This window comes from Heterodontus francisci, chromosome 47 (assembly GCF_036365525.1).
Source record: "Heterodontus francisci isolate sHetFra1 chromosome 47, sHetFra1.hap1, whole genome shotgun sequence".
NCBI lineage: Eukaryota > Metazoa > Chordata > Chondrichthyes > Heterodontiformes > Heterodontidae > Heterodontus > Heterodontus francisci.
The window spans coordinates 8,670,736-8,814,914 of record NC_090417.1 but is presented as its reverse complement, the minus strand read 5'-3'; the positions used below and the strand labels follow the sequence as shown (position 1 = coordinate 8,814,914).

The 144,179-nt window shown below is 43.6% G+C and overlaps 2 protein-coding genes across 4 annotated transcripts; both read left to right on the top strand.

Annotated features, from left to right (window-relative positions):
* Positions 1-42,431: 42,431 nt before the first annotated feature.
* elmod3 (ELMO/CED-12 domain containing 3) lies at positions 42,432-75,225 on the top strand. 3 transcript variants are annotated; one of them, XM_068023417.1, is made up of 14 exons: positions 42,432-42,485; positions 49,506-50,274; positions 51,610-51,678; positions 52,940-53,017; positions 53,157-53,226; positions 54,899-54,964; positions 56,895-56,918; positions 57,372-57,460; positions 57,908-58,031; positions 61,828-61,950; positions 62,441-62,571; positions 67,369-67,445; positions 68,021-68,148; positions 68,603-75,225. In XM_068023417.1, exons 2-14 carry the CDS (start codon positions 50,233-50,235, stop codon positions 68,836-68,838), a joined length of 1,257 nt encoding a protein of 418 aa, XP_067879518.1. In that variant the 5' UTR covers positions 42,432-42,485; positions 49,506-50,232; the 3' UTR covers positions 68,839-75,225. The 3 variants fall into 3 exon arrangements, with proteins under 3 accessions (XP_067879518.1, XP_067879519.1, XP_067879520.1); XM_068023418.1 differs by lacking the exon at positions 56,895-56,918; XM_068023419.1 differs by lacking the exons at positions 54,899-54,964; positions 56,895-56,918.
* On the top strand, positions 72,405-140,350 carry gpat2 (glycerol-3-phosphate acyltransferase 2, mitochondrial). Its single transcript, XM_068023255.1, has 23 exons — positions 72,405-72,452; positions 85,819-85,906; positions 92,341-92,432; positions 93,217-93,342; positions 93,772-93,845; positions 96,397-96,504; positions 96,631-96,750; positions 98,109-98,208; positions 98,865-99,001; positions 101,265-101,364; positions 103,383-103,592; positions 111,830-111,937; positions 113,037-113,122; positions 115,364-115,482; positions 117,337-117,407; positions 117,623-117,884; positions 125,136-125,284; positions 126,873-126,950; positions 128,310-128,441; positions 129,264-129,384; positions 135,083-135,142; positions 137,260-137,315; positions 140,149-140,350. Exons 1-23 carry the CDS (start codon positions 72,405-72,407, stop codon positions 140,260-140,262), a joined length of 2,559 nt encoding a protein of 852 aa, XP_067879356.1. The 3' UTR covers positions 140,263-140,350.
* Positions 140,351-144,179: the final 3,829 nt, after the last annotated feature.

Here is a 144,179-nt window from a genome sequence, read left to right as displayed (position 1 = left end):
TATTGGAAGGAAGTGGCTAGGGTGGTCAGTTACTGGCATCTGATCCTGAGGATCTGGCAGCAATGCCACAAGAAGTCTAATGATCTCATGCAGGTGTATAAGGTCAGTTTGTAACTTCCCATGACATCTGCCCACTGCTCCAACAGCTCACTCACGCAGCTCAATTCACCACACCTCCTCAGTCAGCCATCAGCTGTCTCTGGCACTCATCTCTCACGCCTCACAAACTTACCAATGCTGCCAGCCTCACACCCACCTCTCATTCCTCCACACATGGCTCCAGCTATGGCAGGCACATCACCCAAACACAGTGCTACACAATCACTGACATTGTGCCTTTCACTTGAAGAGCAAGATGGGACACAAGCAGGGGACAATGACTCCTGACATCTCTTGAGTCCTACAGAGGAGATGGTTATCTGCATAATGGGGCTGGCTGCGATAGAGCCCAGGGTATCCGTCGATGAGAACATTGAGGATGACGGTATGTTCCTGCCTTATGTCCCATCTCAACTCACAGCTCACCCTCATCCTGCTATCTGTCATGATGAGCAAGCTGCAGATGGTGTCACCACCATGATATCTTGCTTTCCATCCCATCCCACTTCCCTCAGCTTAATCTTCCCCTTCTGAATTTCTGCTTTCAGACAGCTTTCAGCTTCCTGCCCAGCCACAGCAACCCAGGAGGAGGAGAGAAAATGCCAGCACAGCACTGATGAAGATGCCCCGTCAATTGATCCGACAGTCACAGCCAGTAGTTCAGATACTGGCACTACCTTAGAGGGCAATATAGAGTTGGGATCTGTACAAATGCACTGCAGCCATGCCAGGGGAAAGGCTCATTCGTGTGCCAGCTCCCCAGAGGACAAGGTCGCAGATGAATTCTGCTGCAGAGGACTCAGATGAGGACCTTGATGGGACGGCAAATGGGAAAACGACGATGGCATGCACACCAAGATGCTGGGTTCGTTTACTGGCCTGCCAGACAGCCTCCGATTACTGTCAAGGATCATGGAGGAGTCTGGCTCCAACTTGGCAAAGGGCATTGCGCAGAGCTTTCCTTCTCCACAGCCTCTGCTTCATCTTCCTGTCATCCTACAGACCCAGAGGCACTGCAACTACAGCTCCCAGACCTGTGCAGCCTTTGTGTGGACAGGTCACGTACTCCTCTGCCCTCTCTGTGAGGATGCAGAGACATTTCCTGCCAAATCCAGGAACACACCACAACACCGTCAAGAACACTCCAGAGTACTTTCAGAGACCTTGCAATAGCAGAAGTTCTTGCAAATCACTGAACCTGCAAGTTAGGTGCCTAGCCCTTTAAGTAATACCTTTGCTGGGTCCCCTTGCAGCTGAACATATTCTTTGTGAATGACAAGTGAATTTGTTGAATGGACCGGTGTGGCTCAATTTTGGAAATAGAGCATCAAATCAGCCAGAAGGACTCTGTGACTTAATGATTGCGCCAGTTTGGCAGATTCTGGCTTGTGCTGGGGACACCTGCGCCAGTGTCCTTATCAACATGGGGCACCACGCTGCAAGCGGCTGCAGGTGTAACGCACACCAGCAGAAGGGTGTTCAGCTTCTGTAGCACCGTCTGCAGCGGTGCCACCCGTCCGAATTTTATGCCCAGGGAGTCTTATGCCTGAGATATTAAACTGAGATTCTGTTCAATTGGATGTCAAAAATCCCGTGACACGATTCAAAAAAGAGCAGGGAAGTTTTCCCAGTCCAATGACCGATGTCCAGTTCACAACCAACTTCACTAAAACAGTTGAACTGGTGATTTATCTCATTGTTATTTATGGGATAATGCTGCTTCCAAACTGACTTACAACATCTGCCATACTTCATAACAGCAGTGACTCCATTTCAAAAATATATGGCTGTAAACAATTTAGGATGACCCTGAGGACATGAAAGAAGCTATACAAATGCATGCATGGAGGTTAAGAACATCCCGTTATTTCTGTATTATTCTATGTAAATTCTTTCTTTTTTGCCATAGGGCCTTCAAAACTGAACAATCTCATTGCTGGCATCTTCAGTGAAATAGTTTCCAATGAATTGTGCCCGCAGTTGGAGTTGGAAACAACATTGGCAGCCCTGATGCACTGCTTTGAAAGGGCTTCAGCTGAACATTGTTGATGTTGGCACAGCACCCAGAATTGCACAAGCTGCATGTGTGAAGAAAAGAAAATAAGATTGTTGAAAATGTTAACTCATCAAATAAGGATAATTTAAAACAATTGCTTGTGACAGCTGCATATTGCCGTCTTCTGAGCTCAAAGGGGCATTCTAACACCAGCCTTAGACTTCGAACAGAGCTCCAAACGTGACAATGACATTGCTGACTGACGATCATTTTTAATTTGAGATTAATTTGAAGCTGTTCTATATCTTCCTGAAGCTCCTGTTGGTCCACTGGTGGAATCAGTAATAATAATAATGAGGTCAGCCTTTCAAAACTCCTCCAAAGCTTTGCACAGAATGTTTCATAGTTGGTTTCTAAAAAACAAATGATTTGCAATCACAAATTGACTCCAGAATCTTGGAAGAATGTTTTTGCAAGAGGATTTTTGGCAATCTTGTTCTGAAACAGATCAGCAAATACCATTAATGCTCAGAAGTGTGGATATGATCTTCCCAAATCCAGTCCCACACAACATAATTGATTCTGTAATTTACCCCCCAACTCTGCAGCTTTGAAGACCTTCTTAGAAGCAATCATGAATCAAGTGGATGCAGGTGGTAAAGCTTCAACCTGACTATTGTTGCAGCCAAGGAAGTTGGAAGAAGTACTAATTCTCTCAGACAAGACAGGTCTGATTGGATAGGGATTCTATTGGCTCAATGTGTTAGAGGATGGATTCCATTAATTCAAAAAATATGGGTCGATGAGAGGAGTTACTCCATTTCCAAAACTATAGTAAATCTATTACAGCAGGGATTCCATTTGGTTGAGACAGTTTAGATGGCCTTTTGGAGAACTTGTGAAGGTTAAAGCTTTCTATGTGTTGCTCAACACAGGCACAGAAGCAAGTCAGCTGCATATTATGGTACTGATAAGTGAAATGATGCATGTCTGAACCACTGCCTTACCCTTTTGAGGTAAATCAGTAGCTGTCTGGACCACTGGGCTGCATGTGTGGAGAGGCTCTTTCACCAGCTACAAACATAGTATCAGGATGTGCTAAAATGGTGAAGATTGGCACTTGTGTAACAACGTAGTGGTGGTATATTTCAGCAATGAATTTTCTGCACAGTATGCCCAGACTGAGAGAGTACATCTGAAGCATCCAGTGGGGGGTTTGGACAAGAAGAAATGGAGAGAAACACAGCAGAAAAAGACATAAAAATAGAGAAAAGAAAAAAGGAAGCAAATAGAGAAACAAAGAAAAGCAGCAAGTTACAAATCTAACCTTGAATCAGCTATTCAGCAGGTTCATTGCTGCCATGTGCACCAGTGTGACACCTAGCATTTCTCACCGTTTCACTGTGTTGACACGAATGGTGTCATTTTATTTTTTTCGACAACTAGTTACTTATTTGTTCGAATATACCCACAGATTGACTGCTGTTGTCCCAAATTTTCCAATGCTGCAATCAATAAGAATAATCTGGAGCTTTACAGTGAATGGCTAAGAGTTTGCTTCCCCTGTTCTCCTCACTGTCGCAAATTTGTTCCTGCTGTGTTCAGTGCCGACAGGCTGATGTGAAGGGTCAACCTCATGGGGATGAATACACCATGTGTTTTGTGGGAAGATGCTGCGGGGTTTCTGATTTCCGCTTACTCAGTGGTAATCATTTGGGAAGGAATTTTATGAGTATGGAACGAGCTGAATCAGTATAGATTCTGGAATGCCTGTGGAAACTTAGGCTGATCCCTTTCCCTTCTGTGGTGATGAATAAGTGAGCTGGTGAAAAAGCAGCCAGCTCTTTATGCTGTTGAACAGTGATTTCATGGGGACTGATTGTGCAGTTACCTTAGACAATAGATACTGGACTGTCATCTCTGTTCTGTCCGTTGCGCTCTGCCTGAGGGCAGGTCCTGACTCAAGTCTCAGAAATAAGATTCTTGAGCTTTCTACTCGGGAAGAGTAGCCTGGGTGGTTTTCTGTTGCCTTCTTCACGACTGCAATCAAAACTACCCTTTATGATGAGGATCGGCCATCCACATCTTTGGATACAAGTACCCCCACTGGACACCAACCAGTGTTCAGAACTAGGGTTGCCTGAAGTGGGCTCAAACAGAGCCTCTCTGACTCAGAGGTGAGAATGCTAAGACTGAGCCAGTGGTCACCTGCTGGATGCCAACCCAGTATTTAGAGACTGTGGTGTAGACCTTCCGTTAGTTTGTGCTGGTTAATTCACCCGAAGTTGACCAAATCAGCACAATTTCAATTGCAAATTACATCCATCGCAAATTGAGTTTCTGTGAACTTTTGTTTTAAATTGGTTTAAAAAACCAAAGTGACTCCTGACAATGTAGCAGCCTGCTGACATCATCAGAGCACTCCAAGATGCGCAAATGGTCTCCTGCGCTCAGGTGCTGCGCATGCGCAGCCTACGGTTTGCCTTGCCAGGACTAGGAAGCGCATGTGCAGAAAAACACTCTCCTCTGTCGGCCACTCACTCCAGGCCACTTGCTCCTTGCATCCATCCCCCTTCCCCACGCTCTCCGGCCATTCCACCCCCCCACCCCCACCGCATCCTTCCAGATGCTAGCTCTAGGCCACGGGCTGCTTCCCTCCTCTTGACCATTCGCTCCGTCCGAAGAAGTAAAGCGGGCCATGAGTGGTGATGGGGCGATGTAGGAGTGAGTGGCCGAGAGGAGGGAAGCGGCGCGGCCTAGAACTAGCGTCTGGAGGGATGGGGGAGTGGTGGGGTGGGGGGGAAGTGGGGAGTGAGCAGCCGGAGAGCAGGATGGCACTGAAACCTCACAGAATTACAGAGGGTGTGCAGCACTGTCAGAGGTGCTGTTCTTCTGATGAGACTTTAAACAGCGCAATGTTCTCCGTGTATCAAACATGTCCATTGTGTGCTGCCATGGGTTGATGTTGTTTTTCTGTGATAATTTGAGCAGCGCCATCTTTACTCCGAGCAGCAACCTGAACGTTGTTGACAGTGACGTTTAAGTGTTTGAGGCTGCATTTGTGCATGTGCTAGTACAGCGCCACCTAGTGGGTGCGTTGGAGGCAAACACAGCCTTAAAAACATGGCGCTGGCAGTCAGCCCCTCCCACAAAACTGGCCCTGCCCACAGGTCGAATCGATCAGCATGGCGAGTTTCCACTAATTGCCCTTTGAGGAAGTTCTTAAAATTTGTTTTTTTTGCTGCAGGGGCACCAGTAGGCAACTTTTAAAAGTTATTAGAAAACATTGAATTTACTAAGAAACTAACGTGTATACATCAACGAAACAAGGAAATAGATTTTCATAGTTTTTTTTAATGTCATCTTAAATTATTTAAAATTAGGTTGCACAGGTGGTGGATTAGAGACTGATTAAAAATGCTTATATTTTTATGATAAACCCATTTTCAGCTGTAGTGATAAAACCACTAGGTTACCACTCTTAAATACAGCACAAAATATTTTTATTGCAAGGCAGAAAAGAAAAACTATGTTCTAAAATGCTGTCTGATTGCCTTGATTCGTGGAAAATTTTACAATTGTGTTTATTGCAAATGGGTTTGAGAGGAAAATTGAACCAGGGCTTCACCTTGGGTAAGAGATTTTGAGCGCAATTTGTGGCCGGATTGCCCATTGCCTATTCTAGTCTGGAGTGGGGCTCGAACCCTTCAACTTATGACTCAGATGGCAATGCTATCCTTCTGAAAGGCTTAATAGTAGCCTCACTTTTGGTACCTGTGTTTATATTCAGCTCAGACACAGGGGATGAAAATTTCCTGTGTCTGTTGGATTTAACAGAGGTTCTAATCTCGCTGCAAGCTCAAAAAAAATCTCAGGGCCCAAGTAGAATTCCTGTTCTTACCGTAAAACACAAATGAAGGTTTGTACACAATTATTCCCCTGTACAACTGACCTAATAGGTCATTGTGCATACAAAATGACATTACATTTTTGATCTTTTCCAAATTTTGAGTGCAAGAACCAACAGATGCTCCTGTTTTCTGTATGGTTTTAATGCTGTAGATTGTAGTAAACAGGAAATGTTTTGTGCATTTTGCAGACAAAATTAGCAGGAATAATCTTCACAATCGGGAGACGGAAAGAGATACATTTTCCTACCTCACATTATCGTGTTTAAACTCACATGTTTTAGAAATAAATTTTAAAAATCAAAACAAATTTAACGAATTATTATTATTTTTGTGTCAGGATTGTAACTGGAGCACCTGCCTTCAATCAACCAGCCACTGCTGGGGGTTTCTTTTGATTCTGCAGTAAAGTCCAGTTTGTGGCTGATGTGAATTCCATTCAAGAGCCAGGAATCTATGAGTGCTTAGTAAAGCTAAAGGCATTCAGACAGCCAGAGGGAGTTAACAATAATCAGACTGAAAGGCCAGGATTTAAAAAGACGTGTTCAAACTGCTCTTTTGCTAATTTCATCAAATGCAAATTGTTTAAAATAAATCTCTCTTCAGAGGCTTACAGAGAGCTATAATTGAATACATCTTCATCCTTTCCATGGCCTTTGAGGGGTAATAATATCTTGTTTTTTATCTTTGGCTGTTTTCAAAATGGCTGTTTCATCTTGTCTCACAAAATTGAACCTCATCTTTCTTCATCGATGTGCAGAACAGACTCATGGGGTGAAATGGCCAATTCCTATGTTTCTGTTTTTAGCCTCGCTGATTGCTGGCGAAGTGGAACTCCAATCTCTCCTCCATTGATAGATACTTAACCAAACAGTCCTTTGTCCCTCATAATGCTGCACAAAGGTCAAGCTCTGTTCCTGTGTCTGGGAAGGCTTTTCAACACCTCTCTTCCTCTGGACAGAAGATTGGAAGATGTTTGTAATTTCATATGTGATCCTCCTTTGACTTCCAAAGCCTGTGGGGAAACATTCGGTGAGGCCTGTTTTCGGGCACTCCCATCACGATGTAAGATTATCCAGTGCACTGTCTCCCGTTAAGGCAGGCATCATGCAAACTTCGCGCTGTCTGCTGATCAACATGATTTCAGCATGCAGCCCAGTGCGAAAAGCGTTGCTGACTGGCGGCACACTGAACAGGTGGCCCAGCTGCATGCATGGTTAGCCTGGACTTCTTAAAGGCAGCCTTCTCCCCTTAAATGGGAGCTGCACTCATTCAACAAAAGCTTCTGCAACTGTCTCTAAAAGGCTTGGCTGGAAGGTAAAGCATAGCAAATAGAGCAACAGGCAAGAGAGAGGGCTGCCAGGTTTTCTGATGCGACCATGGAGGCATCAGTGATGGAGTGGAAAGGAGGAGAGCTGTCATGTTTCTGCAGGGGGCCAGGAGGTCCTCAAGGCACACCCTGAGAAGGGAATGGGAGCAGGTGGCCAGGGGGATCAGTTCTCAGAGTCTGTCCCCAAGCATCTGGCTGCAGTGCTGGAAGAAGCTCAGTCACCTCACACAGGTGGTCAAGGAGAGTGAATGCATCTTCACATGACACCCACCCACCACACCACCAATCTGTCCTGCTGCTCATTGCACAACATCCCCACCACTCACCCATCATCAATCTCTGGCAATCAGGGCTCATGCCGAACATTTGGATATTCTGTCTCACCCTCACACACGTACCGGTGCTGCGTGCATCACAACCACCTCTCGCTGCTTCCACGTACTTCCAGGTATTCATCTCTGGGAGGCACATCACGCAATAAACTGCAACATATTCACTGACATTCTTCCCTCTCTATTTCAGGACAAAGTGGCTCATAAACTCAAAGAGTAGCACAGAACCAGTGGGCAACAGGCACGCCTAATTTTCCTGAGCCCTCTGGAGGAGATAATGCTTTGCATTATCCTGCCAGCTGTGACTGAATCTGCTGCATCCGGTGTCACCGAGGAGATTGAAGGTGACGGTATGTTCCTGCCTTATGCCCCTTCTCAAATCCTACCTCACCCTCATCTTTCTGTCTTCATGAAGTGCAAGCTGCAGATGGTGTGGCCATGGGCCTCTTGCTTTCCACCCACTGCCTTCCCTCACCCTAACCCTTCCCTTCTGCATTTCTGCTTTCAGATATGCAAGAACTTCTGCCTGGTCATTACTGAGGGCAAGAGCAACACCTGACCTCTGATGAGGAAGCACCATCACTTGATCTGTCACTTGCAGCCACCAGCTCAGATACTGACACTGCATGAACTTTAGGGAGTAGTATAAAGTTGGAATCAGCACGTAGTGAGTCACCAGGAATGAATAAAGTGCAGCCAGGCCAGAGGGAAAGGATAGTTCATGTGTCAGCTCACCGGAGGGTGAGGTCATGGTCGCAGATGAGTTCTGCTGCCAGGAAAGCAGATGAGGACTTCCAATAGGTGGTGTAGAGGAGAATGCTGATGGGCATTCACAGCACGATGCTTGGTACATTGGTAGGCCTGCCAGACAGCCTGTGTCAACGAGAATGGAGGAGTCCACCTCCAGTTTGGCACAGGGCTTTGCACAGAGCTTGGAGCCCATCATTTCCAGCATGGCTTTGGTGACCAACTTCACAACAGCACTTGCACACCCATCCATGATGCAGTGTCTGGTGGCCGATGTGTCAGCCTCCATTGCAGCACTGGCAGAAGCCATCCAGTGTCTCAGTGCTGCAGTGGAAGCTTGGACTAAAGTCATGACAGCCATGCTTGTTGTTGGATAAAGTTGTTCTGGAATGCTTTTTTGTTGGTGACTTTTATTTCAGGATTTTGGCCAAGAGGACACTGATATGACTGAAATGTGGTGAATGGTGGAGCAATTGTGATGTGGGGATGTTATCTCAGGGGAACCGGAATCTCAGCGTCCACTCTGGAGCAAAGGGTCCTGCATGCCTTCTCCCTGCCTCCTCTTTCCTGTGGCACCACAGAGCCCAATTTTGTGGGCTCTCTGCATTGTTTTTGTTTTGTTTCTTTCTATTTGGTCAGAGCAGAACAGTAAACTCTCATTTTCTTTGCAATTTGCAAATACTCCACCCCACACACTCTTCTTGCTCCCTACAAAATCTCTCTGTTGAAATCACTGTATTTTGCTGTACCTCATTCTTTTCCAAGATATCAAATTTCAGGCATTCCTCATCTCCCTTAATTCTGGCTTACTCCTGCAAATCTACTGGATTTTAAAACCTAATCACCACATCCTGATTTACCTTGTCATCTCTTCACTTTTCAACCTTGGTTTTGGCAATCTGGGTTCCTCAGTAAAATAGATTTTGAAAAAATCACTGGAGGTTAGCTTGATTTTACCACCAGATGAAATTAATTTACACATATGTTGAATTTTTTTGACATTTTGTCTGGCACGTCCAAAACGATTGGACAGAACACCCTCCTATAAATTTTCCATCTGCAGGAAGATGGAAAGCTGCAGTGGCTCTTGAATGACTTTGAGTGTGTTAAAATCTGTGATCAAGTAACATGCAGCAAAACTGTCAGAGTGCGACAATTACAATGTAGTTACAGCACAGAAACAGGCTGTTCAACCCAAGAGGTCCATGCCTGTTTATGTTGCATAGACACCTCCTACCACGCTTCTTCATCGAACCCCATCAACATAGCCTTCTATTCCTTTCTCCATCTGTGTTATCTATCTTTCCCTTAAATGCATCTATGCTGTTCACCTCAACTACTCCTCATGGTAGCGAGTTCCACTCTGAGTTAAGACGTTTCTCCTGAATTTCCTGAATTTATTAGAGACTATCTTCTGTTTATGGCCCATTATACTCGTGGTAAAGTGGTTGTCCTGGCACCGTAAAATGAATTAAAAACATAAAATGCTCAAAAGGTCAGCATGTCAGGGAGTATCTGGGGAGAGAGGAAGGCGAGGAGAAAGTAGCAGAGTTTACTTCAACAGAGAACACGTCGACAAAGTACAAAACTTGGGAATTTGGAGAGTGAGTGAGGGAACTCGAAGTGTTTTAAGGCTAATCTCTTTCTAAAATCTAGTCAAGTTTACATTTAGCATTTAACTTAACTTTAACCTTAACTTGTAGTCTCTTTTTCCAGTGTTAGTCAGTGGTAAACAAGCTGCACAGTTAGTTATTTAGGTGGCTAGTTAGAAAGGTTACCTGGTCAGCAGGGGATGACTCAGGTCTTTGGAATTGTTACCAGTACAAACACAGGAGGCTTTTGCTAATGTACCGAGTACACTTTGAATGAGTATCTGTCTACATAGTACTTAACTCAGGAATTTGGTGAGTGAGGGAATTCGACTCACTGGAGGGAAGAGGTGCTGTTCTGGTCCTTTAAAAATCAATGAGCGGTTTGAGAGAGGGAGCGAGACCTGAGGTCTAGGGGCATTATTTAAGTGAGTAGATCAGTGATTGGTTCGTGAGTTTTACATTTTTTTCCTCTAAACTGAGACAGTAGTTTCAGCCAGGACCGGGGAGATATAAGTACCGTATTACATTAAGAGCTTAACAAGTTAAACAATAAAGCGACAAATAATCCTTGAGTGACATTGAAAACTGGAAACCTATCAGTTAAATAAAATACAATAGACATAGCAGGGCAAGTGATATGTTGCAGCCATAGCATGTGGGAGCTGATGGACACCAGTGTGACCCACAGCAACCACATCTGCTTTAAGTGTCTGCAGCTCAAGGGACTTCAGATTATAGTTGATGAGCTTGAGTCCGGATTTCAGACACTGCGATGCCTCCGGGAGGGAGAAAGTTACCTGGACATTTTGTTCCAGGAGGCAGTCACACCCCTTAGCTGAAGGGACAGGACAGTGTGACAACAAGTGAGGCAGGCATGGGGATCCAGAAGGTAGCATTGGAGGATCCTCAACCCTTGCATTGTCCAACATGTGTGAAGTTCGTGCAGCCTGCGCGGACGAGTGCAGGAACTGAAGGGAGGATGAGCAAACTGACCACAATATTGTGTTGCAGGGGGCCAGGCAATTTGGGGGAGTAAAAAGGGGATAAATTAAAGGGCAGAACCACAAAGGTAATAATCTATGGATTACTACCTGAGCAACGAGCAAATTGGCTTCAAGTAAATTGGCTTCGAGTAAATAAGATCAAAGAGTTGAATGCTTGGCTCAAAGATTGATGTGGGAGAAATGGGTTTCAATTCATGGGTGACCAAGGCAACCAAACAAAGAACAAAGAACAAAGAAAATTACAGCACAAAAACAGGCCCTTCGGCCCTCCAAGCCTGCGCCGCTCCAAATCCTCTATCTAAACCTGTCGCCTATTTTCGAAGGGTCTGTATCTCTTTACTTCCTGCCCATTCATGTATCTGTCTAGATACATCTTAAAAGACGCTATCGTGCCCGCGTCTACCACCTCCGCTGGCAACGCGTTCCATGCACCCACCACCCTCTGCGTAAAGAACTTTCCACGCATATCCCCCCTAAACTTTTCCCCTTTCACTTTGAACTCATGTCCCCTTGTAATTGAATCCCCCACTCTGGGAAAAAGCTTCTTGCTATCCACCCTGTCTATACCTCTCATGATTTTGGACACCTCAATCAGGTCCCCCCTCAACCTCCGTCTTTCTAATGAAAATAATCCTAATCTACTCAACCTCTCTTCATAGCTAGCGCCCTCCATACCAGGCAACATCCTGGTGAAACTCTCTGCACCCTCTCCAAAGCATCCACATCCTTTTGGTAATGTGGCGACCAGAACTGCACGCAGTATTCCAAATGTGGTCGAACCAAAGTCTTATACAACTGTAACATGACCTGCCAACCCTTGTACTCAATACCCCGTCCGATGAAGGAAAGCATGCCGTATGCCTTCTTGACCACTCTATTGATCTGCGTTGCCACCTTCAGGGAACAATGGACCTGAACACCCAAATCTCTCTGTACATCAATTTTCCCCAGGACTTTTCCATTTACTGAATAGTTCACTCTTGAATTGGATCTTCCAAAATGCATCACCTCGCATTTGCCCTGATTGAACTCCATCTGCCATTTCTCTGCCCAACTCTCCAGTCTATCTATATTCTGCTGTATTCTCTGACAGTCCCCTTCACTATCTGCTACTCCACCAATCTTAGTGTCGTCTGCAAACTTGCTAATCAGACCACCTATACTTTCCTCCAAATCATTTATGTATATCACAAACAACAGTGGTCCCAGAACGGATCCCTGTGGGACACCACTGGTCACACGTCTCCATTTTGAGAAACTCCCTTCCACTGCTACCCTCTGTCGCCTGTTGCCCAGCCAGTTCTTTATCCATCTAGCTAGTACACCCTGGACCCCATGCGCCTTCACTTTCTCCATCAGCCTACCATGGGGAACCTTATCAAACGCCTTACTGAAGTCCATGTATACGACATCTACAGCCCTTCCCTCATCAATCAACTTTGTCACTTCCTCAAAGAATTCTATTAAGTTGGTAAGACATGACCTTCCCTGCACAAAACCATGTTGCCTATCACTGATAAGCCCATTTTCTTCCAGATGGGAATAGATCCTATCCCTCAGTATCTTCTCCAGCAGCTTCCCTACCACTGACGTCAGGCTCACCGGTCTATAATTACCTGGATTATCCCTGCTACCCTTCTTAAACAACGGGACAACATTAGCAATTCTCCAATCCTCCGGGACCTCACCCGTGTTTAAGGATGTTGCAAAGATATCTGTTAAGGCCCCAACTATTTCCTCTCTCGCTTCCCACAGTAACCTGGGATAGATCCCATCCGGACCTGGGGACTTGTCCACCTTAATGCCATTTAGAATACCCAACACTTCCTCCCTCCTTATGCCGACTTGACCTAGAGTAATCAAACATCTGTCCCTAACCTCAACATCCGTCATGTCCCTCTCCTCGGTGAATACCGATGCAAAGTACTCGTTTAGAATCTCACCCATTTTCTCTGACTCCACGCATAACTTTCCTCCTTTGTCCTTGAGTGGGCCAATCCTTTCTCTAGTTACCCTCTTGCTCCTTATATATGAATAAAAGGCTTTGGGATTTTCCTTAACCCTGTTTGCTAAAGATATTTCATGACCCCTTTTAGCCCTCTTAATTCCTCGTTTCAGATTGGTCCTACATTCCCGATATTCTTCCAAAGCTTTGTCTTTCTTCAGCCGCCTAGACCTTATGTATACTTCCTTTTTCCTCTTAGCTAGTTTCACAATTTCACCTGTCATCCATGGTTCCCTAATCTTGCCATTTCTATCCCTCATTTTCACAGGAACATGTCTCTCCTGCACGCGAATCAACCTCTCTTTAAAAGCCTCCCACATATCAAATGTGGATTTACCTTCAAACAGCTGCTCCCAATCTACATTCCCCAGCTCCTGCCGAATTTTGGTATCGTTGGCCTTCCCCCAATTTAGCACTCTTCCTTTTGGACCACTCTCGTCTTTGTCCATGAGTATTCTAAAACTTAGGGAATTGTGATCACTATTCCCAAAGTAATCCCCTACTGAAACGTCAACCACCTGGCCAGGCTCATTCCCCAACACCAGGTCCAGTATGGCCCCTTCCTGAGTTGGACGATTGACATACTGCTCTAGAAAACCCTCCTGGATGCTCCCTACAAATTCTGCTCCATCTAGACCTCTAACACTAAGTGAATCCCAGTCAATGTTGGGAAAATTAAAATCTCCTATCACCACCACCCTGTTGCTCCTACAGCTTTCCATAATCTGTTTACATATTTGCACCTCTATCTCCCACTCGCTGTTGGGAGGCCTGTAGTACAGCCCCAACATTGTTACCGCACCCTTCCTATTTCTGAGTTCTGCCCATATTGCCTCACAGCTCGAGTCCTCCATAGTGCCTTCCTTCAGCACAGCTGTGATATCCTCTTTGACCAGTAATGCAATCCTTTTACCTCCCTCTCTATCCCGCCTAAAGCATCGGTATCCTGGGATATTTAGTTGCCAATCATGCCCTTCCCTTAACCAAGTCTCAGTAATAGCAATAACATCATACTCCCAGGTACTAATCCAAGCCCTAAATTCATCTGCCTTACCTATTACACTTCTTGCATTAAAACAAATACACCTCAGACCACCAGTCCCTTTGCTTTCATCATGTGCTCCCTGCCTACTCTTTCCCTTAGTCACGCTGACTTAATTATCTAGTTCCTTACAGGCTTTAGTTACTACATCCTTACTCTCCACTGACCTCATTTGGTTCCCATCCTCCTGCCACATTAGTTTAAACCCTCCCCAACAGCATTAGCAAAAGCACCCCCAAGGACATTGGTTCCAGTCCGGCCCAGGTGTAGACCGTCCAATTTGTAATAGTCCCACCTCCCCCAGAACCGGTCCCAATGTCCCAAAAATCTGAACCCCTCCCTCCTGCACCATCTCTCAAGCCACGCATTCATCCTGACTATTCTTTCATTTCTACTCTGGCTATCACGTGGCACTGGTAGCAATCCTGAGATTACTACCTCTGAGGTCCTACTTTTTAACTTGGCTCCTAACTCCCTAAATTCTGCTTGTAGGACCTCATCCCATTTTTTACCTATATCATTGGTGCCTATGTGCACAACGACAACTGGCTGTTCACCCTCCCCCTTCAGAATGTTCTGCAGCCGATCTGAGACATCCCTGACCCGTGCACCTGGGAGGCAACATACCATTCGGGAGTCTCGTTTTCGACCACAGAACCGCCTATCTACTCCCCTTACAATCGAATCCCCTATGACTATAGCCCTTCCACTCTTTTTCCCGCCCTTCTGAACAGCAGAGCCAGCCACGGTGCCATGAACCTGGCTACTGCTGCCTTCCCCTGGTGAGCCATCTCCCTCAACAGTATCCAAAACGGTATACCTGTTGTGCTGGGAGATGACCGCAGGGGACACCTGCGCTGCCTTCCTGCTCTTTCTCTGCCTTTTGGTCACCCATTCCCTTTCTCCCTCAGCAATCCTAATCTGCGGTGTGACCAATTTGCTAAATGTGCTATCCACGACCTCCTCAGCATCGTGGATGCTCCAAAGTGAGTCCATGCGCAGCTCCAGAGCCGTCATGCGGTCTAACGAGAGCTGCAGCTGGACACACTTCCTGCACGTGAAGGAGTCAGGGACATCAGCCATGTCCCTGAGCTCCCACATTGAGCAAGAGGAGCATGTCACGGGTCTGAGATCTCCTGCCATTTTTAATCTTAAGCTTAAACTTAGTTAAATGAAAAAGGAACGAAAAGTTTTTAACCAATCACACGATAAAACAAAAAAGAGAAATAGATAAAGCCTTACCTTATCTACACACCACCGAGTCCTTTTTTTTTGGCTAGAGGAGGAGGGTGGGTGGGAGAAACTACAGGTGTAGTGTCTCGGGTTCAGAAACGGCCCAAATATATAGGGTTTTACTTACCCAGCAGCCCCCTGGTCTCCGCCGAAAACAAAAGGAAATTAAGTTTACTTTAAACTGACCTTCCCAGCAGCTCACTCGCTCGCACTCTCTGCTCCCGAAAAACCTACCTGTCTTCCCAGCTCCATGTGTTCGGCTGGGCTGCAGTCCCAGCAGTGGCTACTGCTTCCGGTGGCACTGCTGGGATGAAGAGCTGCTGGCCCACTGATTGGCCAGCAGCTCAATGAGGCGAGACTTCCTCCCTCAAGCGGGTGAAAGTCCCGCCTCAGAACAATTAAAGCCTGGGGACCCGGAAAATGCTGGTCAGTTCCCCAGGCGAGCAGAAGCGGGTTCGCCACCGACTTTTCAGTTGGTGGCCGGCTCCCATCCGCCCAACGTGAAATCCCGGCCTTGGTTGCAAAGTGACCAAGGCTAGAAGCTGAATATTCATGGGAATTTTACATTTTGAAAGGATAGGAAGAAAGGAAAAGGAGGTGGGGTAGCTCTGTTAATAAAGGATGAGATCAGTACAGTAGTGAGAAATGATCTTGGCTCAGATGATCAAGATGCAGAATCAGTTTGGGTGGAGATAAGAAATAGCAAGGGAAAGAAGTCACTGGTGGGAGTAGACTCCCTAACAGTAGGTACACAGTATGACAGCGTATAAATCACAAATTAATGGGGGCTTGTAAGAAAGGGACTGCATAAATCGTGGACGATTGTGATCTCATCTCGATTGGACAAATCAAATTGGCAAAGGTAGCCTTGAGGACGAGTTCATAGAGTGTATTTGGAACAATTTCTTAGAACAATACATTGTGGAACCAACCAGAGAACAGACTATTTTAGACTTGGTAATGTGTAATGAGACAGGATTAATTAATGAGCTCATAGTAAAGAATCCTGTTGGGAAGAGTGAACGTAACATGATAGAATTTCACATTCCATTTGAAGGTGAGAAACTTGGGTCTGAAACTAATGTCTTCAACATAAATAAAGGCAATTTACAAATGTTGGAAGACAGAGTTGGCTGAAGTGGACTGGAAAAATAAGTTAAAAAGACGGTACAGAAACAGTGGCAGACATTCATAACAAAGAAATATTTTGTTGCGAAAGGAAGACTCGACAGGAAGGATGAGCCATCCGTGGCTAACTAAGGAAGTAAAGGATGGTATCAAATTGAAACAAAAGGTGTACAATTCTGGGAAGATGAGTGGTAGGCCAGAAGATTAGGAAAATTTGAAAAACCAGCCAAGGATAACTTAAAAAAAGGGAGAAATTAGAATATGAGCGTAAATAAGCAAGAAATATAAAAACAGACAGTAAGAGCTTCTACAAATACATAAAAAGGAAGATACAGTAAGTGTTGGTGCATGTTACGACCAGGTGAGAAAGGTGTCTAGGGGTCTGTTACTGTCTTCACTTGCTCTTATTGTAACAGGGATTAATTTTAAACACACTGTGTTTTGAGCTCCCCCTTTGTGAATTCTTGTTCACAGCTTTCCAATTATAAGGCAAAGAAATGAGCACAAACAGGCTTTCTTTGGTTTAAAGAAGAAAAGTGAAATTTATTAAACTTACTTAAACTTTAATGCAGTTCATGGCTACAGATATACGACATGCCCATGCTAGCATGCATACGCGATATACACATGCAGATAGGGACAGAAAAGAGAAGTAAAGATAAAGTGGAACAGTTTGAGGCAATATCTTGTTACTGTGCTTCGAGCTTGCTGTGGTCCTTGATTGAAGATATGGTCTTGTGTTTCGTTGGGGCCCAGTATTCTTCATAAACCTTGTTCACGTAGGAGACTTTTCTCTCTTTGAGTATACGTGTCTTCAATGGGTTCCAAAGCTGGTGAGAGCGAGATGAGGGCAGACAGGAGCCAGGAGGTTTCGGACCTCAAATCCCTTGTTGGAAGTTCAAATCTCAACAGCCAGCTAGTCATGAGACCAAATCTGGTCTGACCACTTCTTTTGTGGTTGTGGATTCTGCTATCTTAGCAGTCAACCCGGAATGCTACCTCCCCCAACCTTCAAAATCTGGTAATCAAAAGTACATTGTTGGTTGAATGGGTCAGGGCATGGTCCTTTGTCCCTTGTTCCAACTCTGCTAGTTACTATGCAAATGTCTTTCCAGTCAGGGGCTTGCAATTTAAAATTTTAATGTTCATGTGCTGAAATCATGTGTGCCTCAGTCTCAGCAGGTGGGGGGTTTGCCTGACAGCTCCACACCCAGGGGAATGAAATGTCTTTTGAAGAAAAACAGCACATTTCATTACAGAGTTTGAGAGAAATATAAGATACAGAAAGAAAAAACATGCATTTCTCTCATTCATTTCCATTCATTCACCAATCTTAAAGCTCATTAAAAATGGTCTGTTCTGGGTGCCAGGGCTGCATTAATTTCCCTTTTTCTTTTCTCAGGAGAGTTAGTAGGGGGTGGGTCTATCCTGAACTCTGAGTCATGCAAAGACTTTTTACTTCAGGGTTCCCTTTTCCTCTGACTGTGGGGGAGGATTCTTTGTTACTCTTCTCTTTGTTCTCTGGGAACACTCCTACCTGCAAGTAATTGTGCAGACTTAACTGCATTCTTCTGTGACACTTCGACAAGGTGAGGCATAACAGTTTCTTTCCCCTCTCTTTGTCTTTGTAGGTTCCTGTAAATGCTGTTCGCAACTCTGGTGGGGTGCTTCTAGAGTATGCGTTTACATAGGAGGATGTGGGATCTAACTTTTCACATTTTTCGGGGTTGGTTGACCAGACAGTAGGGGTTTTCACCCAGGATTTTTCCTGGACTTCCTTGAACCTGCCCTTTTGGTCACTTTTTCCCCTTCTCTTTCGAAACTTTTTCCAGCCGTGTGCCTGCCTGTCCCCTTTTGTTCTCGACGGGGGTCCCTTATAGTTCACCAGCCCTCTGCTGGAGGGTCCTCCTAACACCGGTACAGGAATTAGGGGTGCAGGTTTCATTGTTGGCTGGAGTTTCCCCTCAACCTGACACATGTGGCAACTCCTGCAAGACTCCACCACATCTTTGTGGAGTTTTAGCAAGTCAAACTGCTGTCTTATGCGGGCTTTTGTATTTTGTATACCGGCATGTACAGTTACTGTAGTCTCGTGGACCCTTCTTAATATTTCTCCCTGGTACCTCTGTGGCACCATTAATTGGTGAACTACTGTCCACTCCTTGCCCTGAGGTCTGTGAGGAGAACTCCATTTCCTCATCAGTACCTCATTCTTTAAATAGTAGCAGTCAGGGACTCCCTCTGCTTCACTTTCAGACTGGGCAGCTTGTGCTAACTCTCGCAATACTGGGTCGGCTTGCTGAGCCTCACCTAGGGAAAATCCATTTAATTCATTCCCTGGGTCTCCTAACTTTCCAAAGAAAGTCTTGGACAGGCAGACCTCATGGTCATTTGCCTGCAGTGCCAATGCAGTCTCCTCTGGGGGAGCTGGTTTGATCATGGCCTGACACACTACACATTCAGGGACTCTGCAGGGGACTGTCTCCTGCCCCACTGCCCTATCTCTCTGACCTCCTGCGGTCTTTCTCTCACTACTGGGTGGGGGGGGGCTTCCACATTCACCCCCGCCAGATCATTATTCAGGAGTCTTTCAACTCTATCCACAGGCAAACTAGGGACAATCCCTGCAGTCACCAGTCCCAAAACTAGGTCGCACTTCAGATGCACCCAGTGTACATGTACACTGCCCTGCAATACCATTCACCACCATTTTGGTGTTCACTGCACTCTCTGGGGGAAAGGTCAGGCCTTTTCCCAGTGAAAGGGATCTGGTGGTCCCTGTGTCCCTGAGAACTACTATGGGCTTGCTTGCCCCACTCGCGGAATATGGGGTTACTTTCCCTTCAAATACAAAACCCTGATAACCTTCAGGAATTCTATTAACTTTTTCTGCACTGGCCGTAATAAGCTTCCTGGGTTACACTCTTACTGAAGTTAAAGCCACACCTTGTTCTGTGTTTTGCATTAGGCCCTCGTCTTCACTAAGCTGGTGTGTCCTGATTAACCTTACCAGTTTCCCCTTTAGTTTCCAGCAGTCAGCTTTTAAATGCCCTACTTTATTACAATGGAAGCACACAGGTCTCTGGGTTTCACTCTTGCTCACAGTGCCTTCCTTTTTGGCTGGAGGAGGGCCCCTTTGCTCCTGCTTTCCTTTCTCTTCCAGGACTGCCTGGGCAGATATCACCTTCCCACCCTTTGTCCTTTTCGGATTTGTGGGGGTGACTAGGAAAAGTTCTCCCCTGGGAAACTGACTTATAAATTAAAGCAAACTCATCGGCCAGAATGGCTGCTTGCTGGGCCCACTGAACCTGCTGCTCCTCTACATGAGTTTTTATTGAGAATGAGAGAGAGTTTTTAAATTCCTCTAACAGGATTACTTCTCTAAGAGTCTCATAGCTGAGATATATTTTTTAAACCCTCAGCCACTGGTCAAAAGCCAGCTGCTTACTTCTTTCAAACTCCAGATAAGTTTGATTGGCTTGCTTTTTGTGGGTTCGAAACCTTTGCCGATCAGCGTTGGGTACTAATTCATATGCCCAGAAAATAGCATTTTTGATCAGTTCATAATTTGATGAACTCTCATCTGGCAACAAGGAATAAACCTCATGGGCTTTTCCGGTTAGTTTGCTTTGCAGTAAAAGAGACCAAGTCTCAGCTGGCCATTTTAGCTTCCTTGCCAGTTTCTCGAAAGACACAATAAACGCTTCCACATCTTCCTCATTGAACTTTGGAATTAATTGAGTGAGTTTTAGCAATCTTGTACCCAGCCCTGAATTGTGCTCCTCCATATTGGCCATGTTTTCACTAGGTTACTCTGTCGCCCCCGAGTTAACTCAAGGCGCATCAGCAGCTCTCTCTCTTCGGATTCTTTCCAGAATATTCTTTCTCTCTCTCTCTCTCTCTCTCTCTCTTGCCTTTCATTCTCTTCACGTTCCTTTTGGAAGGCCCTCTCTTTCTCCCTCTCCTGCCTCTTTCTCTCTTTTTCCCTTTCTTCAAATTCAAGTTTCCTCTGTTCCAGTTGTATTTTTGCTAACAATACCTTGTTGGATTCTGTTTCTAACACTGCTTCTGCTTCTTCAGCTTCAAGGGAAATTGGTTGGCCACTAGCCTTAGGAGTTCAAGGGATAATTCATGTGATGACATCATGTGTGCCTCAGTCTTGGCAGGTGGGGGGGGGCGGGGCGGTGGTTTGCCTGACATGCGTTAAAGGATGAGACTGGGGAACTAATAGTGGGAAACTAAGAAAAGGCAGAGGCTTTGAATAAATATTTTGTATCTGTCTTCACAATGGAAGACACAAAAAGCATCCCAATAATTGTATAAAATTGGGGGGAAAAGGCAGGAAGGAACTTAAAACAATCACTCTCACGAGAGAAAAAGTGCTCGGAAAATTAATGGGACTATAGACTGAGATATCCCGTGGACCTGATGGCCAATATCCGAGGGTCTTAAAGTAAGTGGCTGCAGAGATAGTGATTGCACTGGTTCGAATCTTCCAAATTTCCCTAGATTCTGGAAAGGTCCCAGCTGATTGGAAAACTGAAAAAGTAACACCCCTGTTCAAGAAAGTAGGGAGACAGAAAACAGGAAATTGTAGACTAATTAGCCGAATATATGTCATTAGAAAAATACTGGAATCCATTATTAAGGAAGTAGTAGCAGAACAGTTAGAAAATCATGATAGAGTCAAGCAAAGTCACCATGGTTTTATGAAAGGGAAATCATGTTTGACAAATTTATTAGAGTTCTTTGAGGATGTAACGGCCAGACTGGTTAAAGGGAAACCAGTAGATATAGTGTTTTGGATTTCCAAAAGGCATTCGATAAGGTGCTACATAAAAGTTTACTACAAAAGATAAGAGTTCATGGTGTTGGAGGTAATATATTCGCATGGATAGAGGATTGGCTTGCGAACAGAAAACAGAGAGTCAGGATAAATGGGTCATTTTCAGGTTGGCAAACTGTAACTCGTGGAGTGCCACAGGGATCAGTGTTCGGACCACAACTATTTATAATCTGTATTGATGACTTGGCTGAAGGGATCAAGTGTATTGTAGCCAAATTTGGTGGTCAGAGCATTCATCAAGAAATTATTGGAACTTGTAACAAAGGCAATGTAATAATTGTGGGGGAGTTTAATCTTCAGAAAGACTGGGACAATGAAATTGGCAAGACTGGTCTGGAAGATGAGTTTGTAGAATGTTTTCGGGACAGTTTCTTGAAACAATACATTGTGGAACCAATTAGGGATAAACCTGTCTTCGATCTAGTATTGTGTAATGAAGCAGGGTTAATTAGTCATGTCATAGTAAAAGGTCCACTGGAAAATAGTGATCATAATACCATTGAATTCCATGTTAAGTTTGAAAGTGACATTCGTTTGTTCGTTGGTGTCATCTTCTTCCTGGAAGGTTGACTGCCATGGATCTCCATCTCTGTCTGTCCTGTGCTGTCCTTACACATTCTGCATCGGTCAACTGCATCCAGTCCATTATATCTGTCATCTATTTTCTTCTCTGCTTCCCTCTCCTACGTTTTCCTTTGATCTTTCCTTCAAATATTTGTCTCTGTCTCCCTTCTGCTCTAATGATGTGACCGAAGTATTGTATGTTTCTCTCCATACTCCAATCACAAACAAGAATCTTCAATTTAACAAAGCCAATTACGTAGGTATGAGGGGGAGAATTAGCTATGGTAAATGGGGTAAATAGATTAAAAGTATGGTGGTAAATGAACAGTGGGAAATCTTTAAAGAAACAATTCAAAATGTTCAACAAAAATACATTCCATTGAAAAACAAAAACTCAGCAAGAAAGACCCATTCGTGGCTCGCTCAGAAAGTGAAGGGTAGTATTAGATGAAAAGAAGAGGCTTACAATGTTGCAAACAAGAGTAGCAAGTCTGAGGATTGGCAGTATTTCAGAAACTTACAAAGTGACTCGTAAAAGTTGATTAAAAATAGGAAAAAATGGATTAGAGAGTAAACTAGCCAGTAATATAAAAACAGATTGTAAGAGCTTTTATATGTATATAAAAAGGAAGAGAGTAGCTAAAGTAAATGTTGGTCCCTTAGAGGCCGAGACAGGAGAAATTATCTTGAAATGGTAGTGGCATTGAACAAATATTTTGTGTCTCTGTTCAAAGTAGAAGACACAAGTTCCACACTCGAAATAGACGGTAACCTAGGGGCTAAAAAGAGAGAAAATTAATATGAGCAGAGAAAAACGTATTGGAGAAACTTAAGGAACTAAATTCTGACAACTCCCCGGGACCTGATGGCCTACATCCTTGGGTTCAAAAAGAGATAGCTGCAGAGATTGTGGATGTGTTGGTTATGATTTTCCAAATTTCTTTAGATTTGGGAATGGTCCCATCAGATTGGAAGTTGGTAAATGTTACACCGCTTTTCAAGAAAGGAAGGAGAGAGAAAACAGTGAACTACAGGGCAGTTAGCGTAACATAAGTCATTGGGAAAATGCTGAAATCTATTATTAAGCAAGTCTTAACAATGCACTTAGAAAAGCACAGTATGATTAGAACAAGTCAACATGGTTTTACTCAAGGGAAATCCTGGTTGGCAAATTTATTGGAGTTTTTTGAAAGTGTGACTAGTAGGGTAGATATAATACACCTGGATTTCCAAAAGGCATTCAATAAAGTTCCACACAAAAGGTTGATCGGCAAGGGAAGGGCTCATAGAGTTGGGGGTAATATATTAACACGGATAGAAGATTGGTTAACAGACAGGAAGTAAAGAGTGGGCAGAAATGGGGCATTTTCAAGTTGGCAGGCAGTAACTAGTGGAGGGCTACGAGGATCATTGCTGGGGCCAGTTCAGAGCTGGACATGCTAAGTTCTCTAATGCATGTGACAACTTCGGCCTTATGATCAGCACAAAGAAAACTGAAGTAATGTACCCGCCTGCTCCAGGAAAGCCCTATCTTGAGCCCAAGGTTTCAGTCCATGACCAGAATCTGTCAGCAGCGGATAAGTTCACTTATATAAGTTCACTTATATTGGCAGCACACTCTCATGGCTTGGCCATGTGAGCCGCATGGAAGATGGCAGGATCCCCAAAGACGCATTGTACAGCGAGCTTGCCACTGGTATCAGACCCACCGGCCGTCCATGTCTCCGCTTTAAAGACGTCTGCAAACGCGACATGAAATCCTGTGACATTGATCACAAGTCGTGGGAGTCAGTTGCCAGTGTCCGCCAGAGCTGGCGGGCAGCCTTAAAGGCGGGGCTAAAGTGTGACGAGTCGAAGAGACTTAGTAGTTGGCAGGAAAAAAGACAGAGGCGCAAGGGGAGAGCCAACTGTGTAACAGCCCCGACAAACAAATTTCTCTGCAGCACCTGTGGAAGAGCCTGTCACTCTAGAATTGGCCTTTATAGCCACTCCAGGCGCTGCTTCACAAACCACTGACCACCTCCAGGCACTTATCCATTGTCTCTCGAGATAAGGAGGCCAAAGAAGAACTCTCTCGAGCTGTCTGTATTGATGATCAGACACAAGCAAGAATTCCAAAGCAAGTGTAGCCTTCGGCAGAGTTTGAACATAAGTCTGGGAAAGAAGAGGAGTAAGTCTGCCTACCAAACTGAAAGTCTATAGCGTAAGAGTCCTGCCCACTCTGCTCTACACATGCGAGACTTGGACTGTCATGCCAAGAAGTTCAACCACTTTCACTTGAGCTGCCTTCAGAAGCTTCTGAAGATCAGATGGCAGGACAAAAGGTGCTCACCCAAGCTGGCATGCCAAGCATCCACACCATATTGAGACAGTCACAGCTAAGCTGGGCTGGTCATGTAGCCAGAATATCTGACACTTGCTTACCAAAGCAAATCGTCTATGGAGAGCATGCGTCTGGGTTGCGCTCCCATGGTGGTCAAAGGAAGCACTACAGGGCACTCTGAAAGCTTCGCTTAGGAATTTTAATATCAATCCCAGGTTCTAGGTGAAGCTCGCCCAGGATCACTGCACCTGGCGGAACCAAATAGAAAGTGTGCAGAGAGAAGATGCAAGGAGAGGAAATCCTGAGTCAGCAGCTCATCAAAAACTCAACCATCTGTGGTATCCTGCCCTATTTGCAGCAGAGTCTTCCCAACTCAGATCAGCCTTAGCAGCCACCTACTTACCCACTGGAATCCTCCCAAACACCCCAGATGGTGGACATGGTCATTTTTGCCTCGAAGGACGAACAATGGAATGGAGGAAGGCAAGTGGAATGTTGGCCTTTATTGCAATGGGGATGTAGTATAAAATTAGGGAAGTCTTGCTGCAGCTGTACAGGGCATTGGTGAGACCACAGTTCGAGTATTGTATACAGTTTTGGTCTCTTTGTTTAAGGAGGGATAAAATTGCATTGGAGGCAATTCAGAGAAGGTTCACTTGGCTGATTCCTGGGATGAAGGAGTTGCCTTCTGAGAAAAGGTTGAGCAGGTTGGGCCGATACCCATTGGAGTTTAGAAGAATGAGAGGTGTCTAATTGAAACATATAAAATTATGATGGGGTTTGTCAGAGTAGATGCTGAGAGGATGTTTTCCCTCGTGGCGGAATCTAGAACTGGGGGCGCAGTTTCAACTTAAGACGGCAATGAGGAGGAATTTCTTCTCTCAGATGTTCGTTAATCTTTGGAATTCTCTTCTCCAGAGAGCAGTGGAGTCTGGGTCATTGAATATATTCAAGGCTGAGTTAAACAGATTTTTGATCTAAAGTTATGGAGGCAGGCAGGAAGGTGGAGTTGAGGCTACAATCAGATCAGCCATGATCTTATTGAATAGCAGAGCAGGCTCGAGGGACAAAATTGCCTCCTCCTGCTTATGTTCATATTGTTTCAGGTTTCAGGTCGATGACAATTTCATCAGAGCATTCCCCTACCTTCCTCTCTCCACAGATGCTGTCTGCCCAGCTGAGTGTTTCCAGCATTTTCAGTTTTTAGGTCAGATTTCCAGCATTTGCAGTATATTGCCATTTACCACAAAATGAATCTTAGTTTGGAAGATTTTCTGGATGTAGGCTTGTGTCCATCACTAAAGTGGGAAGAGTTACTTGTGACAGTATGCTCTTCTGACAACATTTAGCTGTTGCCCTGGGAAAGTGAATCCAGCTTGGAGGCAGAACTGGAAGTTGAAAATAAATCTGAGAACCGTACTCTACTGATTGGAGACAGTCTAGTTTCACTCACTGGAAGTCCTAAATAACCTTCAGGATTCAGAGGTGCTGAGTTTTTAAGTATCATTGTCTTTTTGAGAAAGATGAGATTGAAGATCTATCTGGGGAGGGCGCATATTGCACTGTTGTGGGAGGGAATCCTGCCCCATTTATTGTTTTCAGGGCTAATCCCAGACCTGTTATCCACATTAGGCTGTGGGTCCAGTTCTAAAAGAATCCGATTCATATTTTCCGGGTTGCTGTCTCTTGAGTTGAATGACTCACTTCGCAACAATGAGTCGCAGTTCAGAGGTTAATAAATTGACCCATCTGTAGACACACTGCCTTTAAGATTTTTGAGCCAAGGCTTTTGTGAACTTGGTTGTTCTTGTATTCTAATGTCAGGGATAGTACAATGGAAGTATAATGGTGCTGCAGGAGACACACTGTTGAACATATGGCATTTGTAACAATTAGATGTTAAACATGTTGCAAGACAGGATCTGTTGTGTTGCTAACTGAATCCCTGTATCTTACTGCTCAAGATATTATTTCCACATGAAAGTAATTGTTGTTGAGTTTTGTGACTTTTCCGGCTGTTGTGTTATTACTATATAATTATGTATTTTCTGATCCTTGAAACTAAATCCAGGTTAACAACAACGATGGGGAATGGTAGCATAGAGGTTATGTCACTGGATTAATAGGCCAGAGGCCTTGCCCAATAATCTGGAGACGTGATTTAAATCCCACAATGGCAATAGAGGCATTTAAATTCAATTAAATTAGTCTGAAATGAAAAGCTAGTATCAGTAATGGTAACTATGTTAAAACCCATCTGGTTCACTCATGTCTTTTAGAGAAGGAAATCCGCCATCCCTATCAGGTCTGGCCTGTACATGACTCCAGACCCACAGCAAATGTGGTTGACACTTAACTGTCCTCTGAAATGCCTCGGCAAGACAGTCAGTGAAAGCAATTAGGGATGTGTAATAAATGCTGATCTTGCCATTGATGCCCACATCCCATGAATGAATTTTTAAAAATGAACTGGATTAGGCCATTCAGTTACTTGAGCCTGTCCCGCCATTCAATGCGATCATGGCTGCTCCTTGACTTATTCCATTGACCTGTCTTGGCACAATATCCCATAATGCTCTTGGCTTGCAAACATCTATTGATCTCAGATTTAAAATTTTAATCGAGCTAGCATCAACTGCTTTTTGTGGAAGAGAGAGAGTTCTACACTTGTACCATCCTTTGCATGAAGAAGTGTTTCCTAACTTCTCCTGAATGGCCTGATTCTGATTTTAATGTTATGTCCTCTTGTCCAAAATTCCCCCACCAGCAGAAAAGGTTTCTCCCAGCAAGAACTTCCACATATATAGTCCCTTTCGTGTCATAAAATGTCTCAAGCTGCTTCATAGGAGTGATTTTCAAACAAAATTTGACACCGAACCACATAAAGCGACATTAGGATGAGTGAACAAAAGCTTGGTCAAAGAGGTAGGTTTTAAGGAGCATCTTAAAGGAGGAGGGAGAGGCGGAGAGGTTAGAGAGGAACCTTTAGAGTTTCGACAGCTGAAGGCATGGCCGCCAATGATGCAGCGATTAAAATTAGGCATGTGTAAGTAGATAGAAGTGGAGGAGCTCATGTTTAGGTCATTAATTTCTGTTATTTTGAGAAATATCAGGAGTACGATCTTGAAATTTCTCTGGTTTAACATAAGGCAAGCAATCAATTTTTTTGAAAAAGAGAAGGTGAAAAGAAAATTTGAACTGAGGATTCTTGACCAATCTCTTCCAGGTTTTAATTTGACTGGATGAGACCTTGCACCTTCAAGAGATGTTGCAGTAATGTCAGACCAGAATCTGGGGGAAAAGAGCAGTCGTGTTAAGGGTTAATAGTATGCATTGCAAAAGAGTTTGAGGTAATCCTTTAACCCTATTTTCTGTTCTGTGCCACTCAAAATTTGGTATATGAATCTCCTTGACTCACAAAGAAGATTAATTTTGGTTTGAAGAGTGGTTTCCTGATGCTTTTGGAACTGGTTGGCTGTTAACTCTCATTCCTATGGTTAGGTTTTGTTGCTGTTTCTTGAAACTTTCATAATTTCCTCAGTCTGTTCACCAAAGGAGTTTCACCTGAAAAAGGGAAACCCTCTAACTTTGCCTGATAATCTTAATATGCAAAACTTAGTTTATGTTTCAGATGGCATCGCACTCAACAAAATATGACGTGCGTTGGAATGGTTATCCTTCACAGGGACTCAGACACTTATCGAAACAGAATGAGTTGGAGCTTCCAACTGCTGGGTTGGTTTTTCTCACTGTCCTGATGTCTCAAGTACCCTGTCAGTTGAATACTGTCTTCCATCAATCAGCCCATTTCTTTCTTTCTCCAGAATTCCAGAGTTTTTTCTCTTTATAGCAAATTTCCCTGAGAAATCTGCAACTTGTTTAATCCTCATTTCTAAAATGGCCAGAAAGTGTTAAGCATGCAAAGAAAAATTATGCTTAAAGTGCTATAAATAGCTGCACTGAAAATGGAAAACAACATACTGCTCTCTGAAATCAGAAACTCATGAGCTGAATGCTTATGCAATCAATCAATCGTGCTATAACTCGCCCCAGCTTCTTCGTCATTCTTTCCTGAAGGCACTGACTCTTGTTGCTATATTTTTCCATGGCAGCGGAACCAGCCTCTCGAACCATAAATTGCCATCTTCACGTGTGACAGTGCATGTGTGACGGTGATTCAGAAGTAGAGATGGCAGCACAATTAAGTGCAATCCTGTCTTCAGGTCAAGAGGTCTGCAACTGCACACTTTCCAGCAGGAATCACTGGATGGCAATCAGAAGCAGGAACCCTGTCTGAATTTCCATTGTCTAACTAGGGACACTGACGTCAACTGCCAGTTGACAGCACAAACCAGGAATTGAACCTGCGACTATCTGGTCTGGATGATTCAGCTACATATTTCTTTTATTATCCAAACCATCAGGGGAATTCAAAGTCAAATCTTATGATCCTGCTTCCCAGAATCCATGTGTAACTCACGGGTTATGTAAATTCCAATAAATAACATCAGATCAGTTGCTTTCAAAAACACACACCAAATCTAGTTCAGGCCAGAAACACAGTGGAGTACATAGCCAGGAATGCAGATATGAAAGTTTTGTTGACAGTGAGTGCTATGTACAAGTACTGTTTCACGAATTTATCAGCAACCCGTGAGAATGCCATTTTCCATATTCCCATAGGCTAATTTACTGCCGATTGTAAGTGAAGCTAATGTCAAATTGAAACATTTTCTGTTTTTTATTAACATAGCTCTGTACTAGAATGAAAACCGCATGAAACTCTTATTTGTAATTGTTTTGCCTTCCTGTATATGAGCTCATGCCATATCTGGAAACATATGTCTTCTGGAACTTCCCTGCATTTTGCAAACTTTTGGCTGCAGTGGATATCAAGGTCAAGCAAGGCTTTACATCATAAGTTTTTAATCTGTGAGTTGTGTTTTCTTTCATATGAATAAAAACAACAGCATTTGATTCAAATTAAAAACAGAGCCAGGATGATAGAAGGATTGTAAGAATCATCATCCAATGTTGTTATAACTCCTGGAAGAATATATAGCAGATTTTAGTAGAAAATTCGGGCTGTTCTTTTCCCACTTGACGAATAGGAAATTTCAATATTGGAATTCATTGGTATATTGGTTTGGACAATGCTGTTATACCTCGAGAATCTTGTGCAGGATTCAGTGGCTCATGCTATATCAGCCCTCTGCAACAGAATTCAGTGGCTGAAACCAACTACATCTTCTGACAAGCCTCCTCCCACTCAGCACCCTACTACAGCAAGTAACTGGCTCTTGCTGGGATAAGGTTCCACCAGCACAAGTCACTTTCTCATAGCTTGTCCAGATTACCCATCCAGTTTTATAAGAGCCTATGCAGTGATAGCAGGCTATTTGACTATGGAGTATATCACAGATGAACCTCAAACTGCCCTCAACTGGCATTCAAACTCCGATAAATATATTTTCCTACATGGGTATTTGAGTAGAATGGGCCCTTTCTCTCTGGTGTTTAGAAGAATGAGAGGTGATCACATTGAAACAGACAAGATTCTGAGAGAGCTTCACAGGGTGGATGCTGAGAGGCTATTTGCCCTGGCTGGAGAGTCCAGAACTGGGGGATATAGTTTCAGGATAAGGGGTTGGCTATTTCTGACTGACTCAGAGGGCTGTGAATCTTTGGAGTTCTCTACCCCAGAGAGCTGTGGTTATTCAGTCGCTGAGTATATTCAAGGCTGAGATTAATAGATTGTTGGACTGAAGGGAACCAAGAGATATCAGAATCGAGTGGGAAAGTGGATTTGAGATCAATGATCTTATTAAGTGATGGAGTAGGCTCAAGGGGCCACATGGCCTACTCCTGCTCTTATTTCTCAGGTTCTTAGGGGTCGCAAGATAGTGAAAAAGAGTAGGAACACTGGGAGATTTTCTCCTTCCTAATCTAGCCCCACTGCTCACCCAGCTGAGATGAGCATAGATTGGGAATTTAACCCAGGACTTTCCCTTCTGTATTGCTCAGTTACACACCCGTTTAACTAGCTAGCCACAGTGAAGCCATTCATGAGTAATGATGTGACCATCTCTATATAATGGTTTCCCAGGAAAGTTCATCCTCACTATGTAACTTATCTTTATCAGATGTTACGAAGAGAGAATATATTTTTTTGCAATTGAACAGTGAATGCTTCACCAGGTGAAGTTAAGAAGCTTTCCTGAACTCATGGGCTGCATTTTATGAGCCCTCTGGCGTCACGGGTCAGGGCAGGGGTGGGGTCTGGAAAATTCTTCCTGGAGAGGCCCGCCAAGACCTCCAATGCCGAGAAAGCACCGCCATATTTTACCAGCGGCGATGAGGCTTCAGTCATATGCAAATGAGATTAAAATTAAAGAATAATTACCTACCTGGTCGTGACGGCCATCCGACGCCGATATCTCGGCCAGTGGATGGAATTCCCAGGCTTTCAGAACTCAGTTCGGAGTTCCGAGGCATAACACTGGTGGTATGAGGGGAGGAATGAAAATTTCAGGGCAGGCGGGGTGCGGTGGGAGAGGGGAGAACTATTGTAATTGGTTGTGGGGATGATGGGAAGGGATTGAAGGGCAAAAGTAAGGAGGTTCGGCGGGGAAAGTTCGGGTTGGCCCAAAAACGAACATTGTGTGGATGGGAGAGGGGATTCCAGCTTTTATTTAGTTATTTACACAGATTTTCAATTAATGTCCCTTTAAAATTTCATTTGTTACTGCAAGGCTTGAAGCCCCTTTAAAAATGGTGCCTGCACAGTGGCACCGGACGCCGTTGCCAGAGACAGAGCGGCCAGCTCCTCTATGTCATCGGGGGCGGCTGTTCCGCCCCCTCCATTTAAATCAGCCCCTGCGCAAAATATCGCAGGGGCTCAGCAATGACGCATTGACAACTGGCGCAACGACCACTGACAACAGAGCGTACCGCCGCGATTTGCGGCGTGCTCATAAATTTCAGCGTTATGTGTCTCACATGCCAGTGTTACGGACAGGAGAGCGATGATAGGGATGGCTCCCCCTTTTCACCTCTCAACTGACCAAAAAGTGTTTCAACTCCTGAGTGCTTTAATTGCTAGAAACAGACAAATGACAGCTATTTTGTGGTTTTAAAGGAAAGATACATTTTTATTGTTTAACACCCGAATATATGCAACTTCGCCCACTCTCACACTCATACAGATACATACACTCAAGAAAAGATAATGATTATAAAAGTAGCCTGTGTTTAGGTCTTATGATTTCAAGAGGTCTCTGTTATAAAGCCTGGCTACCCGACCCGAACCCGACTACACCGGACTAAATGTGTCGGATTTGGGTGGGGTCAGGTCTGTAACCTGTGTCCAGCATTCGGGCTCGGCTCGGGTTGGGTCGAGCTGGACTGTACTGGCTCCACGTTTTATAAATAAATGCATTATTACATTTTAGTGATATTCGGGTTGGGTCGGGCATGAAAAAAAATTCAAGGACTCGGGCTCCAGTTGGGTTCAGTTTGGCTGTGGTTGGGTTGGGCCCAGGTCGGGTTTTAATTTTATACCTGAGCAGGCCTTTACTCTGTGACACTTGCTTTTCTGGGGTGGGAGATGAAGACTTGAAACTATGCAGGCCTGTAATACTGTTTTGTCCACTGAAGAAAAGCTCTGGAGGGTTCAGGGGCGGATTCACTGTTGTTTTAGTTTCACAGTAGCAGATTTCTCTTGTTATACTCCAGTCAAGGTTCAATGGCAACGCCCTGGTATGGTTCCTCAGATGGAGAGTTCAGGGCAACTCGAGTCTTTGCCTGCAAGTGGCTTAAAGTTGGTGGTCTTAGGTAGGGTCTTTTCTCTTCACTGGCAGACATGTTTTTCTGAAGTCTTGTCTGCTTAGAATGTGCCTTAGTAAAACCCCTTATCAGAAACCTAGTTTCTGTCTTGTGACTAGAGCATCTCTTTCCATTGTCCTTACAAATCTTTTCTGGTGGTTAGGCCATTGTTAGACACTGGAGTCCAGGTATCACTCATCCACATACCATTTTGATAAAATAGAGCTTTTCACATCCATATTCTGGATTTCAAGATGGGAGTCGAAGAATCTGCAACATTATTGTCATCCCAGATTTTTTTCATTAGTTAAAGAAAGGCATCCATTACCACAGGAAGAGTCATTTGCATTTTAATAATTTCTCAAAGATTTGTCCAGAAAGGTCATATTCATTTTAATTACTTCACTGAGACTTGTCCAGAAATGACAATTTGCTCTGGGTTCTTGAAGTTCCCTATGTATTGGCAGGAAACAAAAGGTCACCTGACCTCTCAACTCCATTTTGTTTTCCAGGAAAGTCCATTTTGGGTTTACTTCATAAGTTCATATTTATAGTTCATGCGTTTGTATTGCTTGAGCGTAATACTAGCAACTCTGTATTTTTCTACTTAACAGCGGGGACTCAGCTGTGAGACAGACGTGAGGACAAGTAGACAGACCTCAAAATGGACAGAATCATGATAGTGATTGTAGACCTTGTCACACTGATGGTTGTTCCTCCAGAATGGTTGGTTGAACTGGAGGGGTGGGGGATGCTCCTTGGGTTTGGCAGGATTATGGTGGGGTTGCGAGGGGTTAGTAGCATTGAGAGAAAGTGGCATTTATGTTAAGCAGGTGTTCAGTGTGGTTCCTGAGGGGTTGAGCCACGGTTTGGGGGGGGGGGTCTTAGGAGGTAGAAACAAGGTGGAGGGAACTCATGGATTTTGACAGTATTGAGCATGGGGTTTTGTGGAAATGTGGTTGTAACCCTGAAGGGAGCAGGGATTTGGCAGAACTAGTAGTTGGGATGGTTATAGCTGACTGCAGTCTGGAAAAACTGAGGCAGTATCCTAAGTTGTGACACTACTGTGCAGGGGGACCTGGGGCCCAGCAGCAATGAGGAGAGATGCCTAGAACGTAGTGGTGTGTTTGAGTGGGGCACCAGAGTCTGGTAATCTGGGATAGGTCCTGGGTTCTGGCGGCATTGGGGAAGTTCAGACCTAGGTCTGTCAGCGCTAGAGGGAGTATTCAGGATCTGTGAGCATGGGTCAGGTCAAGCTAGACAGACCGCTGGGACTTATAATGAACCATCCCACTCTTCCTTTTTCACAGTTGTCCCCCACAATCTCATGTCATTATATCCACAATGCTCCGGTCTTTACTGTCACGTCCTGAGCTTGTTTTGCATCTGTAAAAATTGTAATGCTTTCAGTGTATAGTGTATGTGGTTAAATGACTGTTTTAATACATTATGGACGGGTCACCTCAATTCAGATTTCCTCCAATCAAATGCCTATGTAAATATAGGAATTGTGATTTGCTCATATATAAAATTCGAAGTAAGGAGCAGGTGAAGTAATCGTATTATTCAAAATATTTTTGAAAATATTTTCATCCACCAATTTAGAGGAAGCTATTGTATAACAAAAGGGTTATTATGGCATATAATATATGGTGATTTACTATCATTGAATAAGTCATATTATGTCTTTGTTGCATGGTATTCATGATGTTTACGAGCATCTTGGAGATTGCGTTCCCTGATTCTGTCCATTTTGATGTCTATCTCTTTCCATTCTCCAGCTTGTCCCACCCAATGCTCATAGATCCTGAATTAACCCCACTCAACCACATCACGACGTTCTAGGCATCTCTCCTCATTGCTGCTGGGCCCCAGGTCCCCCTGTAGAGTATTGTCACAACTTAAGATGCCGCCATCAGAGCTAACAAAGTCTACAATCACCATCATGATGCCTGAACCAACAAACTCTTCCACTCTGCTCCTAAGCAGTTAAGAGATAAAAAACAAGCATATAGGTAAAATAATGTATCAGTCCTTTGATGTATTTCTCACAGAAAAATGGCATACGTCATCATGAATTCAGTTATTGTAAATGAATAGTCCTGATAGTGCATTGTGTTAAATGGCAGACACTTCCTCATGTTATAAACAACATAATCTTTGTGAGCAATGCCACAAATCTTCTACAGTTGTAATTTTGAAAACAGTGTGTCCAGCGTACATTTCTTATCTATCACAATTCAGGTCACCACACTTCCTCTCTCTCTCTCTCTGTCTCTCTCTCAGACATTCTGCCATTAAGGCCATGCTATACAGATGTCTGTTGCACTTACAAAGCAGATTTACCTCAATTCAGATTTCTTGCAATCGATTTCCTATGCAAAGATATGAATTGTGATTCGCTCATAAATAAATTTCGAAGTAAGAAGCGGGTGAAGTAATCGTATTATGCAAAATACTTTTTGAAAATATTTTCATTCACTAATTTTTTCTCTCAGCCTGCTAACTATGGATACATTTAAATAAAATTATAACATGACAAATGTCAAAAATATTTCAACCAATTTCTAAGATTGCCCATCTTCTGTTAGAAATGCATCAGTTAAATTTTAACCCTTTAGGCCTACACTCCATCACAGGCCTTAGCTCTTGAATTTGGTTCAAACCCAAACTGACATACACCATTTGTTGTTCCCTGTGCTCTGTGCCTGGCCTAAATTGACTTGCTGCAGCTTACCCAGACACATACCAGGTACTTCAGTCTTCCTTTGGTCCACAGTTCTCCCTAAAATCCATTCTCAGCTCCCAGGGCGCCTGTATGTTTGAAATCAGTTCTCGGCACCATATATTGTATTTTCCTGCTGTTTTAGCAATATATTAAGAAGAGTATCTCTGGTGCACACATACATGTCAAGTCTCACATGTGGTATTTTATTACAGATGCGAAATAGTTCTAAAATAATGAATGCTTTTGAATTGCAGCCTGATAAGCACAATCCAAGCTGCAAAGTTCCTTCACTAAACAATAATTCTGAGTGACTTTAGGCTTTGTGCAATTTTTGACCTTAAAGGGACAGTGCAGCGGAAGAATACATTGTGCGTTACCTGATCTTTGTTAAATAGCATATCATCTGACTTAACATGAGCAACACTATATGATATAGACTGATGATATTAATAAAATCCTATTTTGAATATTGTGTGCACTTTACCTCCAAAATGACAATAATGTGTACGAAGGGCTTCAGAGAAGAGTCACAATAATATTGGACTGTGGACTTGCAGAGCTGAACTTTAAAAAAAACTACTTGCATTTATATAGTGCTTTTCGCGACCACTTTCAAAGTGCTTTACAGCCAATGAAGTACTTTTGAATTGGAGTCACTGTTGTAATGTAGGAAACGCAGCAGGCAATTTGGCAACAGCAAACTTCCACCAACAGCAATGTGATAATGACCAGATAATTTTTCTTTGCGATTGAGGGATAAATATTGGCTAGGACACCGGGGATAGCTCACCTGCTCTTCATTGAAATAGTGCCACAGGACCTTTTACATCCTCCTGAGCAGGCAGATGGGGCCTTGGTTTACTGTCTCATCTGAAAGGAGGGACCTCTGAGAGTGCAGCACTCCCTCAGTACTACACTGGAGTGTCATCGTAGATTTTTGTGTTCATCCCCGGAGCCTTGTGACTCAGAGGCGAGCATACTACCAACTGAGCCACGGCTGACATTGTTCTGTTGTATATATGATATAGATCCTTAAAATGAAGAGATATCTGAATAATGTGGATGTAAGTAGCTTGGATCATTGCCAGGATTAATGAGCCTCGGAGGGGCTAGAGAATAGAGTAGTGGCTGGAACAGGCTTCCATCAAAAACAGTCAAAATTTTCTCCATGAACTCTTAAGAAAAGCAAACAATATCTGGTTAAGAATGGGATAGAGCATTAGACACACATATCGAAATTCGTCTTGGTGGAATTGGTAAATATCCAAGCAGATGTATTACAGATGACTAATGCGATACAACACGTTTAGCACTCTCACCAAAGACAAACATCTTATCCTTAGCCATTCCTATGCTGCTGGGACCAACCAATGTTATACCTGCTATTTGGATAGGGAAGAGGCATGACTGGGTAAATTTTTAACAGTTTTGCTTGATTTGCTAAAGTACCAAAACCCCTCTGGATCCTTCTTCCTCTTCCCTTCCCTCTGATCTGATCTCTTCTTTGAATCTCACCCCTTGCCGTGTATTCACAATACCGTCTGACCTTCCCCTCTCTGACTCTGAACGATCTGTCCTCAGCATAGTTTTGACTGGGAACTTTACAGCCTTTTGGACTTAACATTAAGTTCAATAATTTTAGATCATAACCTCTGCCCCCATTTTTTACTTCCTTTGTGTTTTTTTTGCTGGTTCGTTTTTTTTTAACCTCTCTTGTTTATTTCTTAATCACTTTACTCTGCATTTGGACAACCGCTATCCTGCCATTCACACCTCATCCAGACAGATCATTTATTTTGTTACTTGCCTCATGACCTCTCCCTTTGGCTTTGTACCATGAAACCTTTTGTCTTTTAATCTGTCCTGCCCTCCACCCTATCGCAGACTTTCCCTTTTGTTCTTGTCCCCCCCACCTCCCCTTTCATTTGCTCAAAACCTGTTACGTTGCGAACTTTTCCCAGTTCTGATAAAAGGTCACAGACCTGAAACGTTAACTCTGTTTTTCTCTCCACAGATACTACCTGACTTCTTGAGGATCACAGAATTGTGACAGCACGGAAGGAAGCCATTCGGCCCATCATTCTGCACTGGCTCTCCAGAAGAGCAATTTACCTTGTGCCATTTTCCCAACTTCTCCCCGTAGCCCTACACATTCTTCCTTTTCCGATAACAATCCAATTCCCTCTTGAATGCCTCAATTAAATCTACCTCCACCACACTCTCAGGCAGTGCATTCCAGACCCTAACCACTTGCTGCGTGAAAGTGCTTTTCCTCATATCGCTATTGCTTCTTTTGCCAATTACCTTAACTCTGTGCTCTCTTGTACTCGATCCTTCCACTAATGGGAACAGTTATTCCCTATCTACTTTGTCCAGACCCCTCATGATTTTGAACACCTCTATCAAATCTCCTCTCAACCTTTTCTTTTCCAAGTTAAACAGTCCCGATTTTTCCAGTCTTCCTTCTCTGCATTAAAGTTCCTTATCCCTGGAACCATTCTCTTGAATCTTTTCTGCACTCTCTCTAATGCCTTCACATCTTTCCGAAAGTGTGACACCCAGAACTGGACACAATACTCCAGTTGAGGCTGAACCAGTGTTCTATACATGTTCAAGATAACTTCCTTGTGCACTCTGTTTGGTGATTCAAAAACTAGGGGGCATAGTCTAAAAATTAGGGCCAGCCTGTTCAGGAGAGATGTTAGGAAGCACTTCTTCACGCAAAGGGTGGTAGAGGCTTGGAACTCTCTCCCACAAACAGCAGTTGAAGCTAGAACAGTTGTTAATTTAAAATCTGAGATAGATAGATCTTTTAAGCAAAGATATTAAGGGATATTAAGGTGTATGGAGTTAGGCTGCGGATCAGCCATAATCTCATTGAATGGCGGGAATGGCTCAAGGGGCTGAATGGCCTACTCCTGTTCCGATCTTCCTATGTTCTATGCCCCTATTAATGAAGCCTAGCTTGCTGCATGCTCTTTTAACTGCTTTCTCAACCTGTCCTGCCACCTTCAATGATTTATGCACATATACACCCAGCCCCCTCTGCTCCTGCACCCCTTCAGAATTATACCCTTTATTTTATATTGTCTCTCCACTTTCTTCCTACCAAAATGAATCACTTCACACTTCTCTGCATTAAATTTCATCTGCCACTTGTCTGCTCATTCCAACTTTTCTGTGTCCTTTTATAGTTCGACACTATCCTCCTCATTGTTCACAATATCTCCCAGTTTTGTATCAGCTGTAAATTTTGCAATTGTGCTCTGTACGCTGAGGTCTAGTTCATTAATATATATCAGAAACAGCAAGGGTCATAACAGCGAAACGTGGGGAACTCCACCACAAATCTTCCTCCAGTCTAAAAAACATCCATTAGCCACTACTCTCTTGTTTCCTGTCACTCAGCCAATTTCTTTTGCATGTCGCGTCTGTCCCTTTTCTTTGATGAGCTATAACTTTGCTGTCAAGTCTGTTGTGCGGCACTTTATCAAATGTCTTTTGCAAGTCCATGAACACTACATCAACAGCACTACTCTGATCAACCTTCTCTGTTACCTCATCAGAAAAACTCCAGCAAGTTAGTTTAACATGAATTGCCCTTCACAAACCCATGCTGGCTTTCTTTAATTACCCGCATTTGTCCGTTGGACTATTAATTTTGGCCCAAATTATCATTTCTAGAAGCTTCCCCACCACCGAGGTTAAACTGACTGGCCTGTAGTTGCTGGGCTTATCTTTACACCCTTTTTTGAACAAGGGTGTAACATTTGCAATTCTCCAGTCCTCCAGCACCACTCCTGAATTTGAGAAAGACTGGAAAATTATGGCCATTGCCTCTGCAATTTCAACTGTCACTTCCCTCAGTATCCTTAGATGCATGTCATCCGGTCCTGGTGCCTTATCAACTTTAAGTATAGGCAGCCTATCCATTACATCCTCCTTATCAATGTTAAACCTTTCAAGTGCCTGAATTACTTCCTCTTTCACCATGACCTGCGCAACACCTTTTCCTTGGGAAATACAGAAGCAAAGTATTCATTTAATACCTCAGCCATGCTCCCTGCCTCCGTGCGTAAGTTCCTTTTTTGGTGTCTAATCAGCCCCACTCCTCCTTTTACCACCACTGGGCGGCGCAGTGGTTAGCACTGCAGCCTCACAGCTCCAGGGACCAGGGTTCAATTCCGGGTACTGCCTGTGTGGAGTTTGCAAGTTCTCCCTGTGTCTGTGTGGGTTTTCTCCGGGTGCTCCGGTTTCCTCCCACATGCCAAAGACTTGCAGGTTGATAGGTTAATTGGCCATTATAAATTGCCCCTAGTATAGGTAGGTGGTTGGGAAAAATATAGGGACAGGTGGGGATGTGGTAGGAATATGAAATTAGTGTAGGATTAGTATAAATGGGTGGTTGATGGTCGGCACAGACTCGGTGGGCCGAAGGGCCTGTTTCAGTGCTGTATCTCTAAAACCACCCTTTTACTATTTATATGCCCATAGAAGACTTTGAGATTCCTTTTTATATTAGCTACCAGTCTCTTTTCATACCCTCTCCTTGCTTCTCTTATTTGCTTTTTCACTTCCCCTCTGAACCTTCTATATTCAGCCTGGATCTCCATTGTATTATCCACCTGACATCTGTCATAATCACATTTCTTCTTTATCTTCATCTCTCTCTCTTTAGTCATCCACAGAGCTCTGGATTTGTTTGCCTTACCTTTCCCCTTTGTGGGAATATACCTTGACTGTGCCCAAACTATCTCTTCTTTCAAGGTGGCCCATTGTTCAGTTACCATTTTGCCTGCCAACCTTTGATTCCAGTTTATTTGGATCAGATCCATTCTTCCCCCATTGAAGTTGTCTTTCCCCCAGTTAATTATTTTTACTCTGGATTGTTCCTTGTCCTTTTCCCCAGCCACCCTAAATCTTATTTTTCTTTTAATTATTCACTCATGGAATGTGGGCTTCGCTGACTAGGCCAGTATTTATTGCCCATCCCTAATTGCCCTTGAGAAGGTTGCAGTGAGCTGCCTTCTTGAACCGCTGCTGTCCTTGGGATGTAGGTACACCCACAGTGCTGTGAGGAAGGGAGTTCCAGGATTTTGATCCAGCGACAGTGAAGGAACGGTAATATAGTTCCAAGTCAGGGTACTGCATGGCTTGGAGGGGAACTTGCAGGTGGTGGCGTTCCCATGCATCTGCTGCCCTTGTTCTTCTAGGTAGTAGAGGTCACAGGTTTGGAAGTTGCTGTCAAAGAAGCCTTGCTGAGTTGCTGCATTGCATTTTGCAGATGGTACACACTGCTGCCACTGTGCGTCGGTGGTGAAGGCAGTGAATGTTGAAGGTGGTGGAAAGGGTGCCAATCATGTGGGCTACTTTGTCCTGGATGGTGTCGAGCTTCTTGAGTGTTGTTGGAGCTGCACCTATGCAGGCATGTAGAGAGTATTACATCACACTCCTGATGTATGCCTTGTCAATGTAACTCCCTCAAAGAACTCAAATAAGTTGGTTAAACATGATTTCCCTTTCATGAAACCATGTTGACTCTGCCTGATTACCTTGGATTTTTCTAAATGCCCTGCTATAACGTCTTTAATAATAGCTTTGAGCATTTTCCCGAAGACAGATCATAAGCTAACTGGCCTGTAGTTTCCTGCTTTCTGTCTCCCTCCCGTTTTGAATAAAGGAGTTATATTCACTATTTTGCAATCTCATGGAACCTTCCCCGAATCTTGGGAATTGTGGAAAATTAAAACCAACGCATCAACTATCTCACTAGCTATTTCTCTTAGGATCCCAGGATGAAGTCGATCAGAACCCGGGGACTTGTCGGCCCGCAGCTCCAACAGTTTGCTCAGTACCACGTCCCTAGTGATTGTAATTTTCTTGAGTTCCTCCCTCCCTTCCATTTCCTGATTTATAGCTATTTCTGGGATGTTACCTGTATCCTGCATAGTGAAGACTGATGCAAAATATTGTTCAATTCATCTGCCATCTCCTTATTTTCCCTTATGAATTCCCCAGATTCACTTTCATAGGACCAAGGCTTACTTAGTTAACTCTTTTCTTTTTTAAATATCTATAGAAACTCTTACTGATTTTATATTTCTAGCTAGCTTTATCTCATACTCTAATTTTTCCCTCATTATCAATCTTTTCGGCATTCTTTGCTGGGATTCATATTCTGTCCAATCTTCTCACCTATCAATCATCTTTTCGTCATTATATTATTTTTCTTTAAGTTTGATACTATCTTTAACTTTTTAAGTTAACCACGGATAGGGGTCCTCTGATTGAAATTTTTCTTTCTCATTGGAATATATCAATTCTGTGTATTCTGAAATATCCCCTTAAATGTCTGCCACTGCATTTCTATTGACCTATCACATAACCTAATTTGCCAGTTCACTTTTGGTAGCTCTGCTTCTATGCCGTCATAATTGCCCTTATTTAAGTTTAAAATACTAGCCTTGGACCATTCATCTCCCTCAAACTGAATGTAAAATTCAACCATATTATGATCGCTTACCTTGGGGGTGCCTTCACTATGAGGTCATTAATCAGTCCTATCTCATTCACAATAACAGGTCTAGTATAGCCTGCTCTCTGGTTGGCTCCAGAACATGCTGTTCTAAGAAACTATCCTGAAAACATTCTATGAACTCCTATTCTCGGCTAACTTTGCCCATCTGATTTTTCCAGCCTATATGTAGATTAAAATCCCCCATGATCTCTCTGACAAGCTTCCATTATTTCTTCCTTGTATCCTTCTAACATTGTGGTTCCTGTTACATGGCCTATACACCACGAGTGACTTCCTGCCTTTATCATTTCTGATCTCTACCAAACCGCTTCTACATCCTGGTTTCCTGAACTTCGGTCATCCCTCTCTCATGTGCTAATACCATCAAAAATTAACATAGCTTCCCCTCCACATTTTCCTCCTGTCCTAAACTTCCTATATGTCATGCACCCTTCAATATTCAGGCTCCAATGTATGTTACCCTGCAGCCATGTCTGTGTGATGGTTATCAGATCGTAATTTTACTTTTGAATTAACTCCCAGGCTTCTTTTGAGCTTATGGGCTCGATTGAGGACTTAACTTGCCTTATGATCAAGTTTTTCATATTTTAGTTACACGTGGACAAGTATTGTCTGGAATAAAAACAGAAAATACTGGAAATATTTAACAGGTCAGGCAACATCTGTGGAGAGTGAAATAGAGTTAATGTTTCAGGTCAATGAGTTTTCGTCAGAAACTTTCAGTATTGTTTGAGGTTGGCTGGGAGAGGTTGGGGAGGATGAGCAACAGGCAGAGTCAAACTGCAGGCCGTTTTTTATATTTTTTAGTGAGTGATTTGGAAGAGTTAAAATGGCAAGTCTGCTTTTCATTTCATTGTACATGAGAATGATTATAACTGACGGAAATATATATTTGATTGTCTGCCAAACTTTGGCGGAAAAAGTGAAATATGATTGTTTGCAGTCATGTTTATGGGTCGTATTTTTTACGTGGTGATAGGTTGTTTTGAGTTTCGCGTTGCCGTGCTGCCTGTCTCCTGCGTCTTCCTGTAGGGCAATCTCTGTGAGCGCTGTTGTGGGGTCGGACTCCGTGGAGACGCGGTGGGGGCATCGCTCTGCATGGTGGGAAATGTAGTATCTTGCGCGCGGGTTCCCTTTGAGACGTCGACAAAAGACTACAATTTCCGGCTTGCACTGCGAGCCCCACGCGTGCGCAGACGGCGTGTGACTGTTAAATAGCGGCTGAGATTGGAGGGAGCGAGCGGAGGTAAAAAAAATTGTCAAATAATTTAACAAAAAAAAGCATTCACAATTTTATCTGTTTATGCTTTGTATTTTGTAAAGCATTACACGCCTCTCTCAAGCAACAGTTTACCACAAGAAGTTAACAAATCTGGAGATATTGGGGTTAATCTGACATTGTACTGAAATTATTCACGATAAAGTATGAATTATTGCCCAGTTTATTGAGGGCCCGATTTATGTTGCAGTGGCTATCTTTTACCTCGCCATTTATTACATTGCCATTATGTTATTTTGTATTTGGGTCAATGTTCCACTTTTGCAGGGCTGCTGAAGCCAGACTGGCCTTTTACCAGTCTTGTTTCTCTAATTTTTTTAAAATCCGGTTGCAAGGACAGTTGTTGTCCAGACTTACCCCTGGAGAGTAGACATTTAGACAGGGTAATAGAGATTGCCCACTGTTTGTGGTATCCATATAACAGCAAAAAGTCAGACCTTCCTTCACAAGAGTCAACCTGGAGGAAGATGGTATCAGTTAGGTTACATTGAAGGCAGTGGAACCATATGGGTCAGAAATGCATTGGAAGGATGTGGCATTAGCCGGGTTACTGGAAGGGGTGCATCAGGTATCAAAGTTTCATTGGAAAAAGTCGCACCAACTAGATTTGAGGTAAACTGGAGGAAGTGGGACTACATTACCATTTTCTGTTGTCTTCCAGAACTCTCGATTATATAACTTCATTTTGCTGTGTTTATTGTCTCTCCTGTACCTATTCCTTTTACTGGCACTCAGTGCTGGTTTCGACAATTGATCTCTGCCTTGTGTCAGTGTACGGAAAGAGGAAATGCACCTGTCTTCATTTTCTCAGACCTGCTGTTGCTTGACTTACTTTGTTGCTGGTGTATTATGTTGGACCTTTGCAAAAGCACCAAGCAGGGGTTAAACATAACTTCCTGCCAAGTCAGATAACTGTTATTGCGACATAACTGTATTAGTGAGGGGGAAACAGGGAGTTATTGTGCACTCAATTCTGTAACCTCACTTGTCCATTTTTGTGATTGGCTGATCATAATTCCATGCGTTATCATCATAGACATCTTAGGGAAGTACACTGGAACAAGAGAACGAGTGATGGTGTGACAGTCGAAATGACGGATTATTAATGTAACATAAATACGTGACAGTGTAATAATTCTAACATAATGGCAATGGCATAATTGCAATGTTAACAGCGATAGTGAAGTGGCAACATTGAACGGGAAAGAGGAACAGTGCAACAGAGCAAGCATAAGAGTGACAGTATCACATTAACATGGACTGGATCAGTGTAACAGAAAGCTGCAAAGGAAATCTTTATACAATGGCAGGAAAGCATAGAATTGAGAAAATACATGCGCATTTGCTGCAGAAAAAGAGTTACACCAAATATAATTTTTCGTTAGAACTGACATACTGATATTGGCGATATCACTCAGACTTTGCAAAAGGAAATCTTGTTCTGATTCTGTTTTCAGTTATTCAGTTTCCCAATGCCGACATCATTCCCAACATGAGAATCTGTGCTTCACTCACTCTAACATAATTCCTTTTGAACTTGCAGCACTGTGTTTTTTCAGGTCCAACCCTAACATTTCCATTAAACCTGCTGACAACCCGCTGTTGTTTGGCAAACCGATCTCTAACTTGCAGAGGCTGAATGCCAACTGTCAGACAACTCCACCTACCTTCCCCTGGACCAAGGCCCCATCATTGAACATTAAGCCAGCCTTTCTAAAACTGTCATTGACCTCATCGCTAGAGATCTTTCTTCCATGGCATCCAACCTCATTGTCCCCCAACCCATTTCTGCCTCTTTCCCAAGATCCACAAACAAGCCTGCCATGGTAAACCCAGCCTGTTCTTGCGCCGCAGAACTGATTTCTTCCTATCTCAATTCTACTTCTCTCCCCTTGTCCAATCTCTTCCTATTTTGGTCAGAAGAACAAGGAGGTAATATAAATGAAGGGGTACAGTTCTAAAGTGGGTACAGGAGCAGAGGCACCTGGGGGTATAGGTGCAAAAATCATTGAAGTTGTTGGACATGTTGTGAAAGTGGTTTAAAAAGCATTTGGGATACTGGACTTTATAAATAGGAGCATAGAGTACAAGAACAAGAAAGTTATATAAACCATTGGTTTGTCCTCAACAAGAGTTTTGTTTCCTGGTCCGGGAACCACACTTGAGGAAGGATGTGAAGGCATGAGAGAGAGTGCAGAAAAGATTCACGAGAATGGTTCCAGGCATGAGAGACGTCAGTTACTTGGAAAGCTTGGAGTAGTTCTCCTTGGAAAAGAGGAGATTTGATAGATATTCAAACAGATGAGGGGCCTGGGCAGAGTTAATGGGGAGAAACTGTTCCCATTGGCAGAAGGATCCAGAACCAGAGGACACTGATTTAAGGTGATTGGCAAAAGAGGCAATTATGATGTGAGGAAAAGTTTTTAAGCAGCCACTTGTTCGGATCTGGAATGCACTGCCTGTGAGAGTGGTGGAGGCTTTTTCAATCGTGGTTTCGAAAGAGAACTGGGTAATTATCTGAAGAGAAAAAAATTGTAGGGCTACAGGGAAAAGGCAGGGGAGTGGGACAAGGTGAGTTGCTCTTGCAGAGAGTGGCACAGACACGATGGGCTGAATGGTCTCTACTGTAACCATTCTGTGGACATCTAATCCCTTTACACCTTTAGTTGCTGATGACAAAACTTGGAAGTATTGTGAACTGTGAGGAGGATAGTGTAGAACTTCAAAAGAACCAGACAGGCTGGTGGAATGGACGGACAAGTGGCAGATTAAATTTCATGCAGCATTCATGGGGCGGCACAGTGGTTAGCACCGCAGCCTCACAGCTCCAGCGACCCGGGTTCAGTTCTGGGTATTGCCTGTGCGGAGTTTGCACGTTCTCCCTGTGACCGCGTGGGTTTCCGCTGGGTGCTCCGGTTTCCTCCCACAGCCAAAGACTTGCAGGTGATAGGTAAATTGGCCATTGTAAATTGCCCCTACTGTAGGTAGGAGAATGGTGGAGATGTGGTAAAGAATATGGGGTTAATGTAGGATTAGTATAAATGGGTGGTTGTTGGTTGGCACAGACTCGGTGGGCCGAAGGGCCTGTTTCAGTGCTGTATCTCTAAATAAAATAAATTTTTAAAAAAGTGTGAAGTGATTCATTTTGGTAGGGAGAACAAGAAGAGGCAATCTAAATTAAAGGATACATTTCTAAAGGTTGTGCAGGAGCAGAGGCACGTGAGAGCCCTTCTTGAATAGAGTCATAAACCGTCTCCATCCACTGCCACCCTCCTCCGCCTGGCTGAACTTGTTCTCACATTGAACAATTTCTCCTGTGACTCCATTCACTTCATCTAAATAAACGTCGTCGCTATCGGTATCCCGATGCATCCTAGCTATGCCTGCCTTTTTTTGTGAGATATGTGGAACTTTGTTCAAGTCCTGAGGGTCCTTCCCTCACTTTTTTCTGTCCATTGATTAATGTATTGGTGTCATTTCCTGCTCTTGCCCTGAACTGGAAGATTTCATCATCTTTGCTCCTAATTTCCATGTTTGCCTCCCCTTCATATGGTCCATTTTTGACTCTTTCCTTGCCTTCCTTGACTCCTCTGAATCCATTTCTGGGAAGAGGCTATTGAGCAATCAATATATCTACTATAAAGCCACTAACTTCCACAGCTCCCTTGATTAAACTTCGTCTGCTCAGCTGTCTGTTCGTACTCTATTCCATTCTCCCAGCCTGTCCGTTGCATATTTTCTGATCTTGCCACCATTCGTACCAGTGCTTCCAATATGTCTTTTTCCTCAACCCAGAATTCCTTCCACCAGGGTTGACATGGCCCTTGACTGTGTCTGTTCCATTTCTGCACTTTTGCCCTCATACCTTCTCCTCACCCCTTTCCCTCCCTCTCCGATAGCATTCTCTTTATCCTCACCTTCCACCCCACTAGACTCCACATTCAGCAGATCATCTTCCACTGTTTCCACCACTTCAGTGTGATGCCACCACCAAACACATCCTCCCTCTCCTCCCATTTCAACATTCCGAAGGGACTGTCCCCTCCACAACACCTTAGTTCACTCCTCAATCAACCTCAACACCTTTCCCGTTCTCATTGCACCTTCCCGTGCAAATGCAGGAAATGCAACCTCTATCCTTTTACCTCCTGCCATCCCATTGTCCAGGGCCCCAAAAGTCCTTCCGGGTGAAGCAGCCATTTGCTGTATTTCTTTCAGTTTACAGTATTTGCGGCTCATGATGTTGTCTTCTGTACGCTGGGGAGATCAAATGCAGATTGGGTGACCTGCAAGCGTGATCTAGAGTTTCTGGTTTCCTGATTTAAAAAAAAAAATTATCCTCCTCGCTCCAACTCTGACCTTGGCCTCCTGCACTGTTTAAGTGAAGTTCAACCGAAGGAAGAGTACTTCATCTTTTGATTAGGCACTTTACAGCCTTCCGAACTGAGCACAAAATTCAACAATTTCATATCATAACCTCTGCCCGTTTTTTCAGACAGCAGTTGTTGGTAATAATTCTGCTATTCTCATATACACCTCCTCTAGTCCCATCTTTTGTTTTACTTGTCCCGTTACCATCTCCTTCTGCCTCGCACCAACATTCTTTTTGTCATTTGACCTCTTCTGCCTTCCACCCTATCACAGACCTTCCCTTTTCTTCTTCCAGCTCCTTCCTGTCCCTGCTTCTGTACTTGCTTATAGCCTGGTTATCTCTAAATTCTTCCACTGCCGATGAAAGGTCATTGACGTTAACTCTGTTTCTCTCTCCACAGATACCACCTATCCTGCTGAGCATTTTCAGCATTTTCTGTTTTTATTTCACCATTCCAGCATCTGCAGTATTTTGCTTCTGCATTAGAGTTTGTGCGCATTGGTTGTTGGGAGGTCGGTAGGAGCAGACACTTCCTCAGCCACTGTGTTTTTCTCTTGTTACTAATCATGAATCCACACATCCTGTTGCTGGAATCAGATCCTGAACTCTGCAGCTTGTGCAATTGCAAATATCTAACTTGCAGATCCATGGAGCATTATGCTCAGGTAGAAACCTATTCTGCAATGGGACCAGTCTTAAAAACCATTATATTTTACTTCACCCACATATTCTACCTTTAGCAACCTGTTGTGTTGTGAAATATAAACAGAAAGTGTTGGAAATACTCAACAGGTCTGGCAGAATCTGTAGAGAGAGAAGCAGAGTTAACATTTCAGGTCTGTGACCTTTCATCTGTTGTATTATGAACTCTGACCCAGCTGAGAAGAAAGGCTGAGGTGCTCTCCCAGTACTCTCCTGTGGTTGGCTAGGAGTGGGACTGATATACGGCTGAGCATGAAGGACTCTGCCAATTTGACCCAGAATTTAAAGGAATAGAATCCAGTACTGGAGACATCCTAGACACTGTAAATGAGTCAGATAGACTGTCTGAGAGTCGCTTTTGTTTTATTGATGAAATACTGAGGAATACTTCAGATCTTATTTCCTTCTCCATAAAGATGAGTCAGTCATGTTAAGGTGAAATTTTAATGAGAGCTTCTTGGAGTTCATTGTTGAGTGTGAGACCTGCAGGTTTCATGAGGTAAAAGCAAAATACTGCGGGTGCTGGAAATTTGAAATAAAAACAGGAAGTGCTGGGAATACTCAGTGAGGTCTGGCAGCGTCTGTGTAGAGAGAAGTGGAGTTAGCATCTCAGGTCTGTAACCTTAAATCAGAACTAGCAAAGGTTAGAAATGTCATAGATGAATAATAAATAATGATGAATAATAATAATAAATGAAACGTATTAAATTCTTAACCTTTGCCAGTTCTGATGAAAGGTCACAGACCTGAATGTTAACTCTGCCAGAACTGCTGAGTATTTCCAGCACTTTCTGTTTTTATTTCAGGTTTCATGAGGTGTTGGGCAGTTAATACGAGTTCTGCTCTGACTGAGGGTGGGATCCAGGTTCTGAATGCAGTTGTGGAATAAACACTGGAAATAAGAACAGAAAGTTCTCAGTTTGCTAACATCTGGAAAGAGTATGGTTTTTGCAAATCTGCAGTATTTGAGGGTGTTCTGCGGAACAGTTTACCTGAACCACTCACCTGTCTTTTCTCTTGCATTTAGTGACTGGCCTGTTGAAATACTTCTATTTTGGGACATATTCCCGCTTTAAATGAGCAATCGAGGAATGGATGGGAAGGGGACTTGCTGCTGGTGATTATTGGGAAAATCACAAAGTATCCCAACAGTTTAATAAGACAAAAATGACCCCGTCCTCCCACCTCCCTAGAGCCTTTAAGAACGCGGAAAATCCTCAGCATGCAATATTCTTTCCCAATAAAATCTTGGCTTGTTATTTGGTTCCATCGCTGAGATCTTTTACTCAAAAACTATAAAATATCCATTTCCTGAAACATAATGATTACATCCAGCACTGGTGCCCAAGAATAAACAAGACTCAGTTCCTGCGACCATTGTCTATGAAATGGTACCCTAAAAACCTAAGCCATGTTTTCCACTCCTGATCACTATCCACTGATAGTCCCTGCTGGGACATTTGTGTGGCTATTGTTTGAGGACAGGATCTGGCTTGGCTGCAATATCTAGGAGGTCAGGAAGCCTGCTAATACTTAGTTGCTGTGCTTACATGTTGAATTGCCATTTGGGTGAAATACCAGTGTGTGATTAGTACCCATGCAACTCTACCCACCAATATGGCCGAGACCACGAGAACAGAAGGAATAAATAAGTGAGGAACGTAAATAATTTTGTGAGTTACTCATTCTTTCATGAAGTATATTTAGCAGGAGGAGCCATATCAGGGCAAAAAGGTTTGTTATAAAAACAAAAAGTGCTGGAAATGCTCAGCAGGTCAGGCAGCATCTGTGGAGAGAGAAGCAGAGTTAACGTTTCAGGTCGGTGACCTTTCATCAAAACTTTTGCTTTTATTTTACAAAAAGGTTTGTTGTTCAGTTCCAATTTTGTTGTTTTTGTGCCATTGTCTTCCCAGGAGATTCTGCTTCCATTAAGAACATAAGAACTATTGAATTGCATCTAGATCTTTGACAGCATGAACAAATCCTTGAAATTCTCTGCATCATAAGGAATCTTTCAAACTTCTGGCACAAAATACAAAATAACAAATCGAAGACCCCAAGCTGTGCAGCTTTGAACATCATCGAACAAATGTTTGTACCAGATTTTGCACTTCGAGGGCTGGCATACAAAGGATAGTGTTTCTCACAAAACAGCAACAGAGATTTCCTTTTGTGCAGCACACATCAAATTAAATGACTGCATTTTGTAACAAATTCATTGGCAGCTTCCTGTGCTGTATATGAGCTGGCCACTGCTTATCATCACTGCACATACAACAGGAACTCCAACTTCACCTTCCTTAACTATACAACCACTGATCAAGGGGACGGGACTTAATACAGTCGACAACACTATAGACTGCTTTCTCGTATGAGACTCGGAACCGTTTGGCTGTGAAGATGTTGTGCAAATTGATTTGGGCACAAATCCAGATGTCAGTTATTGTGGAGTTTTCATTTTGTTCACTACTGCTCAACTGCCATCTTGAACCCAGAGCACTTTGTTGACTTTAGGGATTTGAAGACTTAAGAGACTCCCATTTCCAGCTTACCTGTAAGTGAGGAGCATATGGTTTGAAAATCGACCCAGAATCCCTGAGAAGAAGCAACACCCATTGCCATAGGAACCTGTGAAAAGCAATGGACGGGGACCAGCTCTGTAGAACTGAGGAGAAGGAGAAGGTATGTGAAATGAGCAGAGGGAATTGGACTGAGACAGCAGCTGGCTCGGTTCAGCTTTGTGCACAAATATAGAATTTTAACTGATGGCAAAATCGAGTATTTTATTTGCTGGTCTAGATTCACTCAGAACTGTTAAACTGTCCTACCATGAGGCTGTTGCATGCGTTAATTCTGGTATAGCACCCTGTGCTGTTAGTGTATCCTGCGATGTGAGGATATTGCAAGCAGTGGGTGCATCCAGTGCAGTATCCCATACTTTGGTGTTTTGTGTTGATGATCCATCCCACATATTATATCTGCATTGTTGGTGTATTCCACGCTTTAGTCTATCCTGTTCTATTGGTGTATTATGCACTGTTATGGTATCACTGCTGTTGTGTGGCACTAGTTACTGGCAGCACTCTTGGCTGTGGATCAGAAGGTTGTGCAATCAAGCCCACTTTCGGACTTGAGCACATAACTCTAGGCTGTCACAGTTCTGAGGAAATGCCACATTTTTAGGGTCTGCAGTCTTTCAGATGAGATGTTAAACCAAGGCTTTCTCTGCCTATTCAGGTAGATGCAAGGGATCCCATGGTAATAATTTGAAAAATAGCAAGAAAGCTCTCATGGTATCCTGGCAACTATTTATTTGCTTTCCAACATAATCTATCTTAGTACTGTTAGTGGGATTTTGCAGTGTTCTAATTGGCTGCCACATTTGCCTATATTGCAGTCATAACGACACATCAGAAGTATTTAAGTTTCTGAAGTGCTTTGGGACATCCCGCTACATAAATGCAAATTATTCTTCTGTTACTTTTTCCTGTGCTGTTTCCATTTGCCACGCTGTTGTGACTGTAATATTACCATATCTTGCACTGGTACTGTATCTTACTCTGTTCCTATATGCTGCATTGTTACTGTAACACATGCTGTATGGTGAGATCAGTACCTGAAATAAGAACTATTGCATTCTAACTTGGAGTCAAGTCAAACTGGTTTCTGCCCATATATTGGGGTGCTTTGTAGGGCAGGGCAGGGCAGGTCAAGTCCCGAGCATATGGTTTCAACATGAGACATCGTACCCAATTGCTATGTGTTGCTGCATTGTGCAAGATAAATAAGATTTAGCAAAACAAGCCAAACAAGGGGAGATATTTGCCAACCACTCAAGCAGGTGAGCCTTGAGAGTCCAGCCATCTGTCACTATGCTGCAATTTCACTTGTCAGAGGATGAGAATTTTTATCTTCGATGAGAGCCTCATTCCCAAGTTTGTGGCTTGACAATGTTGCCATTACCAGATGACATTAACTACTGAGTCTTACTGTGGTAACGATGTGTTTTCTGTGCAGGCGTTGAACTTTCCTGGCATTGGGAATTGTGCTTCAGGGACCCTTCAAGAACAGCAGAGTTACAAAAATGTACGTTTTACATTGTTCTTCCTTTTAATGCTGCTGGTAATGAGGGAGAGGATTGTTGCAGTGAAAACATCTTCAGCTGGGACTGTGAATAGGCTACAAAAGAGAGAAACTAACAGGAGTATAATAGAATGCTCAGGCTGTTGGCCTTTATCTCTGATCCTGAAGGTATGGTTGTCATAGTAAGATAGGCATCAGCAATTGAGCTTACTAAAACCTTTTGGGTTATGGAACAGAAATAGTGGTCATTGCTTAAACTTAATACCAACAAGTGAGAAATAACTATTACAAAAACCATGAGGCACTGGAGAAGCAAATGAAAAAAAAATGTACAAGTTTGTAACCAGAAATATGAGATTAGAACTATCAGGAAAGACTGAAAATGCTCGGCATCTTTTCTCTAGAAAGGAGAGGGTGAGAAGTGACCTCATTGAGGCCTCGAAAATTTTGAATAGGTTTGATAGTGTAGACATATATGTTTCCAGAGGAGTTCAAAACTAGGGGTCATAAGCATGATGGTCACTAATAAATCCAATAGGGAATTCAGGAGCGACTTCTTCACCCAGAGGCTAATTAGAATATGGAACATATTGCCACCTGGAGCAGTCGAACCTAACAGCATAGATGCATTTAAGGGGAAGCTAGATCAACACATGAGGGAGAAAGGGTTATGCTGATTGGATTAGGTGAAGTAGAGTGTTGGGAGGAGGCTCATGTGGAGCATAAACATGGGCACAGATTAGTTGTGCCGAATGGCGTGCTTCAAGGCTGTAAATTCAATGTAAGATGATGTAGCGTTTTCCTGCTTGGTTCTAAAGTTATTGGCATGAATTTATTATCAGCATCTGCCCCCTTCTATGTCTGTACTCCTGTATCAGATTAGCACGAAAAGGATATTTATTTGAATATTTGCTCTCAAATTCAAAGGACTCTGATTTCAAAAAACACATTTCTTACTTTAAAAATGGACACCAGTCGTTTACCTGAGCTATCCATCAGGTTCAACAAGAGACTCGTCAGCTTTGACCTGGGACACAGAATGGAAAATGAGAGTTGTGCTGCCTCAACTCATTGTGAATCCATTTCCACACTGCCTTTGGTGAAATGTGATCCTGACAAAGAGGAGGTCTTCCTTAAGTTTACTCTCATCAAAAGGAAAGCGCTCAATGTTTATCTTACCCATAATAGGAGACGATTGTGAATTAATGAAATATTGCCGTTTGGTATAGCAGTGAATGACGTTCTCTCTTCTGTTGCTTTTCAGGGTTTGCTTGCTATGTGTCTGCGCCCACATGTGACTGACGATGCATGTAATGGGAAAGCAGTTCTGAAATCTATACCTGTGAGTAGTAAGAACCTTGCACATTAAGAGTGAGACTGTTAGAGTCCTGAGATATTTATGTGTGTATTTTACCAATATATGCTCACATTAAGAGGTCTGCAAGGCTTCACTTTCAGAACTGATGTTGGTTTCTTTCCAGATTTCTACATTGAAACAGAATGGCCTTTTACAGTCTCTTACAGCTGGAGGGAATGAAAATAAACATGAAGGTGAGTCTCTGTTTCCAGAGTCTGAAAAAGGATGGTTTTAGTTTCTCTAAAGTTTAGTTTCTGCAAAAACTGTACTCCCAGCCCAAATGCTAACCCGAGTTAAATCCTTTCAGCACGTTACAGGGCAAGAGGTTTAGTTTTGAATGGAATGATCAAAATGGAGGTGGGCTAGTTGTGTAGATACTGAAATGAATGAAAAGAGTGAGTCGCATTGTTCAGCTTCAACAAGTGCAGTGTTATGTATGTGGGCAGAGTGAATGCGAAACATATGCACCCCCTTCAGGGAAAAGAAGGAGAAAGGGAGGGATTTAGGTGTTCCAGTGTTCCATCGCTAAATGTTCACGGCCAATACCATGAAGTGATAGCTGGAGAGAATCGGGTGGTAGGGTGTATTTATAGGATAATTATAAGAAAAAGCATTTTAATTTGTCCTTGGACAACGAAGTTCTTGTCCTTCATTTGAAATACTTAGTCTCGTTTCAGTCTCCTCCATGGTGGGTGATATTGAAAGGGGCCAGAGGAACGCCATACTTTAACCCAGTTAAAGTATTTTTGTTGCAAAGATAGCCCAAAAGAACTGGGACTCTATACCTTAAAAAGCGTAATTTTAGGGGTGGTTTTATCAAGGTTTATAAGATGAAGAAGAGAACAGTTTGTTTTTGTATAGATAGTTTGTTTCAACTAAATAGGTTAGGAAGGACCAGGCCTCACAATCTCAATTTATCTAAGTCCAGAACTATGTTAGATGTAGGAGGCTGGTTTTCTCGCCAGAAAAGAGTGGACCGCCAGCTTGTGCGATGAACGCTAATTGCTTTGTGAGAGCTGGACCTGTTTCTCATATAAAAGGTTGGTACTGCCGAGCATGAATCAGGACCAGAGTGGTCTCCTGGCCTAGTTTTGATGGTCTAAAGGGGTCCGAGAGGAATTTTCCAGATGTTCCCTCCTAATTGGCCTGGGTTTTCATCTGGTTTCTCATATCCACCCCCCCCCACCCCCCCCCCCCCGCCCCCCCCCCCCCCCCAGATTATTATATGGATTTTGGGCAGGCTGAAGTGTGTCTATGTTGTAACAAAAACTGAAAATTCTGGCAATACTCAGCAGGTGTGACAACATGTGGCGAGAGAAAGAGTTACTGTTTCTTGTCAATGTCCCTTCCAATAGTGACAGATCTGCTGAGTATTTCTAGCATTTTCTGTTGTTATTTCAGATTTCCAGCTTCTGCAGTATATACTTTTGCTTTTGTGTATATATTGTGCAGCACAAGGCATTGGAGTTGTGTGGGATAGGCTGGATGGACCAGTGGTTCTTTTGCTGTCTGTCATTGTCTTATGATTACATATCTTCATTGCTATTTCTGTAATAACTGTGAGGAAGATCAAAGAATTTGATGTAAGCAAACATTATCTTTGTCGGTGGACTGGCAAGATTTGTTGGTTTGGGAAAGGGTATTTTGAACTACCACAATTTGCAGTTCATCTTGTTGTGTCAAAAAAGTGCCATTTTCAGATCATCTGCTGAAAATAAACCACTGATGTTAGGAGCCCGCTTAAAATCGGAAATAGGAAGGTAACTGTTTCTCTGTTATCCAAAGGGAAGACTTTGAGCTGTGAAAGGATGGAGTTTGTGCAGATTAATGAAACCAACAAATTTTTTATGCTTGTTATTTATGCAGTGGAGGTGACTTTGGAGGTGTTGCAGGCAGAGGCTGAGTGGGAGGCTTTGGAAACCGTTCACAGAGGTGAGACATTGAAACTGAGATTCCTGCTGTGTTTAAATCAGACAGCAGCTAGTCACAGTATCTGTCAGTCCACATCACTGACCGTTTAATAGAGGTTAACTCTTTACCCAAACATGTAAAAATACCTGGATCCCACACCCTGCAATAAATTGGTTTCACTGTGATTTAAATTAAAGAGGAACAAATTAATTATAAAAGCAACAGACATTTGTGATCTGAGGTCACGAGCTGACAGATATGGCAGACAGCCAACCGTGTCTCTCGCCACATGTTGTGATGCTAAAGATTAGGGAACAAGAGGAATCTTGATCTGGTAACTTACAGTGAGCAGGGATGAACTCAAATGTGTTCCCAGTTACAGTTCAGCAGAAAGAAGTGTTGGATTATTTATAAACCTGAGAGAATTCACTGGAGAGGGGTGGACCCACTGCCATCAACACTTTGCGTGTCAGCTTAGCTCCACAATTGTGGGAGTTAGGCATTAACAACTCATTCATTTCCAGTCTTTTTCTAAATGAGGTCAATTGTACACAGTGCAGCTTGTTGTGGAAAAATAAGTCGAGACGGGTACTCTTATGAATTATTCTTCAAACAGGAAATTCTTGGCAGGGGCACTCCTTTTATTGATTATAAAACCACTTCATTAACAAAATATTTTTCTGTTCAGCTTTATTTACCAATTAACTTATGAAGCTTTGCAGAGATATCATATTTACACATGACTGCAGAGTCAATGAAGTTGTCATGTCACCAGTCCAGTATCACAGTGGACTGATTCCACTTCTAAAACTCCCTGACATTTATTTCAATGAAACTTGGCTTTTTTTTTGGAAGTATTTGGATATGCAATTTGTTCCTGCTTAACCAAACTGACGACGTGTAAGTACCTGTGGAATGAATATTTCAGTCCTCTTTTGCACATTCTCAGAATGGAGAAAGTTCACATTACACATATGGTCCACAGAATGGAGGGAAATTCAGTGAAAAACCAACAGCCAGCTCAGGAATAATGTGAACTTGGCAGACCACATTCGGGCAGAGAAAGAAAATATTGGACTTGATTGAAATATTTGGAATTACAAGTGATTCACTGGCTTTCCATTTATGTCTGCACCCAAGATCACAGTATTGATTGGGGTTACAGATACACCAGCTAGTATGATGAAGTGGCTCCTATGTTAATTGGAAAGGGAGGATTCGCTGTCGTCGGCTGAACTCCCCCACCCCCTCCAAGAGGTACAGGGGAAGTTTTTCGTCAGCCCCATTATTCCCATTTAAGGAGAAAAACTGGTTAGAGCATCTCCATCAGGGCAGCCATACAAACCTATTGGTATTCTGCAATCAACAGTGTCATTGGTGGCCTGTACGACCTACCCTCTCTAACACAGGTGTAGTACAGACAAAAATCATTGAGGGATAAGAAGCATATGGAACTCAAAAAGAGGCAACATCCAATTTACGATGTCACTGGTTTACATGTGAGGGGGCCTGAGTTTTGAGGGAGGGCGTTCAAAACCTGAGTGAAGAACAGAAAAGCAGAATATTTTGAAAAGAGAAACTTCTTCATTCAAAGTGTTTTGAAGCTTTGGAATTCTGTACCGCAGAGAGTTGTGGATGCTCCATCATTGAGTCTATTTAAGGCTGAGATAGACAGATTTTTGGTGTCTCAGGGAATCAAGGGATATGGGGAACAGGCGGCAAAGTGGAGTTGAGTCCAAGGATCTGCCACGATTGTATTGAATGGCGAAGCACGCTCGAGGGGCTGTATGGTCTACTCTTGCTCCCCTTAAGTTCCCTTGTTCACATAGTAAATGGGAGATGATGTGAAATGACAAAAAAAAATGGAGAAATTCAATACATTAATTGAACGATCAAAGTTCTATGCATTTGCTTCTACCCTGACTGGCTGAGTGATTTCCTGTTCTTTTAGGGTTTCCATTGGAGGAACGGGAAGGTAAGGATTTTTCTGCATAGCTGCATGCTGTTTTATGCTAATGACATTCAATATTTTGATTCCATGATCACTCAGATTGCCAAAGCAAATACCGCAGCACCATGCCAAGCACACTTGGGAACATGCCTTAGCATGTTCAGCAATATAACCCAGTTAAAATAGCATGGACAACTCAGAAGAATGTCCCAGTACAATTGGCAACATGCCCCACACCCAGCAACACCGTGCAGGAACCTACCAAAAAAGACTGACCTGAGAATTGAATGGATCAATGCTGTTTGAGTAACCTGGTTCATTCTCACACAATAATCCACAGTGAACGAAACATGCTGCAGTCATGACTACTGTGAATACACATCTAAACCTTGAGGTTAAACTGAACCCGGTGGAAGGTTTGAGATTTTGTCTTGTTAGTGTGAAAGATCACCCTCCAAATGTATTGTTCCTTTCTAGGTCCAAATGACATAACTGGAAGCACCCCGCTCATCTCCTTTAATGAAGCACTTCAGCATTTTCAAACGGCTGATCTCTGTGAGTACAGGGTAAGCACAATGCGAGAGAAGGAAACCAAGTACACAGCACTCAGTTCACTTTGATGGTTTGTTTAATTAAGAAAATTAGTTTTCAAGATCTCTCTTGAAGATATATACTATAGCTTCCAATATCAGATTGATGCCTTGGAGATTTTCCTCCTCCTGTATGGAAGAATGCTCAAATATGTAACAGATTCAGATGTCGTTTTTGGGAAATAGTTAGCATGTGAGGGGGTCTGAACTTTGAGGGAGGGTGCTCAAACACCTGAGCTATTTGAAAGCACGAGGACAGGTCATTTCAGATGTGATGGCATTTGGGATTTGACAGTAGGCTGTTTCATGATGGCAATGTGTGTGAGCTGAAGGGCAGGATGTTTCAGATATGGCAGGTTCTGTAGGTTGAGTTGATACCATTCCAAATCTGATATGATCTGGCATTTTTATTTGTACTTACAGAAGAACATCCAGCCGACTGTGCGGAGGACAGGGTTTTCTGCCATCACTCATTTTTTCTTTGGCCCTCCACGGTTGCACAAGGAGTTACAGGAGGAACGGGACTTGGTATTTGCAATTGGCCAGTGTGAGTATGGCAAGCAGTTCACTTAATCTGCAGTAAGATTGGACCTTAGAACCACAGAACCAGAGAAAAGGAGTCCAGAAGGAGGCCATTCAGCCTGTCGTGTCCGTGCCGGCTGAAAAAAACTAGGCGCCCAATCTAATCCCACTTTCCAGCACCTGGTCCATAGCCTTGCCGGTTACAGCACTTCAGGTGTATGTCCTAGCAGTGAATTCCAGACACCCACCACCCTCTGGGTGAAAAAGTTTTTCCTCATGTCCCCTCTAATCCTTCTACCAAACACCTTAAATCTGTGCCCCCTGGTAATTGACCTCTCCACTGGGGGAAACTGGTCCTTCCTGTCTACTCTATCTCAGCCCCTCATAATTTTGTACACCTATTAAGTCACCCCTCAGCCTCCTCTGTTACTCTGTTCTAAGGAAAAGAACCCTAGCCTGTCCAATCTTATCTCATAGCTGCAACTTTCGAGCCCTGGCAACATTCTTGTAAATCTCCCCTGTACTCTCTCCAGAGCAATTTTGTCCTTCTGTAATGTGGTGACCAGAACTGTACGCAACACTCCAACTGTGGCCTAACCAGCATTTTATACAGTTCCAGCATTACATCCCTGCTTTTGAATTTTATACCTCGGTCAATAAAGGAAAGCATTCCATATGCCTTCTTCACCACTCTATCTACCTGTCCTGCCACCTTCAGGGACCTGTGGACATGCACTCCAAAGTCTCTCACTTCTTCTACCCCTCTCAATATCCTCCTGTTGATTGTGTAATCCCTTGCTTTATTTGCCTTATTACCTCACACTTATCTGGACTGAATTCCATTTGCCACTTTTCCGCCCGCTCAACCAAACCATTGATATCTTTCTGGAGTCTATCCTCTTCACGAGCAAGTACACGACCAATTTTTGTGTCATCATCTAATTTCCTTTTTGTGTCATCAGAAAATTTCCCAATCATGCCTCCCACGTATAAGTCCAAATCATTAATATATACCACTGAGCCCTGTGGAACGCCACTGGAAACCTTTTTCCATTCACAAAAACATCCGTCGACTACTACCCTTTGTTTCCTGGAGCTGAGCCAATTTTAGATCCAACCTGCCACATTCCCCTGTATCCCCTGGGCTTTCATTTTACTGACCAGTCTGCCATGTGGGGCCTTGTCAAATGCCTTACTAAAATCCATGTAGACCACATCCACTGCACTTCCCTCATCAATCCTTTTTGTTACTTCCTCAACTCAATTAAGTTAGTAAGGCATAACCTTCCCTTAACAAATCCATGCTGACGATCCCTGATTAATCTGTGCCTTTCTAAGTGGCAGTTTATCCTGTCCCTCAGAATAGGTTCTAACAATTTACCCACCACCGAGGTCAGATTGACTGGCCTATAATTATTTGGCCTATCCCTCACACCCTTTTTAAACAATAGTACAACGTTCTCAGACCTCCAATCGTCTGGTACCTCTCCTGTATCTAGTGAGGATTTGAAGATGATCCTCAGCACTAAAGGCCTGCTCAGGTCGGGAAAAAGAACCCGACCTGAACCCAACTGATCCACAACGGACCTGGGCCTGACCCGGCCCGAGTCCCTCCAATTTCGTCCCGACCCTGACTCGACCCGACCATCCCTTTACTTAGCTTCCGACTGGGAAGCTCTGCGAAGCTGCAGCGCATGTGTGATGATGTCATAGTGATGTCACTCGCTCACTGCGTAGACTCAGTTTCGTCCCGGACTCCCAGCTCAGATAAGTTTTTTAATTTCAATACTTAGCAACAGAGCCCTTACCATGTGTGTCCGGCCTGACCCGGACCTGGCCCGAGCCCGACACATGTTGTCAGGTCTCGTCAGGTTCGGGTCGGATAGCAGGCCTTCAGTCAGCGCATCCGATATTTACTCCCTGGCTTCCTTTAACAACCTGGGATGCAGTCCATCCGGCCCTGGTGATTTATCCACTTTCAAGGATGTCAGGCCCTTTCGTACTTCCTCATTATGCTAATCTTATCTAATATTTCACACTCCTCCTCTTTAACTACAATGTCTGCATCAACCCTCTCCTTTGTGAAGACAGAGATAAAAAGTACTCATGAAGAATCCTGCCCACATCTTCTGCATCCACGCATAAGTTCCCTTGTCGATCTCTGATAGTTCCTACCCTTTCCTTAGTTATCTTCTTGTGCTTAATGTACTGATAAAACATCTTCAGGTGTTCCTTGATTTTACCTGCCAATAATTTTTCATGCCTTCTCTCTGCTTTTCTAATTTCCTTTTTTACTTAGCCCCTGCACTCTCTATACTCCTCTAGGCTTTCTGAAGTATTAAGATTTTTGTGATTGTCATAAGCTTTCTTTTTCTGCTTAAACTTACCCTGTGAGCTTCGAGATAACCAGGGGGCTCTAAATTTGACAGTACCACCCTTTATCTTTGTGGGGACATGCCTACACTGTGCCTGTAGAATCGCGCTTTTGAATGCCTCCACTGGTTTGCCACTGATTTTCCTTCAAGTAGCTGTACCCAGTCCACTTTCAACAGGTCACCTCTCAGTTTCTTAAAATTTTCCTTCCCCCAATTTAGAACTTTTACTCCTATCTTATCTTTGTCCTTTTCCATGATTATGCTCAAACTTACTGTATTATGGTCACTATCTCCAAAATGGGCACCCACTGTTACTTCCTCCACTTGCCCAGCTTCATTACTGAAGACTTAATCTAGAATTGCACCCCCCCTCTCGTTGGGCTTGTTACGTGCTGGCTTAAAAAGTTCTCTTGAACACAGTTCAAGAATTTTGTCCCCTCTATTGATAATGGGCTAGTTGAAATCCCCAACTATTATTGCCCTATAGTCTTTACACTAATAAATTTGCCTACGTATTTATTCTTCTACCTCCCTCTCTCTATTTGGGGGTCTATGGTACACTCCTAGTAGTGTGGCTGCCCCTTTTTTATTTCAGAGCTCCACCCATATGGTCTCATTTGATGATTCATTTAGCATATCATCCCTCCTCAAAGCTGTTATTGATTCCTTATCTAGCAATGCTACACACCCTCCTTTTTTATCTCCCTCTCTCTCCTACCTGAAAACCCTCTATCCAGGGATGTTGAGTTGCCATTCTTGCCCCTCCTTAAGCCAAGTTTCCATTACAGCAACGATATCATGTTGCCATGTGTCTATCTGTGCCCACAGCTCATCGGCTTTATTTTCTATACTCCTTGCATTTAAATAAATACCCTTTAACAATGCCAAATTCCTGTGCTACACACTTTTTAACCTTTGCTTCTTCTGTCTTTCAGAGTCACTCGCTAATTTTCTGCCTCCTGTTCCTTGCATCAGAACATTGTATATTTTATTGTGAAGTGCATATGAGATGTGAGACACTGAATATTTTGCATTGAGAGTCTAGCACTCAACATGATACTGCTTTTAGTTACTCCCTGGAAACCATTTCTATCAAGTTTTCCCATGTAAGGTCAGAAGGAGTCACTTGTATTATGTTTAGTTTGCGCTCCACAGTAATGTGCTGTATGACCATCTTATGAGACACTTGAATGAGCTAGCTCTGTGGGTGTCCAATTGGCTATCGACTGGTGGATTAACAGTGTGGCTCATATCACAGGATATTCAAGAATCTCAGTCTTGAATGAAATAATGTATTTTTGTTCACAGAATCATTTGTTACACAATGTAAGTATCCTGGGTTTGAAACTGTTATTGGTAGGTTTGTAAAACAGACTTCTCATGAAGAACAAAAATCATTAACAACACGTTAAATTGGACAAGATGTTGACATGTTGTTTGTCGCAGGCTCCCTGGACAATGATCAGAAAGTTCACATTCGAGTTTTGCAGACGATTTACAAGAAACTGACTGGGGCAAAGTTTGACTGTGCACGATATGGGTCACATTGGGAACAATTAGGATTTCAAGGTAAAAGCAAAAAAAAAATTTGCTTTACAGATTGTTCATGTTGCTGTGTTGGTAGAGCATTTCAGGCTGAGGTTCATCGGGGAATTTTATCTCAGAGCGAGTGTGTTTAGTTGGCAGTATTATACTGGGGACAGATGTGCAACACAGTTATAGTTGGTTGTATTAAATGTGTGAATGTCTAACAGACTGTTATAACAGTGTGTTTGCACTGAGATTGAGCTATTTAACAGCAAGAATGTTATAACTGGCAGCATTAAGTATGGATATGTAACTAGAGTGTTATAACAGTAATATACTGAAGTTGATGTGTTAAACTGGCTATGAGGTTGGGTGTGCTGCCACTTCAAAATTACTGTAAGTTCTTCAAATTATGCCTCACAAAAAACAAAATTGAGGAACATGCTTTCATAATATGTTTATGAACTAGCAAAGCACAATGGTGAACAAGTTTGTCTCCTGTTTTTCCTTGTGATTTTTGTGGTGTTACTAGGTACAGATCCAGGGACTGACCTACGAGGGACAGGGTTCCTCGGCCTGATGCACACGTTGTATATGGTGATGGACCTGCAGACTTTACCTTTGGCTCGTGATATTTACAAACTATCACAGCATCCGATACAAGTTAGTCAACACTTGTCGCATTTTAATTTGGTTTAAAATTCGAAAGATGAAGTCTGTTTTGAGTAAGGCTTGCAAGGACTTGCTTCTGTATTCTGAGACAAACTGAATAAATACAGTTTATGAGAGAAACTATGTCAGCAGAGTAGCAAAAGTTCATTCAATTTGAAAGAAAATGAAGTTAAACAATGTCAGATACTCTTTTGAAGCACTGGAGCTTTGAAATGCTGCACCAGGGTTAATGGTGGTGGGTTTCCAAACTTCACGTTGCTGATTAAGATTTCAAACAGATCTAGCAACTCAAAACTGGGCATCCCATGAGGCGCTGTGGGCCATCAGCAGCAGCAGAATTGTATTCAAACACAATCTGTAACTTTATGGCCCGGAATATCCCCCACTGTGCCATGACCATCAAGCCAGGGGATTAACCCTGGCTCAATGAAGAGTGCAGGAGGGCATGCCAGGAGCAGCACCAGGCACCTAAAAATGAGGTGTCAACCTGGTGAAGCTACAACACAGGACTACATGCGTACCAAACTGTGGAAGCAGCATGCAATGAACAGGGCTAAGTGATCACACAACCAATGGATCAGATCTAAGCTCTGCAGTTCTGCCACATCCAGTCGTAAATGGTGGTGGACAGTTAAACAACTAACACGAGTAGGAAGCTCCACAAATATCCCCATCATCAACAATGGTGAGGGAGCCCAGCACATCAGTGCAGAAGACAAGGCTGAAGCATTTGCATCCACTTTCAGCCAGTAGTGCCGAGTAGATGATCCATCAAGGCCTGCTCCTGAGATCCCCAGCATCACAGATGCCAGTCTTCAGCCAATTCAGTTCACTCCACATGATATCAAGAAATGGCTGAAGGCACTGGATGCTACAAAGGCTATGGGCTCTGACAACATTGCAGCAATAGTAGTGAAGACTTCTGCTCCAGAACTTGTTGCGCCCCTATCCAAGCTGTTCTTATACAGGTACAGCACTGGCATCTACCCGCCAATGTGGAAAATGGCCCAGGTATGTCCTATACACAAAAAGCAAGGCAGATCCAACCTGGCCAATTACTGACCCATCAGTCTACTCTCGATCATCGGGAAAGTGATGGAAGGTCATGGATAGTGCTATGAAGCTGGTTGGAGTCAAACTGATCACAAAGGGAGGTGGTTGTGCTTGTTGGAGGTCAATCATCTGAGCTCCAGGACATGACTGCAGGAGTTCCTCGGGTAGTGTCCGAGGCCCAACCATCTTCAGCTGCTTCATCAATGACCTTCCCTCCTTCACAAGGTCAGAACTGGGGATGTTCGCTGATGATTGCACCAAGGTGCAGCACCATTCACGACTCCACAGATACTGAAGCAGTCTGTGTCCAGATGCAGCAAGACCTGGACAACATCCAGGCTTGGGCTGATAAGTGGTAAGTAACATTTGCATCACACTGGTGCCAGGCAATGACCATCTCCAACAGTAGAGAATCCAACCATCTCCCTTTGACATTCAATGGTACTGCCATCGCTGAATTTCCAACTGTCAAATCCTGGGGGCTGGGGGGGTGGGGTGGTGGTGGTTACCATTGACCAGAAACTGAACTGGTCCAGCCAGGTAAATACTGTGGCTACAAGAGTAAGTTCCCCTCCAATCCACACACCATCCTGACTTGGAACTATATCGCCATTCCTTCACTGTCACTGGATCAAAATCCTAGAACTCCCTTTGTACACCACATGGACTGCAGCAGTTCAAGAAGGCACAGTGGCGCAGTGGTTAGCACCGCAGCCTCACAGCTCCAGCGACCCGGGTTCGATTCTGGGTCCTGCCTGTGCGGAGTTTGCAAGTTCTCCCTGTGACCGCGTGGGTTTTCGCCGGGTGCTCCGGTTTCCTGCCACAGCCAAAGACTTGCAGGTTGATAGTTAAATTGGCCGTTATAAATAGGTGGTAGGGGAATTGAGGGAAGGTGGGGATGTGAGAGGGTAATGGGATTAATGTAGGATTAGTATAAATGGGTGGTTGATGGTCGGCACAGACTCGGTGGGCCGAAGGGCCTGTTTCAGTGCTGTATCTCTAAATAAATAAATAAAGGCAGCTCACCACCTCTTTCTCTAGGGTAATTAGGGATGGGCAATTAATGCTGGCCTAGCCAGCGACACCCACATCCCGTGAAAGAATAGAAAAAAAATCTTCACTATGTCACTATGCAGCGACTCAGTGCTTCATTACACCTGGAGAGGAATTGAGGGCTGTTCATCCCCAACCACAATATTGTGGGCTTACATCATTGGTGGCCACTGAACATATCTTTAGCCTGTCTTCCAGGCTGTTCAGCTTGGTTGTTTGAATTGTTCGTTTGGTACAGTACGATGAGCAGTGGATAGGGTGTGGTGGATTTATGCAATGGAAACTGCAAACACACACAACTGCTGAATGATAAAGTTTTATTCGGAAACTTGTACCAGATGTGCTTTACATTCGATACCCAAACCCTGTACCAAATGGAATAGCTGATTATAACTTTTACTCTCAGTGGGTATTATTCATTATTCTATATATCCCTCGCAACCAGTTACATCTGTAAATTTTTAATGTGTCAGGCACTCTGCCTCTTAGGAAGTTCTGGAAAGTATTTTTACTGCCTAATGTGGTACGGAGCTCTACTTAGCGAGAGGCCAATGGTTCTGTTCCTAGTCTGAGGAGAGTTAGCTGATATCTATCGGTCAGGGCAGTTGCAAAAGCTTCTGCAATTGGTCTTGGTGCCCCGGGCAAGGGAGGGGGAGTTTAGCTAGAATTCCCACTTCTGTTCACCATCCATGCTGCTAAGTGTATATGTAGCCATCAGTTGAGAAGACAACTGAGCTCAGCTGTGATGCTCCCTGTGGTCAAATGTTCTGCCAGCATGCAATGTTGAGTTTTTTGAGGAGGTGACCAAGAGGATTGATGAGGGCAGGGCAATGGACGTTGTCTACATGGACTTTAGCAATGCCTTTGACAAGGTCCCGCATGGTAGACTGGTCCAGAAGGTTCGAACACATGGGATCCAGGGTGAGATAGCCAATTGGATACAAAATTGGCTTGGTGACAGGAGGCAGAGGGTGGTAGTGAAGGGTTGTTTTTCCGATGGAGGCCGGTGACCAGTGGTGTCCCGCAGGGATCGGTGCTGGGCCCTCTGTTGTTTATCATATATATTAATGACTTGGATGTGAATGTAGGGGGCATGATAAGTAAGTTTGCAGATGACACCAAAATTGGTGGTATAGTGGACAGTGAAGAAGGTTGTCTAAGGTTACAACAGGATATAGATAAACTGGGAAAGTGGGCAAGGGATTGGCAAATGGAATTTAACGCAGACAAGTGCGAAGTGATGCATTTTGGGGAGTTAAACCAGGGCAGGACATTTACAGTGAATGGCAGTGCCCTGGGGAGTGTCGTTGAGCAGAGAGACCTTGGGGTGCAGCACAGGTAGACAGGGTGGTGAAGAAGGCGTATGGCATGCTTGTCTTCATTGGCCGAGGCATTGAGTACAAGGGTTGGGACGTCATGTTACAGTCGTACACAACGTTGGTTAGGCCGCATTTGGAGTACTGTGTGCAGTTCTGGTCGCCATGCTAAAGGAAGGATGTGATTAAGCGAGAGAGGGTGTGGAAAAGATTCACAAGGATGTTGCCTGGTTTAGAGGGCTTGAGTTATAAAGAGAGATTGGATAGGCTTGGTCTGTTTTCCCTGGAGCGAAGGAGGCTGAGAGAGGACATGATAGAGGTATATAAAATTGAGAGGCGTAGATAGCCAGAGTCTGTTTCCCATGGTAGGGGTGACTAAAACTAGAGAGCATAGATTTAAGGTGAGAGGGAGGAGGTTTAAAGGGGATCAAAGGGGTAAATTTATCACACAAAGAATAGTGTATCTGGAATGAGCTGCCTGAGGAGGTGGTGGAGGCAAGAACAGTAGCGACATTTAAGAGGCATCTGGACAGGTACTTGAATGAGCAAGGCATAGAGGGATATGGAATTAATGCAGGCAGGTGGGATTAGTATAGATAGGCATTATGGTCGGCATGGACGCGGTGGACCGAAGGGCCTGTTTCTATGCTGTACGATTCTATGACTCTATAACATGAAAAATGACCTCTTGGATGAGGTACTGGAGGGTGCTCATTGCCTGTTTAACTGAACCCCAGGAAGAGGCAGCACCTTCAGCAAAGGAGAAGCAGAAAAAGATTTTAAATTTCACAGTATCTAAAAGTTACTGTTCGATAGCCGATTCCTTATTTTGAAAAGTGGCTACATTTTGATGTCGTGACTTGTCTCTTATAAACAGGGCTGGTGTTAGCAAAAGTCCTAAATGATATTTTCTCCATGTTTAGTTGTGTTTTTAAGTGAATAAATACAATGTATTTACTCTTACAGTAATACACACATAAATTGAGGAAGAACTTCAAATGCTGGAAAACTACAGTAAAAAATGGAAAATTCTAGAAAAATGCAACATGTCCATCAGCATTTGGAAAAGAAACAACGGGCTTTCTTTCTTTGACAAGGAGTCTGCATGCATAACATTAGCCTCAGATTTCTTTCAGATACTGATGGGCTTGCTGAGTATTTCTGGCATCTTCTGTTTTTTAAATTATACATCTTTAAGATTAAAATGTGTTCACTCATCTTCTGAAGGACTTGGATTCAAACCCAAGTTGAAGTTCATCTTGGTGAGGGAGTTAAACTAATTCTGTTATTTGCTGAGCCAATGTACAATGAATATCTCTTTTTACAGTGTTTGCTTTCACTTTGACCATATTGTTTTTTGTTGCAGAATTTCCCTTTCTGTCTGATGTCCATTAACATCACCAGAATCACAATCCAGGCTCTGAGGGAAGAATGCTTATCCAGGTAGGTGACAGAGAACATGATCAACTTAGGTCAATTTGATCCTGTCAATTGAGAGGCTAGTTTGAAGCCAAACATTGGAACGGAAGAAAATTACTCCTTTTGGAAGTAGATGAAATTCTTCCTCATCCTGCAAAAAAAAAACAATGGTGCCATAATTAAATTAAGAGTTAACCTCCTCGTATTCGTCAACTCAGAACCACTAGGTGTCAAACTTTGTCTTCGAGGAATTGCATTTCATGAGGTCTCCCGTTGACTATTCATTGTTCATGGACAATAAACCGTGTTCAAAGAATGAAGAAGACGGCAGTGAAAATGTATTATGTGCTGCCTGCTCTCCAGGCCACTCTGAAGAAATTATGTGGCAAGGTAGACAACTTCCAGAGACACAGGCAGCAGTTTCTGCCCCATTAACAGAGGTGGCAGGATGTTTGCCTGCCGGAGTGGTACATTGGGGAAGAAATGGGGACAAAGGTAAAGTTGAGATGAGAAAAAATGAAAGTTTTGGAAATAGATGTTCCTAAATCTTATTACTGTAAAGTTCTGGCTCTGTTGTAAGTGTGTGTGTTTTGTGGCAGAGAATGTAACCGAAGGCAGCAGGTGATTGGAGTCCTTAATGATTTCTATGTAGCAGCATTCCTGCATCTTTATCAGATTTGGAAAACACAGCACAAAACCATCTCTGATTCAGGATTTGTTCTTAAAGGTGAGAAATTGAGAGCAAGGTACTCTTCTGTGAAATATCTTTGAACTTGTATTGAACACTGCAGCATTACGGGGCTGGGGGACTCCTTGGACTTGCTCACAGGACCCCATATTAAATGCCGAAAACACTGAAAGCAACACTTGCTTATGCTTGATGGATTCATACTGGCTCCCGTGGCTCATGGCCCACACGGCACCAGAAACATAGATGATAAAACATTGAACTGCTTGTAACAATTGAGTGAGAGCCCAGGCGAGGGGTGAAAGACAAAGATGAAAAACACTGTTGCCCGGTCTCTTCAGACAGATGGCACGGGAGCTAACCCCAATCCAAATGGAATGAGACTGAAATGGAACATAAGTAATTAGATATCACCGCTAAAATCTGTCTGAAATTCCATCTCAGCTTTCACTATTACGTGACCAATTTAAATATTTTTCCTGTTTCACTGTAGGAGTTGAAATCTTTGCCAAAAAGAATCCAAAGCAACTTCTGAGAAGGCTGGAAACATACTTGATGGAGCGCCAGAATGGAACGGTCTTGCTGGCAGACAAGCTGTCCCCAACTTCCAACTATAACGTGGCCGGGATGAGACCAAAACCGACATCTGCCGCAAACACCAAAGAGATGAACTTTATGGGCGTGTGTGAGCTGGAGCCAGAACCTGAGGGCGAGGTGCGGCTCATCTGAAACTGGTGTGAGTGATGGAAAGTGAGAAAGAAAGATGATCATCGTCACCATATAGCAGGGATATGACACTTGATTGTTACACTATTATGGCATGCACTACACAAGTACTGGACATTATATGTTGGTGTAAACCATTCGCAACAACATCAGTAGAACCTCAGCTTTCTCGAATAACAGTGGCTTGCAAATGTGTAAATGTTGTAGGCGTGTCGTCCTAGCTCAAGATATTCAGTGCTACTTTAGCACGAATGCTCAGTGCTGTTTTCAGATATGCGAGCACACAGATGCTTTCTTGTACCTTTTCAAAATAGTAGCAACTGACCCTCAGCGGGAATTCAGCACCCTACTCAGGAGAGGAGAATGTATCTGTTTCTTTTAACAGTGGTGCAGTCCGTGCTAGACATAGTTTGTACTCTACATTTTAAGTGATGCTAATTAGCTTTAATTTTGAATTAGTGCTCTGAATAACGAGACAGAGAGAGCTTCACAATTTATTTCCACTCTGTCCTTTTTCTCGTTGCGGGGAGGTGGGGGCTCAGTGACTTGTGGTGTTGTCATTTTGCTGAAGGAAAAAAATTTTCATTTCAGGATGGTTCCCTCCCCGCTTGATTTTTACTTAACCACAGAAGTTAGTTGATTTTTATGTTTGCATTATATGATATAATCCGAAGACACATGACATCTGACAGCCCGACATGGTTTGACAGTACCTGATCCATTCTCTGTCTCTGTTTGCGGGCTCTGTCACCATTCACTGTTCTGCAGTACCTGTTCTGACTCTAAGCTCTGGGCGAGAGAAGAAGACATAATCCGAGTGAATAGAAAAGTTGTTCAAACCTATAAAAATTTTAAAGCTTTTAATAAAGTAAATGTCCATGTGCAATCAGCAGCTGCAGGCGACAGGCATGTTGCATATAATGAAATAGTCTTGTGTACAGTCCAATCTTTGAGTATTTTTGTGTTGTCACATTTTATCCTTTCATAATTCTTTTTAAAAACATACTCTAAGGTATTCAGCTGGGCAAAGTGTTGGTCCTTCACGGTGCCTTGTATTGGTTTTTAATTATTTGTGTTATTAAAATGTAGTTTCCCTCCTTCAACACTCCTTACTGATTGCAAAATAAATGACTTCAGATAACCCCATGTTCGATCAGACACGTGGTAAGCCCAGTGCCTGTGTAGTTATTGATCAGTTCTCGGTGGCAGTGTCGTTGGAGCTGCCAAGAACTTTAGTGTTAATTCATTTTTATTCCTTGTGTTAAACTGTATTCTTAAATTGAACTCTGAGAAACTCTTAATTGTGGCTTGTTAGGTGTTGCAAAATACCATGAAACATTTTTATCTTTATTGATGTCTATCTCTGTCTGTGGCAGAAGTTAAATTCCATCTCACTTTATTTCTTTCACTATATGACCAGTTTCAGTGAATACATGACTGGATTTGCAATCAGTGCAACCCCTCAATACAGTTCACTTGTGTGCAGCATTTTGTTGAAGCCTCTATGAGATGTTTGGGAGGGGTTAAGGATATACTGTTTTTATTAATATTTTGAGGAGAGAAGAATTTCGAATTTTGTTTCCAAGAATGGGATGTATTTCTCCTCAAACTCTGTAGGGCTTTTAAACCAAGATAGAGTTTTCTACTTTCACCCTGTAGCCTTGTACAGAAAGTTAAGAGGCAGCAAGTAATCGATTGCTGTCTCGCTAAGTGCACGGGTTTTGTTCTTGCTATTTCTGGGAGTGTTACCAGTGATACTGCCAGGGTGCACTGTATTGCTCAGACATGAGAATGCAGGAGGTGAACTGAGCAACACAGATGGGTGTGGGGTTAATACCTGGGACAAAGACGGTTACAAATTCTGCATGTTAGCGATTATTAGCAGCACAGTACAACGTTGTTGGGAACCAGCAGAAATCCTTGCGCTATTGATTGTGGAGTAAGCTAAGGTAGAAGTAGGCAGCACAGGGCCAGTGAGGTAGAATGAAATGGGTGAACAGTTGATATTTTATTTCTCACTATGTGGTCCCTGTGTGCCATATGCCATTCGTTGGGCAAGAGAGCAAGTGGTCAATTTGGCTGCTCTTTGCACGACTGTACAAAGTGTATGGTGGCATTTCAGTTACCTACTCCCAAAGAGACTGTCCTTCATCCTGTCTCTTTATGCTGAGGTCAATACTGGAATTATAAATGCCCTCCAGTGCTCTTGCAGCGTAATGCTGCAACACCAGGTGCATGAGATGTTTAAATAGGTTTAAAGCCAGAATACGGACCTTCCTTTCCATTCAAAAAAATTCAGTTCGAGGGATGCGTCAGAAAGTTGATTGAAAATTAGAAATGTGAGTAGACATTGAACATGCCCGGCCAATGTAAAGCAGCAAACAATAAAGTCAACAAAACCTTGAATTAAGTCAGAAGAAATAGTGATCAAACTAGTCTGGTCAAATTGTACCTTGCGTACTTTATCCATATCTGGTCACCAAAACATTCTAGCATTGGAGGTAGTGCAGAGAAGAATCATCATGCTGAACCCTAGATCTGAGCAATGAGGAAAGGCTGGAGAAATTTGAGCCTTTTAGCCTTGAAAGAAGGCACTTGAATGGTGATTTTGAGGATGATGAAGGTGGTAAATAGTATGGAAATGGTAATCCTGGAAATTGTGAGCATAGAAGAAGGGAATGCAGCTTCAAACGAGCAAAAGGCAACTTTCGGACTTATACAGGAAGTGATTCTTCACACAAAGTGAACAACACATGAAATGGACTCCTGGATATTGTTGTGGAGATGAAGGCTCTGGGATCATGGGAAGGGGACACTTTCAGATAATTCTGGATGAATGGCTTAAGGTGGACAAAATATAAATAACCTTCTTCACTTGCAGTTGTCCTATAGTTGGCTGTTATCTGTATTAGTGAATCAGTTTTATGGAAATTGTACAAACTCAAGATTACAAGACTTTGTGAAAGCTTGAATCTCCTGATAAAGAAGCATGCCATGAGCTGAATTTTACCAGCTTGCTGCCCATCTTGGCGGCGAGCTTCAAAGATGACAGCGCGCATGCATGGGATTTACTCTATGAGACGCTGTGATAGTAAACACGGCGGCTCATTTACATGGTCAGAGCGGACCGTCCCCGTTTCCCCACCCCCCCCAATGATGGGAGGGGGCAGGCGCTCCGTCCCCATCAATGGTCAATGGTTTCTGGTGCCATTGCGCAGGCGGCGACACCATTTTTAAAGGGCTTCTCGTCCTTTATTATTTAATTTAAATTTTTTATGTTACGAGTGTTAAAAATTAAATAAAGTTACCACCCCCCCAATTCCACCAATTACCAGCAAATTTATTACTTGCCCTCGTCCCCCCAAAAAAACTTACCTTCTGCTCCCGACCTTTCCCCCCACCCACCCACCAAAGTTAATTAAGTATGAACTTTACCTCTTACCAACACAGTCCAGACTAATTGAAAACATTTAACCCTGCACCCCACCTCCGCCTGAAAACTTAGCTACTCCCCCCTCCCAACCAGTGTTCCGCCTTGGATCTTCGAACAGAGATCCGAAGGCGCGGGAATGCCGCCCGCTGCCACCAGTATGGAACCGGGACCGACGGTGGGATTGGTAAGTATTTAATTCATTAGTTTAAATACATTAATATATTTAAATTGCGATGCCGTCGACGGGTGGCAGGGGGCCGCCTTGAGGCCTCGCTGGCACCAGCAATATGGGCGGGGCCTTTCTGGCTTCGAGGCCCGTGGCGTGCCTCTCCCGGGAGCATTCTCCGAAGTCTTGCCACCCGACATCGGGGGTGGGGGGGTGCTGGTAAAGTTTAGCCCCATGTCTTAGCTGTGACCTGCTAAATTGACCACATAGATCTGAGACCAAACCTTGATTAATAAGAGTTATCAGTTGAAGCCAACCATAGTGAAAACATCATCAAGTGCAGCCCTGCAACCTATGAGAAGGGGAGTTTAGACAGTGCTGCTTAATGACATAATTATAGGCCAGATTAGCAAAGCTTGTTCCCTGAAACCAGCAGTCATGCATTCTTACAGGTACCTTTGTGAAACGTTGTGTTGTATTATACAACTTCCTGATTTTCTTGTGGAGCTCGGAGGTCTTGATGTAATGTAGCATGTTGTGATGTCATAATATCTTGACAGACAGAAGGGCCTGGGCAGTGAGTCCCACATATTTCCCTCGTGGATCAGGTAGAATTTGGCAGATCAACCAATGTGCTGCTGCATTTCATCTTTCCTTTTATTAGACAAATCTGAAATAAAAAGAAAAATTGAGAGTTTTGGAAATTGAAATAAAGCCAGCAGTTATTCTAGCCACAACACAGCTCGGTTGCCATCTGAGAGTATAGACCCTTTGTCAGAACAGATAGGATTGATCAGGCAGAAGGAAGGGGCCCATTCATCAGACTTATCAAAACGAAGGGGTCCAGGGAGAAGAGGTCCAGGAGTATTCATGCATTCACAACTGGAACAAAGACATGGCTTGAATGATTGGCTCACATTTGTGAACAGATTTTTCTTCGAAGTTGGAAAGTGCTGTTAAATGTGATCATGTGCCACTCTGTTGGAGATGACCGGTGAGGAAGTAACCTGTTGTTTGTATTGTCTGTGTCCCTGAAAAGATAATAGTGTCTCACAGGAATATGCAGCTTCTTGTGGAATGTAAAAAAAAAATTATTTTTTGGAGACTTGAATGATCTTGATGATTTGTTGAATTACTGTTTTATTCTCTTTTGAAACATCCTGAAGCATTCAGCAGTACAGATACCACCATTGGCCCACACCTCCTTACTCCCCAATCCAAGTTTGCCCTTCTCTAAAGAAGTTGTTTTATCCAGCTTTTTGCTTTTAAGAGAGGAGTGTTGGATCTTTAAATAAATTATAAATCAAACCTGTATTATGCACTATTTCATGCAAGTATATTTATTATTCTTGCAAAGGTGGTTGCCCTGACAAGTAGTTTTAACAAAGTCACTGGAATTAGATTCTTTTTACTCTACTCTAAATAACCCTTGAAATCAGTGTCCTAACAGGTAGGATTGTGTTGGCTAGACCATCAGCAGGAAGCATACCAGTACGCTTTTCGTTGCTTCAACTTCAGCAATGTGCCTGTACAGATTTGGAGGTTCCCAAGCTCAGCCTTTTGTCAAGTTGTGCTTAAGCTCTCTGGATTCACTTAAATGGAGTGTGTCCTTACAGGGAGTGTGTGTACTCCATGGGCGGGGTAAACAGAAACTTGACCTGTGGGTTTTTCAGTGGTTGGGAGACTGTTAAACATGACAATAGGTTTCTCTCCTGTCTGAGACATCCATCTGACCAAAAAAAGAACAACTGTGGATTTATAAAGTAGGTATATAACATGTTCAGAGGCATTGAACTGTAAAATTACAGATATTTTCTTCCAACCTTGGGCGGTGTCTATAAAAGCTGTATCAATGAGTTTGAAGAACTGCTGGATGCAGAACTGTTGCTGGTGGTGATGGGAAGGGAGCAAGGAATGAAACAGCAGCACACAAGAAGCTTATCACAGAAAATTTAAGTGTATAAAAGCGGCATAGAATTTTGTGTAGCGCACTGGTAACAACATATACTGATTAAATTTGGTGACAACACTGGAAACAGCTGCACAGGAGGTTGAGAGTCGTTAGGACAGCACTGTTGGAGTGTGAGATATTTGGTGATACATTCAATCTGTCTACTGAGTGCACATGTCTCTAATTTGGCCCAGGGCTGATGTGAGGTCAGACTTATTCAAAGTTTGGGATTTGAGCACTTGGTTAGTTCAGGGATGAAAATAAATTTTGGATTTGAGCAAGTTTGCACATGTATCCAAAGATCCTTTCGTACAATAGATGTGCTGTAATAATTGTGCAGAAACGAGGTGTTTACTGAGAATCAGTGAAAATCTCTCTTCAGATCTTTTTAACTGATCTTTGAGCTGTTCCGGAGATTGCAGGTAATGTGACATTGTTTCATAGGTTTAACTTATTACGGACAAGTCTCAGTTATCTTGTAATTTTCCTTTGCACAAATTCATGGGTTAATTGATGTTTATCTGGAATCAGGATTTCACAAACGTGCACTGTGATTGGCTGTATGAAGGATGTAATATTAACTAGCTGTACTTGGATGTTATGGTAATATAAGCACTAAACATCTTTATTTTTGCATCCATTAAATTTTATGTTTTTAAAATAAAAATGAATGCAGCTATTAATCATTTCAGAGCATTATGCATCAAAATAAAGGAGGAGGTTGCAAGTTAGACATTTTTGAAATAAGACTGTTTTGTGATTGTATATTTTCCCTGAGCTGAATATAATTTATTGAATTACAGAGGGCACAAACACTCAGTTTTGTATATGCAGCGCAGCAAAACGATTACCAAAAATTATAGTGCAAAGTTTATTTGACTATCAGTAGTAGTTCTAGTACCACTAAAAACTTCTTGTTGAACTGAAGGTGTCTTTGTTTTTTTATATTTGTTGAGTAAGAACATAATTTCCATGATATTTTGTGGTAATCAATAAAATAGCAGAAATGATTACTGCAGAAAATTCAGGGGATTGGCACCTTTTTGGCATTTTTGGTTGTGGGGGAGTAGAGAAGAACAGATTCATGAATCCTTTGCAGCCCACATCCTGAAGATTGAGTTTTTCACATTTTTAGATCTTAACAGCTCTCATCTTCTCTGGGACAGTCTCTCTCAGATCTTCTTTACACCTCTTCTGGGATCGATTTCCATGATTGTTTCAACCTCTTTGCTTTGCACCATCATCCCTTTTGTCACTTAATCACTCCTGATCTCTACCTTATCACAGACCTTGCCCTTTTGTTCTTTCCTTGCCCTTGCCTCCCCCCATTACTGCTTTTTCCCAAGCTCCATACTTGCTGAACAGATGTTTGTTTCCAGCATCTTCCATTTCTCATGAAGGGTCCTCAACCTGAAACATTAACTTTGTTTCTCTCTCCACAGCTGCTGGCTGACCTGCCGACTGTTTCCAACATTTTCTGTTTTCACTTCAGATTTCCAGCATCCGCATTATTTTGCTTTTGTTTCATGGTTCCTTGATTGTGACTTCTGCAAATTGATACTTGTACCACCAGGTAGCTGCCTGCAAAGCAACAATTGAAGGTTACAACACAAGAGTCAGTACCCTGAGAACACCTCATGAAAACATTTTAGACGCATGTTGTGTAATTTCTTCTGACACTGAGGTTATCCAAATTATGTTCCCTGAGACCTTTCCAAATCTTTTCCAGTTTTGTTCCCAGGGTAGTTCTACACGACTCACTCTCCGGATGCTTGTCTGATGGACTGGTTACTATTTCTGTGCCGTTCGATTCATCCTCCATCCTGAGACTCTTCGAGAAAGCACAAATGAAGACAAAGTCTCATCAAAATATTGCCATATTTTTGGCTGAGGAAGTGATGGTTTTTGGCTGAAATGCAATTGTGCATAACCACCTCGCACCACCATTTCACGGGAGGGAGAATCTCTGGATGGCCAGCTCTGGCAGCTCACAGCTGAGAGATTCCAGTTAGTGACCCAACAGTTGATTTAGCCATACTTCTAAATGAGTAATCTCTGTAGACAGACAACATCACTTCTTCTTTGGCCTCCTTGTCACGAGAGACAATGGATAAGCACCTGGAGATGGTCAGTGGTTTGTGAAGCAGCGCCTGGAGTGGCTATAAAGGCCAATTCTAGAGTGACAGGCTCTTTCACAGGTGCTGCAGAGAAATTTGTTTGTCGGGGCTGTTAGACAGTTGGCCCTCCCCTTGCGCTTCTGTCTTTTATCCTGCCAACTGCTAAGTCTCCGACTCGCCACGCTTTAGCCCCACCTTTATGGCTGCCAGCCAGCTCTGGCGATCAGTGGCAACTGACTCCTACGACTTGTGATCAATGTCACAGGACTTCATGTCGCGTTTGCAGACGTCTTTAAAGCGGAGACATGGACGGCCGGTGGGTCTGATACCAGTGACGAGCTCGCTGTACAATGCGTCCTTGGGGATCCTGCCATCTTCCATTGGCTCACATGGCCAAGCCATCTCAAGCGCCGCTGACTCAGTAGGGTGTATATGCTGGGGATGTTGGCCGCCTCGAGGTCTTCTGCGTTTGAGATACGGTCTTGCCGCCTGATGCCAAGGATTCTCGGGAGGCAGCGAAGATGGAATGAATTGTAACGTCGCTCTTGGCTGACATACTTTGTACCTCGCTGCCGTAGAGCAAGGTACTGAGGACACGGGCTTGATACACTCGGACTTTTCTGTTCCGTGTCAGTGCGCCATTTTCCCACACTCTCTTGGCCAGTCTGGACATAGCAGCGGACGCCTTTCCCATGTGCTTGTTGATGTCTGCATCGAGAGACAGGTTGCTGGTGATACTTGAGCCCAGGTAGGTGAACTCTTGAACCACTTCCAGAGCGTGGTCGCCGATATTCATGGATGGAGCATTTCTGACGTCCTGTCCCATGATGTTCGTTTTCTTGAGGCTGATGGTTAGGCCAAATTCGTTGCAGGCAGCCGCAATCCTGTCAATGAGTCTCTGCAGACATTCTTCAGTGTGAGATGTTAATGCAGCATCGTCAGCAAAGAGGAGTTCCCTGACGAGGATCTTCCGTACTTTGGTCTTCGCTCTTAGACGGGCAAGGTTGAACAACCTGCCATCTGATCTTGTGTGGAGGAAAATTCCTTCTACTGAAGACTTGAACGCATGTGAGAGCAGCAGGGAAAAGAAGATCCCAAACAGTTTCGGTGCATGAACACAGACCCCAAGGAAAGGGGTCTGATGAGGTGCCGCTATGCTGAATTGTGCCTTTCATATTGTCGTGGAATGAGGTGATGATACTTAGTAGCTTTGGTGGACATCCGATCTTTGCTAGTAGTCTGAAGAGACGCCTGCTGACGAGGTCAAAGGATTTGGCGAGATCTATGAAAGCAACGTAGAGGGGCATCTGTTGTTCGCGGCATTTCTCCTGTAGCTGGCGAAGGGAGAACAGCATGTCAACGGTGGATCTCTCTGCTCGAAAGCCGCACTGTACCTCAGGCTAGACACGCTCAGCCAGCTTCTGGAGCCTGTTTAAAACGACTTGAGCGAAGACTTTCCCCACTATGCTGAGCAGGGAGATTCCACGGCAGTTGTTGCAGTCACCGCGGTCACCCTTGTTCTTATAGACGGTGATGATATTGGCATTGCGCATGTCCTGTGGTACTGCTCCCTCATCCCAGCACAGGCAAAGCAGTTCATAGAGTGCTGAAAGTATAGCAGGCTTGGCACTCTTGATTATTTCAGGGGTAATGCCGTCCTTCCCAGAGGCTTTTCCACTGGCTAGAGAATCAGTGAGTTCCGATTTTGTTGGCTGTTCTTCCAACTCATCCATGACTGGCACAGACTGGGCTGCATTGAGGGCGGTCTCAGTGACAACATTTTCCCTGGAGTACTCCACCCAGCGGTCCATTTGCTTGCGTTGGTCAGAGATCGTGTCCCCTGATTTAGATTTGAGGGGGGGCGATCTTCCTGATGGCTGGCCCAAAAGCTCTCAATACCATCATACATTCCTTTGATGTTTCCAGTGTCAGGGGCCAGCTGAATACGACTGCATAGGTGTTGCCAGTAGTCATTTGCGCAGCGCCTGGCTGTTCTTTGTGCAGCGCTTCTGGCTGCTTTAAGTGCTACGGATGTTAACTCGCTGGGGGCTTTCTTGTAGTTCAACAGTGCAAAGCGCTTAGCAGCTATGACAGGTTCCAGCTATTCAAAATGAGATTGAAACCAGTCTGCATTCTGCTTCACATGTTTGCCATAGGTGGTCATTGCTGAGTCATGGATGGCGTCTCTGATGTGGGCCCACTTGGTTTCTGCATCCCCTGAAGGAGTATTTTGAAGGGCTTTTTCAAGTGAATTTAGAAACTTATGTAACAACTGTGGTTAAGAAATTCTGTTTGTGTTGATGTGTGGGCGGCCCTTCTGCTTGGAGTGATGCAGCTTCTTTGGTTTGAGTCTAAACTTGCTGCACACCAGGGAGTGGTCGGTGTCGCACTCCGCACTGTGGAAGCTGCATGTGATTTGAACGCTGTTTCAAGAGGTTTGCCTTGTGATGATGTGGTCCAGCTGGTGCCAACGATGTGATCTTGGGTGCCTCCATGAAACCTGGTGACAGGGTTTAGTATGAAAGAACAAGTTGGTGATGCAGAGGTTGTGATAGGTACACAACTCCAGCAGTCTCTGTCCATTCTCATTCATCCTTCCAATGCCATAGCGCCCAAGGCAGGAGGGCCATGAGTCATGGTCGGCCCCAACCCTGGCATGAAAGTCTCCCAGCAGGAACAAATGTTTGGTATTGGGAATGCTAATAATGGGGTTCCTCGTAGAACTGGTCTTTAACCTGAGGTGGGGAGCAGAATGTTGGAGCATAGATGCTGAGTAGGTGTACTGGACCAGAGGCAGTGAGCAGTCGGATGGACAGTATGCGTTCCGAGCCATTTGAAGGTGGCTCTATCATGCTGAGCAAAGAGTTTCTGATGGCGAAGCCCACTCCATGCTGACTTGGTTCTTCAGGATCCCTACTCTGCCAGAAGAATGTGTCGTCTTGCTCTCTTCGAGATCCGCTCGCCTGGACGCGTGTCTCCTGAAGTGCTGCAATGTCCACATTGAGTCTACTGGACTCGTTGTTTATGATGGCGGTCTTCCGAGAATCATTGATTTGTGTAAGGTCTTATGACAGGCCAGGACTCATAGTTCTGACGTTCCAACTTGCAAAACGAAGGGCTGGTACCTTCTTTCCTTTTTTTGTCGTGCTGTTTGGTGTGGTGTTATAGTCCACTTGTCGGGCAATGACCCTGAGCTCCAAGCACCCATTGAAGCAGGTGGACTGCGGCGGGACAGGACCTTACTGTCTGGGGGCTGCCCGCTTTGAGGTGGGTGGTAGCCGTCCAGTGAGATGTGATGACCTCTCCCACCGACAAAGGTAACCCGTGGCGCCCAATCGCTACGCCAATTGAGCTGGACTTATAACCCGTAACTGCTACCTTCCGTGTTGTTTTGGCCGCTGTGAGGCCACTATGAAGTGACCTCTCCATGGCGCATGCCTGGGGTGGACATATGGAGGTTGTGAGTTACCCAAGCTTCAAAACCCCCCTCTCGGCCTTCCTGGTGGGGTCCAAAGAGTGCAGAGCATGATGTTTGGCACCGGTATGGCTGTAGGAACTGCCGGAAACATGCCAAAGGTGACACATGACTGCCTTCGGGGTTCCGCTCCGGATTTTCTGTTCAGGTTTATTCCCTTCGCCTTGGTCTCTCCCGAGACGCCCACAAGGCAGTGGGGTTTTTAGGGCCCCTGCTCAGGAATAGGAGCTAACAAGTAAGCTGTGTGATTTCATGGAGGGAGAGGGAAGGGGGTATGGTGGATGCTGGGGGGAGGGGGTGCAAGGGGGGTGAGCTGGGAAGGGGGTAGCGGGAAGGGGGTGCGAGGGGGGTGAGCTGGGAAGGGGGTAGCGGGAAGGGGGTGCGAGGGGGGGTGAGCTGGGAAGGGTGTGTGAGGGGAGGTGCAGGGGGTGGGGGGAGGGGGCTGAGCTGGGAAGGGGGTGTGAAGGGGGAAGGGTATGCGAGCGGGTCAGCCCCCAGACTGCATGGCCTCCTCAATGTCAGCATTCTTTGTCAGGCTTCACTAGTACATAAATTAAAGCAAAATACTGTGGATGCTGGAAATATTCGGGAGGTCTGGCAGCACCTGAGAGAAACAAAGTTAGTGTTTCAGGTCTGTGATCTTTTATCAGAACTGTTCTTTTTGAATTTTCCCCACCCTTGCTGCCTCTCTGAGCAGTCTGTTCCACATGTGCTGAAAGCAGTCAATCAAGCACATTCCAACAGATCAACAATCGTTATCCCTCTCCGCTTTCCTCCAGAATGGCTGCCCACCGGCAAACAAGGCCCTTTCCGTCCTTTACGTTCTTTCCACTCAGTGTTTTGACTGGAACGCTGCTTCCAGATGGTGACACCTTGCCCTTAACTGAAGACTTCACAACTGGCTATACTGTTTGCCAACACTGAAATGGCAGCATAGCTCTCATTACCAAGTTACATCTTAACCTCACCTTCTAATCCTGAAGCACCTGATACTTCCTCCAGCACCTCACACTGTCCACCCTCCTTGGATCACCATTAAAATATTCATCGACTCTCCCTTCGCCCCACATCTCGTCCCCAGTTTATTCGAGATACCCTTTTTTCTTCCTCCAGCCTCTACACCAAACAACACTTCATCCTCGATGATTTTAATCCTCATATCAGCTGCCTTTGATCTCCTGTGAATCCTTCTGTCCTCTCTAAACCTATTCCATATAACTTTTCGACTCAAATTTTCACCTTCCCAACATCGCCAATGCCAGACGTCCCTATCACTGATGAGCTATGTCCAATTGCTTCCTTATACCCCATGCCAATCACATCACCTTCCATTCCATTTGCTTCCCCATCTTCCCATGGAAAAACTCTCCCAAAGTAACTTACAACTGAACTTTAAAACTCTTTACTGCCTCACCATTGGTCCTCTATTCTTTATGATACAGTTGCAGGATTTTTTCACCCATTCCCTCACTTCTACTTTTGAGGAAAAGCTTTCCTGTCTCCCATTCTTGTTGGTGCCTCTGGTACGTGGACCAGCTTTCCTCTCTCAAGTCTGAGCCATGAATACATGCACAATGCCTCACTCATCCATTGCTTGATCTGGCTCAACTATTGCATCTCAATTCCTGACAACTCTATCTTGTGGGGCAAAAAAATCCCCTCTACTAATGACCACCTCCATTGCCCAGCTCTTCTCATAATGGCGTAATTGTCTCTCCTGCATGTGGGTGGTTTGATGCAATGTAAATGAAACAGTTCGGTGGGGAAAATATGAAGCTGCGAGCAGCAGACTTTTTTAACATGCGATGAGCAACGACACAATGATAGGTTAGAATAAACATAATTTCTGACGAGGTGGCAGAAAACTCAAGATTTCTTTTGATTTTTCACCAAATTTACCAGTGATAACCTCCCATCAGATACTGGGTTTGCTGCAAAGTGAATTTGGTGAACCTTCGTGCTAAACTTCTGGCAATTAATGTAAAACAGACGAAGAAACTTGCATCTTGCCAGTGCCAAACCCAGGCTGCAAGTTCCAAAGAAAAAAACCCCCCGAGGGCAACCAGGGCGGAGCCCCAGCCCTTTGACCAATGAGAAGGCGGCGCGGGATTGGCGCGCGCGCAGTGCAAGGCCGTTGGCGCGCGCGGAGGCGGTGGGTGTTGTCCCAGAGCTCGAGGACTGAACTTTGGAGGCTGTCCGTTTGTGTGGGACCGAAGAGGACCGGCGGCTCATTTGAAGCTGGCTGGGTGGGTCAAAGGGGCAGGGGTGTGGGGGAGGTTGGGTGGAATGGTGGAGGGGGTGGGTAAGGGAGTTTGGGGGCCAGGAGTGGGAAGGGTTCCAGTGGGGCAAGAGGATGATGCTGTTTGGGGGTGGGATGGGCGAGTTGTCTTGTGGAAATGGGTTATTTAACCTTCCCTGATGGATGTGCTGTGAATTGTTGTGAAAAGCATTAATTCACCATTCAGGGTTGGCACTGTACAAAATCTTATCCCAGCCGCAGAGGATTTTTATCTCAAGCATAATGAACTTTTCTGCTGTTCCACAAAGTATATAGAATTGCTGTAAAATGTATTTGACTTGAAAAGCTATGGTGAGGAATTAGTCACAAAATCAAAGAAACCACAATTCAGAACTGACTTGCTAAATCTTTCATGTTGGTTTATGAGAATTCCCTCATTTTATAAGTCTGAATTGGTTTCTCAGTACGGAATTTAACAAAATCTGCTTAAGTAGTGTGGAAGCACTTCTTAAAGCTTGATCCACCTGTTAATATCAATTTGGAAAGTTCTGCAGTCTTGTGTTTCAGTGCAAGATTGCTCAGGTACATTCAAGCCATGAAAAATTACGAAATGTAACCTGGCCAACTACTGCCCTGTCAACCTCCCAATCATGAGTAAAATGACAGATGCAGTTCATCATAGCATCATCAAGCAATACCATTCAGCAGTGACCTGTTGACTGATGTTCATTTTGAGTCGCCTTCAGACTTCACTGCAGCTGTGGTCCAGACATGGATTTAAAAACTGAATGCCAAAGGAGTGATATGAGAGTCGTCGACTTGGACATCATGGCTGCAGTCAACTGAGAAAGACACAAAGGAGCCCAAGCAAAACTCAAGTCACTGGGTTGAAGGGAAATCCCTCTGGTGGCTGGAGTCATCCAAACGTAAAAGAAAATGGTCATGGCTGTTGGAAGCCAGTCATCACAGGTCCAGGATGTCACTGCAGGATTTCCTGAACGAAGCATCCTGAGGCCAGCCATCTTCAGCTGCTCCATCTTCAGTCAGGAGGGGGGTTGCTTACTGACGATTACCACAGTAAGCTCCATTTACAGCTTCTCTGATTTGTGTCAGTTGTGGCTCCGTTGGTAGCACTCTTGCCTCTGAGTCACAAGGTTCTGGCTTCAAGTCCCACTCCAGGGCTCGAGTACAAAATAAATCAAGGCTGAGACGCCAGGACAGTCGTGGGGGGATTGCTGCACTGTCGGAAGTGCTGTCTAAACTGCTGTAACCAAGTGGCTCCAGATGTAGGGGCTCCTGCACTTCCTCTGTATTCGGCCTATCGGTTTCAGAGGGAGGTGCAGATGTTGGGTAAGTCTGTGTCTCCAAATCTTCCCCAGGATATGTAGACAAAAAACAAATGATCTCATCTGACCTCCCCAATGTTCTGAAGCTGCATTCCCATCATCTCTCGCAGATGGAAGGATCCCAATCATTCAGACAACAGAAGACCTGGATAACATCCTGGCATAGGCTGGCAAGTGCCAAAAGCACTTATGCAACACACAAGTGCAGTGACCATTGTCATGCCCAGGAGAGCCAAATCATATTCTTACTTTAAGATACTGACTTTATTTAATGTGGAATCTTTGAAGTTGACTTTTCCTTTAAAAAGTGGACAATGTGCTGCAAAATGACAGCCGAAGATCAGATGACCCGGCCTATGTATTCAGAAATTGCCTCACTGTCTTGAAAGGACAAAACGATAACCAAGAGGTTTCGACTACATCCATCCTGAAACCATCAAGAGACATTCGTGAGTTGAGTGGATTCTTTTCTGAGACAACAAGGTTTGAAATAAAGACACAATAACAGAATGAGACTCATCCAGACATTAATGGATGGTTTTGTTCTGTTGAAAGGTCACAGACTTGAAATGTTAGCTGTTTCTCTCTCCACAGATGCTGCCAGTCCTGCTGATTATTTCCAGCACTTCATTCATTCCAGATTTCCAGCATCTGTAGTATTTTGCTTTTTTATCAGTGGATGAACATGGATTCCACATCCTGGTCCATTGTGTGGTCACACCGGGGGCGAAGATTGTGCGTGAAGTACGAGAATTGCAACTGTGATGAATTGCGACCCGAAAAGGTCACCCTCTGGAGAGAGAGAGAGAGATCACAGAAATATCACAAAAAAGCGGTCCAGTGAGGATGTGGAAAGATTCAGCCGAAACAAGAAGAAGCCCTGCTGCTCATTCCACACATCAACTTGGCGCAGCAGAGAACTGTAAGTGACCTCCACCTCCAGTCTTAACCATCAGAAATCTTCAACACCTCAAAAAGCTCAAGACAATAAACCCCCAGGCCTGCATTTTTAAAAGAAACTGGCCCACTTAGAAGTTTTAATAGATTTACTACAAACCATGAACCAACAGTTCTTGCTATCGAGAGTGCGGTGAAGGTTTATCAGACTGATTCCTTGGAATGGCGGGACTGACGTATGAGGAGAGATTGAGTCGGTTAGGATTATATTCGCTGGAGTTCAGGAGAGTGAGGGGGATCTCATAGAAACCTATAAAATTCCAACAGGACTTGACAGGGTAGCTGCAGGAAGGATGTTCCCGATGGTGGGGGAGTCCAGAACCAGGGGTCATAGTCCAAAGATATGAGGTAAACCTTTCAGGACTGAGACGAGGAGAAATATCTTCACCCAGAGAGTGGTGAGCCTGTGGAATTCGCAACCACAGAAAGCAGTTAAGGCCAAAAGATTGTTTTTTTTCAAGAAGGAGTTTGATATAGCTCTTGGGTCTAAAAGGATCAAAGGGTACGGGGCGAAAGCGGGAACGGGCTACTGAGTTGGATGATCTGCCGTGATCATAATGAATGGCGGCGCAGGCTCGAAGGGCCGAATGGTCTACTCCTATTTTCTATGTTTCTATGAATGCTTACCACATTTTGAACTCTTATCCTTTACGTTCTACCTCTCTTCCCTTGAGAGTGCATGTGAGAACGAATATGTGTGTGAGTGGTGTTGTGAACATTTTGGGGAATGAATATTGTTCAATAAATAGTTAATCTTCTGTTTTAAACGTACAAGAAAGCCTGTCATTGTTTATTTGGCAAGTAAAATACTCAGGTGCTCACTCATCCTTTTAAACAAACCATGATTGCTGTCCATTGGGAGGTGATAGTGGGAATCACCCACACGCCTTACCACCTGTCAGTAATACCATTTTGAATAAAAGGAAGCCCAGCCATCTTCCTGTGACCTTCAAATAACTCCACAGTAACAAAGGCTTTCAACATCTTGAGGATCATCAGTGACCAGAAGCTGAATTGGACCAGCCTTATCAATGTTGTGGTCATAAATAGGTCGGTGGCCGGATACTCTGCAACAAGTGGCTCCCCTCTTGAGCACTCAAAGCTTCTTGGCCATCTACAGGCTTATGTCAGGAGTGGGAAGGGATACTCAACACTTGCCTCATTGAGTGCAGCTGCAACAACACACAATTCAACACCATCCAGGACAGAGCAGTTGGCATAATTGGTGCCCTGCCACTGAATTCAATATCCACCACTGGTGGACTCTGGCTGCAGCATGTATAATGTTGCAATCTACAGGATGAACTACGACAACTCACCAGGGTTATTTCAACAGAATGTACCCACACTACAATATCTGCGACTGAGAAGGATCAGAGCAGCAATGGTGTGCGAATACCATCGCCCCTGAGTCACATATACCCAATTTCTTCTTTATAACTAGGTCAGTATTCTAGAATTTAGCACCTAACAGCATTGTGGGATTACTATCACAACAAGAAATTTAGTGGTGATATAAGAAGGCCCATCACCATCTTGGGCAACATGGGATGAGCAATTAATGCAGCATCATGCGCGCATCAACCAAATTGAGACTGAGAATAATTCATGCCATTTTTTTTTTGCCATCCACAATTAATTGAATGTTCTCCCATCCACACATGACTTGTCTTCTTTAAGTTTGCTGAATCCAACTCTTAAACAGTTAAATTCTTGGAGAACGCTGTGGGTTTTAAGAAGATGTTAAATCCTTTGAGCAGGAAGCAGGGGTAGCTCTTGAGGGAACCAGATTCCAATTTGGAAAGTTTCCAACAACAGATGTGCCATATGAATCTGGCACTGACCCCCTATGCTCCCACTAACAATCCCGAATGTGTTAGAAAAGATTTGTAGTCTGGTAATGCCTCGGAGTACTGAGACAATGTGGTTTGGAGTGCTGTTAATGGAGTATATAGCATCCTAGGCTTGATTAATAGGAGCATGGAGTACAAAAACAAGGAATTGATGTTAAACTTGTATCGAACACTGGTTCAGCCTCAACTGGAGTATTGTGTCCAGTTCTGGGGACCACTTTAAGAAAGATGTGAAGGCATTGGAGAGAGTGCAAAAAACATTGTTGAGATTGGTTCCAGGGATGAGGAACTTAAGTTACGTGGATAGATTGGAGAAGTTGGGACTGTTTTCCTTGAAGAAGAGAAGGTTGAGATGAGATTTGATCGAGGTGTTCAAAATCCTGAGTGGTCTGGACAGAGTGGATAGGGAAAAACTGTTCCCATTGGTGGAAGGTTCAAGAACGGGAGGGCACACATTTAAGGTAATTTATAAAAAAAGCAATGGTGACGTGAGGAAAAATATTTTCACACCGAGTGGTTCGGATCTGGAATTTGCTACCTGCAAGTGTGGTAGAGACAGGTTTAATCAAGGCATTGAAAAGGGAATTGGATTGTTATCTGTCAAGGAAGAATGCGCAGGACTGCGGGTGAAGACGGGGGAGTGGCACGAAGTAAACTGCTTTTTCGGAGCCCTGGCGCAGACAGGACAGGCTGAATGGCCTCCTGTACTGGGACAATTCCATGATTCTTTCAAATAGGACTGGAAAGGACCACTGCATTCTGCCTTGCCAACTCTACTGCCTGGAACATAGACGATTTCATGATATCCCCCTTGCTAGTATGCAATTCAATGGGCAAAGTTGTGGTGGTGGACGATTGCCTTCTCAAACTGGTGTGAAACTTCGAACCTGCTGCACACAAAGGAATGCTGCCAGTTAGAGCCTCCCAAGTTCTTGGTAATACTGTGGTAGTTCATTCTGTAGTTTGTGAATAGTAGACGTGCCTGTGTTCCCCAACCCCCTGCCCCTCGCATCTCCACCCATCCCTCCACACAGACGTACGTGCAGATAGTTTGTTGCAGAGTACCATTTTGTGAAGAATCCTGGAAGGAGCCTTCCAAAGCTGTTGTGAAAATCTGTAAATGTAACAGAGGAATTTTTAGAATGCAGGTTTGCTTTTAAATTACACTTTCAGTGTGTCACACATTTCCTTCCAGGAGTAGCGAGAGTTACTGTAGCATTATAACTGTTGTACAGTAAAGTGTGAGTTTTTATTGCCATTTCTCTCCCTTTTCTTGAAGGCATTGAATTTTTGCATCAGTATTTTTGAACAGGTACTGGTTGCTCTCCAGCAATTTGCCATAATTTCTATCAGTTTTTACAGTGAATGTGGTCAATACATAAGATATGAATTAGGAGCAGAAGTAGGCCATTTGGCCCTTCAAGCCTGCTCCACCATTCAATAAGATCATGGCAGATTTGTTTGTGTTTTGAATTCCACACTCCCATCTATCCCCTAGAACCTTTGATTTCCTTGCCTAACAAGAATCTATCTACCTCCGCCTTAAAAATACTCAGTGACCCCACCTCCTCCACCTGAGGCTGAGTTCCAAAGTTGCACAACCTTCTGAGAGAACAAAATTCTCATCTCTGTCCTAAAAGGGCGACCCCTAATTTTGAAACGGTACTCCCGAGTTCTGGACTCACCCACAAGAGGAAACGTCCTGTCCACATCCACCTTGTCAAGACCGTACAGGATCTATATACTACAATCACTCTTGTAAACTCTAGTAAAAACAAGTCCAGTGTGTCCAACCTTTCCTCATAAGACAACCCGCTCATTCCAGGTATCAATCGAGTAAACCTCTGAAACGCCACCAAGACATTTACATCCATCCTTCAATAAGGAGACCAAAACTGCGCACAGTATTTGAGATGTGGTCTCACCAATGCCCTGCATAACTGAAGCATAACATCCTTACTTTTATTTTCACTTCCTCTCGTAATAAAGGATAGAATTCCATTCGCCTTCTTTATTACTTGCTGTACCTGTATACTAACTTTTTGTGACTCATGCATGAGAACATCTAGATCCCTCTGCACATTTTCACATTTTCCCACATTATACTCCATCTGCCAGATTTTTGCCCACTCACTCAACCGATCTCTATCGGTCTGCAACCTCCTTATGCCCTTTTCACAAAATAATTTCCTACCTATCTTTGTGTCATCTGCAAATTTAGCTACCCTGCTATTGCTCTCCTCATCTAAGTCATTGATATAAATTGTAAAAAGTTGAGGCCCCAGCACAGACCCCTTCGGGACTCCACTCGTCACATCTGCCAATCAGAAAAGGACCCTTTTTTGCATACTCTGTTTTCAGGCAGCCAGCCAACTTTCTAGCCATTCTAATATGTTACCCCCTACGCCATGAGCTCCTACTTGGCACAATAACCTTTTGTGTGGCACCTTGTCATATGCCTTCTGGAAATCCAAGTACAGTATGTCAACGGGCTCCCCTTTATCCACAGCGCATGTTACTCCTTCAAAGAACTCCATTAAATTGGTTAAATATGATTTCCCTTTCACAAAACCATGCTGACTATTCCCAATTACCTTGAGTTTTTCTAAGAACCCAGCTCTCGCCTCCTTAATGATCGATTCTAACACCTTCTCCATGACAGACGTCAAGCTAACTGGCCTAAAGTTGCCTGTTTTCAGCCTCGCCTCCCACCCCCCTCCTTTTTGAATACAGGGGTTGTATTTGCTACTTTCCCGTCTGATGGAATCTTTCCAGAATTGAGCGAATTTTTCAAAATTAACACCGCTTCTACTACCTCATCAGTCACCTCTATTAAGACCTAAGGATGAAGTCCATCAGGACCCGGGGACTTGTCAGCCTGCAGCTCCATCAGTTTGCTCAGTACTGCTACCCTGGTAATTGTAATTTCATCAAGTTCCTCCCGTCCAGCTCCTGACTTGGATGCGAATGTAGGGGGCATGATTAGTAAGTTTGCAGATGACACCAAAATTGGTGGTATAGTGGACAGTGAAGAAGGTTGTCTAAGGTTACAACAGGATATAGATAAACTGGTAAAGTGGGCAAGGAATTGGCAAATGGAATTTAATGCAGACAAGTGTGAAGTGATGCATTTTGGGAAGGTAAACCAGGGCAGGACATATACAATGAATGGCAGGGCCCTGGGGTGTGTTGTTAAGCAGAGCGACCTTGGGGTGCAAGTACATAATTCCCTGAAAGTGGCAACGCAGGTAGACAGCGTGGTGAAGAAGGCATATGGCATGCTTGCCTTCATCGGCCGAGGCATTGAGTACAAGAGTTGGGAAGTCATGTTACAGTCGTACACAAAGTTGGTTAGGCTGCATTTGGAGTACTGTGTGCAGTTCTGGTCGCCGCGCTGCAGGAAAGATGTGATAAAGCAAGAGAGGGTGCTGAAAAGATTCACAAGGATGTTGCCTGGTTTGGAGGGCTTGAGTTATAAAGAGAGATTGAATAGGCTGGGTCTGTTTTTCCGGAGCGAAGGAGGCTGCGAGGGGACGTGATAGAGGTATATAAAATTATGAGAGGCATAGATAGGGTAGATAGCCAGAGTCTGTTTCCCATGGTAGGGGTGAGTAAAACTAGAGGGCAGAGATTTAAGGTGAGAGGGAGGAGATTTAAAGGGGACCAAAGGGCTAAATTTTTCACATAAAGAATAGTGTGTATCTGGAATGAGCTGCCTGAGGAGGTGGTGGAGGCAGGAACAGTAGCAACATTTAAGAGGCATTTGGACAGGTACTTGAATGAGCAGGGCATAGAGGGATATGGAATGAATGCAGGCAGGTGGGATTAGTATAGATAGGCATTATGGTCGGCATGGACGTGGTGGGCCGAAGGGCCTGTTTGTATGCTGTATGACTCTGATTTACAGCTATTATTGGAATTTTTTTTGTATCCACTATAGTGAAGACAGAAGCAAAATATTTGTTCATTTCATCCATCTTTTCCTTATTATCGACTATTAACTCCCCATTCTCACTCTCTGGAGGACCAACGCTCACTTTACTTAGTCTTTTCCTTTTTAAATACTTGTGGAAACTCTTGCTATCCGTTTTTACATTTCGAGCTAGCTTCCTCTCATACTCTAATTTCTTTCTGTTGATGAAACTTTTTGTCATTCTCTGCTGTTTTTTATATTCTGGCCAATCATCTGACCTGCGACTCATTTTAGCGCAATGATATGCTTTGTCCTTAAGTTTGATGCTTTCCTTAACTTATTCAATTAACCACGGATGTTGGGTCTTCCCCGTAGAATTTTTCTTTACTCAGAATAAGTATATTCTTACTATATTCAGAAATATTCCCTTAAATGTCTGCCACTGCTTCTCCATTGATCTACCTCCCAGCCGAGTAACTCAGTTCACTTCAGCTAGCTCAGCTTCCATGCCCACATAGTTGCCCTTATTCAAGTTTGAAAAATTACTCTTTGACCCACTCCTCTCAAACTGAATGTAAAATGCAATCTCATTGTGGTTTCTGCTACCGAGAGGTGTCTTTACTCTGAGGTCATTAATTAATCCTGTCACATGACACAATACCAAGTCCAATATCATCTGCTCTCTGGTTGGTTCCAGAACGTGCTGCTCTCAGAAACTATTTCTAAAGCATTCTATGAACTCCTCATCCAGGCTACTATTGCCAGTCTGATTTTTCCAGTTTATATGTTGATTAAATTCACCCATGATTATTGCCGTCCCTTATTCACAAGCACCCAATATTTATTTTTGTATACTTTGTCCTACATTGTGGTTACTGTTAGGGGGCTGTAGACCACTCCAACTTGTGACTTCTTTCCCCTACTATTCCTGACCTCCACCCAAACTGATACTCTTTCCTGATCTCCTGAACCAAGGTCATCTCTAACTATTGCACCAGTGCCATCCTTGATTGCGTGCTACCCCTCCACCTTTACCTAACTTCCTATTCTTCTTGAATGTCATATACCCCTCGATATTCAGGACCCAATCCTTGTCTTCCTGCAGCCACTTCTCCTTAATGGCTATCAGTGCATATTGAAGCAAATAAATATGATCTATCAGTTCGTCTACTTTGTTATGAATGCTACGTGCATTCAGATATAGAGCCTTTTGTTTTGTCTTTTTGTTATCTTTTTAACATCTAGTCTTGGCTGTTGGCTTTTGACTGTTGGTGTGTTATTAGGTTTTTTTCTCTTTGTCCCTTCCTGCCATTCTCTGACCTTCATTTCCCATATTACGATTCTGCTCTTCTGCCTTGACTCTACCCCTTGGTTTCCCAGGCTTGATCCCTTACTCCTCCTTGTTTAATTTAAAGCCCTCCGTACTTCCCCAGTTATATGATGTGCTGGTACACTGTAAACAATGTAAATAAAGGAGAGATCACAGCCAAGTCTGACCCTGTACTTGTCGTTTGGTCACACCTGATCTTCCAGCAGAGATTGCTGGTTAGTGATTAGGAGAAACAATCCTAACTGACATTTCCCTTTGCTGAGCCAATGATTGCAAAATTTGTGCTTTCTATTTTTACCCTTTTGGTTGCAGTTGTTTGTTGCTATTCAGTTGTGTGTGTTTACTCATCCCTTGTTTCTCTTATCCCTTTGGACTGCAGTGATTCAAGAACGCAGCTCTCCACCACCTTCTCGAGGGCATTTAGGGATGGGCACCAAATGCTGGCCTTGCCAGTGATGCCCACATTCCATGAAAGAATTAAAAAAAAGGAACCATGCATAGATGTGGGAGATTATCAGTATCAACACCTAGGCTTCGTGCAGACTTAGAAAAATTGCAGTTCCCCCCAGAGCACCTGTTTTGAAAATTTCCAGCCAAGTGAAACAAAGACTGATATGGACATCAACTTATTCTTATGCAAGGAGTATCTATTACTGTAGTATTAACTTTACACGGGATTATTGTCATGCTTAATTTACTATTCTTACCTCAATTTTTCCCCTTAGCCTTGGCTGATACCATGGCTTTAGAGTATGATAGGGGTGATGGATTTGTTCAGGTCTCGGCTCCTAAAGAATCAACTGAATTTATCAATAAAGTAAGTTTTTATTGCTGTTATTGTGCTACCTCAGTTAAAAGAGAATTACCTTTATCCAGGTCCTTATATCTCATAAATACCTCAGAATGCTTCACATGCAATTAATTGCTGTGAAGTGCATGGACTGCTGTTAAGTAAGAAGTCATGACAGCTATTTTGTCTGTAGCAAAAAGCCTACAATAAGATGAATAACAGGTTAGTCTGTTACCGGTGGTGGGAGTTGAAGGAATGTTGACTAGGACATCAGAAGAACTTGCTAGGCTTCTTTAAGTAGTCCATGAAATCTTAAATATGCACCCAAACCAGCAGAACAGGAGGAAGGGTCTCAATTTAATATCTCATTGGGAGGATGGCATCTCCTGACAAAAGGTCACAGACCTTGAATGTTTAACACTCTTTCTCTCGACAGCATTCACTGCTCGACCAGAGTAAAGCCTGCTCGCAGTAGTTTGAGAGAAGGTGCACTCATCTTCTGGAACAATGCAAGGGTGTTACCTGCTCAGCAGTTGATGCCACTGTAGAGTTCTTTATCAGCTAATAATGAGAATTTTTACACAAGCAAATGGAGCGATTGTGCTCTAAAATGTTATATTTTAAAAAAGACACTGTGTGCCATCGTATTTCTGAGAGACATATTTATGCTGCAATATCTTCTCATTCAAACAGCTGTGGGAAATATGTTCCAGTACTTATCCTTTGAAGTTGGTATATATTTTAGTATTGTTGTGTCATGCATGAGCTGACTGTTCATTAAAGAATAAAACTTCGTTTGTTTTACTTTTAGGTGAATCAAAGTGGCCTGTTATCAGCACTGGCTTTAAGCCCACCATTTGGAGGGGTCAGTCTCCTCTTGGGGAATACTCGACCCTTTGTGGGTCGATGCTGTTACATCTGTGCACCCCAAAGCTGGGTAAGAAGAATGTATGCATTCGGAAGGAAATGGAACCCTGGCTGGGTGCAACATTTGGAGCTGATCAACCTTGTGTAGCACGAAGACAATTGTGAGGGCGGGGGGGTGGGGGGTGGGGGGAAGACTAATGTTGATTTTTAGTGCATCAAAGATAATGAAGTAACCTTCAGAAAAAAAAGTATTTTGTGTTCATTGTAAAGTTATTGTACACTGTTTCGAACACCACTACTAAACTTGGGACAGCATTGTTGCACATTGGATTTTACCTCTGCACAGTTCCATGACATTTAATTTGTATTTTATTCTCTTCAACTTTATGCACCAACATTTTTCCTGTGTTTGTCACACATACATCAGCCTCTACTTACAGCTGTTTTGCCTTGCAATCATGAATGCAGCTTCCCCAGTAAAATTATCTCTCCATTTTAGGGCCTGCTTTTCCAAAATCACTTAGCGTTGCTGGGATTTCGAAATGCCATCCTTGTTACTGAGACACAGACATGGTACGTTGATAGATCAGGCTGCAAACAAATTGCCGTTTTTAACTTGAAGTCAAAAGGATAAAAAATAAATAGTTTTTTACTGTTAAGGTCTTTGTCATAACAACCTGGTTAGTGCACTGGCTGCAGAAATGCATTTCAAAGTTTGAGTGCCAGGGTTACTTTGAGAAAGCTGCAGCTACCTGTATGCTGGGTGCACATTTTATGTCCACTGCATGAGACTTTAGAGAACTTGGCTCCTGGCCATTTTCAATAAATAACAGATAGTAAGAGTTTCTATAGATTTTATATTTCTAGCTAGCTTTCTCTCATAGTCTAATTTTTTCCTCCTTATCAACCTTTTCATCACTCTTTGCTGCTTTTTATATTCTGTCCAATTTCCTGACCTGCAAACCATCTTTGCACAATTATATGCTTTTTTTGAAGTTTGATGCCATCTTTAACTTTTCTTAGTTCACCACAGAGGGTGGGTTCTCCCCTTGGAATTTTTCTTTCTCATTGGAATGTATCCTCTGTATTCTGAAATGTCCCCTTAAATGTCTGCCACTGCATCTCTTTTGACCTATCCCTTCACCTACTTTGCAAGTTCACTTTTGCTAGCTCTGCTTTCATACCCTTATTTAAATTTAAAATACTGGTATTGGACACATTCTTCTCTCCTTCAAAATGAATGTAAAATTCAATCATATTATGATTGCTGCTACCTTGGGATGTCTTCACTATGAGGTCATCCAATAGTCCTATCTCGCTGCACAATACCAGGTCAAGTATAGCCTGCTCTCCGGTTGGCTCCAGAACGTGCTGTTTTAAAAAACTATTCCGAAAACATTCTGTAAACTCCTCATCTGGGTTAACTTTGCCTATCTGATTTTCCCAGCCTATATGTAGATCAAAATCCGTACCTTTCTGACAAGCTTCCATTATTTCTTCCTTTTATACTCCTTCCTGCAATGTCGTTACTGTTAGATGGCCTGTACACCACTCTTGCCTTTATCATCTCTACCGTCCTGATTTCCTGAACTTAGGTCAGCCCTCTGTCATGTGATAATAGCATCATCAGTTCACAGAGCCACCCCTCCACATTTTCCTAGCTTCCTATCCTTCCTAAATGCCATGTACCCTTCAATATTCAGGTCCCAATCTGTGTCATCCTGCAGCCATGTCTCTGTTCTGGCTATCAGATCGTACTTATTCTGTCCATCTGTTTGGTTCGAATGCTGCATGCATTCAGATACAGAGCCATTAGTTTTGTCCTTTTTGTTATTTTTGTAATATCTAGCCCTGACTGCTGATTTACTCTTTGATTTGTATTCCCTGTCTATTTTGGTCACGGTTTGTTGATCATTTCCCATATTAATACCTTTCTCTCTTGACCTGGCTGGAACATTACGCCGCCCCAGCGGGTCGGTTGGTGGGAGAGTCCGCCGACCCGCCCCAATTCCGCCTCTGACCAAGTTTACGGAGGTCCGGCGGGTGGGGGGTGAGAAAGGGCCCGGCTGCCCGAGGTCAATCAAGACCCTTAAGTGACTACTTAACGGCCACTTAAGGGCCCTCGTCCGCCTCCACGGGTATTTTCCCGTGGCAAGCGGGTGTGCTGGGGACAACCCAACCCACACCCGGGATCCAAGACGCCCCCCTCCCACCAAAGGACCACCCTAGCCTCGCCAGGGCACGACCAATCCCCCTGGTGAGGCAACCCAAACTTACCTTCAGTCCCGGCTCCATGGCATCCTCCTCGGTCAGCTGGATAGCAGTCCCATCAGTGGCCACTGCTCTCGGTGGTGCTGCTGAGACTAAGAGCTGCCGGCCCGCTGATGGGCCGACAGCTCACTGAGGCGGGACCTCCTCCCTCAAGTGTGTGGAAGTCCCGCCTCGGGCCAATTAAAGCCTGGGGATCTGTAAAATATGGGACGGATCTCCAGGCTGGGGCGGAAGCGGGTTCGTCACTGACATTTACGTCGGAGTCCGACTCCCGTCTGCCCACTGTAAAATTCCGGCCCCTGTCTCTGCTCTTGGATTTACCACATCATCCCATATTTGATTCCTTGCCCCCACTATTTAGTTTAAAACCCTCTCTACTTCACAAGTTATGCAGCTTGCTAGAACACCAACCCCAGCACGGTTCAGGTGTAGATTGTCCCAGTGGTAAAGCCCCCACTTTCCCCAGTACTGGTGCCAGTGCCCAATGAACTGGAACCCATTTCTACCACACCAGTCTTTGAGTCACGCTTTCATTTCTTTAATCTTATTTTCTCTATGCCAATTCGCATGTGGCTGAGGCAATAATCCAGAGTCTGACCTTTGAGGTTCTGCATGCTCCTCATGCTGTTTGTAACCTAACACCATCCATGCCAATCATGAACGCTTTTTGTGTTGCGGTTATTTTTCTGCCTGTGCTCAACATTAACTTCCACCAAATGTATGAAGGTTGCTCATTTTCACCCTCCCTCTATTCCACATAAAGGTTTGAAGTTAATGAGTAGTCAGCATATTTAACACTCAGCTGTGTGAGGATGATTGCTGTGAAAGCTCCTTTTTCAATCTGCTCTTGCAGGTACCGAGGTTGGCTGGCTCGACGCCTCTGCTATTTCCTATTTGTTCATGAGCGCATGGTTTACCCAGATGTCCCCTCCCTAGAGCACAGAGTAATCAACAGCGCCAGGTGAGAAATCTGATGGTAGAGATGCTAATTGCACTGGCATATTCTCCTGCTGCCTGTCTTTCCCTTCCTCCTTTCCATCCTTTGAATGAGCTTATTACAGTAAAATAACTGATTCTGTTTCTACAGAGTGCAGGATGCCGTTAAGGAGAACTTACCTAACGCATCTATATCGGACCAGAAATCATCTTGGAATGTACTGGGAATCTTCCACCAGCTTCAAGCTACAATCTCACCCCTATTTCTAAGGTATAGAATGGTTTCACAACTAGTTGCAGAAATGCTGCACTGCTGCTGCAAAACTCAAACTGAAAGATATGTTCTTGATTATTCTTGCACATTGTTGTGTTCCCCCTCAGTTCACCTCCACTAGAAGAAAAAAGTCTTCAAGAAAATCTGTTGTTGGTGAACAGACCAGCCTGGCTTGCTAGCCTAAGTACGTTGACATTTCACTGGGGTGAGCATTTACCCCATTTGCTCCTTGATATCCCTGCAAGCCAGTGCCCTAATGAGGAAAGTCCCAATTGGGGACTGCTGGGAAGTATGGAAGCTTCTGATAGCGGACTTTAGCTGGTTAAACACCAGCAGTGCTCCTGTGTGCACTTGGGGGGGATTCCTCAGCCTTGGCTGTGCCTATCTGTGCCAGGACTCTCTGGATTCAGGAAAGTGGGGTGTGTTCCTATGCAGAGAATGGGCTGAATCTTTTGCTCATCTGGAAGGCGGATTTTGTGGCAGATGGGCTGGAGAATTGGAGTGGAACTGTCCGCTGCGAAACCTGATGCTGACCTGCTGCTCAGAGGCCAGTTGAGGCCTTGAAGTGGCCAAGTAAGGAATCTTAGCAGCGACAGGATGAGGAGCCTCTGCCATGCAGGGAGGACGCCTTGTCAAATGAGGCGCCCTCCCTGCGGGCTTTGGGGAGCGGTCCATCCTTTGTGGGCAATTTGTGGCCCATGGAGGACCTCCCCCTCAAGCCAAACAACTAACCCGCCCCACCCCAACCCCCCTCGCCGGGGCCTTCTGGGCTGGCCATGGCAACCCGCCTCACTTACCTCTGTTCCGGGCTTCCACTGCTGGGCCTGGGACCAAGGCCTCTACAGTACCGGCAGTGGCCACTGCTCCTGGTGGCACTGCCAATACTGCTGAGCTGCCAGCCCTGTGATTGGCCGGCAGCTCTTGGGAGCGGGATCCCTGTCCCTTTGAAATCTTTCAAGGGACGGGGATCCTGCCTCCGAAAACTTCGACCCCAAAAGATGGGAGGATCGCTCTGGAGGGCTGAAAAAATGCAGAGGTGGAGTGTGCCTTGCCTTTTCGACCTGGTGCCGGGAGCCCTGCCTCCAGAACAGAATTGAGCCCAGTGTGTGCACTCTGTTAGGCAGTCAAATTGTCTCTGGATTTCTCTGTAGCTTGGTTTAGTGATGGCAGTCCTTGTGTCAGACACCTGGGTGTGATGAGTCTGTTCAGTTTACGATATAATTAAATTTGCACATTATCAAAAATAACATGAAAGCACTGTCACATTATTGTATGAATGGTACAAATAGCCAGATGGAAATCTGATTGACATCAGGGCCATGGGATGAAACGAGTGTCTGTTTTACCCGTCTCAGATTGACAACTTGGGTGCTGCTGAAAGTGTTTAACTGGGTTTTCGTGAATCTGCAAGTGCACCGAGGGCAAATTGAGATGCTGCGGAAAGCAAGGGCAGAGGTGAGGCACTTATTCTTTAGCTGTTTGGAGAGCTGTAGTTGGTTGAAGAGGTTTACAATTTTACGATTAAAATGTCATCTCAATGTATTGAAAGATAAGTAACCACTGCGCAGCGTTTGTACAAAAAGAGGACCAATGCCCCTTGGTGGCAGAGTCTAGATACTGCAGCACATCACAACACTGGCCTTGGTTTAGTTTTAGATTAGAGTCATAGCGTTTTACAGCACAGAAACAGGCCCTTCGACCCAGCGCGCCTGCGCTGACAATCAAGCACCTGTCCTAACTAATCCCATTTCCCCGCACCTCGTTGATGTCTAAGTATTTGACCAGTGGTTACATGGTCCTGCAGTCAACTCTTGCACGTGCACATAGCACTACATTGTTATATTTTGCAGCCAGTTAACTAGAACACCCTGGAGGAAACAACATTATTGGGTTTCTTAATTTAGTTCCTTGAAGTAGAATTGTTTGCAATGTACGAGCAATCAGCTGCTGGCTGAATGTATGTTTCAGCTAACCATGACCCTGTTTAAATAGAATCAGTTTTACTGACTTTTCACTGTACTGTCACAGTGCGGAGTGATAGTGCAATGAATATTTATGTTGATTATTGTATCAGCAATAAATGTTGGGGAATATTTTTGTATTTTTGACAGTATGATGGTCCGTTCATCTTTCTCTCTCTTCATAAGTCTCGCCTGGACTACCTACTGGTTACCTTTGTCCTTTTCTGCCATAATATCCGAGTCCCGTACATTACTTGTGGAGAAGACATCCAGCTCCCATTTCTCAGGTAACAACACTAAGTTCTTGAACTGCTCTGAGTAAATGAGATGAGTGGAACAGAGAAGAATTTTACCCTTCTCGGAGTAAAGGATCTCTTCTCTATCAAAATGTTGTTATGGAGGTATTGGCATCTTTGTGCAGCTCCTTGTAACCTTGTTGAGAGTAAATGTGAACAGAAGGTTTGCTTGTCTAACTGTGTAAGTGGCTGTCCGAATATTGTAAGTGACAGAATGTCATTGTTGCTCCTGCTAGGCCCTTATTCTTTCTTGAATTTGTCTGCAAAAAATTTCTCCTCATCTCTGTCTTAAATGGGTGACCTCTTATTTTTAAACAATGACCCCTGGTTCCAGATTCTCCCACAAGGGGAAACATCCTTTCCACATCCACTCTGTCAAGACCCCTCAAGATCTTAGATGTTTCAATCAAGTCGCCTTACTCTTCTAAATTCCAGCGGATACAAGCCTAACCTGTCCAGTCTTTCCTGAGAAGATAGCTCGCCCATTCCGGGTATTGGTCTAGTAAACCTTCTTTAAACTGCTTCCAATGCATTTATATCCTTAAATAAGGAGACCAGTACCGTACACAGTACTCCAGATGTGATCTCACCAATGCCCTGTATAGCTGCAGCATAACCTCCCTCCTTTTGTATTCACTTCCCCTTATGATAAACGATATCATTCTATTAGCTTTCCTAATTACGTGCTGTACCTGCAGACTAACCTTTTGCGATTCATGCACTAGGACACCCAGATCCCTCTGCATCTCAGCTCTGCAATCTCTCACTATTTCGATAATAAGCTTCTTTGTTATTCTTCCTGCCAAAATGGACAACTTTGCATTTTCCCACATTGTACTCCATTTGCCAGATTTTTGCCCACTCACTTAACCTGTCTATATTCCTTTGTAGCCTCCTTATGTCCTCTTCACAACCTACTTTCCACCCTATCTTTGTGTCATCAGCAATTTTAGCAACCATACCTTTGGTCCCTTCATCTCATGCATTTATATAAATTGTCAAATTTGAGGCCCCAGCACAGATCCCTGTGGCACACCACTCGTTACATCTTGCCAACCAGAAAATGATTCATTTATGTCTACTCTCTGTTTCCTGTTAGCTAGCCAATCTTGTATCCATGCCAATATGTTACCCCCCTACACCATGAGCTTTTATTTTTTGCAATTACCTTTGATGTGGCACCTTATCAAATGCCTTCTGGAAATCTAAGTACAATACATCCACCGGGTCCCCTTCATCCACAACGCATGTAACTCCCTCAAAGAACTCCAATAAATTGGTTAAACATGATTTCCCTTTAACAAAACCACATTGACTCTGCCTAATTACCTTAAATTTTTCTAAGTGCCCTGCTATACCGTATTTAATAATAGCTTTGAACATTTTCCCTAAGACAGATGTTAAGTTAACTGGCCTGTAGTTTTCTGCTGTCTGTCTCCCTCCCTTTTTGAATAAAGGAGTTAAATTCGCTATTTTCCAGTCTGGTGGAACCTTCCCTGAATCTAGGGAATTTTGGAAAATTAAAACTAACGCATCAACTATCTCACTAGCCACTTCTCTGAACACCCGAGGATGAAGTTGATCAGGACACGGGGACTTGTCAGCCCGCTGCTCCAAAAACTTGTTCAAGGCCACTTCACTGGTGATTGGAATTTTCTTGAGTTCCTCACTTCCATTTCCTGACTTAGAGCTGATACTGTGATGTTACTTGTGTCCTCAATAATGAAGACCAGTGCAAAATACCTGTTCATCTGCCATCTCCTTATTGTCCAATATTAATTTCCCAGACTCACTTTCTATAGAAACAACGTTCACTTTGTTAACTCTTTTTTAAAATATCTATAGAAACTCTCACTATCTGTCTTTATATTTCTAGTTCGCTTTTTCTCATAATTTTACCTTCCTTATCAATCTTTTAGTCAAACTTTGCTCTTTTACGTTGAAGTAAAGATTTTTCCAAGTAAGTACCAAAATTAGCTGACTGACTGTCTCCTCCTGTGCAATCTCAGAATGCCTGTGCATGTCAGTATTGCAGGAACATATTTGAAACACATTTGGTGAATTTAAGTGGCAAGACCTGAAGATCAGAGGTCGCAGAGCTGTGGTATGACTGTCGGAAGGTCATGGCTGGAATCGTGCATAGTTAGCTTCGTCGTGGCTCTGCGAGAAAGACTTCAATCTGTCTTGGTTTTTGTCACACTGAAGGTGACCATGTGTGTGATGCTTTCTGTGTTGGTTTCTTTCAACTGGTCAGGCCTCTGCTTCAGAAATTGGGAGGAGTCTTCACTCCACAGATCGTGCATGGAACCAGGACCAGTCCCGGGGAGCGATTGTACAAGGTTGTCTTAACTTCGGTTAGTTTGAAAAGCTTTTCTTTTTGATTTGCAGTGCTCCTAAAAAACTGAATTTGCAATACCTGATCTTAGAGCCAACTTGAGCTCAACTAACATGAGTTTGTCTGATGGATCTGAGCTGTGTTGCCATTCAATTCCAGTGGACACAATACTAGTCACTGGAATTCAAGTGATTAGAACAGAACCCTCTTAGGGATTGACCAAGCACCCGCACCCCACCCCCCAAGTATGTAATATCACTCCACCTCACCAATCCTTATTGACAGTGCTCCATATTTTACTGAAAGTAGAAACAGTTTGCAACGATCTTTCACAGTATTTACAATGGCCTTGCTTTCGAGAGAGTGTTAAACAAATACTCTTTCATGTAGTGTTAAAGAATGTTAAAATATATTTGCCAAGTATTTATATGCAATTTAGATATGGCTCCTCTGATGGTTTTCAGTAATAGTTGAGACTTGAAGCAGAACAGAAAATGGCGATTGGAACTAAAGTTTGTTCTTGGAAAGTAAGGATTTTAGACTGAAAACAGACGTAACTTCAAATCTGGTTTAAAATAAATTCCTCAGCTGGTCTCTAATGTGCAAACATTTAAGCATCCAGCCCCACATATCTACCAATATAAGCACACCCTGTTGTTGTGAACACTGTGCTATTGAAGTCTGGAAACTGGACAAGCAGAGATTTCCTTCCTCTGCAGCTGAACACGTGGCACAGTTGAGTGCATTAAACATCCCTGAAAATTTTCAAAACCAGGCAGTACCAAATATTCTCATGTCTCATAACTGAGGAACACTGAAAACACTCTCACTTGGAATTAGTGCAAAACTAGCTGGAACTCCACAGCAGCTCTGACAATATCTGAAGACAAAAGAGATTGGTTAATGTTTCATTCGAGACCTATCATCCTTTAATCACAAGTGATTGACACATTTTGACCATTTCGAATTTTTTGTTTGGCTGACCTTAAAAAAAAAGTGCCAAAAAACAAATCATTTACCTTAAAAGTAAGATGTTCCAGAGTTAGGTGTGGGTGTAGTGAATGGTAAACAAGCCTGGTGCAACATTGAAAAGTTCCAGGGCTGGATTTTATATTTCCATCTCGCGTTAATGCTCTTAATGGCTCTTTTACTGCGGCATCATCAAAAGATATTAGTTCTTCAGTCTGTCTGTATTTACAGATCTTTGGAATATGGGAAAGTAGCCTTACAAGTCGAGGGTTAAGTCTTCAGTGGCTGGAATCATTGATGACTCAAGTTGCTGTGGTTTAGAGGCCAACAGTTGCAGCCCCAAGCCATTGCTGTACAAATTCCCATGTTCAGCTGCTTCATACAGGACTCCCTTTCACCCCGCCCCCGCCCCCCCAAACCCCCACTCTCGTAAGGTTCTGGAATGGCAATGTTTATTGATTGTTCGACTGTTCAGCTCCATTCGCAATCACTCAGATAATGAAACAGCCCAGACGAGCAATCACGTTTGGTGTTTTTAAATCCTTATTTTTGGTTTCATAAGAGTGGATTTGGGAATGAGTTATGTCTAAGGGGTATGTTTTAAAACCAAGTGTAACCCTTTGTTTAAATCTCAAACTACCATGCATTGTTCTCTGATGAAGAGGATGGAAAGGCAGACTGCTACCAGGGTTCTGTCTGTCTGCATCTAATCACTGCCTCAGCTCCTTCATTGTGATTGTGTGTCACCTCCACCTTGTGTTTGAGGAGAATGCACGCATGTATATGGAGAATTGCAGGCACAAAGCCTTATTACATACTTGTATGATAATTGCAGGATACTGTCAGTAGTGTCAGAGTTCTGATGAAAGGTCATCAACCTGAAACATTAACTCTGTTTCTCTCTACAGAGTGATAACCAGACCTGCTGAGTGTTTCCACCATTTTCTGTTTTTATTTCAGATTTCCAGCATCTGCAATATTTTGCTTTTGTTTTGTGTCCCTGTTAAAGTGTTTGGTTGTAAGTCTCAAGGAGTTGCTCTGTCTCTCTGTCTGTTTTTGATGTTGCAGTATATCGAGGAACTACTGAATGAGCAGCAGAGTCTGGCAGTTTACTTGGAAGATCCTGTTCCATGTTCTGGACGGCCCTGTCTCGCAGGCTTAGCGTGGTTGGCCAGGGTGTTTGATGCTTTTCATAACCGTGCGATACCCGATGCCGTATTGATACCTCTGGGTGTCTCTTATGATCGTATCGTTGAGGGAAGCGGCTTTGAGCAGATGGTAAGGGAGTTTCTTTGCAATCTCGGAGAACAAATGAAAATTGCAAAGCATTTTGAGTTGAGTTTAAAAGTACTTGCAAGTGGTTTTTGTTCCGAGCTTGTGAATGGCGCTTAGTTGCATCTGAATGTGAGTTGTTTTCCTTTTTAATTTTCGAAGGAATGGGTTTCTCCAATTGCCTAAACGGAAAAGGAAGACTTTGTATTTAGATTGCACTTTATCTTGTCCTCAGGAGATTCCAAAGCATTTTACAGCAGTGGGTCACTTTTCAAGTACAGGCACTTTTTTATTGGCAAACCTGGCAGTCACTTTGCACACTACCAAGTTCCACTAACAGCAGCAAGAACTACTGGTCAGGAAACTGGGTGAACTTTCTGCTCTTCAAAGAGTGATTTAGGATCTTTTATATCCACATGACCAGGCAGAGCCTTGATTTAATACCTCTTAGGCAGTAGGGCTGCACTGAAGTGTCAACCTACATTATGTGTTCTAGTCTTTGTATCTCCAGACTAGGGTTACCAACTAGCTGATGTCAGCTGAGGCTACAGAAAGGTCTCTATTATTTGTCTAAGCTTCCCCTGGCTGAAGAGGAGGAAAATTGGGGTAGGTTTCCTAATCATGATCAGTATCCGCTCACAGCTGGAAAATAAACATGGATCACAACCTTGTCTGGTCTCTGCTCTGACACACCCGACGGGCGAATATTACTTTGATGTTTGCAGTCTAGACTGACATAAAAGAATGCCCACTTGGGTGGGGTACCTAATGGTGGCTGATGCTTCGTGAAACTTTATCCCAGCAAAAAGCCAGTGGCCCTGATTTTTGTCACGATGTGCAGCAGTTAACAACGTCGCTGTTCTAAAACTACGTGTCTCCTGACTGCGAAGAGGGATTGTTGATGCCATCAGTGGTGTGTTCTTCACCTCAATCACCACTTTGAGTTTCCTGCTCCATCCTGCACCCATCTTCTTGCCAATCCCTCCTGCGCCCGCCTTGTTGCTGCTCCCTCCTGTGCCTGCCTTCTCACTGCTTCCTCCTGCGATTGCCACTTCTCCGCTCCCTCCCAGATTGCAGTTTCTCTTCCACGGCTCCCTTCCACAATCACCACTTCAATCGCTGCGCCTGTCTGCCCGCTGCTCCCTTTGGCTGCTCCTGACTGCTCTCTGCTCGCTACCATCCCCGCTCCCCTATCCCAGCCACTTGTCTGGGCAGCGAGGCAGGGAGTAACAGTCAAGAAAGGTGAGCAGACGGGCGCAGGAGGGAGCAGCAATCACAGGAGAGAGCGGGAAACTGAATGCGGCAACTGAGGTGGCGATTTAGTGCATGAGTCACAAAAAGTTAGTATGCAGGCACAACAAGTAATAAAGAAGACTACTGGAATACTATCCTTTATTACAAGAAATGAAAGTAAGGATGTTAAGCTTCAGTTGGAACCATAGAAAAATATTGCACAGAAGGATGCCATTCAGCCGGTCGTGTCCATGCTGGCCAGAAAAAACTAGCTTCCCAATCTAATCCACCTTCCAGCACCTGGTCCATTGCTTTGCAGGTTACAGCACTTCAGGTGTATGTCCAGGTATCTTTAAAAAGAATTGAGGGTTTCTGCCTCCCACCACCATTGCTGGCAGAAAATTCCAGACACCCACCACCCTCTGGGTGAAAAAGTTTTTTCCTCATGTCCCCTCTAATCCTTCTACCAGTCACCTTAAATCTGTGCCACCCTGGTCATTGACCTCTCTGCGAGGGGAAACAGGTCCTTCCTATCTCGTCTATCTAGGCCACTCATAATTTTGTACCCCACAATTAAGTCACCCCTCAGCCTCCTCTGTTCTGGGGAAAACAACTCCAGCCTATCCAATCTTTACTCATAGCTGCAACTTTCAAGCCCTGGCAATATTCTTGTAAATCTCCTCTGTACTCTCTCCACAGCAATTATGTCCTTTCTGTAATGTGGTGACCAGATCTACACGCAATACTCCAACTGTGGCTTGACCAGCATTTTACGCAGTTCCAGCATTACATCCCTGCTTTTGTATTCTATACCTCAGCCAATAAAGGAAAGCATTCCAAATGCCTTCTTCACCACTCTATCCACCTGTCCTGCCACCTTCAGGGACCTGTGGACATGCACTCTACAGTCTCTCACTTCTTCTACCCCTCTCAATATCCTCCCGTTTATTGTGTATTCCCTCGCTTTATTTGCCCTCCTCAAATGCATTACCTCACACTTCTCCGGATTGAATTCCATTTGCCACGTTTCCGCCCACTCAACCAAACCATTAATATCATTCTGGATCTACGGCTGTCCTCTTCAGTATTAACAATTTTTGTGTCATCAGCAAATTTCCCAATCATGCTTCCCACATTTAAGTCCAAATCATTAATATATACCACAAACAGCAAGGGTCCCAACACTGAGCCCTGAGGAACACCACTGGAAACTGCTTTCCATTTGCAAAAACAATCTGTCGAATACTACCCTTTGTTTCCTGTCCTGAGCCAATTCTAGTTCTGATCTGCCACATTCCCCTGTATTCATGGGCTTTCATTTTACTGACCAGTCAGCCATGAGGGACTGTCAAATGCCTTACTAAAATCCATGTAGACCACATCCACTGCACTACCCTCATCAATCCTTCTTGTTATTTACTCAAAAAAATTCAATTAAGTTAGTAAGACATGACCTTCCCCAAACAAATCCATGCTGACTATCCCTGATTAATCTGTGCCTTTCTAAGTGGCAGTTTATCGCGTCCCTCACAATTGATTCTAACAATTTACCCACTACCGAGGTCAGATTGACCCGCCTATTGTTATTTGGCCTTTCCCTCGCACCGTTTTTAAACAATGGTACAAGGTTTGCAGACCTCCAATCGTCTGGTACCTCTCCTGTATCTATTGAGGATTTGAAGATGATACTCGGAGCATTCACTATTTCCTCTCTGGCTTCCTTGAACAACCTGGGATGCAATCCATCCGGCCCTGGTGATTTATCAAGGATGCCAGACCCTCGAGTACTTTCTCTCTCATTTTGCTTATCGTATCTAATATTTCACACTCCTCTTGAACTACAGTGTCTGCATCAACCCTCTCATTTGTGAAGACAGAGACAAAAAATACTCATGAAGAACGCTGCCCACATCTTCTACATCCACACATACGTTCCCTTGTCGATCTCTGATAGGCCCTACCCTTTCCTTAGTTATCCTCTTGTGCTTAATGTACTGATAAAACATCTTCAGGTGTTCCTTGATTTTACCTGCCAATATTTTTCATGTCCTCTCTTTGCTTTTCTAATTTCCTTTTTTACTTCACCCCGACACTCTCTATACTCCTCTAGGCTTTCTAAAGTATTCAGTATTTTGTGATCGTCATAAGCTTTCTTTTTCTGCTTTAACTTACCCTGTAAGCTTCTAGATAACCAAGGGGCTCTAGATTTGGCAGTACCACCCTTTATCTTCGTGGGGACATGCCTACACTGTGCCTGTAGAATGCCTCCCACTGGTTTGCCACTGATTTTCCTTCAAGTAGCTGTACCCAGTTCACTTTCGCCAAGTGACCTCTCAGTTGCGTAAAATTTGCCTTCCCCCAATTTAGAACCTTTACTGCTGTTTTATCTTTGTCCTTTTCCATGATTATACTAAAACTAACTATTATGGTCACTGCCTTTAAAATGATCACCCACTGTTACTTCTTCAACTTGCCCAGCTTCATTACTGAAGACTAAATGTAGATTTGCGCCCCCTCTTGTTGGGCTTGTTACGTGATGGCTAAAAAAGTTCTCTTGAACGAAGCTCAATAATTTTGTCCCCTCTTTGCCTTTCCCACTGTTTGTATCCCAGTTGATATTGGAGTAGTTGAAATCCCCAACGATTGTTGCCCGATAGTTTTTGCACTCAGAAATTTGCCCACATATTTGTTCTTTTCTCCCTCTCACTATTTGGGGGTCTATAGTACACTCCTAGTCATGTGGCTGGCCCTTTTTATTTTTGAGCTCCACCCATATGGTCTTGTTTGATGATTCATTTAGCATATTGTCATGCTTGGCCCTCAGCTGCCAACATGAGGCACCTTAATTTTGCCATGAACATTGATTTTAAACTGTTACTGGAGTGAAGAAAGGACTTGTTAAACAGATCAGCCATGGCTGGAAAAGATATTTGCATATTAACAGACGGTGATTGGAAGGACATCGGACAATTCCTTGACACATTCAACCCACAAAGGACCTTGATCACCAGGTATTGTGTGTAAGAGGAGCATTTCAGAGACTGCTAAGGTGAATACAATCCAAGGCGTGGCCAGACCAGTTAGTCACATGACGAACCTGCTTGGCAACTTGGGTTTTTCTGAATTGTACAAACAGCTGGACTGAGAAGATCTCTCCTGTCTCTTCCCATCTCTTTCTCACAAGCCTCTGAATCCACTGAAGACATAAGAACCCCAAGAGAGAAAAGTCTCCGACAGCGAATAAGGTTCAAGAAGAATACTGGGCCCCAACGAAAAGCAAGATCTACCTACAATCGAGAACTCTACAGTGAGCTCAAAGAACCATAACAAAAGCTCTTCAGATATTGCTTCAAACATTTCCACTTTATTTTTCTTCTCTTTTCTGTCTCTATTTACATGTGTGTATCGCGTATGCATGCTAGCGTGGGTGCGTCTTGTATCCTTAGGCAGCAACCAAATTAGAGTTGAATAAAACTCAACTTTTCTTCTTTAAACCCAAGAAAGTCTGTTTGTGTTGGTTTCTTTGCCTTATAATTGGAAAGCGGTGAACAAGGATTCACCAAGGGGCAGCTAAGAACACGGTGTGTTTAAAATAAAACCCTGTTACGGTAAGACCAGGTGATGGCTGAAAGGGAACCCTAGACCTCTTTCTCACCTGGTCGTAACAATATCATCCCTCCTCAAAGTTGTTATTGATTCCTTAACGAATAATGCTACACACCCTCCTTTTTTTTTTTATCTCCCTCTCTATCCCGCTTGAAAACTATATCCAGAGAAGTTGAGCTGCCATTCTTGCCCCTCTTTAAGCCACGTTTCCGTTACAGTAGTGATATTGTGTTGCCATGTGTCTATCTCTCTGTCTAGAACTGAATACTGGTTAGAAGGTGGGATGCCCTCTGGGGACTCCTGAACTACCTGCCTTGACCTTCTTGTCTATCTGGCAGTCACCCAGTCTCTCTGCCTGTGTTCTCTTCAGCTCTGGGGTGTCTACCTCTTGAAACGTTCTCTGCCTCGCGGTTGGGCCACAGTGACTCCAGCTGCCGCTTGAGTTCTGAAATCTGGAGCTCAAACTTCTGCAGCTGGTGACACTTCCTGCAGATATGTTTGTCAAGGACACATGCCACAGGAGGTACATTCGGCTTGGCCAAGTTGCCCTGGCATTGCTTAGCTTTACAAATTAATTATTGCTTATACAGGGCATTGGTGGGACAACATCTCGAATACTGTGTGCAGTTGTGGTCTCCTTATTTAAGGAAGGATGTAGATTTGTTGGATGTGGTTCAGAGGAGGTTTACTAGCTTGATATCTGGTATGAGCGGTGACTAGATGTGTAGATGAGGGTAAAGCAGTTGATGTAGTCTACATAGACTTAAGTAAGGCTTTTGATAAGGTCAAGCAGGAGAGATTGATCAAGAAGGTAAAAGCCCATGGGATCCAGGGCAATTTGGCAAAGTGGATCCAAAATTGGCTTAGTGGCAGGAGGCAGAGGGTGATGGACGAGGGTTGTTTTTACGAGTGGTGCTGGGACCCTTGCTGTTTGTAGTGTACATTATGATTTAGACGTGAATGTAGGAGGTATGATCAGTACGTTCACAGATGACACGAAAGTTGGTGGTGTCGTAAATAGTGAAGAGGAAAACTTTAGATTACAGGACGGTATAGATGTGCTGGTAAAATGGGCAGAGCAGTGGCAAATGGAATTTAATCCTGAGAATTGTGAGGTGATGCATTTTGGGAGGACTAACAAGGCAAGGGAATATACATTGGATGGTAGGACCCGAGGAGGTACAGAAGGTCAGAGGGATCTTGGTGTACTTGTCCATAGATCACTGAAGGTCGCAGCACAGGTCGGTAAGGTGGTTCGTAAAGCATATGGGATACTTGCCATTATCAGCCAAGGCATAGAATATAAGAGCAGGGAGGTTATGATGGAGCTGTATAAAATGCTAGTTAGGCCACAGCTGGGAGTGTACAGTTCTGGGCATCACACTATAGGAAGGATGTGATTGCACTGGAGAGGGTGCAGAGGAGATTCGGAGCATTTCAGCTATGAAGAGAGACTGAAAAGGCTAGGGTTGTTTTCGTTAGAGCAGAGAAGGCTGAGGGAGGACATGATTGAGGTATACAAAATTATGAGGGGCATTGATAAATTAGATAGGAAGAAACTTTTTCCCTTAGCGGAGGTGTCAATAACCAGGGGGCATAGATTTAAGGTAAGAGGCAGGAGGGGATTTCAGGAAAATAAATTTCACCCAGAGGGTGGTTGGAATCTGGAACGCACTGCCTGAAGAGGTGGTAGAGGCAGGAACCCTCTCAACATTTAAGAAGGATTTAGATGAGCATTTGAAACGCCATAGCGTACAAGGCTACGGGCCAGGTGCTGGAAAATGGGATTAACATAGTTAGGTACTTGATGGCTGGCACGGACACGATGGGTCGAAGAGCCTGTTTCTGTGCTGTATAACTCTGTGTCTCTATGAGCGGGTTGTCTTCTGAGGAAAGGTTGGAAAGACTGGGCTTGTTGTCAGTAGAGTTTAGAAGAGTGAGGGGAGACTTGATTGAAGTGTATAAGATCCTGAACGGTCTTGACAAGGTGTACGTGGAAAGGATGCTTCCTTTTGTGGCGGAGTCCAGAACTAGGGGGCATTGTTTTAAAATTAGGGGTCGAACTTTTAGGACAGAGATGAGAAATTTTTTTCTCTGAGGGTTGTGCAACTTTGGAACTTTCTGCCTCTGAATGGGGTGGAGGCAGGGTCATTGAATATTTTTAAGTCGTAGGTAGATAGATTCTTGTTAGGCGAGGGAATCCAAGATTATTGGGGGTAGATGGGAGTGTGAATTTCGAGATACAAATATCAGCTATGAAATTGAATGGCAGAGGAGGCTCAAGGGCCAAATGGCCTACTTCAGCTCCTAATTCGTATGATCACTGGAGGGAGTGGGGGAAAGAAGCTGCGATCCCGGGACGGAACATGGAAGAGAAGCGGCAATCGTGGGAGGGAGTGGGGAAGAGAAGCGACTAATATGGGAGGGAGCGGGAAAGAAAACTGGCAGTTGTGAGAGGAACGGGGGCGAGAAGTGGCGATCGTGGGACGGAGCAGGGAAGAGAAGGGGCAATCCCGGGAGGGAGTGGGAAAGAGAACCGGCGATTGAGACAGCAAATGTGAGAGGGAGCGGGCAAGAGAAGCGGCGATTACAGGAGGAAGTGGGTTACTGTTAGAGGGGTGGAGGTGGCGATCGCGGCCATGGAAGGGGTTTGGGTTCAGTGTTCTTTTTTGTGTCAATCTTGTGTCCTCAATCTTATTGGCAGCTTTGACAATTCATTTGTCCAAGCCCTGTGGGGGGAGTTTGCGTAGTAGCACCACTCATTGGTGATGCTGTGTCTGAGGAATTTCCTGCTTTTATGCAGGTGTTGGACACTGGGAAAGTTAGACCTTTATAAACACAGGTGCAGCTGCTTCCTGTTTATTTGTCACTTGATTCCGGCAGAATCATCGGCACATCTGGCCTGTGACTGAAGATGTGTAATTCCCTGAGCTGATAAAATGAAAAGGAGTCAAAAAAATCTCTGGAATCTTCTTTTGCTGTCCCCATGTGCCCTAAGGAAGATGGATGTCTTTACAGAGACCACGCTGCTCCTAACCTGAAGTTTCCCAATGCTTAAGTTGATCACCAGCTTGAGAAATCAATTACACTAGAATTTGCATCACTTCAGAAGCGAATTCAGTACCCAGGAAAGTTGAGTGCAACTCTCTCTTGCTTGGTGAAGAATGTAACTTTCTGCGGTGCTGCATGTCAATGAAATTCAAGGTCAGCATCTTCACAAGAGGACGGGAGAAACTTGTAAGGAGAAGCCCTTCTAAAGTTAGGTTTGTGCCAATGAGGGCCTCTGTTGTCACAAAGCCAGAATCAATTGAGTGCTGACACAGTGACCTTCTGTGGTCCCATGTTCCTAACAAGAATTTCCTCAGCACATGTTTCATATGTTTTAAATGTGTTGTGTTGTGCAGGGAACTCCAAGGACTACTGTATTTGCAGCACTTTGTTGGGTGCTCAGATTCCTGCACAAGAGGTACGGCTGCATCCGGGTGGATTTTGGACAACCATTTTCATTGAAGGTATGAGATGGATTTGTTAATGTTGGAGCATATATTAGTTAATACTGGTAACAAGAGGTGTAATCTCTCAGTACTAAAAGTGGGCAGTGAATTTTACTCTCCATTTTTTTCATAATCCAGTTACATGTGCATTAAATGAAAGATAATTGAGCTGAATTCAGTCTGAAGTATATTATAACTCCTAGCATCTTGTAAAGTAATCAGGACTGTGCTGGGTTAGACTACACACTAGTAGATTTATTGTTGCAAAAAGTACTTGCAGGTTTTTGGCTGTTATTCATACTGTGCCACAGTTAGGTGGAAGCAGGTATTTATGATTCGACAACAACAACTTATACTTGTGTAGCACCTTAGCTTAATGAGATCATAAGAAACAGGAGCAGGAGTAGGTCATTTGGCCCCTCAAGCGTACTCCACCATTCAGTAAAATCATGGCTGATCTGATTGTGGCCTTAACTCACTTTGCTGTGCGCCCCCCCCACCCGCTGTAACCCTTGACTCCCTTGCAGGTCAAAAATCTGTCAAACTCAGCCTTGAATATATTCAATAATCCAGCCTCTGCTGCTCTCTAGGCAAGAGAATTCCTGCGATTAACGATCCTCTGAGCGAAGTAATTCCTCCACATCTTAGTCTTAAATGAGAGATCCCTTATTTTGAAACTCTGCCTCCTAGTTCTAGATTCCCCTATGAGGGGAAGGATCTACCCTGTCAAGCCCCCTCAGAATCTTATATGTTTCAGTAAGATCACCTTTCATGCGTCTCAAGTCCAATGAGTATAGACTTAAATTTCTCAACCTTCCTGCATAAGACAACCCCTCATCCCAGGATCAGCCGAGTGAACCTTCTCTGAACTGCTTTCAAAGCATGTAAAAAAATGTCCCAAAGCGCTTTGAAACCATTACCAAAGAAAATTTGACACTGATCCATATCGGAGATATTTGGCCAGATGATCAAAAAAAACTTGGTCGAAGAGGTAGGTTTGAAGGAGTGCATGAGTGATTTGAAATTCTTCTGTACCATCCATCTGTTTGAGTGTGAAGTGAGGGCTTATCCTGCATCCATTTGCGGAGTCGGTTGATATGGTTTTTCTCTGCTCTAGGATTATGTGGAGAACGAAGGAATCCATTTGTGTCCTTCTGCAGTTCCACTGCAGAAGATTCTGTTGCCATATGTGCTAGGATACAGGTGAGAAATAGAGTGTTCTAAGTTATTTAAATACTAAATAACTCCTAGTACAACAGAATAATTGTGTGCTGTAGCCAATATGTTATAAGTTGAATGTATTCTGTTATATTGTATGCTGTTCCAAGAGGATAACTGTGTCTCAATCCCAGTATGGAATAAATGAAAACTCAGCTTCATTTTTGTAACTGTGTTTTTAATAGAAGTGCTGTGTGTCTCAGTGGGTGAATAAATGCTCTGCTGGGTGTAGTACTGAATTATGCTGACCAGAAGATGCCAAGTTCAGTGCCTATTCTGCTCTCAGCTAACCATGGTGGTTGCAGGTGCAGTTTATTACAGAGGAATGTGAAGCATTCAGGAAAAAGAAGAGTTGAGGGGAGTTATTTAGAAAGGCTCAAAAATTGAGGCTGCAAAAGAGGCAGTTAAGAGAGGCCATAATTGAGATTTTCAAAATTGAAAGCTTTTAAGAGAGTAAACAGGGAAAATTTGTTACTGTTGGTTGGCAGGTCGGTAACATGGGGGTATAGAATCTGGATTCTCCTTATCAGAGTGAAGACAGAGGTGAGAACAGTTTTTAGAATATGGAATGACAAATGGCAAATAGCGATTGAGGCAGAGATTATATCGTAAATTGAGAGGAAACTGAAGTATTTGAAAAGGAAGAATACAAAATCCTTAAGAGAAAGGGCAGGAAAAAGAGGTTTCATAAGATAGTTATAGGCACAGATATGAGAAGCTTCATGAAGAAAAGAATGCGTTGCATTTTTGTAATGTTTTACATGACCTCAGGATGTCCCAAAGCACTTTACAGCCAATGAAGTACTTTGGCAGTGTATGCACTGTTGTGATGTCGAAAATATGGCAGCCAATTGCACACAGCGAGGTCCGACAAACAATTTTTTTTTTAACTGAGGTTAATTTGAGGTATAAATATTGGCCAGGGAACTGAGGATAACTCCCCTGCTCTTTTTCAAACTTGTGCCATGGGACCTTTTACGCTCACCTGAGAGAGCGGATGGGGTCTTGGTTTAACATCTCATCTAAAAGTCCTACAATGGAATCTGTGTCGAGATTTTTGTGCTCAAGTCTCTGGAGTGGAATTTGAAAACACAACCTTCTGAATCAGAGGCAAGAGTGCAACTACCTGAGCCACAGATCACACTTCTTTGCTTGCTGCAAATTCTCATTCAAGACCAGATTTCAATAAAGGTACATAAAAAAGCAATAAAAAGTCAGACATAATTCGACTTGAGAAAACGAGAATATCCTAATACAAAGCAATTCCCTTCAGATGACTCCACTTGCATCCTCATTTCTATTAAGACAACTTATGGGCGGCACAGTGGTTAGCACCGCAGCCTCACAGCTCTAGCGACCCGGGTTCAATTCTGGGTACTGCCTGTGTGGAGTTTGCAAGTTCTCCCTGTGTCTGCGTGGGTTTCCTCCGGGTGCTCCGGTTTCCTCCCACATTCCAAAGACTTGCAGGTTGATAGGTAAATTGGCCATTATAAATTGCCCCTAGAATAGGTAGGTGGTAGGGAAATATAGGGACAGGTGGGGATGTGGTAGGAATATGGAATTAGTGTAGGATTAGTATAAATGGGTGGTTGATGGTCGGCACAGACTCTGTGGGCCGAAGGGCCTGTTTCAGTGCTGTATCTCTAAACTAAACTAAACTAAACTTCCTCCAGCAGATTCCCACCACAATAATAAAAGCAAAATACTGCGGATGCTGGAAATCTGAAATAAAAACAAGAAATGCTGGAAATGCTCAGCAGGTCTGGCAGCATCTGTGGAGAGAGAAGCAGAGTTAACGTTTCAAGTCAGTGACCTGAAACATTAACTCTGCTTCTCTGTCCACAGATGCTGCCAGACCTGCTGAGTATTTTCAGCATTTCTTGTTTTTTTTCAGATTCCCACCACATTCTGCTTGAACATTCCAGTGCTTTGGAGTGTAGCATAATCATGTGGACTGGAGACTGGGCACTAAATCTCGCATGTATCAAAAATGAAATGTGTTTAGCACTGTAGTCCAGTTGTGGTTTGTCACTTTAACATTTCATGACATTAAGCGATAAGCTAACTGCATCAGTTTGTTTTACTGTATAGGGATGCAGTCCCTGTTCATTGTATAAGAAAGGTGGAAAATAAAACTCTAAAATCTAAATGTTTAGGACAACTTAAAAGAATAGTTATTTTTCGTTAACATGTCCTCATATCTTGATGAAATGCATTGTGTTTCAGCTCTGACTCTGTGTACTGTGAGAAATCTCAGGACTGGCTTCTGAACAACAAAGATTTGACTCAACTGAACAAACATCACCGAGCACTGGTGGCTGATCTGGCGAGGCACATGCTTTACTGTAAGCTTGAGTGACATTGGTGAACACCAAGACCTGCCATTGAGAACACTGTCATTTCCCACATGTGTCTTTATCAATACAGCTATTGTATTGAAAATTGTTTTGTCTGTTCTTGAAGCTGCACTCCAGGCTTCATGAAATTTATCGTTTGACTTTAGTGTTCATGGTCCATGAAAACGAAATTCTTGTCCTGGCTGGAGAAATACTGGAGAGATGTAACCAGTGCTCAGGCAAGAGACTGCAGTCAGGCTGTTGTCTGCCGGAGGCTCCAACTTGATGTTTCTCCTGCAGTTTCCTTCCTCTTTGTCCACACTGCTGATCAAGATCTTGTGTGTTGTAAGAGTGTGAGCTGGAGTCACTTGGGAAAGCCATTGTAAAAACAATGGCATCCATTGTGAAAAGAATAGCATCCATTGTGTAAGACCTGAACTCCCAGAATGAATCCTGCTGTTACGATATTGGAATCAGTCGAAGTATCAGTGTGAAATGGATCCAGAAAGAGGCCTTGATACTCCAGAAGGTGTTGCTGTCAGTTTGGGGATCTTTTTGATCTAGTCTAAGGGGTCATTACATTCTCTTGGTCCTGCTGAGTGCTGTTCAATTGTTGTGTTGTTGGGCTCTGGCAGTCCTTGTCTCTCTCACACTAGAGTTTGACAGAGTCCTGGTTATTTACTGTTTAAATGCTTTTTTTCTGTGTAATCTCATGCCATGCTATGTCACTCTTCAAGTCTTGAGCTGGTTGGGGTGGCATATAATTCTTCTCCTCACCGCCCTGCCATCCCCCCAACCGAGTTCTCTTTCTGACACGTTTCAGGTTGTGGACTTAAGTATTGATCGTCTCTGGAACCTGATCAGTTTGAAATATTGGATCATTTGAATAAGCACACCTAGTCTGAAGAGTGAAGTCCTCTGTGGGACGCTAGTAATTTGTCTGAAACCTGTGCTGGTGATTCCTCATTCATTGAGTGGTCAGAATCATTCTGTTTAGGGCAAAATGCACTTTAGTTTTATCCTTGTGCTCTCAAACAGATCAGCTGTTGGCGAAGAACCTATGTTTTTGCAAAGGTGTGCTGCTAATTATTACCAAAGCGAATAAATGTTTAAGCTATAGACTACTACATATGAAGCCAGCTGTTAGTGACAGTAGTCTATAGCTTAAACATTTATTCGTTTTGTAAATAAAGGCATTGAATACAAAGCAAGGAAGTTATGCTGAATGTTGTACAATTCTCTGGTTAAAATTCTGTTCGAATATAATGTACAATTCTGGCCATTTCATTTTAGAAATTATGTCATGGCCTTGGAGAGGGTGCTGAGAAAGTTAATCAGGTTTGTACCTGGGGTGAGAAACATTAAGTGGAAAAATTGGAGAAGCAAGGTTTGTTTTTTGAGCAGAGAAGGTTAAGGGGAGATTTCTAAAGGTATTCAAAATTGAGAGGTTTTGATAGAACAAGTAGGGAGGATCTGTTTCCTCTGGCAAGTGGATCAGTAACCAGAGGTCATAAATTTAAAATAATTGACAAAAGAACGAGAGGGAACATGAAAAATTTCTTGACACAGAGGGTTGTTAAGCTTTGGAATGCACGACTTGAAAGGGGGTGGAATCAGATTCCATGGGAACTTCAAAAGGAAATTGGACATGTACTTGAAGAGGACTGGTCTATCGGGTTATTGGGAAAGTGTTCACGTGTGGGACTAAATTGGCAGCTCTATGACGGGCAGGATGGGCCCAGTGGCCTTTTGGGATATATTCTTGTGTAAGCTCTGCTCCAATTATGATTTCACATGAAGCGAGCACTGGTTTTTAAGGACTTGGATTTTCTGTAACTAATGTCCAGTCTTTCTGGCTTATAGCTGCTACTTGCTGCTCAGCGATCATGTCGACCACCATCATGGCCTGCCTCCTGTTCCACAAGCACCGACAGGTAGGTTGTCTCTGTGACCAGGTAACTTTCTTGATGTTACAAGTATATTGATGCTAAAAAAGTTCACCTCCTGAATAAGTCCTTGTTTCTGGGAGATGAACAGTTTTGATGCCCCTCAGTAACTTAGTGTTACTGAAGTGAGCAATTAACAAAATAAATGCTTTTACCTTTTTAAGTATATTCTATGTATTAAGTAACTAAGTGTCTTTCTGCAGGGCATCTTCCTTACCACATTGGCAAAGGATTTTTCCTGGTTAATGAACGAGGTTCTTGCAAGGCATTTTGATGTGGGATTTTCGGGGAAGTTGCAGGATATCGTGCTGCATGCCCTTTTTTTGCTGAGAGACTGTGTGATGGTGAAGAGCTTTCCGCTGAAAAATCTCATTGTGATACCAAAGACAACCAGGAAAGCTGTAGAGGAGCTTAATTTTTACAGTAATTCGATTCTCCCTGTCTTTATCTGCGAGGCTGTAGCTGGTAAGTGAGTCAGGTCACCTCAAGAAAAACAGAAAATGTTGGAAAAGCACAGCATTTCATTTCAGCATCTGAATGAGGATTGAGTAACATTTTGGGTGAGAGCTTTCATTCGACAGTCCCAGTAAATAGTGACACCCAAAACATTAAAATATCTTTCTCTCCCTCTGGTGCTAACCAACCTGCTGTGCAATTCCAGTTTTTATTTTTGATTTGCAGCATCCATAATTATTGTTTTTTGAAGTTGCCTGTCTTTGAGTCTGTGCTACTCATGAATTGACCAGAAAGTTCCCACGGGTTTTTAGTTCAGTCACAACTTTGCCCACTTCAGCTGGGGGTTTATACGCCAGTTCATTGCGGTACTGTCTCGGTGTGAGGAGTTTCACAGAATTGTTACAGTGCAGAACAAGGCCATTCGGCTCATTGTGTCTGCACCAGCTCTCCGAAAGAGCAATTCATTCAGTTCCATTCCCAGCTTTCTCCCCATAATTCTGCACATTCTTCCCTTTCATATAATTGTCGAATTCCCCTTTGAATGCTTCAATTGAAGCTGCCTCCAGTGCGTTCTCAGTCAGCATATTCCAGACCTTAACCACTCGCTGTGTGGTAAAGTTTTTCCTCGTCACTTTTGCCTCTCTTGCCAAATAGTTCACATCTGTGCCCTCTCGTTCGTGATCCTTTCACGAGTGGGAACAGTTTCTCTACTCTGTCCCGACCCCTCATGATTTTGAATACCACTATCAAATCATCTCTTCGCCTTCTCGTCTCCGAGAAAAACAGTCCCAACTTCTCCACTCTGTCTTCATAACTGAAATTCCTCATCCCTGGAACCATTCTTGTGAATCTTTTCTGCAGTCTCTCCAATGCCCTCATGTCTTTCCTGAAGTGCGTCGCCCTGAACTGGACGCAGTACTCCAGCTGAGGCTGAACGAGTGTCTTATACAAGTTCAAAATAACTTCCTTGCTCTTGTACTTTATGCCCCTATTAATAAAGCCCAGGACATTGTATGCTTTATTAATCATTCTCTCAACCTGTCCTGCCATCTTCAATGACTTATGCACATCTACACCTAGGTCCCTCTGCTCCTGTACCCCCTATTCTATACTGTCTCTCCATATTTTTCCTACCAAAATGAATCACTTCACATTTCTCTGCATTGAACTTCATCTGCCACCTGTCTGCCCATTCCACTATGACCTTTTGAAGTTCTGCACTATCCTCCTCACAGTTCACAATGTTTCCAAGTTTCGTATCATCTGCAAACTTTCAAATTGTGCCCTGTACGCCAAGGTCTAGTTCATAAATATATATCAAGAAAAGCAAGGGTCCCAACACTGATCCCTGGGAAATTCCACTACAAACCTTCCCCAGTCCAAAAAACATTAATTAACCACTACTCTTTGTTTCCTGTCACTCAGCCAATTTCATATCCATGTTGCTACTGTCCCTTTTATTCCATGAGCTACAACTTTGCTCACAAGTCTGATGTGTGGCACTCTATCAAATGCCTTTTGAAAGTCCATGATCACCACATCAACAGCATTTCCCTCATCGACCCTCTCTGTTACCTCCGCAAATAAATTCCAGCAAATTAGTTAAACGTGATTTTCCCTTAAATCCCATGCTGGCTTTCCTTAATTAACTCACATTTGTCCATGTGACTATTGATTTTATCCTGAAATATTTTTTCTGGAAGTTTTCCCACCACTGAAATTAAACTGACTGGCCTGTAGTTGCTGGGCTTACCTTTACACCCTTTTTTGAACAAGGGTGTAACGTTTGCAATTCCTCAGTCCTCTGGCACCACCCCCGAGTTTAAGGAAGACTGAAAAATTATGGCCAGTGCCTCTGTGATTTCCACCCTCATTTCCCTCAGTATCTTTGGATGCATCTCATCCAGCCTCGGTACTTTATCTACTTGAAGTACAGACAGCCTATCTAATACTTCCTCTTGATCAATTTTAAACCCCTCTTGTGTCTGACTTACCTCCTATTTCAACATTGCCTGCGTTGCATCATCTTTTTTAGTAAAGACAGATGCAAAGTATTCATTTAATAACTCAGCTATGCCTTCTGCCTCCATGTGTAAATCCCTTTTCTGGTCCCTAATCGGCCGCACTCCTCCTCTTACCACCTTTTTACTATTTATATGCCTACAGAAAACTTTGGGATTTCCTTTAATGTTAGCTGCCAGTCTCTTTTCATACTCTCTCTTTGCTTCTCTTATTTGCTTTTTCACTTCTCCTCTGGACCTCTATACTCAGACTGGTTCTCAATAGTATTTTCTACCTGGCATCATTCATAAGCACACTTTTTCTTCTTTATCTTAATCGCTACCTCTTTTGTCATTCAGGGTGCTCTGGATTTGTTTGCTCGACATTTCCCCTTCGAGGGAACATACCTTGACCATGCTCGAGCTATCTCTTCTTTGAAGGTAGCCCAATGTTCATCTACCGTTTTCCCTGCCAACTTTTGACTTCAGTTTATTCGCCCCAGCTCCATTCTTACCCGATTGAAGTTGGCCTTCCCTTAGTTAATTATTCTTGTCCTGGATTGCTCTTTGTCCATTTCCATAGTCAGCCTAAACCTTATGATCACGATCCCCTAAATGCTGTCCAACTGATCGTTGATCCACTTGGCTCACCTCATTTTCAAGAACCAGGTCCAGCAGTGCCTCCTTTCTCATTGGACTCGCAACATAGTATTGGAGAAAATTTTCCTGAACACACTCTAGGAACTCTCGGCCTTCACTGCCCTTTATACTACTATTATCCCAGTCTATGTTTGGATAATTCAAGTCCCCCATTATTATTACCCTATAATTTTTGCACCTCTCTGTAATTTCCTTGCAAATTTGTTCCTCCACATCCTTCCCACTGGCTGGTGGCCGATAGCCAACATCGAGCAATGTAACCACACCTTTTTTGTTCCTTACCTCGAGCCAAATTGATTCTGTCCTCGACTCCTCTGGGACATCCTTTTTCTCCAGCACTGCAATGCGCTCCTTAATCAATACTGCCACCCCTCCCCGTTTTTTCCCTTTCCTATCTTTGCTGAACACCTTGTATCCAGGAGTATTTAACACCCAGCCCTGCCCTTCTTTGAGCCAGGTCTCTGTTATAGCCACAACATCATATTTGCACATGGCAGTCTGCGCCTGTACCTCACCAGTCTTATTGACCACACTCTGTGCATTCACATAAATGCACATTAACCCTGTTTCAGATATTATTACTTTCTCCCTTACTCTGACCCCACCTAATAACTTAGTATTCCCTACTCTCATGCTATCTGTCTCCTCCAGTATTCTGTGCTCCTTGGTATTCCTCTCTGCCATTTGCTCCTGGTTCCCAAACCCCTGACAAGTTACCAGTTTTGTTTCCCTCCAATCTGAGCTCCCTCTCAGGTTCTCATCCCCCTGACAATTTAGTTTAAACCCTACCCAACAGCACTAGCAAATCTCCCTGCGAGGATATTAGCCTCAGTCCTGCTAAGTTATAACCCGTTCATCTTGTAGAGGTCCCACCTGCCCCAGAACCGGTCCTAATGTCTCAGAAATCTGATGCCCTCCCTCCTACACAAGTTCTCTACCCACGTGTTCAATTGCTCAATTCTCCTATTCCTATGCTCACTTGCACGTGGAACTGGGAGTAATCCTGAGATAAAAACAAAAAATGATGGAACTACTCAGTAGGTCTGGCAACATCTTTGGAGAGAGAAGCTGAGTGAACGTTTCAGGTCAGTGACCTTTCAAAAGAACTGGCAAATGTTGGAAATGTAATAGCTTTTAAGCAACTAAAGCGGGGGTGGGGCAAAAGATAACACAAGGGAAGGTGTTGATAGGACAGAGGGTTACAGAGAAGAACTGACCAGAAGGTTATGGAGCAGAAGCTAAGGGTGTGTTACTGGTGTGGTGAAAGACAAAAGAGAGTGCAGAGAGGGTGTTAAATGACGGAATAATGAACAGACCTGGCCAAAAGCACGAACATGAAAAAAATACAGTGGGCAGGCACATAGTAAATAAAATGAATGATGAACCAAACTAAAATAAAATAAGAAGAAAAAAGGGGGGCCACTGGTGCTCTGAAATTATTGAACTCCGTGTTCAGTCCGGTAGGCTGTAGCGTGCCTTATCTGTAAATGAGATGCTGTTCCTCCAGCCTACATTGATGTTCACTGGAATACTGCAGCAAGCCCAGGACAGAGATGTGGGCATGAGAGCAGGGGGGTGTGTTGAAATGGCAAGCGACAGGAAGCTCGGGGTCATGTTTTCGGACTGAGCGAAGGTGTTCGGCTAAGCAGTCACCCAATCTGCGTTTGGTCTCCCCAATGTAGAGGAGACGGCATTGTGAATGGCGAATACAGTATAGTAAGTTGAAAGAAGTACAAGTAAATCGCTGCTTCACCTGAAAGGAGTGTTTGGGGCCTTGGATACTGAGGAGAGAGGAGGTAAAGGGGCAGTTATTACACCTCCTGCGATTGCACAGGAAGGCACCATAGGAAGGGGACGAGGTGTCGGGGGTAATGGAGGAGCGTAACCGTGTCGGGGAGGGAACGATCCCTTCGGAATGCTGAAATGGGAAGGGAGGGGAAGACACATTTGGGAGTGGCATCGAGGGGAGGGGAAGATACATTTGGTAGTGGCATCATGCTCGATGTGGTGGACATGGCGGAGGATGATCCTTTGGACGTGGAGGCTGGTAGGGTGGAATGTGAGGACATGGGGAACCCTGTCATGGTTCTGGGAGGGAGGGGAAGGGGTGAGAGCAGAGGAGCTGGAAATGGGCCGAACACGGTTGAGGGCCCTGTCAACTGCAGTGGGGGGAATTCTCAGTTGAGGATAAAGGAAGACACTGAGCCACAGGTGGAGATATTTGGAGGAATGACCATAAACTCAGTGAGAGGTTTGTTTTTAGGATGGTCTTAAAGGATGAAAGGGATGTGAAGAGGTGAAGCAGTTTCAAGAAGGGAACTCCTGAGCGGAGGGCTCAGGCAACCACCAATAAAGGGGAGAGGGATATGTAAGAAGCTGCAGTCAGAGAAATGGAACGAAGGAGACAAATAAGTAATTTGGGTCAGTGAAAAAGGGGTGATGGATGAGTGGTATTCCCACAGCTACACAGTCTTCACACCCTGCCTGCTGTCAGGTCTCCATTCCATTCTCTCAGTTTCTCTGTCTCCGACACATCTGCTCGGATGATGCAACCTTCCACAACAACTTCTGATATGTCTTCCTTTTTCCTCAACGAGGATTCCCCTCCACGTCCAAAGGATCATCCTCCTTCATTTCCGCCACGTCCAGCATGATGCCGCTACCAAATGCATCTTCCCCTTCTCTCCCCTGTCAGCATTTGAAGGGATCGTTCCCTCCGTGACACCCTGGTCCACTGCTCCATTACCCTCGACACCTTGTCCCCTTCCCATGGCACCTTCCCATGCATTTGCAGGAGGTGTAATACCTGCCCCTTTACCTCCTCTCTCCTCACTATCCAAGCCCCCAAACTCGACTTTCAGGTGAAGCAGCGATTTACTTGTACTTCTTTCAATTTAGTATACTGTATTCGTTCACAATGTCGCTCACAATGCAGTCTCCTCTGCACTGGGGAGACCAAACGCAGATTGGGTGGCCGTTTTGCGGAACACCTTTGCTCAGTCTGAAAACATGATACCGAGCTTCCTGTCGCTTGCCATTTCAACACACCCCCCTGCTCTCAGTCCCACATCTCTGTCCTGGGCTTGCTGCAGTATTCCAGTGAACATCAATGCAAGCTGGAGGAACAACATCTCATTTACCGATCAGGCACTCTACAGCCTACTGGTCTGAACATTGAGTTCAGTAATTTCAGAGCATGACTGGGCCCCCCTTTTTTCAATTTTTTTTTTCTTTTTTCTTTTTGTTTTATTTTAGTTTGTTTCATCATTCATTTTTTTTACCATGTGCCTGCCCATAAGCACCCTTTGCTTTTGCTCCATGACCTTCTGGTCAGTTATTTTCTGTGACCCTCTGTTCTATCAACACCTTCCCATGTGTTATCTTTGGCCCCACCCCCGCTTTATTTGCTTAAAAGCTATTACATTTCCAAGCTTTGACAGTTCTGATGAAAGGTCACTGACCTGAAATGTTAACTCTGCTTCTCTCTCCACAGACGCTGCCAGATCTACTGAGTATTTCCAGCATTTTTTGTTTTTATTTCAGATTTCCAGCATCTGCAGTATTTTGATTTTATTATAGTAATCCTGAGATTACTGCTTTTTAATCTCCTTCCGAGCTCCCTAAAATCTGCTTTCAGGATTTCATCCCCTTTCTTGCCTATGTCATTGGTTCCAATGTGGACCATGACCTCTGGCTGTTCACGCTCCCCCAGAAGAATGTCCTGCAGCCGATCCGTGACGTCCTTGACCCTGGCACCAGGGAGGCAACACACCAACCTGGAGTCACGTTTACTGTTGCAGAAATGCCTGTCTGTTCCCTTAACGAGTCCCCTATCACTGCTGCTTTTCCATGCTTCCTCCCCTCCTGTGCAGCTGAGCCACCTGTGGTGCCAGAAACTTGGCTCTGACTGCACTCCTCTGAGAAGCCATCACCCTCACCAGTATCCAAAATGGAAAACCGATTAGCGAGAAAGATCATATCAGGGGACTCCTGCACCACCTACCTGGTTCTCTTAGACTGCCTGGCAGTCACCAATTTCCTATCTGCCTGCATGCTCCTAACCTGTGGTGTGACCACCTCCTTAAATGCCTCGCGGATGCATAACAGTGACTCCAGCCACCATTCCAGTTCCGAAACCCGGAGCTCAAGCTTCTGCAACCAGTGACACTTCATGCAGATGTGTTTGTTTCGGACACATGGTGCGTCCATGACTTTCTACATGGCACAGGCTGTACATTCCACTCGGCAGAGCTGCCCCGCTATACCTTAACTTTACAGAATATTTATTCTAAGTAGAATAGTTTACCAGTTACTCACCAACCAGCTCTTTCCACTGCACCGAAGCAAGAACCAAATACTGGAGGGTTTAAAATGTTGAAAAGGATCCATGCAAAGGAGCAAAACTTAACACTGTACATATTTCAATTTAATATTCTGCTGCCTGATTACAGAGGAGGATTATTGGCAGTCAAAGATGGCCTGGGTTTGCAGTAATGAATGTACTGTACTAGTTACAGGGCAGGAGTGAGTATAGAGTGTGTATGGTGCATTACTGTGGAGCATTTCTATGTTCAAATTGTTGCCTTCATTTTTCTTTCAGCCTGTGCTTTAAATTCTCTTTTAAGGGAAGTGGCTAAACACATGACAGACTGGGACTCCAATGTTGAGGTTGCAATCAGCCAGGAAGAACTTATCTGTCAAACTGTGCAGCTGTGTCACTTACTGTCCACCGAGATCCTACTTTTACCAGTAAGAGCCGACTTGTTTTATGTTCGAAGACGCAAACGGAACATGTTGTTTGGAAAAGAAGAGTTTTTAAGTGAAAGAAATTGGCAAAACTGATCCAGATATAAATAAAAGGAAAATAGTTAAAAGTAGCCAGCATAAATTTCTGAAGGGATATTTGTGCTTGACAAACCTCAGAATTCTTTGAGGTAACAGACGTGGTAGATGAGGGAAATGCAATGAATGTAGTGCAGAGGTACTTCATAAAAGACTTTGACCAAATAGCACATACAAGATAACTGGAGAGGAGTAAGGGCTCTGGAATTAGGTGAAAGATAGCAAACTGGAGTAAAAATTAGTTATAAGTCAGAAAAAAAAGTAGGAGTTAGGATAGTTTTTCAAATGGTTAGAAATGGGTAGTGGTGTCTTACAGGGTTCAGTTCTGGGATCACTTCTGTTGACTCTGTATGTCAATAGTTTGTTTATGGCTTCAGGATGTCAAAACCAGCCGTTGGTACAAAATAGGAGGCAGAGTTCATTCTTGAGACCTCAATTAGTGGAGTATTGGTCTCTACCTGATAGGAACGATTTTGAAGGGATTTAACACAGATTCACTGAGAAGTTGCTTGGTTTGAAGTAAAGTATGAACAAAGATTTAAAAAATAGGCAGTTTTTTTGTTCAAACAACACACATCATGGTGTGATAGCTAAGTGCTTAAAATTCTGAAAAGATGGAATAAGCTAGATCGAAATAGACTGTTACGAGAAGTTGGGGTTGAAGAATGAGGGTCCATGGATACATGATTAAGACGTTAAGAACAGAATAGGAGAAATTAGTTTACATAGAATTATAAGACTCTGGAATTCACTTGGAGGATAGTGGTTGAGGCAGAAACAATATCAGTAAAAGGATGAAAGAAAAGGGATATAGGAACAAGGCAGGTAAAAGTGATTCGAATTATTTTATTGTCTGATGGATAAACCACTGACATGGACTAATTGGGTCCGTGTTGTAACTTCCATGTATTTCTATTTCTTATCAATATTTTTTCTTTGCAGGTGGTGGGTTCAAATAGCAGGGATACAAGTTAGTTACAGAGAAAGTCAGGTTGAAATTTTCTCAAGGAGTAACAGAGTTGTGAACGAAGTTACCAGAGCAAAATCTTAAAGCTGATAGTATGAATGGGATCAAAGGACACTTGGATGGAGGGAGAAGTGATTGGGCCAGACAGTGAGAAGGTGGAATAGCTGCGATTTCCTCCTGTTAAACATTGGGAAGATAAAAGCCTTCGATTTCAGTCCCTGCCCAAACTCTTAGTGTTGCCACCAATTCCATCTTAACATTCTGGGCCACAGTCTCAAGTTCACCCAGATTGCTCACAACCTAGGCATTCATTTCTTGTCCAATTATGCTTCTATGAAGCACCTTGTGACCTTTTTCTATATGAATGTGCTCTATGAATTCAGTTTCTTGCATGTGGAGAGGTTCTATCAAAAAGGAGTGGGCTTATTGGGCATAATCTTTTCCTGTTTCCAACAAATCTGTTAAAATATTTTTCTCAATTTTTTTCCCATTTTATACTGTTTTGTATTTTGCTTGAATTCTTTGCAGCCTTGCCAATCAGTGTACCAATTTTCACAAGAAGCAGTGGACAAACTGATGTATTGTGAGATTCTTATCGTGGAGGAGGTGAGAGCATTTTTCTGGTGCTTGTGCGGGTGGGAGGATGGTTTGTGGGCGTAATTGTTTTGTTTGGGGTTATCATGGGAAATTTGGATTCTCTTAATGGTACACAGCAATATAAAGAGGGCTTTCCTGAGGTTATCCAGATAAATTCCAGCCCAGGGCAGCAATCTGATATTTGCCTCCATAAAAAAGTTGCTGCACTTGAGAGTGCCATGTTTGAGTGTTTTGGGATGTTTGAGAGAAATGATAGTCTGTTGTCTTCCATTTTGAAATTCTGTACTTTCAGCCACCAGAGAGAAAGGGCTGTAGCTGAAGGACTTAGTGTGTGGAGTCTTGTCCACTGAGAGTTGGATTTGGGGTTCTAATGCATCTTCAGTGAGGAGACGTTAATCTCCTCTATCTGGACTGAATTTAAACAAGTTCTTAAATAATATCTCATTCATGCAAAGGCCTTAGAGACAGGCAGTTGGTATGCCTGTTTTTTTGTGGACAGAGGATCAGATGATTGAGAAGATCGTATTCCATCCGTGGGTTCTAAAGTTGTTTAGAATAAATTGGTGAAGGTTGTCGTCACTGATGAAGGAAACAATTGTCCAAAACTAGGGGCCATAATTATAAGACAGTCAACAATAAATCCAGGAGGGAATTCAGGAGGAACTTGCTGACTCAGAGTGGTTAGAATGTGGAACTCAACACCACAAGGTGCAGTTGAGGTAAATATTGTCGATGCATTTAAGGTAAAGATAGATAAGCAGATGAGGGAGAAAGGAATAAAAGGTTATGCTAACAGTGTTACATGAAGTAGATTGGGAGGAGGCTCTTGTGGAGCATAAACACTGACATGAACCAGTTGGACTGAATGGCCTGTGTCTATGTTGTAAATTCCATGGTATATAGCATTAAATAGGTTCATCTGATGCGTCGGTGAGCGAGCATTGTGCCCAGTGTGGAATGAGTCATATAGACCAGAAGGCCGCACTTTTTTTTTCCAGCTGTGTGCTGAGTGGCTGAACTCAGAAGAGGTGATGAGGTTTCTACATTGACCTCCTTAATCCTTGAGCTAAGGAGGGTGAAAATCAGGCAGGATTGAGGCTGCTGGAAGCATGTGTGTCACCAGAGGGAAAAGGATGAGGTTTGAATGTGATCACCTCCCACAGAAACTCATGATCCAGACCCACACTTGAATGACACCTTAGGCAAGTTGCTGGTCAGCACTCTGTGCTGTGAAAATTTATTCAGACTAACTGTAGCAGTTCAGATACTGGTGAGAGCTTTTGGTGGTGCATGGTTAACCAGCAGTCAGCTGTAATCTCCCTGCACAGAAGTGGTTTGAAATTCTTGCTTTGTCTCCACTTTTGGTAGAATGAGAACAAACAGCCAGCTTGTGACACATGGCAGAAACGGTTCGCCAAGGAACTGACGTGGAAGGTGATGGATGATTTTAATGACTCTGACAGTGATGGTGATGAAGCAGTCTGGAAGAGTTATTTCAAGGTATACTGCCTCTCATTTAGAAATCTGGCTTTTGTGATGATGTTTTGATATTTTTAGCTCTGAGAGGTTTTAACACCGTGCAGGGAAAGCAGTGATAGTTTTGTTTAGAGATACAGCACTGAAACAGGCCCTTCGGCCCACCGAGTCTGTGCCGACCATCAATCACCCATTTTTACTAATCCTACACTAATTCCATATTCCTACCACATCCCCACCTGTCCCTTTATTTCCCTACCACCTACCTACACCAGGGGCAATTGCTAATGGCCAATTTACCTATCAACCTGCAAGTCTTTGGCATGTGGGAGGAAACCGGAGCACCCGGAGGAAACCCACGCAGACACAGGGAGAACTTGCAAACTTCACACAGGCAGTACCCAGAATTGAACCCGGGTCGCTGGAGCTGTGAGGCTGAGGTGCTAACCACTGCGCCACTGTGGAATTTAATTGGGTCTCAGTAGACAAGCAGGACAGCACAGTTATTCGGGTAAGTCAGGACTCTGTGTTGAATAAAGGGAAGAGTACCCGTTTTGGTCAGGTTCAATTGGCCAAAATTGCAGAATGATGTAACTCTTCAAAGAGGTACATTGATAGAATTACTGCAGGGCTGCTACCTGATGCGCATTGTCAGCATATAAAAGTGCAACAGGAAAAACATGTAAACCTCCATCCAGGTACATCTGTGCCTTTTAGTCTGTTGTACACAATAGGACATTACGAAATCAGTGAGTAGCATAGAAATTGCATTTATGGCCTTTTGTTACTTTTCCGTTCAACCTACTTTGGAAGCAGGTGCCTGATGTGTCGTCATCTCATTTCCAGCTCGGCCGGACCAGAGAAAGCCACACACTTTTCCTTTTTCTCTGTAGTCTGCTGCAGCCTGTGTTGAAGGCATACGAGACAGCCGCGGGTTTGCTACACAAATTTGACTTTCCAATAGAAGGTACAGTTATTGTGATGGTTGAACTATACTGCTCAGATAATGTATAAAATAAAGGTAGTCAGAGGTTTGGGTGAACTGCTGTACCTTTTTTTTGTGGCATTGCCCATTTCATTCTCTGCCATGTACCAGGTTGTCTAATTCAAGTTTAAAAATTAACTCTGATTCCTGGTAAATTGTTCACTCGAGTACGTGGGATGCCCATTGCATTCTTCTGTCACCTCAAAAGGTGGAAAAGACCACATTCCCAGACTAATGTACAGAAGTTGAAGAAGGTCCAGCAACAGTTAAACTCTGAATGCTGCCACAACATTTTAAACATCTACCTGAACAGACAGATTCTTGGTATAATTGCTTATTAGAAGGACAGTGCTGAAATGCATGTTGTTCAGATTGTGTCCAAGTTCTGAAGTGGGATCTGAACCCACAGCCGATTGACTCAGTGGTGAAAGGCTATAAAGTGCGCCAGAGAAGATAAGGATCAGTCGTTTCCTTCAGTAGGGAGATCTAGAATGAAGGAATATTAGCTCATCCAAGCTAGATAAAAGCAAATCCAGAAAAACAATTTACACACAAAAGATTGTGAGAATATGGAATGCACTACCCGAGAATCAACTGGGTTTAAATGCAGAGCAGTACTTATTTGGAAGTAATATTAGAAGCGATATAGAGGAAGAACAGGAAATTTAAATTAGATAAACAGCCACCCCTGGCAGAGCAGATTTGATCGACGAATGGCTGACTCCAGTTTTGTTAATACTCAATAAAAATTTGAGATGCTGAACAAAAACTGAAAGTCTGCAAGCACTCGACACAAATCAACATCTGTAAAGAGTACAGGGGAGTTAATGTTTAACCTATGGTCCCTTTGTTCAAGCCGATATCTTCATAAATGTTTTTCCAGTAGCTTCTGAGTAACAAGTCTCTGAAGGCAGTAAGATAGGAAGTAAATCCTCATGGAGTCCAAATTCACTTGCTTTTTTGTAAAGGCAAGATGAAGTGGGGAACTGAAGACTCAAGAATGTTCGTCAAGTTTTAAAGACATTGATTTATTTCGTGCAAAGCAGATTCATTGACATTTGTCTTAGAAAATGCACTTGAAAGCAAACTATATATTCATGCACAAAGGAAATGCAGAACATCATCTAAGGAACTCGATAGAAAATGAAATTGCATTTTGAAACTTTTATTACCAGGATGAATTCACATAGATAAACAATGCTGGGGAGTCCCATGGACATAATGTACTGTATTCCGTGTAACCCAATTCACCTTGCAACAGTAAAGAAACTTTATTTAAAATGAATTCTTGTGATTCAGTATGGCCCCAAGTTTGCTCATATTAGCTTTAGTTTTTAGTTTTAGAGATACAGCACTGAAACAGGCCCTTCGGCCCACCGAGTCTGTGCCGACCATCAACCACCCATTTATACTAATCCTACACTAATTCCATATTCCTACCACATCCCCACCTGTCCCAATATTTCCCTACCACCTACCTATACTAGGGGCAATTTTATAATGGCCAATTAACCTATCAACCAGCAAGTCTTTGGCATGTGGGAGGAAACCGGAGCACCTGGAGGAAACCCACGCAGACACAGGGAGAACTTGCAAACTCCACACAGGCAGTACCTAGAATTGAACCCAGGTCACTGGAGCTGCTGCGGTGCTAACCACTGCGCCACTGTGCCGCCCAGAGGTGTTTTTACTCTAAATAGCTGTCCACAGTACCTATATCAGTGCATCGATATGGCACACATGCTTAGACAGTGCTGATTCATTGCACTGGGATGCTGATAAATATTTTACCCATGAAGATTAAAACTTGAAACATATATGAAAATAAAGGAATTTTTGCTTTGGTTTGAGTAATTTCATTCTCCAAATCGAGGCTTGCAGCTAATTCAAGCAGAATTTAGGGAGTTAGGAGCCAAGTTAAAAAGTAGGACCTCAGAGGTAGGAATCTCAGGATTGCTACCAGTGCCACATGCTAGTCAGGGTAGAAATGAAAGAATAGTCAGGATGAATGCGTGGCTTGAGAGATGGTGCAGGAGGGAGGGGTTCAGATTTTTGGGACATTGGGACCGGTTCTGGGGGAGGTGGGACTATTACAAATTGGACGGTCTACACCTGGGCCGGACTGGAACCAATGTCCTTGGGGGTGCTTTTGCTAACGCTGTTGGGGAGGGTTTAAACTAATGTGGCAGGGGGATGGGAACCAAATGAGGAGGTCAGTGGACAGGAAGGAGGTAGTAACTAAAGCCTGTAAGGAACTAGATAATGAAGTCAGCGTGACTAAGGGGAAGAGCAGGCAGGGAGCAGATGATGAACGCAAAGGGACTGGTGGTCTGAGGTGCATTTGTTTTAATGCAAGAAGTGTAGTAGGTAAGGCAGATGAACTTAGGGCTTGGATTAGTACCTGGTAGTATGTTATTGCTATTACTGAGACTTGGTTGAGGGCAGGGCATGATTGGCAACTAAATATCCCAGGATATCGATGCTTCAGGCGGATAGAGAGGGAGGTAAAAGGGGTGGAGGAGTTGCATTACTGGTCAAAGAGGATATCACAGCTGTGCTGAAGGAGGGCACTATGGAGGACTCGAGCAGTGAGGCAATATGGGCAGAACTCAGAAATAGGAAGGGTGCGGTAACAATGTTGGGGCTGTACTACAGGCCTCCCAACAGCGAGCGTGAGATAGAGGGACAAATATGTTAACAGATTATGGAAAGATGTAGGAGCAACAGGGTGGTGGTGATAGGAGATTTTAATTTTCCCAACATTGACTGGGATTCACTTAGTGTTAGAGGTCTAGATGGAGCAGAATTTGTAAGGAGCATCCAGGAGGGTTTTCTAGAGCAGTATGTAAATAGTCCAACTCGGGAAGGGGCCATACTGGACCTGGTGTTGGGGAATGAGCCCGGCCAGGTGGTTGAAGTTTCAGTAGGGGACTACTTTGGGAATAGTGATCACAATTCCCTAAGTTTTAGAATACTCATGGACAAAGACGAGAGTGGTCCTGAAGGAAGAGTGCTAAATTGGGGGAAGGCCAACTATACCAAAATTCGGCAGGAGCTGGGGAATGTAGATTGGGAGCAGCTGTTTGAAGATAAATCCACATTTGATATGTGGGAGGCTTTTAAAGAGAGGTTGATTAGCGTGCAAGAGAGACATGTTCCTGTGAAAATGAGGGATAGAAATGGCAAGATTAGGGAACCATGGATGACAGGTGAAATTGTGAAACTAGCTAAGAGGAAAAGGAAGTATACATAAGGTCTAGGCGGCTGAAGAAAGACAAAGCTTTGGAAGAATATCGGGAATGTAGGACCAATCTGAAATGAGGAATTAAGAGGGCTAAAAGGGGTCATGAAATATCTTTAGCAAACAGGGTTAAGGAAAATCCCAAAGCCTTTTATTCATATATAAGGAGCAAGAGGGTAACTAGAGAAAGGATTGGCCCACTCAAGCACAAAGGAGGAAAATTATGCATGGAGTCAGAGAAAATGGGTGAGATTCTAAACGAGTACTTTGCATCGGTATTCACCGAGGAGAGGGACATGACGGATGTTGAGGTTAGGGATAGATGTTTGATCACTCTAGGTCAAGTCAGCATAAGGAGGGAGGAAGTGTTGGGTATTCTAAAAGGCATTAAGGTGGACAAGTCCCCAGGTCCGGATGGGATCTATCCCAGGTTACTGAGGGAAGCGAGAGAGGAAATAGTTGGGGCCTTAACAGATATCTTTGCAGCATCCTTAAACACGGGTGAGGTCCTGGAGGACTGGAGAATTGCTAATGTTGTCCCCTTGTTTAAGAAGGGTAGCAGGGATAATCCAGGTAATTATAGACCGGTGAGCCTGACGTCAGTGGTAGGGAAGCTGCTGGAGAAGATACTGAGGGATAGGATCTATTCCCATTTGGAAGAAAATGGGCTTATCAGTGATGGGCAACATGGTTTTGTGCAGGGAAGGTCATGTCTTACCAACTTAATAGAATTCTTTGAGGAAGTGACAAAGTTGATTGATGAGGGAAGGGCTGTAGATGTCATATACATGGACTTCAGTTAGGCGTTTGATAAGGTTCCCCATGGTAGGCTGATGGAGAAAGTGAAGGCGCATGGGGTCCAGGGTGTACTAGCTGGATGGATAAAGAACTGGCTGGGCAACAGGAGACAGAGAGTAGCAGTGGAAGGGAGTTTCTCAAAATGGAGACGTGTGACCAGTGGTGTTCCACAGGGATCCGTGCTGGGACCACTGTTGTTTGTGATATACATAAATGATTTGGAGGAAAGTATAGGTGGTCTGATTAGCAAGTTTGCAGACGACACTAAGATTGGTGGAGTGGCAGATAGTGAAGGGGACTGTCAGGGAATACAGCAGAATATAGATAGATTGGAGAGTTGGGCAGAGAAATGGCACATGGAGTTCAATCCGGGCAAATGCGAGGTGATGCATTTTGGAAGATCCAATTCAAGAGTGAACTATACAATAAATGGAAAAGTCCTGGGGAAAATTGATGTATAGAGAGATTTGGGTGTTCAGGTCCATTGTTCCCTGAAGGTGGCAACGCAGGTCAATAGAGTGGTCAAGAAGGCATACGGCGTGCTTTCCTTCATCGGACGGGGTATTGAGGACAAGAGTTGGCAGGTCATGTTACAGTTGTATAGGACTTTGGTTCGGCCACATTTGGAATATTGCGTGCAGTTCTGGTCGCCACATTACCAAAAGGATGTAGATGCTTTGGAGAGGGTGCAGAGGAGGTTCACCAGGCTGTTGCCTGGTATGGAGGGCGCTAGCTATGAAGAGAGGTTGAGTAGATTAGGATTATTTTCATTAGAAAGACGGAGGTTGAGGGGGGACCTGATTGAGGTGTACAAAATCATGAGAGGTATAGACAGGGTGGATAGCAAGAAGCTTTTTCCCAGAGTGGGGGATTCAATTACTCGGTGTCACGAGTTCAAAGTGAGAGGGGAAAAGTTTAGGGGGGATATGCGTGGAAAGTTATTTACGCAGAGGGTGGTGGGTGCCTGGAACGCGTTGCCAGCGGAGGTGGTAGACGCGGGCACGATAGCGTCTTTTAAGATGTATCTAGACAGATACATGAATGGGCAGGAAGCAAAGAGATACAGACCCTTAGAAAATAGGCGACATGTTTAGATAGAGGATCTGGATCGGCGCAGGCTTGGAGGGCTGATGGGCCTGTTCCTGTGCTGTAATTTTCTTTGTTCTTTGTACTCATTCGCACGAGCTAAGTCCATGTGTCAGAAAGTGGTAGGGTGAGAGGCAGGCCCCACTTCTTTCCTCCTATTTCATCTTCACAATTTTAGAATATCAGCACTGGTTTTGTGCATCCTGGGCTTTGGCTGGGAAGTTATGGAAATGCCCCCTTTTGAATTGAGAGGTGCTGAAATTGGACCCTTTGTTTTTCTTCTTCCTGCCAGCAATCAGCTCAGTACTTTATCCTTTGGTTAAGTCTGTATGTGAAGGTATGAAGCCGAAAGAGACTTAGTAAGTGAATTTATTCTGTAATAGTCCATTTGTTAGACATAACTGGTTTAGGTTTCATGGTGCTTTTCTCAGTCGTTATGGCAGCTAATTTTGCCAATTCTTAACTGAGATATGTGGAGAATAATATAGCCCCCTCTGACAGGATTTGATGACAGCAGTTTCAGAGCTCATCCATTTTCTGTGTTTTTTCTTTTAGAGCCACAGTGTGTGCTGAAGATGTTTAAATTTTTGCAGGCACAGGTAGAGGAACAGCACGGTGAGTCAATTCATGAAATCATTGTGTTGAAATCAGTGAATGGCTCAAATACCACAGCATATATATCAGAAATGAATACTGGGAAAGTCTTCATAGCAGACAATGGATGAGAAAAAGTGAAATTGTGTTCTCAACTTAGGGTGGCACAGGGAGCTTCCTGTGGCTTACCTCAACGATAGTTACATTTGTGGTATGTGATCCATTCAACAATACTGCTGTGAACTGAGATCCAGGATTCAGTCAAATAAAAGCAAAGTACTGCAGATGCTGGAAATCTGAAATAAAAACCAAGTACCACTTAGGTCTGGTAGCATCTGTGGAGAGAGAAACAGACTTAATGTTTCAGGTCTGTGACCTTTCATCAGAACTGGCAAAGGTTAGAAATGTGGCTTTGAGCAAGGGGGAAGGGGGAGAAGAAGTACAAAAGGGAAGGTGTGTGAGGGGTTTTGCCAGAAGTTCCAAGTGGATGATCCTCCTGATGGCACTACCAGCATAAATGCCAGTCTTGAGACAGTTTGATTCACTCCATGTGATAGCATCACACGGCTGAAGGCACTGGATAAAGCAAAGACCATGGGCCCTGACAACATTCTGGCTGTAGTACTGAAGGTGTGCAGCAGTACAGTGTGCCAGTACATTGGCATCTACCCAACATGTGGAAAATTGCCAAGGTATGTCACGTCCACAAAAAGGACAGATCAAATCCACCCAATTACCACTCCATCATTCTATGCTCACTCATCAGTGTTGGAAGGTGTCATTGATAGTGATATCAAGTGCCACTTATTCAGCAACAACCTGCTCAGTTTGGGTTCCGCCAGAGCCGCTCAGCTTCAGACCTGTTGCAGCCTTGGTCCAAACATGGACAAAGGAGCTGAATTCAAAAGGTGAGGTGAGAGTGACTGGGTCAAATGCAGCCTTGATGTGAGGCAATGTGGCATTAGGGGGCTATCACAAAATTGTAGTCAGTGGAAATCAGGAGGAAAACTCTCTGCTGGTTGGAGTCATACCTATTACAAAGGAAGATGGTTGTGGTTGTTGGAGGCCAATCATCTCAGCTCCAGGACATCTCTGCACAAGTTACTCAGGGTAGTGTCCTAGGCCCAACCATCTTGAGCTCCTTCATCAATGACCTTCCATCCATCATAAGATCACAAGTGGGAATATTTGCTCATGATTGCACAGTGTTCAGTACCATTTGCAACTCTTCAGATACTGAAGCAGTAAGTGCCTGCATGCAACAAGACCTGGACAACATTCAGGCTTGGGCTGATAAGTGGCAGGCAACATTATCGTCAGACAGTGATCATCTCCCATTGACATTCGATGGCATTAACAATGCTGAATTCCCCTACCATCAACATCCTGGAGGTTACCATTGACTAGAAACTGAACTGGACCAGCCATATAAAGACTGTGGCAACAAGAGCAGGTCTGAGGCTGGAGTTCCATGGTGAGTAACACACCTCCTGACTCTCCAAAGCCTATCCACCATCTACAAGGTGCAAATCAAGAGTGTGATAGAATAATTTCCACTTGGCTGGATGAGTGCTGCTCCAACAACACTCAGAGCTCGAAATCATGTAAGTCAAAGTTGCCCGCTGATGGGCACCCTATCCACCACCTTAAAACGTTATTCCTTCTCCCACTGGCGCACTGTGGCAGGAGTGTGTACCTTCTTCAAGATGCACTGCAGCAACTCGCCTAGGCTCCTTTGACGGCACCTTCCAAACCCGCGACAGCTACCACTTAGAAGACTAAGGGCAGCAGACACATGGGAACACCACCACCTGCAAGTTCCCTTCTAAGTCACACACCATCCTGACTTAGAACTATATCACTGTTCCTTCACTGTTTCTGGGTCAAAAACCTGGAACTCCTTCCCAACAGCACTGTTGGTGTACCTATACTAGATGGACTGTCGCAGTTCAAGAAGGCAGCTCACCACAACCTGCTCAAGGGCAGTTCGGGATGGGCAAGAAATACTGGCCTTGCCAATGATGCTCACAAACCAAGAATGAATAAAAAACTGACATTTCTTTTGTGATCACAAGTTTTGATTTGAATGCAGGATCCATGAGGCTTGAACTACTAATCTCTGTTTTAACCTTTTACAGAAAGTGCCATGCTCTGCCATGCCAACAGTGCTGTAAAGACCTTCAGGGAGTTAGGGGTGAGTGAATTTTTTAGGATAAGGGATCTTGCTACTGCTCTTTTGATCGCAAGCTTATTCAGCAAATAGCTGAGTAACAGTTAGATTACCTGCCTCTGCTGAGTTCTGCTGTGTCTGTTGGGCATTACAGTTGGCTTAGTGCCCTTGTTTCCATCGGTGAATTTTGCTGGGCATTTCTCGTTCTGATCACTGTATGGTGACTGATGCTGACAGTGCATGTGAATGGTCATCAATTGATAATGGGATTTGGTGAGTTGCAGTGCTCCATGGGGCTGAACAGCCAGCCACTACTCAGTGTCTGGGTTCATGCACAATAAATAGCCACATGGGTAAGGTATTGAAGGACACCTTGTATATTGTTGTTGTCTAACCTGTTCACGTGGGGGCCATATTACAATTTTTGTCCTCCAAAGGGGGCCAGTGAGCAAATTTTGGAAAAATAAAGGCATACAAAATTTATCCTACTATCAAAACAACAAACACACATTTTTGTTCAGAAGCTTTGAAAGAGAACACTTATTTATTGACTTACTTTCCTCTCACTACATTGAAAACTGATTTAGTGACATACATGGCATTGTTTTTGCTTTCTTAAGTAGTCATTTTCTGCCCGCACACTTGATGTAGCGAAGCAGAGGATTTCCATCTGTCAGGAGAGATCTTGATCTCTCTCCCCACGCTTCTCTGTGTGTCTTTCTCTTTCCCCCCCATCCCCCAACCCCTTTTCCCCCCCCTCTAGGAATAGGGGACACAGATGGAAAATTTAGGGCAAAAGATGAAGGGGGAATATGAGGAAGCGCATTTTTTACACAGCGAGTGTTAATGACCTGGACTTGGCTGCTCACAGTGGTGGTGGAAGTGGAGATAATCAACGACTTCAAGATGAAGTTGGATGGCCACCTGAGAGAAGTTGACTTGAAGGCCTATGGGGATTGAACCAGGGAGTGAAACTGACTGCATAGCTCCATGGAGAGCTGGTTTGGATTCGGTTTGTCGAATGGCTGCCTTCTGTGCCGTAAATAAATGACTGTATGACACTCTGTCTCTCTCTCGCTCCTCTCTCTGTGTCTCCCCCCGTCCCTCTCTCTCTGCCCCTCTCTGTCTCCCCGTCTCTTTCTCTCCCCCTTGTCTCCCCCCCACCCCCCCTCTTTCTCTCCCCCCTCTCTCTGTGTCTCTCTTGTTATGAAGGTGTTTCCATGTTTTAAGATTTTTTGAGGACTTGTGTGTAAAGGTCTGTCAGTATCTGAGGAGCTGCTGGAAGGTCACTGGAAGGACTTGGGACTTGGCTTAAAAAACCCACTGGAAGTCACATGTCTGAAGCTAAGTAAACAGGAGCCTTCTGTCTATGGGAGTTGTTTGCAGAGAACTGAGATGTCAAGGTTTATGGTGGTCAAGAGTTGGTTTCGTTTTGGATGTTTTAGTTTAGTTGGGGGTAAGCCTGTGAAGAGAGAAGCCACCAGCTCATCCTTTTTCACCTCTTTGAGAATCCCTGAGAATCCAGTGTGAGGACTGGAGAAACTGATGCTGCATTTCTCCTGAAAAGCCTGCCAGACATCGCATTAAGAGAACTGCTCCAAAAAAGATCCCAGTGACAGCCATTTATGTGTATCTGGATGCGAGACGAAAGGGACAGCTGAGATCATTCCATGGCCCATCCATTTTTCTTCAAGAATTAACAAGTATTTGGCCAAAGTATTTTTTGTCTTTTTTTGTAAAGTGATTCTCTGCAGAGAAAACATATTTATTTTTTCTTTAATGGGTGTGTGTGTGTATGTATGCGCACACGCCTGTTGTTGGGTTAATTTAGAAGGGAACTTTCGTATTTCAATCTGTCTGTTAGTAAGCTTTGCATCTTCATTGAATACGTCTTGTCTTCTAGTAAATTAATAATTTTAGTTTATTAAAGAAACTTGGTTGGTGGATTTTATTCTGAAACTAAAATAGATCAAGTATATAATTGGCCGTATCCGTAACTGGGTAAAACATTTAAATGTATATTGTGACCTGTGGAGAAGTGAAACGAGAAAGACAGTTCACTCCTTCAGCCTCGGTCATAACACTCCCCCGCCTCCTCGCTCTGGGCCTCCCTCGCTCCATGCTCCCTGTTGAGTTGCCCGCTCCCCTTTCCCTGCTTTGTGTTCCCACAACTGGATAATTACCATCCCTGTTTTATTTAAGTTGTGGCAAGTGGAGGCGGGAACCTGTCCACTGTGCAGGAAACAGGATGTTGGCTAAACGGCGCGAATCCAACTGAGTTGGCAGATCCCAGGGCGTCTGCACTGCATTCCACCAATCAGCACTAACTCTGTCTGGCCAGACCCGGTCGGTCACAGGGAGTGACCAATCACAGACAGAGGCTCCCCACATGTCAGACATAGGTCCTGCCTATCCCCTCCGCCTGACGTACGGGGAACCGTCAATCAGAGCCGAGTCATGAGCAGATTGATGGACTGGATTCTGGCTCCCGAGTTGTATGTTGGACAACCCTGTTGTATATGAACCATGTCCAGCACGAGTCAGTGCCCATTGGACTCTGAAGGGAAAACATTACTATACTCACTGATAAATGGGCTGAGCTCATTGCCAAGTGACTTGGAAAGATGGAGGTTTCACCACTTAACTTTTCTTGGATGCATCCTCAATTACAAATAGTTTGACAAAACTTGTTCCAATTCACTCATTCGAGTGCAAATATAAAGTTTATTGTTGTTGCTCTTTTTTAATGGATTTTCTTAACTTTTTTTTGAATAAACCAAGTCTTGACATGTTATGGAGCATTAATGTATGAGAGTAATTATGGAGGAAGCAGTAACCAAAACCGTTTCCCTTGTAGGTTTTCAAAGAGGAGCCTGGAATGAGGGGACCCTTGCTGGAACTCAGTGAAACTTTTCAGCAACCTGATAATTTACTGAAGCTCCAGCAGTATATTCAACAATTCTGCTATTAAATGTACAAAATGGTAAACCATTCTACTTTTTCATTTGGTTCAGTCAGATGCCAAGTTTATTTCTGGATTGTGGCATGGACCCATCACTACTTCAGTCAGCTGTCAGAGAGAGGCCTTCAACTTCCATCAGATTGAACTTTTTCATGCCTTCTGGTCGGGGCTGCTCTCCCCTTCGGTTCATGAATGAACCCATAATTATAGTTGAAGAAAAAGTTAAGACAGTGTGGTTGTTCACGTTGCATCATGAATGGCTGGGCATCAACACAAATGACAAACTGCTATCATGGCGGTGAGGGAAGTCCTTGCCTGAACTTGTCATGAGGAAATTCTTGAAGTTGATGTATAAACTTAGGGACAAAAAAGGACAAAATTTCATAATTTTGTTTCAGTTTAAATGGAAAAATCAGAACTCATTGCTCTGAATTCACTATTTTTGATTTTGTACTAGTTAGGTGGAATTGGTTGTCTTGTACTGCTTCTATACTTGAATAAAATGAGGTGAGCTATCAGTTAGTAACCAGTCCTCAGTCCTTAATGGAAATATTGAAGTTGAAAGTTCAGCTATGGTGCAGTTTGATTTGTACTGAATTTTCAGTTCCTTAGAGTTGTAAATGATAACTCAAAGTCACAGGGGAACCAGTGCAGAGCTTGTTAAAGGATAAATAAAGGTCAATGATTCTAATGTTGCTGCAAACTTTAAGCTGATTCTATATTTTATCTCACCACTTCACCTGAAGGTAGAAACTTGCAGTGGAATACATTTTCAAGATGCAAATATTTTGTTCTTTGCCTTCTTCATATGTGAGCTGAAATGGTGAATGTTAGCAGTATTTCTCAACATGGAAGGATGATTGGGGAAGGCCTCCTAGCCAAGCCCCCCTTGTTCTGACACAAAGCACAAATATCAGAACATTATACCTTGCCCCAGTGGAACATGAACCCTGGCTGATTACCTCACACGCATTACTGGCACTGATGCTGAAATGTTGGAAGGAAGTTGGGACCTTCCCGGTCTGTGTGCTTCAGTACCACAACATTGGGTTCATTGATCACCAAATCATTTTACTTCAAAAATTTCCAAAACACATTAGAATTTGTGTAGTTAGTTACAACGCTTCAAGATAATGTTGGTCGATCCAGGTCATCGTTGTTTCTAAATCACTGAGATTAATCACACAGCATTTGTAATTGTTCATAAATTTCAGGCACCACTGAATGTTTGACTTGGCGTATGTGACTGTCATGGACACCCATTAGAATAACTGTGCCGTGGACACTCATGAGCATCAAGGTTTTGAGAGATCATGATCATAAGAAAGAGGAGCAGGAGTAGGCCATTCAGCTCCTCAAGCCTGCTCCACCATTCAATTTGATCATGGCTGATCTGATTATGGCCTTAACTCCCTTTCCTGTCGGCCCCCCATAACCCTTGACTCTCTTGTAGATCAAAAATCTGTCCTCAATCAGCCTTGAATATGTTCAATGATCCAGCCTCCACTGCTTTCTGGGGAAGAGAATTCCAAAGATTAATGACCCTCTGAGAGAAGAAGTTCTTCCAGAGCTTTGTCTGAAATGGCAGATTCTTTTTTTTTGAAACTGTGCCCCAAGTTCTTGATTTCACCCACCAGAGGAAACACGTCTCAACATGTACCCTGTCAGGCCCCCTCAGAATCTTACATGTTTCAATAAAATCACGTCTCATTCCTCTAAACTCCAATGTGTTATAGGTCCAATCTGCTCAACCTTTCTTCATAAAGCAACTCGTTCATCAGCCTAGTGAACTTTCTCTGAACTGCTTCCAATGCAAGTATATCCCTCCTTAAGTAAGGAGACCAAAACTGTACACAGTACTCAAGGTGTTGTCTCACCAATGCCTGTACAGTTGTCGCAAGACTTCCCTACTTTTATACTCCATCCCCCTTGCAATTAATGCCTTCCTAATTATTTGCTGTACGTACATGTGATTAGGACACCCAGATCCCTCTGTATTGCAGCGTTCTGCACTCTCCATGTAACGAATAATCTCCTTTACTATTTTTCCTGCCAAAGTGGAGAACCTGACTTTCCCACATTATATGCCAACTGCTATATTTTTTCCCACTCACTTAACCGATCTGTCTCTCTTTGCAGACACTTTGTGTCCACCTCACAATTTGTTTTCCTCCCTATCTTTGTATCATCCTCAAATTTGGCTCCAACTGACTCTGTCCCTTCATCCAAGTCATTAATATAGATTGTAAATAGTTGAGGCCACAGCACTGATCCCTGCAGCACTCAACTAGTTACAGTTTTCCAACCTGAAAATGCCCCACTTATTCTGACTCTGTTTGCTGTTAGTTAGCCAATCCTCTATCTATGCTAATACATCACTCCCAGCACCATATGCTCTTGTGCAGTAACCTTTCATGTGGCAGCTTAACGAATGCCTTGTGGAAATCCAAATGCACTCCTACTGGTTCCCCTTTATTCACCCTGCTTGTTACATCCTCAAAGATCTCGAATAAATATATCAAGCAGTTTCCCTTTCATAAAACTATGCTGGCGCTGCCTGGTTGCATTTCGCTTTTCTAAATATCCTGCTGCTACTTCCTTAATGATGGATTCCAGCATTTTCCTAATGACAGATGTTTGGATAACTACCCTCTCGTTTCCTGCTTGCTGTCTTCCGCCTTTCTTGAATGGGGGTTCTACATTCGTGGTTTTCCAATTCGCTGGGACCTTTCCAGAATCTAGTGAATTTTGTGTTATGAAGGTGCTTCTATATTTTTTGTTAAGTATTTTTTTGAAAACTCATATTTAAATTGTGGAGATGGATTCTTTGGAAGGCTGAAGATTTTATAAATGCTGGACTTAGTTTTGTTGTTGACAGTTTACTGAAAGGACACTGAGATGTGATGTGAAAACGACCTTTGATGGAAATCATGTGCTTTAAGCTCAATAAACCACAGAAACTTTGGTGACTTGGGGAAGATGTTTACTGAGAAGCCAGATGTCAAGGTTTATGGAGGTTGGGAGGTTGACTTTCTGTTTGTGATTTCGCTTCTGAGAAATTGGTTTGGTTCAGTTGGGGTGTGAACTGTTTTGAAGACCATTGGTGTTTTAATTGCCATGGAAAAAAGAAACTCCAGCTCATTTTGCTTACACCTCTTTAAGAGACCCTGAGAAGGCCAGTATGTCAGCTCCTCTTTCCTCCTGGCTTTGGAAAAATTTGTGATTCAAGTGTGGGTTGGCTGAAACTCCTGATGCGACATGGCTCCTGGAAAGCCGACCAGACGATTTCTTGAGATCTCCAGAACAAATTGCTTCTGAAAAGATCCCAGATCCCCATCACGGTACACCCGGAGGCCAGACCAAAAGGGACAACTGACTTCCTTCCATATCTTTTTTTTTTGCTTCAAGAATTAGCAACTATTTGGCCAAAGTATTTTTTTGTGTTTTTTTTTTTGCAACAGACCTTTGCAGAGTGAATTTCTGTATTTTTTTCAATGTATGTGTATGAGGAATTTAAAAGGTGAACTTTCATATTTCAATCTGTGTTAATGCTATGCTTGCTTTCTGGATACGCCTTGTTTGATAAACTGATAATTTTGTTATTTATTAAAGAAACCTGGTTGGTGTATTTTATTCTGGGATAAAGAGTAGAATATATGATTGACAAAACTGGGTCAACATTTTAAAAATATGTGTTGTGACCTGTGGAGAAGTGGGACGAGAAAAGACAGTGCACTCCTCCCATCTGAGTCTTAACATTTGGAAGATTTCAACAATGCATCCACTATCTCTGCAGCCACTTCCTTTAAGACCCTAGGATGCAGATGGACTGCAGCAGTTCAAGAAGGCAGCTCACCAGCACCTTCTCGAGGGCAATTAGGGATGCGCAACAAATGCTGACCTTGTCAGCATCACCCACATCCCAT

Bases quoted from the DNA above. Each gene is read 5' to 3' on its own strand.
- elmod3 (XM_068023417.1), top strand. From the start codon at position 50,233: ATGGACGGGGACCAGCTCTGTAGAACTGAGGAGAAGGAGAAG. The intron at 53,227-54,898 runs GTGAGTCTCTGT...TTATTTATGCAG, and splicing joins GAATGAAAATAAACATGAAG to TGGAGGTGACTTTGGAGGTG. The intron at 57,461-57,907 runs GTAAGCACAATG...TTGTACTTACAG, and splicing joins CTGATCTCTGTGAGTACAGG to AAGAACATCCAGCCGACTGT.
- gpat2 (XM_068023255.1), top strand. From the start codon at position 72,405: ATGCCGCCCGCTGCCACCAGTATGGAACCGGGACCGACGGTGGGATTG. The intron at 93,343-93,771 runs GTAAGAAGAATG...TCTCCATTTTAG, and splicing joins TCTGTGCACCCCAAAGCTGG to GGCCTGCTTTTCCAAAATCA. The intron at 135,143-137,259 runs GTGAGTCAATTC...AACCTTTTACAG, and splicing joins ACAGGTAGAGGAACAGCACG to AAAGTGCCATGCTCTGCCAT.